Source organism: Mchenga conophoros, linkage group LG10 (assembly GCF_057382185.1).
Source record: "Mchenga conophoros isolate Kocher_MC1m ecotype Shallow Benthic linkage group LG10, M_conophoros_male_GT1.1, whole genome shotgun sequence".
NCBI classification, from domain to species: Eukaryota; Metazoa; Chordata; class Actinopteri; order Cichliformes; family Cichlidae; genus Mchenga; species Mchenga conophoros.
The window spans coordinates 16,819,444-16,943,630 of NC_140535.1; the positions used below are offsets into that span (position 1 = coordinate 16,819,444).

Here is a 124,187-nt window from a genome sequence, read left to right on the forward strand (position 1 = left end):
GATTAGATTTTGTATTTAATATTGCTGCCCTTTTCTTCTTCCTTGTACTTCACTCATTATTGACAGCACAGTGAAGGAATGAAACGAGAAATTGCTCAACTTGACATCCCGATTTTGGCCATAAAGACTAATTGTGAGTAGAACTGAGATGTTTTGTCAACATGCGGACAATGAGCCATCAACTGAGGTAAATTTAGAATCAACTCCAAGCCGCTGCCTCGTTTATATCCGACTGTAACAGAGCCCCATTGCTCAAAATGTAAACACTTTTTTTTTTACCTTTAATTTTATTATTTCTGGCAATTTTTAGTGATCTTTAGCAAGATTTTATTAATTCTGTGAAATAGCTGGAAAATAAATTAGTACATTATGCTTTTATATATATTTGTATGTTGCTTCTGGTTTTAGAAATAAAACTGGATACATACATTCAAATAAAAAAATGTTAAGTTCTTACATTTGTTTTATAGTACTCTCTGATGACGTTCCAGTAATGACTTTAAGCACACTTTTTAAACAAATAAACTTTACTGTAAAATGACTTTTTAAATTCTAATTTTAAAAAATCATATAGATAAAAATGAAAAAATAATTGACTGGTTTGGATGAAAATTATTACTAGAAAGACTAGGTTTTTATTTCAAAGTACAGTCATTATTTTGTGGATAATTAATTCATGCACTGCTCTTTTGTATTTAAGGAAAATGTAATCTTTTAGTTTGCATATACTAAAAAAATATCACTTTTGGAAATTCATTTTTTATTTATTAAAATTTAAATAATTAATTTTACATTTTTTGTATTATTTCTACACATACATGAAATCTTTTTTAAAAAATGTATGTGAAAAATTATACTTTAGTCTTTCAAAGCTAAATTTAAAAAGTATTTTCACATGATGTCTGTGAAATACGGATGATACAGGTATGTAGAAAAATACAGTACAATATTAAACAAAATTAAAATGTGCAAATTACAATAAATAGCGCTATAAAATTCATCTTCTAGTAGCAGTCGTAGCAATGTTAAATGAAAACAAGTGGCCAATTTAGATTATTTACCATTTTATAATTTATAGCTGATACTGTTATTGTTTTTGTTTGTGGTCTAACATCACTCTAGCAAACAGAAATGATATTTCAGGCTTAAGAGACACTTTACTTGTTTAGAAGGAGTGCTGATGTGAGGCATATCTTGCAGATTTCAAATGACGTGTTTATGTCTGTATGCACGTGTGTGTATGAGGCGAAAGTATAAATGTGCATGTTTTTAATCAGTCCTGGTATAACCTCTTGAAGCACAGAAAAATGGCAGAGGCATTAAAAACATAAAAGGGAAAAAGGGCAGTAATGAATTTAGAGGAAAATGGACATTAATGGTATTAGCATTACTCATGTTCCATATAACAAATTATTGGAAATTTGACAAGCACACCAAATTATCTCCTCATGCCTGACAGGAGTGTGGTGAAGTCCTCTCTACCTGCTGAGGAAAGACAATTTCTGCTCATTTTACTATTTTTAACAATAGAACCAACCCATTAAGACAAATTAATGTCATTATCAAGTCTCTATGAAAATGACAAATACCACAGTTTCGAGCAGCTTTAGAGGCTATTGACAATAATGAAATTCGCTGTACAGGTACTGAAAAGAAACACTCCAAGTAATTATTTTCTAGTAGCTTGTTTGTCTGCCATCCGTTCATTTGCTTTCAGCTCAATTATCTGACTCTGTGAGCATGTGGAGGCGCATAGTGCTCTGCAGCCCACAGAGCGAGGGCCCTAATTGGGCAATTACCGTTCTGTTTCGGGGCTTTTAGCTCCTGTGGAGAGTGGAGGGAGACCGCGGTGTGTAAAACCATGAGGACCTTACATGCACAAAACCACACATATACACTGTTTAAACAAAAACAAAACCCTGCGTCCTCTTTCTATACACACAGCACAGACCTATACGGTGAGGCTTTAGTGCAACAAACACTAAAAACATCAAAAGTGACATGAGCTACAGGCCAAAATACAGTCCTCTCTGTAACACGTAATGCAGGTGCAACACTGAATTACATGTACAAAAACTTTTCAAACATATGATTATGTCACCGCATGCTAAGCTATGTCATGTAGATATGCATTCTTCCCGATTTCCCTTTAAAGAACATTTCCTCTAAGTAACCACCAACTATAAATAGCTGAGAGCACTCATTGTATAACATTGCTGAGTTGGGGGGGAGGGGGTTGAGGTAGCAGGGCTGTTGTATAGTAACTCCAGGGTCAACAGTAGGTACCACTTAGAAGTGTTGTGCATCATCAAAAAGCTGGAAACTAGGAGATTCATTTCGATGCTGCACAATCAGGTTGCAGCAATACTTTTGCTATTTGCAGTCATTTCAGGTAAAAAGTCAAGAAAGTTTGCAATGGATTCCTCGGTCACTGTATTTGTTCAACATGGCAGGAAAATAAAGTACAGAGGAGCGACAGCCTTGAAGAAAAACTTTATTAAATGAGTGAGTATAAGCGGGTCACTTAATGGTTTGCTGAATTATATTTGAACACCTATGGAATATTTAAGCAATCTGTAACATGTGTAACGCTATCAACACAGCCATCCATCCAAATTCTTCAGCTTATAAAATATAGGGTCGTCTGGGGACCGGAGCCTATCCCAAATGCCATAGGGCGAAAAGTGGGTTAGACAAAAAAGCAGGGTAGACAACTTTTTTGCCCTGTCGCAGGGCAAAAAAGTTGTCTACCCTGTTGTCTGTCGCAGGGCTAACACAGCGAGATGGACAACCATTCATATCTTCAGTCTGTAATAAATATTATTAATTATTACGATCATTTCAAGTTCCACAATTCTTAGCTTTCTTCTGACTGGCTTCTGACTGGTTGCCCCTTGTAAACAGAAGGTCTGTATAAGTTGGTGGGTGGGTAGCGAGTCATCTCTGCTCATAGCCAGAGCTGTGGGCCTAAGATTAGCATGTTAGAGACACCTGCTCTCGTCTACATCATAGAGAGCCAAGAGTACAGAACAATGTCTGAAACAGAGTGTTTAGAGCTCTCTAAAGTCTCATCTTTTTGCACATATGCTGACGTCAATTTTGCCATTTTAAAATAAAGTATACAGACTAAAGTATTGGGCCACCTACGCATTAGACCTAAAGGAGCTAGTTGGCCATACCATGAAGCTCATACCATGAAGCTCTCGGCACACAGTTTTTGTGCTGATGTTGCTGCAGTAAATTTGCTGTGGTTCTTAAATGGTTCAAACTTGTAATAATACTACTTATCGTTCATTGTTCAAGATCTAGGAGGGATAGAAATTTCACTATGTTACAATCGTGGTTGCTTACACTATACCGCATATAGTGTAAACACTTACCATAGTGAGCAAATACAATGGTAAATAGACTGTATCTTATATAGCGCTTTTCTACTCTATCTTGAGCACTCAAGGCGCTTTACACAACTTGTGCATTCACCCATTCACACCAGCAAGTGCTTTCTAACTAACATCCACACACATTCATATTCCGATGGATGCACCGGAGAGCAACATGGGGTTAATATCTTGCCCAAGGATACTTGGCATGCAGACTGGAGCAGACTAGGATTGAACCACCAACCTTCCAGTTAGTACGTGACCTTCTCTACCACCTGAGCTACAGCCAACATCAAAGAATGTGCATACTCTTTGATGTTCATTTCCCTGATAGCAAATATTACTAGTTCCAACATGAACAAAAAGTCTGACTAAATATCATCATTATCAAGTTATGAAAAATCTTTAGCCAGCGATGGTAGCTTGATCTGATTTCCTTATGATGTCAAATATTCTACGTAGCATGAATATGCAGCATGAGTCGATCAAACCGAGCTATATTTCGAGGTGTTTGCCCAAAGGCTCTGCACTCGTGTCTTTTATATTAGTGTATACATGTGTTATTTTGTGACTCACTCTCATTCCTGTAGTAATGTGAGAAACCAGGAGCACATTTCAGCCTTTAAACCTGTGAAATAAAAGTTGGCATACCGACCACTCCTCCCCACCTCACTCTCCCCCTCACTAATTTTCATACTATCCCTGTGCTGCGTGCTCTCCCCCTCACTTTAACATTCTGTCATGCGCTCCCTGGATCATGTAGCTTGTGTTAATTAAACCCTCTTTCAGATCATTTTCTTGCTCAAGTGGCCTCAGTGCAGCACCCATTAGGCAGAAAGCTCTGTTATCTGAATTTCCAAATGTAGCTCAACATTTATTAAAGTGAAATTCATCCAGTAATTGCCCGCCTCGGTATGCCCCATGTCTCCCTCTTACCTCCAGGGCCACCTGCTCAGAGACACCTCCAACTATTTACCAGCATGACGCAGGGTAATTAGACCTCTCTGACCCAGTCCACTAAGAGCCCGGTAATTGCGTTAATAAAAAAATTAACAGCAGCAGCATGAGGATCATTATGTAAAAATACCCAGTAATGAAGCATTAGCCTTGATTTTATTTGGATTAAAAACAGCTATAGGTATTTAAAGGTTACAGTGTCTGCTAAAACAATATCAGAGGAGAAAGTTGTCTTTTTTTAAATCAAATCTCTCTTTAACAAAGAAATAGACAACCGGAGGTTTTAGCACAAATATTAAAAGTCCCCAAACTCAACTCTAACATGCTGGTGCGATTCAATGCAAAAATCTTGTTTATGTCCGCTGACATGTGGAGGACATGCCATTTAACTGCACCCTGCATAAAAACATGAAATTAGTCCTATCTCTGTTAGATATGACCTCCTAACTCCTTCTTGGGAGGATAAACAGCAGCAGCAGCAGTCAGGGGTAGTACATGAGGAACACGTGCAGATGTAGGCTTTTTTTCCCCCTTAATCTTTAGCTCAAAAGTTATCTTTTGCACACAATGTATTTATCTTGCACCCCAAATAAAAAGAGCACAGCAAAGACAGTTTTAGTTATACCTCTCATTGTTATGATACATGCATGATACAAACAAGTTTAGATTGTTACCAGCAGGAATCTTGCGCTGGGCAGACTGACAGTTTCCTGCTTTGATCCCTGTTTCCTGTTTTGAATTCTTAGTTCACATATTCAAGTTTGACTTTCTGTTTAGGCTTTCCGTTCTTCTGTGTGAAGTTTTGGGAATTCAGTTAGGGATTTTTTTGTTATTCTATTGTGACTTTGTTTTCTTGTTATTTAATCATCTCTCTGGTTTCTGTTTATTTTATGTTTATGCTTGGGATGAGTTCAGCCTTTTGGGTGTTTTCTGGTGTCTGAATTTGTGTTTAGTACTTGTAGCTGTTGTCACCGTACTCCCTCTGTCTCATTCTGTGTATACCTCATCCCTCTGTGTTTCCTTCTGCTATTAGTCTCCTTTGGTTTTTTCTTATTTTAATTTAAAGTTTTCATGTCTTGCATTGGTTTTGCTTCCTGTCGTTCCCTGATTTCTTGAATAATATTTTGATTAACTTTATGAATTTTGTTTTGTTGGATCTGTATTACTTTTTCGCTCCTTAACATTTCTACAATCCACACTGCCACCATACTGCAACATAGTTCATGTGCAATACAGTCCTCATTACTACAGTGAATGTATTATGTTCCATGCAGGAACATAATAAACAATCTGTTTTATTCACATAAGATAAAAACAATAAAAATCATCCTCTGGGACTCCATGGTTTTGTGCATTCCATTAACAGAGAGTTTTTTACTTAGACCTGACATGCAGCACAACACCTCATATGTTGTTACTGTTGAGATAGTACCTTTTACAGACCATCACTGCCAAATTGCTGACCTAGTTTGACATTCACTTACATCAGCGAAAACTATAACAAGGCTCAGTATACTGGAGATTAAATCTCAGAAACTCCAGATATTTTATTGAATTATTTAGCAATAATAAGTGCAACAAGTGATATCGGCCCCTTTTATTTCGTTCTTTATTTTGACAGCGATGCACATAGGCTGTGAGACTGCTGCTGTTGGAGTAACTTCTTTGTGTGTTCAGTTTAATATCTGCACCACAGCTAAATGGCCTGTTACATTACGCAGAACCATGGTGCTTTTCTTATTAATTATTTTACTTTAGTGCTACTCTATTTACATTTACTCTGAGTTGAGTCAAATGATTAATAGCATCCTGGAAATTCTGTAGCATTGCATCAGTGTACCGTCCTTTCTTTACAATTATTTTCATCCCAAATATTTCCCAATAATGTAAATGAATAACTTCACAGTAGTGAGAAACAAGCAAGTTTCATTAGCACTACAATAAGTTGCCAGGCACAAGTACTCTATGCCAACAGATGATTTAAGATAATCATATATATAGTGACATCCTATGGGGAAACAGTGCAACTGCAGTTAGTCAGTGAGAAATCTGACAAAAAGGTGCAGCCAGCATGTTTTAGTATTAACCTACTAACTCCTCACTGACTGATTGTCAGGGGAGAAAACGTCACAACAAGTTCTGACCAATCTACTATACAGATAAATATAGTACTATATAGACAGATAAATCTGCTGGTCGGCCATGAGTTTTACAGAAAAGGATGCGGGACAAGTCTTCTAATAGAGTACTAGGTTCTACAATTGTCTTGAAAAGACCAAGCTGCATGTCCTCGGGTTGTCTGCATTGACATGTATGCTCTCTGCCAGGTTCAGCTGGGACATGGGGATTAATTTAAGATAAATTTTCTTTAAAACCCCAGTAATGAACCATGCCCGTGGCCAAATATATAAAGCAAGTTTATTTAATCCAGATAAAAATCAAGTCTCCTTCATTATCATATGAAGGTAGTTGTATATAATGATCCTCATGCTTCATTTAACATCAGCTTGGCAGATCTCCACAGGCTGCCATAGGAGCTCCAAGTCTAGGCAAACTGCACAGTCATATCCCACAATAGCTATCTATGAAATACTGTAGACAAGAAAATGACATAAAAATAAACTCAAGACAAAGGTCCATAAATCCCCAGGTTAGTGCTTTACTATTGAAATAAAGCACAACTGTGTTATTCTCCTTTCCCTTAGCTTTTAATCTCCATTTGCCATCATAGTAAGGTTAATTCTGCTAAGAAGAAAATTAGAGAGGTTTTTATTTAGTCAAAATATAAAAAAAAATAAATAAATAAAAAAAAAACAACTCAAAAATCACATTTTCTTTTCTTTTTTGTTAACTTTTTGAGCATAGACCAGCACATTTTTCACATCACAAAATCTCTTGACGAGGATCAGTGTATCATTGCTAGCTATGGGCCTTTTAAACATTTATTTCTATGAGGGAATTTACTTTTGCCGGTCTATATTAAAGCATTACATTCAACAAAATGCCAGCAGCTGAAGTTACAGACAAGATTAATGTGAGATCAATGGCAATTAGTTTCTCTTTTTTGTCTGTTTTAAATGTATCTCTTTTTATGTGTTTTTTTGTTCAAGAAAACAAAGGTACACATCCCTGTTCAGTTTCTTTTGGTTAAAGGGTTGAATAGAGAGCTCACCCGTGGCCTCGCTCATTACCAGCAGGCCCTGTTAGTATTTACAGCATCACGGTGGGTTGACCTCACACCTCACAACCATTCAGAGTTAGAAAATAAACACGGCTGCACCGGGCCCCGCAAGGGAGCCATTTCCTCTGAAAAGACACACAGGGTTTTGTGGCTTAACTCAACTTTTTTGTTGGTTTGTTGCAATGACGTGGGATAAGGAAGGAGAATCCAAACACTAATTAGGAAATGAGGAACATCGTCCTTCCCTTCTTGAATGCTCTTTCTGGGATCTTTTTATTTCTGATCGGTCAACCATGCACAATCATCCACCTGCTACTTCTAAATGATGGGTCCTTTTTTTATTATTTTTGTTTGGATTCACCCTAAAAGAATTTAAATGAGTTTTCAAATATTTGCACTGTGTTCCCAACAACATGGAAAACACCACTAAGCCGCTAGGGAGGAGAATTGTGTTTGGCAATGTGTTCTTTCATAAATAAAAGTCATTTCACTAACTGAAAAGAAAGAAAATGTACATTTTGCTTTAAGACTTACACTAAGAAACTCATCTTTTCTTCCACTGTTACTGAATAAAGAGCATTTTTAAAATGAAAATAAACTGAATGAAAGGATGCTACATATGGCATCTTAACGTTTACAGCTTTACTGTGCAAAAAGACAACATCAGAAGTCAGTTTCAACATCAAACCAAACACTTCCCCCAAAACTAAATGTGCAGACCTGTGTGAACAGGTGATCACTGCTTTAAAAAACCAAATGTTTAGTCGCTGCATAGCCTGATGCTAAGCTCAAAGCCAAAGAAGAAACATCAACTTCTTTTTGGGTTGAGCTTCTTTAAACATATTGCTCTTTTGCCCTTCATTTGACTGCGAAACCTTCGGAATCACTGGTTCCAAATTGTTTAACATGCCTTACGGAAAGTTTAGCAACATTTAGACTTCTACTCATAAGATAAAAGTACAACTCAGTGATTTGGAGATATTTTTAAATGAGTAAAAAACATATAGTTTTAAAATGTTAAGTATTAAAAACATTGGAGTTAAGCTAGCAACAATAGCCTCTTCATTCAATCCACTAAAGGAGCCGTTTCTTTGAAGGGCAAGCCAAGAGAAACAATTCTGTCAGAAGGTCTATAAAAGGCCGTTTCTGAAAGGACGAGGAGTTCTGGGAAATAATAGAAAAGCAAATGTTGAGAAATGAGAGCTTAGAAGACTTGAATTTTTTATAGAATGTCTAAGGATAGTATTAAATGCAATTCCCTGGGGAGAATGTGAAAACAAAGGCAGGCAGAGGGGGTATCGGCTGAGGTCAAATTGTGTCAACCTGAGTTACGTTCAGATGACTGCACTGAAGCTGACCTGTGTGCCAAGTATTAGACTCCACCGGCCGGTTGAAAAAGCCCGCTTGCATTTCAGCTCCTTGATGTCAGTATATCTCCAGTGGGCCATGTGCCTTCACTTGACAGCCTCCTGGTTTGACGACATTATTTTTCACAGCCGCCCATCGGTGAAAGCATTTGCAGCAATGTGCAATGGCAAATTTGTGATCTGGCAACAAATTAGGGCATTCATAAATCCTGAACAATGACAAGAATTCCAGTATTCACACTGGTCTGTGATGGTGAAGAACAGTGCTATAGGTAGCACACTGAAGGAGATAGCTTTTAGAATAATGTTTCTGTAAAAGTTGTTCATGTTATGTAAAAATTAGCCTTTCATATATATTTTTAAAGTGTTATATGTTTTTTCACCACTGAAATGAGTATTGCAAGTAAAGCTCTAGCTCAGAGTTATTTCCTGGCAGTGCAAACCATCCCAATCAGCAGGGAATGAAAAACAGCAGATAATATGATTAAATGAAATGCTGGAATGCTGGTTACTTTTAACATAAAAATAATAACCACTGTTGGTTTCATATGCAATAAATCATCATCATTTAAATCCTCATTTATTTTCAGTTATGGTACATAGTTAACTGCAAACCTCCGGTCTGTTCGCTCAGTTAACAGATTACTGAAGCAGTGAATCTTGCAGCTCATCACAATGTTATTCAACAAGGCGTTGGTGTGTTGCTACAATAGGATGTCTGCCAGAAAGTATATTCAGTTGTAATATAAATAAGGAAACATATGCAGAATGTCGAAACAATTTTCACTCAGGGATTGTAACAATTTAACTGCCCATACCTGATTAATGTGATGGTTATTAACAAAGGGTCCACTTTCAGCTGCTTCACTGCCATCTTGGCCTAGGTGAGGGCTGTTTGCTTAAATACCTGGCAGGAGTTTCAGTGACAATAAAGCACAGCTCTAACTGAGCACAAATTTAGTAGGAGTGCAGCTCCCAATTTGCCGGCTGCATTGCTAAGCTAGCCTGAAAATTAGCCTGGGCAAAGACTAAAAACCGGGGTGGGGGGCTGCAAGGAATGTACATGTATAAGTGACTTCTGTAATTATTTGCATTTATGTGTAAATGTGAGGTGTTTTTTATCTTGACTACATAATTCAAACCAATATGCTGTAGGTTACAGCAAGTACTGTATGCTAACCACTGTCTTAAGGTTACCGTACTACTGTTGTGATGTGGCGCTATATAAATGGCACTGAAATGAACTGAGTCTACTTCAACTTCATGACTTCAACAATAGCTAATCAAGTCAGGAGCTAACAAACCTAGGCCTTATAAATTAAACAGTACTGGTGCTGTGTTATTGTAGCTTTCTAAAACAGCAGATAATACTGGACATAAAAAAGGGATTTAGAAATGCCACAGCAATAATGCATGATACATAATCATGGTGAATGACAAAATTTAGCATATATTTTAAGTATGAAAAGGCACACAGTGTGAAACGAAAAGCCCCCACAGGGGACTTCAGCATCTTTCCTTTGTGTGTAGTTTAAACTCACGGCTCATATTCGGGTTTTTGCGTTATGGGTTCAGTAACCCAGTAAATGCAACATTAGAAAATAAATCATGTGTAAAGGGCCTATGTGGGTACTTTCAATGCCCATAATCTTTCTATAAGTTGTGCCAATATGAAAACCAAACAGCTTTTGGACCTATGTACTGAAACCAAAAGCGATACACTGTAGCTGTTTAGTGCACATACATTGTACACCTATATTACCAGTATCAGAAGTTTACATAAAAAAGGTGTGGACAAAGAATTAAGAGACTTACTGTAATGGATTATGTAAAATCATTTTGATGTGATGAAATAAGAAAAAGACTCTTACTTCAAATTATGCATGTTTCCAAAAAACAACAGAACACCAGAGTTTAAAAAGAAACCTAAAAATTGGCTGAAGCATAAGGATACCACTCCACCTAATGAAGCTCAATTCATTTAGTTAGGTATCCACCTTGTGGTAAATAGGTGGTATTGCACCATTTTACAGGTCGCGCGTATTTTGCTCAACTTTATAGCCACAAAAAGCCATAGAGTTGGAACTGTTACCTAACCATTGTGTGATATGATGCAAGACTGTGACCTTGCAACATATTTTGGTCTTTAAATCTAAACATGCATTCAAAAATAAATCAAATTAAATCATCTAAACATGCCAGCATCATACCTCAATATTTTTTTCACTCAGTCTGAAAGAGAAGTGGGCGTTTTACGTGTCTACTTGACACTTCACTTCACTTCAAGCTTCACTGCAAACGCACCCAACTGTAACTAAAGTTTACCTGTCTAAACTTATCATCAATTAAAACTTCTTCGTCACTTTCTCCTCTTTATATCTTTATTACAACCTAAATGCACAGAACTCTGAGGCCTCGCGTGCCTCGTGAGTTCTGCATTGATGGTGGACCTGTTTTTTTCTCCATGCTGCACTTCATGGCCTCCTCTACTTAGCAGATATATTGTTCTTCCTACCACCCCCCCACACACGATGAGATTCCTTGGCGCACACAGTCACACAGGCTTTTAGACACTCATTAGCTCTTACTAATACAATAAGCGTCACCTTCCATTACATGGTGCTCGGCTGGATATCAGGATTGGAAACCCACCAAATCTCCACACAAGCGGTGCTACCCCCTCAAGCATGGCATTGTCTTTCAACCACAATGTCAGATTGTTGTCTCTTTTCTCTTTAACCAGTGTCTTAAGTGTAAACATATACACTTAATGTAGATAAGTGCACATACTGACACCTTTCTCCGACACACACACCATCTCATGGATGCTCTTTGAAGGAGTGGCTAAACTGACACACATTCTTGCATTGTGTGGATCCTCACATCAACTTTGGGGTTTGTTTCAGTGCAGGCAGCTGTTTAAAAATCCACCGTGCCCCCACCCTATTCAAGCCTGTTGTCTCGCTTTCGAACAGCACATGTAGAGGTGTAAGAAAATCTTAATTAAGACTCCTAATTCTCCGTGCTGTCGCCCGACCACGGCTGTGGACTCACGTGAACCCTTCTGCACGCAGCGTGAGGATAGACGTCGTTGGACCAGGTTGGCAGTTTTGTTCTATCATCTGTACTCTTCAAACTTCAACCAGGATTAACAGATACTTATTAAAATCTATTTAATAAAGTTCTCATAATAATATAATTGTGTAGCTTGTTGCAAACTTTCAATATAAAAACACTACTATGTAGCAAAAAAATTTCAAAAGACCTAATAGCAAGTAGTTTTTCATTTTTGAGGTAAGGTGTAAATTGAATAAACATGATTATAATAAAAGAAAAGTTTTCATGTTTTTTAATAGTGTCATTTTTCCTGTAAACAACAAACTTGTCTAGAGTCTGGCCTTTTCATCAGGAATCTAATTTGTTAACATAACAGTTAACACGCACATGTTAATGAATTTTCCTCATTATACTGAGAGGCTACAGTATGCCGTATGTCACCGCACAGATATATAATGTGTAGTGACAAGTGCTTGCCACTGTAAAGGTGATTTCAGCTCTGGGTTTTGTATGTCGCTCTTGGGTCTGAGGCTTCTCCCTCTGAGCAGTGGCAAAGGGCATGTGATCCTCGGCGTGCAGCAGATGCCCTGAAGAAGACTTGCAGCAGATGAGTTGAAAATGAGCGTGACATGTGTTAAACAGGCGAAGCCCCGCAACGCTGACGTTTGACAAGATGATGGGCGTAGGCAATTATTATTGTCTCCGCTTAAAAAGCAGTCAATATTCAGGGCTGCAGTCTTTGAAAGCAAAAGTCATAATACAAATCAGCTTGAACAGATTTTCATTACTAATTGAGGTGCCTGAATGGAATATGATCAGGCTTAAACAGGCAAGAACCAGATTTTGAAAGCCTTAAAAGCCCGAGGGTCCATAATGGTGATTTTAAGGAAATTGATATAAAACGACCGCTAAAATGATTTCAGTGACATCCTTACATGTAGGTGTCAGCGACTATGAGTTCTTTCTTTACACACTTGTAGTCATCTGCACGCCCTAACAGACCTCCGACCTCAGTCCTTCCTGCCCGACAAAAGTACCAATGATGGTGCGTTAGCCATGGGGTGGAACATGCCAAGGGGGCGCTCCACTCCACCCCCTTCCCTCTACCCACCCTCCAGAACCATTTGGACCACAGGGAATGGGTTAATCACATTAGAGGCCCAGAAGAGAGATGGGAAGTAGACAGTACCGTGACAGCCGGGGTAGCACTGGCACGACTAATCCCGTTAGGCCGAGGAAAAAGGGGGACGCCATCGCGCCTACGAGGCTGAGAAAGAGAAAAACATTTTCCCAGGAATGAGTTCACCTGTATGGTAACACGGCGAAGTTGGCCTGTTGATGCCTATTAGAAGAAACAATCGCACTTGGCACATACAAATGTTTTTTTTCATGCTGGGCACCACTTTATTGTCAGTGCCTGAAAAAAAATCAGCAGCAGACAGTGGCATCGCATGAGATCCTCTTTCATGCCACAGTGAAGCCCCCCCTTTCAACCCACTGCTATCTGTCTGCCAAACAGTGAGAAGATGGGGAGGGGTGCTGTAAGAAGGATAGAGCCTATTTCATCTGCCATTGTAAGTGCACCCGAGTTCAACCTTAATGTAAACCTTTGCAGGCAGGATATGAATAGGATGCTCTCTATAAAAATATATCCTGCTGGGTAATCCGGCAGATGGCCACAGCAGCGGACACTACAAGGGAGGGTGTAGCCACTGCAGGGGTAAACGGGGAACGTCCGTTCAGCAGCCACTCTTCAGACTGGGAGATGTGGAATCAAGATTCTTAACTCCCCTTGGCAACGCTGGGAAACAGAGCCGTCAGTTTAGATCCATCAAGTTTCTACTTAATCTCACCCACCATTTTTTTTCTCTCCAGTTTCTCCTTTTTTTTTTGTATCTTCTCCCTTTGTTGTGGGGATTAAGCCAAGTGGTAAAACAGTGATTTAATGATCTTTCCATGGCTATGTGCACCACTTAAACCATGAGACAAACAAGCTGAGGCATTCTAAGAGTCACCCCCTCTGAAGGCGGCTGTTCAGGAACTGTGAGGCTTTTGATACAGCTTTAAGCTCCGGCTGATTATTTTTCCCACTGCGGTGTGATGTGCTGTGCTCTGCTATGGGAAAATTGAAGTTTTTGTGTTTTGTGAAGGCCCATTGTAAACAGGATAAGAAGAAAACAGTTGGATAATTTAATGATAGCTTTATAATGATAAGGTATGGTAAATTGTAATGATTTCTTTAAGCACAAAAGAAGCAGTGCTGTTAAACTTCAGCATCGCCATTGCAAAGCATAAGAAAAATACATAAATATTGCAAATATTTTTTTTACAGTTGGACAAGGCAAAAGGGGGTCCAACCCAGTACTAGCCAGGTGTACCTAATACAGTAGTTGATGAGTGCAGCTCAAAACTGTTTACAAGTATCTTAATCTTTATCTGTCATATTTATTAAGACATTGAGCCCACCACTATGTAAAGACTAAAAACTACATTTTCCAACTCAAGAAATGATGCATTTAAATGTTCCAATATTATGCCACACCAGGAAATTATTTCTTCACCTGTGAGTGCCTTGTCTATTACTTTTCATGTATTACCTCTTCAAATTCATTCTCCAAACTCACATGGTGCAGAGCACTGAATATATCTGTTTGAGAGGTACAAACTACATGGGAAAAAGTACATACTGACCAATGTCTTTTTATCTTATTCAGAATATGAAAGAAACTTCGCTTTCCTTTAAGAAAACTCACACATTAAGGATTACTACAAAAAAAAATCATTTAATTGTGGTAAATTATATATCAATACTTCTGATACAGTTTGTGTTTGTGTCTGTGTGTGCTTGTATATGTGTCTGTGTGTGTGTCTGTTACTCATTTACTGAGAAATAACTGCCAAGGCATTGGCAGTGACCAGCAGAGAGTAGGACTAGAAAGCCATAATAGGGCGACAAATATCAGAGGAGAGGCAGTCTGTGTGTAATGGATGATGGAGGTGTGAGTGTTTAGGGCAGTGTGCAATAAGTGGGTAAGCTGGTGGTTGGCTACATTGGGGGACACCAGTAGGGTCAATGATGATGATAATGGGGAGGGTAAGCACTCTATTGAGGTTAATACTTCTGAGCTGGCTAAGAGATTATGCCATTGTGAAAAATATTTAAGACCTCACCGATTTTACACCGCTAAGAAAGTCAGAAAGAGAGAAGACAGTTTTCAAACTACACATTAATATGAAAAACTGTAGCCATGACCAAGCTGCAAGTGAGCTGACATTCAGACACAAATGGCTGATCATTAAGTAATAATGATTTTAGATGGCAACATTCAGGTTATTGAGGAGTCAGTATGACCCCTGCTGTAATTAGAACATCAGCTGTAACTGCTGCTTTATTACAACCCTAATTCCAAAAATGTTGGGAAGGCTGTGTAAATAAAAACAGAATGCAGGGATTTTGAAATGTCATACACCCATATTTTATTTACAGTAGAATATAGAAAACATCAAACTGTTAAAATGTACAATTTTAAAAAAGAAATGGCTATTTTTTTTTAATTTTATGGCAGTGACATATCTCAAAAAAGTTGGGAAGGGGCACGTTTACCACTGAGAAGAATCCCCTCTTCTTCTAAGAACAATCGTCTGCAAACTGAGGAGACCAGTTGTTGGACTTTTAGGGCGGGAGTGTTGCCCCGTTGTCTGATTTAGGATTCCAGCTGCTTTTTATTACCACTTACGTGTCATTATCATCCCAACTTTTCCGAGACGTTTTGCTGCCATCAAATAGAAAATTTCATTAAATACTAAAATACTAAATACTAAAAGTTTTCTATGTTTTACCATAAATAAAATGTTGGTCTGTGAGACTTGCAAATCATTCCATTCTGTTTTTATTTACATTTTACACATCCTCCCCAGTTTTTTAGACCTGAAGTTGTGATTATCACACAATCCCTGTGAAAACATGGACTCAGACAGGTGTAACAAGTGGAGCATTTGTACTTATTTTTAATCTGAGTCCTCGGCAAAGAGGTGGGAACGGAAGTCCTCCATCAAGGTGATGACCTCATCAACAACTTCAATCTTCTTCTTGACCGGGAAACATCTGGGCATGAGCTTTCGTCCATACTATAAGATTTTAAAGGTGGAGCCTTAACCATCAGTAGGATATAACTTGCTATGAGATTTTTTTTTCTAAGCTAACTAAAATTGATTTGTTGGTAGAGCATTGAGAGGCTAAGTGTCTTTATTTCTCAAAGCTAGAGGTAACATTTCTCAATTGTAAGAAGAGCATTCTGTGTGTTTGTGTTGAGCTGCATTTTTACAGATGTTCCCCCTAACATCACACAACAACCACTTATATATGTGGCACACTGACTTAATGCAAGTACAGAATGTATTTAATGTTGTATGAATCTATGTTAAATGACTCACTGTTTTCTTGGCTTCATCCAGCGATCTCTGAATGCACTCCTTCATCCTTTCTCTGTGTTGCTCCATCTCCAGTTTAAGTTTTTCCTCTCGCTGTCTGGAGTGTGTAACAACATGTAATAAGAGAGGTAGTTATACAGTATACTGGATTTTTGTCAATGCACCAAAGACAGGAATTAAAATATAAACAGAAACAAAACCCATTTTTATCTTTCTGGATTGTTAAATAAAAACTGGAGATTAAGGAGGTGGATAAAATTTACTATTCACAAGTTAGCCCTGTTTACTAAACATCTGCGTTCAGTGAGACAAACCTGCTCCTCTTCTCGCTGTCCTTGATGTTCCTCAGTGTTTTCAGCACGTCCTCTGGGATGCTCTCAACTTGCTGGAACAGCAGAGATATATGGTGCTCAAAACCAGTCAGCATCTCCAAAGTGGTGAGTTGGGTCGGCCGTTCATCGACGCATGAGGAATACACCTTTGCCACCTTAATCGCCAAATCATTCAACATAATATCCTGTATGTAAGACAGTTGTAGAAGATGAGAGAAAAAAAGGTTCCCCAAGGCTGCTTTGATTTCAAATAGGATGATATATTAAAAAAGTCGAGCATAAAGTACACTCTGCATCATTACCTGGTCCTCTGTCTTTATTGATTCATGGAGACGAACACTCTTTTTAAGCATGGCCATTCTCTTCTTTTTGATGTCAACTCTCTCCTTCATATCTTCTACATGCATGTTTAGCTGCTCTTCTTCCTCTTTCCTTGACACAAAGAAGAGTTTATCTATCTATCTATCTATCTATCTATCTATCTATCTATCTATCTATCTATCTATCTATCTATCTATCTATCTATCTATCTATCTATCTATCTATCTATCCTTGGTGCTTTCCTTTTGCTTGGTTAGCAGACATAGCAGCAGTCACATAAATTGTAAGTTCAAAAAGCAACCAACCGCTGTCACGAGAGATCTGCAAGATACTGTGAGGGCTTCTTCACAAAAGCCAAAATTCATGCTGTGTACACCTGGCTTTGAAAGAACTGTTAGAAAAACCGCGATTCTCACATTTTCTTTATGGTGACCTCGAAAGTGTGCTCCATTTTCTTATCCATCCTGGTGATGTTGTGAATCAGAGACAGGTTCTGGTCAGTCAGCTCTGACAGCAGGACGATTACCTCCAGGGGATCGAAGTTATATAGTTCCAGCTTGTCCTGCAGGGAAAGGTAAGTGAGCACTGTAAATAAAGCCTCCTGATGAAAATGGCTGTTGCTTTAATGATCTTTGGTTTTAGACTCACTAACTCTGACCTCATAGATTGTGTTGTTTCCATTCAGCTGGGAATTCTTCACCCTGAAATGAAATAGATTTTAAGATCATAGTTTTAAAAAGTTTTATTCTGCTGGAACTCCTACCACCTTCTTTGCTGTTGTTGCATTGCTCCCTGTTGCTCTGATAACATCACAGATTAAATTATCCAACAAAACTAAAACTAATCAAACTAACTAATCAAATTAAATGACCTGAGAATTGATAGAAAAGAACCAACTGGTGATAGTGTGTGTGTGCTTTCTTACACGGCATCACTGTGGTTTGAGAACAGTGTAGACTCACTGGTGGGAGGCAGCACTCTATCTGGAGTGGAATCCAGATCTTTCTCCAAGCCTGTGTTAAAGTTCATACTTACAGATCAGATGTATGTGAGCTTCTATGCCAGCAGTTATAATGCATTCAATAGTAACTCAGACACGGTTTATTTTTTAATAAAAGGCTGGTCTCCTATTTAAGAAACCCACACCAGTCTGACCCGTATCCATTTAATGTTGTTTTCCTACCATCTGGTCTGTCTGGCAAGCCTTTGGTTGTTAAAGTCGCTGCTTTCTGGGCTTCCTGCCACTCGGGAGGAGAAAGCTTGAACAGAACTCTCCTGTACCTCTTATATTCATTCAGAACCTTCTCAATCTTGGCAACTTCACTATAAAGAAGAAAGCTTTAGCATGCTACTTATTCCAAATTTGTCACTTTCTTTTACAGATCTATGCATTAAACCGATGCGTACCGCATTTAAGTGACATGCATGATATTCCTATTGTTAGCCATACCTTTTTAATATTGCTGTTTCATCGGTGACCTTCTCAATCTTATCATTCATTTCCTGTATGGAGCTACTTGAGTTTTTCAACCTGCTAAAAAAGCAGTTTTACAGTTATTACAACAGAAAATTATATTTAAATCAACCCATCCCCTATTCAAAACAATATTTATATCAAAATATCCCATTTTGATATGGGGAATTTTCTGATGCTTACAGATTTTGGGCATCCATAACTTTCTTCTCGACAGAGGTGAGGAATTCTTTCAAAAAGCAATCTTCAAATGCCTTGAAATCTTCAAGTCTTTGTACTACATACTTCTGTGCAGTCATGGCCTTTGCGGTCGTCTTAATCTTTGAACTGATCACCTTATCATCAAACTGGATTATTTAACAACATAAGATTAACATACTGTAAATTTGTCATAATTAAAAGACAGAAAAGCTTTGATGACTGTTTTCTAACAGAAAACGCATTTATTAAAGAAATAATGAAATATGCTAGACTTTATGTGCATACAATTGAAAAAATAGTTCCAGATTTTAGGAAATATAAATCAAGGAAGAGATAACGCTTAAGAGCCAATACGTCCTTCTTTTTTAACAAACAAAATTTGATTTTATTTCCCCCGCTTCCAGTCTCTCCAGGCTGTAGCGAAATCCTAAGTAAGGCTAATCCCAAACATCTTTTCATTCAAATTAAAAGTTTGTCAGATTAAAATCTCTATAGCTTCATTTAAGAGCAGGATATTTGTACTTTTGCTCACATGAATTTTGAAATAATCTCGACCTCAGGATTAGTCCTTACAATTGAGGGATTCTTCTTGGGTCTAGAAAAACAAGCTAAACATTTTAATAGAAGTAGAACAATGTGCAAAAGTTTTGAGCCACCCCTCAAACAGAAATTAGTTTCAATGATTTTTGAAATATGCAACCATAGTTGTACAATTATAAGAACTAATGTAAGAGAAAATAATAGTGTCTGTATCTCTATCTAATTTTGATGGGCTTATGATGGACCTCTAAAGTTTTCTTTTCTTTTGTTTAATGCAACTGCTGATTTTGCAAAAACTATGCCTTAGACCCTTTAATTACATTACCTTTAGCTGCGCATTCTTCTCTGACATGAGGATCCAGTTCTCACTGCTGTCTCTCTTAGAAATGTCTAAGCAAAGAGAATAAGTCATGTCAACACTAGAGAGCAATCCTTCAAACCAAATGTAACCTTTAAAACACTGCATTCTGCTCTTTCTTCACCCACCTTGATTAACCTCAGACGTTGACATGCCTGTGAGGTCTTGAGTAGGGAGAGATGTGTTTTTCCTCTTCTCCCTTTCCTCCTGCTCTTTCAACAGCAGACCTATCACCTCATTTGTGGACATGCTTTGTCTGTCCTGCACTGAAGACAGTCAAAACAAACCCTAAAAATAGTTTTCAATACAGTGCTTTGAAACAGTTTTTGTGTATGTGTGTGTGTATTTTTCACACTTGCATGTTTCACATCGTTAAAGAAATGCTGCTGATCAAAAGGAACTCAAAGGCTCGTCTCAAATTTACCAAAAAGCATTCCCTAAGAATTTTGTGAAAATATTCTGTTGACTGATGAGACAAATTAAAAGGTTTTGGAAGGTCTAATTCTTGTTACACCTGGGATAAAAACAAAAACATCATACCAACAGCCAAACATGGTGCTGGTTAAGTGTGATGGTCTGGGGAAGAAGCATGGACCATGGATTCATACACAGTGATTTCAAAGACTCGTTGACAGTTATTCCTAACATGTGACTGCAGTTCTTGCTGCCAAAGCTGGTACAATCAGTTATTAGGTTTGGGCGGCAATTATTTTTTAACACAGATTTAGATAGTATTTTTTTCAAAATAAATTAATTCATCATGTAAAAACTGAATTTTATATTTATGTGGATTATCTTTGCCCAGTATTCAAATTTATTTGATGTTCTGAAACATTAAAGTGTGACACATATGACACAGGAAAAGAAATTAAAGAGTGGGCAAATATTTTTTCACAACATTGGAGTTAAGTGCTATATTTACATTTTACAATTTCACAACACTTTTTTTAACCAATAAGGTCCAGATTTCTAAATAAGTACATATTTCATCCGATGAAATGACACTACAAATATCACCAAAACTTTGTGAAAAACTAGCAATTAATTTTTACATATGATTTGGGTGCTTACCTGGCTGTAGTGGTGAAGACATCTCTTAGCTTGATGCTAGATTCGCTGTTGTTCTTACAAACAGACGTTTAAAGTCAGGTTTAGCCGCAGTTTCTTCAGACTACAAACAGCAACCATATAACAACACACTAATTCATAACAAAAGAAAAACACTGACTGCCCTACTGAAACGTGATGTTGTCATTCTTATCATTTTGTAATTCCACCAAAATCTTAAACTGGAACTAGCGTTAGCTTAGCTTACTTAACCCTCTGTGCAAGTAGAACTGCTAGCTTATCGACATCGTAGAAGTTAGCCTTTATGCTAACTTGTTGATAACACTTTTTATGCATGCTTTAATTTAAAACATGGTGAATTCAGAAATAAAATAAATTACCAAATACATAAAAACTCAATGACTGCACCCTCTGAACATACTCTTTCTCTTTATCCCATGGATAGGAACACTGGAGCTTCAAACTTTGATGTTTAAGATTAAAAGTAACAGACGACTGTCCTGGTTACTGTTGCCTTGTTTTTCTTCTTCTTTGCGACTATTGTTTAAGACTGAGGAAGTGGACAGTGTTTAGAGGAACTGTGTAAAAAAACTGCAAGAAATGTTTTACATTTTCTGATGTTTAGATGCAAATGTTAGTTCCATGTGCAAAAGATGATTAAAAAATAAATAAACGCTCATAACAGTTTCTCATATTTTATGTATTCTTCAGATTATTTACAGTAACGTGCAAAAGTCTTGAGCCACAGCAACTGAAACATGGGGTAACATAAATGGTTTTCAAACTGAGTTTGTATGAGTCTAACAAGCTTGGACGACGATATTTGGTATGACCACTTGTGTTTTTGAATATTGCCTGAAAGATAGAAAGATAAAAATGTTAAGTTGTCTGGTTCATCCCTTGAGCTGGGTGTCATGTTATGCTTGAATGATTCATAGATCACTGGTAAGTGGCATAACAAATAAAGAGAGAAAGAAATAAACAAACCAAAATCCCCTTTAATTAGTCAGATACAAAGACTGTAAAAAAATGCAACTGGTGTCAAAAAAAAGAGAAGAAGAAAACTTTGAAAGACCTTCAGAAAACCTGGGGAACTATTGCTAAAGAGCTTCTTTTTTTAATTAAAAAAAGTCTGACTCCTTGGAATCAAAACCAAAAAAGAAAGAGATGGGTGGCTCAAAATCATATATTACTGTGCATTTGAGTGGCTATGACTAATAAATACAGCAAAAAAAAAAGTATACCATTATATTAATGTAATCAGAATGTTTACAGCATGAGACAATGAGGCAATACATGAGAATCGTTATTTTGTAGTGCAGACCCAGAAAGAATTAGACCAACACCAAGGAGAGCTGCAACCCCCAAACTTCTATTAGCCCCAAAACTCAAATAAAAAAAGCATTCAGGGCAAGTGTTGGGATATGTCACAGTGAACGAGCCTGGATACTCATATTTCCTTTTATTTTAAAAGGAAATATTTATCATGTAAAGAGTGGCAATGCTACCCTCAGACTACTCTTCCGTAAAAGACTCTACAGGAGGCTGGAAAAAAGTAATGCTTCAGTGCCCTCTAGAGACAAAAAGAACATGAAACTCTATGTGTCTTGGTGACGTTTTCTGCAAATCATGAAACACTTTAACAAAAAATATACATGAAAAATTACAGATTCAATAACGAGCTACCCCGTGCACATGTATTAGACAGCAAGCGCTTCAGGTCAGATGACAGAGCTCTGGTCTGATAGTTACCAGGGAATGATGAGTGACAAAGGGTTTGCTTTTAGGTCATGATTCCAGAGGACTGCAGCAAGCAAGCAATTCATTGCCCCAGAGAGGCAGTTATTCCACAGCAACTGGAAAAGACATCGCTAGATGACAAAGAACCACCTTTAAAGTGTATTTATGCGCATCTCAATTCTTCCTCTATATTTTAAAAAATTTGCTCAATCTGGACAAAAAAAGAAAGCAAAAATAAGGAGTTAACTTTAAACTATCACTTGTACAAACTGCATTGAGACAGCTGGATTAGACAATGTCTCAGAATAGGGTATGCTCCTGTAATAACTGAATCATAATTTCACAGTGTGCTACTTAAAAAGGTTTAAGCCCTGATATGTGGGTTACAGTACTCCCTCCCACAGGCCAGATTATGCCATCTGTGAGAAAAAAAACAGTATATCTCTGTGAGTGTGTTGGTGTGCGTGTGTGTGTGTGTGTGTGTGTGTGTGTGTGTGTGTGTGTGTGTGTGTGTGTGTGTGTGTGTGTGTGTGTAGCTTTCAAATAAAATTCTGAGTGTCTCATTTCACTCTTAATCCAGGTCATTCCTACTGTGATGTTAATAGCCTAAAGGGGACCGACACACTCCTGTTTACGCCAAGTAGTTGATCTGAAGTGAAGTGATAACACACACACAACAGACACCCATACACACAAAAACATAAGGAGCAAAAGTTAAAGAATGCACAAAATTAACCCTTAGAATTGAGAATACTATGCAGATTTTAACCACTGTATATATTAATTTTTTCTGCTAATTAATCACTTTGTTAAAACGGTCAATAAAATTTTTACTGCTTATCAAAAAGTGATAAGCAGCGTCTGTGTCACACTAAAGTTAAACTTTTCATTCGGTCTTGATTTGATGTCAAAAACTTGAGGTTGGCACACGAATATCCGATTCATAGAAGGTTGACTTGTGGCCCTTAAAAATAGGACTAATACATCCTGAAATAAAATACTGGATGCCATGGCGACTGTGATTGGATGACAGGAGTAATCTGCTGACTAAATCCCCTCATGGCTCAAGCTGTGATTTGGACTGGAGATTTGTTTTCAGAGTGAACTCCGCCCTGCAGAGATGACTGTCAACGTAAAGTACACTACAGACTGCAGCAGGCCAGCAAATAGTCTGTTTAATTTGGAGGAAACAGCTTGGACTCGACTTTGACAGCTTCTTCCCTGCGTGCTGACGTGAACAAAACGAGCCAACCGGCAAGCCAACGCTAAAGCTATTCTATGGTAGGACAATCATGACCAAGTTTTCAGCTGCTGCGAATGTAGGTCTGTTGTTACAGGTTGTGTTTTCTGTATTAGTATAAGAAAAACCTTTTTTTTTTCCTGTACAAGTAATTAATAAAATAATTTTAAAAACTGAAACGTCATACTCCCACCCCCCCAGATTCTGTGATTGAAAACATTTTTTTAAAATACAATGTTATCATAGAATTGAACAGTTTTGTATTTTAAGTAATTAGTTTGTTGTTTCAGTGAACTTTTATTAAATGTTAACTGTCTAAATAGGAAGCCTGGTCCAGCTAAAGCTAAAGCAGTCTAAGGAGGACAAATAAAAGTTGTATTTTCCAAGGTCACAAAGTTTTAACATGAACATGCTACAAAACAGTCCTTTTGTCCTTTGTCCATTCAGCTATTGGTTATTAATTGATCATAAATAAATACATGAGGCTGAGCTCAAATTAATTGATAATATGCATGATAATAAGAAACTAACAGACAGCCCATTTGCTCTAACCAACAATATAAGCATGTAGTTTTTTGGGAATTGAAGAATGGACCTCTGATGCTACACCAAAATCATTCCCTCAGTGTCAGTCAAGCATTAAATGAGCATCCACTCCATAATTTAACATTTTCTTTGAGCTTCAGAGCTGCAAAAACAGCTGTTAAAATTACATATGGTAGTTTATGTTCTTGTTGTTACCTATATTAACAATGTGCTGGCATGGCCATCCCTTGTTTTCATCTGATATAGATATGTAAACAGGAATGCAAATTCGCTTAAAAAACAGTCGCACAGTGCCTGTGTTAGCTCCCCTTTTGTCACAATAAGGTTCCTGAATAAAACAGATGTTGCAGCGAGTATGTTAACCTCTTTGCAAAAATGGACAATTACATACAATAGGCGTACCACTTTGACAGGTAGTGATAAACTGGGACATTCAACAGCAAGTGGCCCAATGTACAAAGCAGCAAATATTGGAAAAAAACCCCTCAAAGGTGTCATTTTTAATTTGTCTCTCTATTACACGTTCCCCACACACTTTTTAAATTGTAAAAGCATGGAAAGCTAACAAGCATACTAATGCATTGTGCATTATGCATTACAGGGTTGCTTTTTAAATATAAAGACACATTTAAAGTGAAATTATTAACTTAATTTGAGAACACTAGTGACTGCGTCGACTTTATGCATTAATATGTTGATTGTTCTAGTCCACAGGTTGCAGTAAGCAGTGAGCTGTCAGCTCTGTCCTCTGACTCCAAGCAGCTGGGGAGATGTGAGAAGGGGTCATGCCTCTGGTGAAGAGGAACATTGAGCCTCGGCACCTGTGCCACAGTGCCGTGCCCGATGGAATTGGCAACGAGCTGGAATGTGTAACCAACAACACGCTGTCCGCTATAATTCGACAGCTCAGCAGTCTGAGTAAGCTTACAGTTGATCAGATTCAGAATAAAGTATCAATGCGTCTTTAACCTGTGCTCATTACATGCAATCAAGGTGTTGCCACTATTAAGCAAATCGAAATTTAAATCATAAGGAAAATTATACAGTAAAAAACCTAAACTATCTAAATATTCAGGGCATAATTACTTCAAGTTGTGAAAGATTGTTAGAAGTGATGGGGTGGGAAACTAATTTGCACACAGTGATTTTTAGCTTGATTTATTATGCATTTAACAGATCGATTTGTCACAACTAATACATAATATGGACCAAAGTACTTGGCCTCCTACACCTTACTTCTAGAGGAACTGCTCAGCCATTGAAACTCAGGCCATGAAGCTCCCAGTGCAGTTTTTGTGCTGATGTTAATGCTAGAGGAGCTTTGGAGCTCTGCACTTTCTCCCTGCTCTGTAACTTTACATGCCACTTACAAATGATCGTGGAACATTTAGGAAGGAAGGCATTTCAAAAAAACTGACTTTTTGTAACAGTAACATCCTGTTGCAGCACCACACTCAAATTCTTTAGGAGGATTGACACTTTTGAAGATGTTTGTAAAGGGAGACTGCTTAGTGCTTGAATTTATACATCGGTGGCAGTGGGACTGAAAATACCTAAATTCAAAGATTAAGAGGTGTGACCTAATCCGTTGGCTACATAGTGTATATCAGTCCTGTAACACAACACAATACGCATTGAGTTTTCTGGGGATAATAATTTGACATATTGACATATACCCTCTATGTCATGGGAGTGCTTTTGTTTTCTTAATCCTTTCAAAGGGATTATCAGATAAGAGTGTCACTTAATTGCTGGCTTTGAATGAGGGGAGAAACAAACAAAGAACATATTTTAAGGGTATCAAATTTGTCAGTGTGTGATTTGTTGCAGTCGTTGCTAAAATGCATTTCACTCTGTACACAGGTTTGTGCAGAAGTACAGTGGTTAATGTTAAACATGTTGTTGCAATGTCTGTATAAAGATTAGAAAGCCTGTGTGCTTTTGTGGTTACAAATAAGTGAGAGGAGACAAGAAGAAATCCTACAACATATCCTTTGATAGTTTGTACATCCGTGTGTGTGTGTGTGTGCGATTAGTAAACTTACCGAAGCTTAGAGCTTAGCGTACAGATTTGTACAACAGCACGATAAGATGGAAAGTAACTGGGCGGAGACACAAACACAGGCAGTCTAATTATAGCTTTTACATTAAGCAGACTAGAGCTGTTTGAAATGTGCCCCTGACTGAGTAATGGAAACAAACATTTTGAGCAGTTTAATTTAGATAGTTGATATCAACACTCTGCCTTTAAGGTGCCATTATCTTTTAAATGTTATTGAGATTTGACACACCTTTCCATTTATTGCTTTTCCTCTATTCTCTCCCGCTTTCTTGCTCTGGTTGCAGGTAAGCATGCAGAAAACGTTTTCGGGGAGCTTTTTAATGAAGCCAACACCTTTTACGTGCGCGCAAACTCTCTTCAGGATCGAATTGACCGCTTGGCCATCAAAGTCACCCAACTAGACTCCAGTGTGGAGGAGGGTTAGTTCATTGGGTATCAGTGAATCTTCTTCTGTTTGTTGCTATGGTTATTCCTACACGCTTTATATCAAACTTTCCTCCTTAATTTTGCTTTTTTAAAGTTTCCCTTCAAGACATAAACATGAGGAAGGGCTTCAGAAGCTCGAGTGTCCAGGACCAGCAGGTTTTATCCAAGGGCAGCCTTCCTAGTGCTGTAGCCGACATGTACAACAGCAGTGACAGACCTCCTCCTCTCAGCAACCTCACTGCTTACAGGTGCTGCACTGTTTTTCTTTCTTTTTTTACTGTTCTAAAGTTAGATATCTGTCTTCAGTTAATGTTGGAAATTGGTTTTTAAATACAGAGAGGATTCTACTGATGCAATGAAATACTACTCTGACCCATCATACTTTTTTGACCTGTGGAAAGAGAAAATGCTTCAGGACACAGAGGAGAAGAGGAAAGAAAGGCGGAGGCATAGGGTCAGAGTGCATTTTACCCATCATGTTTACGCATGTACGTATTTACTTACTGACTGCTTACTCAAACTCTGTATTCCTGTTGTTTCTGCAGGAACAGAAGCGATGTGTGGACAGCAGCACCATTCAGCGTGAGGTGAAGAAGGTCAGAAAGGCACGAAACCGCAGGCAGGAGTGGAACATGATGGCGTTTGATAAAGAGCTCCGTCCAGATCACAGACATCCACAGAGTCTCAGGCGAGGAGCATCATCTGAGGGCTCCCTTTCGCCAGATGGGAGGTTAGAGAAGCTACCAAGATTGTGTTTTGGATAGGTTTTCAATGTATTTTTCTGTATAATACAACGCTACAGAGGGAATTAAAGAATTTCCCATCTTTGGGACTAATGATGTAGATCTTATCCTAGTTGTATTTTTATGGAGAAATTTGTAAAATTATTGTAGATTTATGTTACTTTTAAAATAAAACTTAGCAGATGGGGGGGACTTGTGTGTGTGTGTGTGTGTGTGTGTGTGTGTGTGTGTGTGTGTGTGTGTGTGTGTGTGTGTGTGTGTGTGTGCCCAAAAGGAGGGGTAGATCCGTTTTCACAAATAGGACCTTGTGACCCAAATTGTAATATCTTTGTTGTGTAAAGCGTCGGCTTTGATATTGTAACAACAAATCTACCATCTGGATCTGCATCTGCATGACAAACTCTCTTTTACTGTTTATCCAGGCCTGACCTCTTAGATTACCCCATCCCTCCAGTGCCTGCCCATGCTGCTTGTAACTCTGCCAAGTCTCACGATTACGTTCCTGGGAACACGCATCCCTCACCACCTGTGGAGCATGAATACCAAAGCATTGATGTCAACTACAAGAGAGTAACCTATGCCGCAGCAGAGCCTCGTGCTGCAGACCGATTGAACGGTTCAATTCGTCTCCCTGCAGATTACAAGTATGTGAGAGAAATTGAAATATAATATACTCTTTTTGGGCATCTGCAACTTAATCCTCTTTCTTTTACTGTCACACAGGTCTATCCCACCACCTCCTGCCCCCGGCCCTCCAATCCCATCAGCCCAGACAGCCTTTGGTTTTCCACTGGGTGCACATCCTCCAGCGCCACATAATGGCGTTGGGCACGCGGGCCCGGGCTGCCCACTCCCACCAATACCTCCTCCAGGGAATCACACGGTCCCTCAACCCCCGGGTCCCCCACCTCCTCCTCTCCCTCCGCCATCTGCACCCTCACACCTAGCGGGACACAGTGAAGGCTGCAGACGTGAGACCAAACCTGTGAGAGACGCAAGAAGTGACCTGCTGTCTGCCATCCGCATGGGTGAGTCAGCGTGCTTAGATGCAGTTGGCATGGCTTCCAGCTGGTCAGATGAGCACACATGTGAGCAGCTAACACTCTGTGCAATACAGACATATAATATTCTGTCCTCTCTCTACATGTGTGTGCCCTCATTAGGCATCCAGTTGAAGAAAGTCCAAGAGCAGCAGGAGCAGCAGAGCAAGCGGGAGCCGGTGGGGAACGACGTAGCCACCATCCTTTCCCGACGCATTGCAGTTGAGTACAGCGACTCTGAGGAGGACTCTGAGCTTGATGAGAATGAGTGGTCGGACTGACAAAACACTGAATTGGTCTTTTCTCCACTGGATCTTCAGCACAGATGAAAGAAAACTGTGAAACACTCCATCTAGCTCCATCTAGTGGAGTCTTTGTACCAAGCCACTACTGCCAAAATACCTCTACCTTGTAGTTTTTATTTCTACTTTCATAATAAATATTTTTTTTTTTTTTTTTTTCCCTAAATATTTCATGAGCAACTGAACCACTAATCTAGCACATCTACACAGTTTGCACCAGTTTGTTTTGTAACAGGTTAATATCCTCATTTCAAAACTGAGTCAGTGTGTGATAAATCACACAGTTCTATCACATGGAAATGTGACCCATTAGTTTCTTAAGATTGTCTTTGTATACTGCTTGTTCTAGCAAAATGTCCTTACGTGATGACCTCCTATCTTTGTCCAGCAGCATCCCAGCGGAGAGCATTTCAGTGTAAGAAAAGCATAGGTATAAATAATACATGTTACCATTGGCTGACTTCCACATAGCTTCTTTAGTTTCAAGGTCTTTGTATTAGGCATGCTGGCTCATTGGCACACTACCTAACTAGCCGGCTCAAACACTCAAACACACAAGTAGAGCAAGCCTGTGCTTTCCCTACTATGACAAGTTAAAATATGTGCTGTGATATAAACAAGCACTGAATCATACCATAATATTGAAAGATTCAAGGGTTTTTGTTTTAATTTAATCTTCCTAATCTCACACTTAATTCCATTAGTTTTGTAATAGCTACCTCAAGTTGTAACAATTTCTCAGTTCTGATTGTGTGTATGAAGGTATCATGTCTGACATTAATTCTATTAGTTGTGATGCGTCTTTACAAATACTGATATATCAATAAACTTTCCAAATTAGCAAGAAAATCATGCTATCATTAAGTCCTTTTCTTTTTTCTTTTTTTACTTCTTTCTTTTTAACTTAAACTCCACTAGATACTAGAGGTCAAAACCCACTTGAAAATTATTTATAGATTTTTGCACAACCTTAATGGGGATGGGCCAGTGGGTCAAAAATATGTTGCAGAGACATATGATGAATACACATAATGACTTTGAATGACCGTAAAGGCAAAAATGACCTAAACAACCCTGCAGACATACAAAGTAGCCAAAAAAGAGGCATAGAGTGGCTACAAAGAGATTAAAAACAGGCAAAATCAGACAGAATATCATAGAATTTGAGCAGAGACACAAAAATATGGTCACACAATGACTACAAAATGATGGAAAATTACCTCTGTCAGACAAAAAGGAGTAATATAATACACAACAAAATCAAAATTAAGTAAATGATCACAAAGAGACACGAGATGGCTAAATTCACTGATCAACTGAGAACTAAAGTGATATGTAAATTTAATTACATAAAAAATGATAATCAAAACAGTCAATGTGCAAATGTGCAAATCATTAAAGGACTTCATATATGAACGCACCAAAACTGGTAACACTGCCTCACACTCAAAAATTTTTTTTTTCATTTAACCAGTTTTTGAACAATAATTTGGGGATATTTAAATAAGGAATGAAAAAAAATTTACTGTGAAAAATTTTCAAGTTACAGTACCTGGAAGGACAATGAGGTGATTTAAAAGTTTGTGCTCTCAAAACTACAACCAAATCAACTTTACAGCCACTTAAGTTACAGAAACCAAAACCGTTTTTAATTCTGCAACCAATTTTCAGCTTTAATTTTATAGGCTATATCATAGTGTCAATAAAAATATAATATAATATTAAAAATGCTAAATTAATTATGGAATATAAGTATTTAATAAAATAAAGAAAACAATGAAACAACGAGGCCTGTAAATTCATTCACACCCAGCAGAGGTCACCCGATGCCAAAGTGTAGCTCAACGGAACTTGAGAAACTGTTAACTATTAGACGCCATGTTGGCTCTGTAATAACTGCCAGCGTTGCAAGACAGGAAGCGAGTTGAGCCGCAATGGAGATGTTTTCGTCCCGTGACAGTGTACTGGTTGGCAGGTGATTAGCACAGCGAAGCTCCTCCTCAGTCTTCTACAGTAGACACAAATCTGGACAGCTGACCGTTGTAATAAGGTATAGTATTTATACAGGCTTTGTAGGGTTTTACATTCCCACCAGCTTGCCTTTCAGTTATGGGGCAAATTTCGAGTGTAAAATTCTTTGTTTAGCTTAAACTGTGAACGATGATGATGAAGATAGCTAGTGTGTGCTAACTAGTCACCTGACTTCTACGTGCACACGCTCAAATCAGCTTTACTCTCAGCCTTCCGTATGGAGGAACAAACAAGCTACCATCTGGCCAGGAATGGCAGCGCTGACTCATTTTACCTCATCTTTAGTATCTGATGGAAGGAAAATGAAGCTTTAGCAGAGTTAGCTCACGACCTAACACTGTTAGATGTGGTCATTCATTCATGAGAGAAACCACCAAGTCACGGTGCTCGCATAATTCTCCCTGTCACACTAGCATCTAAAGTAAGTCTGGAAAAATAATAGTAATACAATAACTCTACCCTGGCTAATGATTAAGTATTGCACGATGTCTTAACTTGTGTGTGAGTGTTATAAAATGACTTGAAAGCATATTTTGTCCTCTGTGTGCCCCTCAAGGAATTTAGTAAGATATAAACTATCAAGATGGATACCTCAAAACTTCCCAAGATCCAGGATGAGGACCGAGAAAGCCAGTTTGGATATGTACACGGTGTTTCTGGACCAGGTCTGGTCTTCTTGCCTTTTAAATGGCTAGAATCTATCAGGTTGAATGTAGTTAAAAGTAGTATGGTTGCAATGTTTAGCTAAGTAGCTGACAAATTAAGGAAGTTGATCACATGATGACAAAATCATGACATTTCCTGTTATTACCCGTCTAATCTCACTAAAGAATGCCTCTCTAGCATAGCTGTAGATTATATAGTTATCCTGAACTGCATGACTTCTGCTTAAGGTTTGTTACATATGTTTAAGCTATAACATTTGTCATTTTTGTCTTAATAATCTCTTTGAAATTGTCCCAGTTGAAAATATAAACAAGTAAAACGTTTCATTGTTTCTTAATCGTTTCAGTATCTGTAATTTTCTTTCTTGCTATTGCCATCAGTGGTGACAGCTACCGCCATGGCAGGAGCAGCCATGTATGAGCTGGTTCGAGTCGGTCACAGTGAGCTGGTGGGAGAAATCATCCGTTTAGAAGGGGACATGGCAACTATCCAGGTCTACGAGGAGACATGTATCCTTTCTGCTGCCGTGTTTCGTTCATCTTTTGTCAAACATCAAAAGTAAAAAAACAAAAAAACAAATCAGACTGAATTGCATTAAGAAAAGCTGCTTGGCAGATATCACGTTTCAGACATTTCGTGGTTTGTTTGGTGACCCTAACTTGATCATACAGCTGGCGTGTCTGTCGGGGACCCTGTCCTGCGAACTGGAAAGCCCCTGTCAGTAGAGCTGGGACCGGGTATCATGGGCTCCATCTTTGACGGTATCCAGCGCCCACTAAAAGACATCAATGACCTCACTAACAGTATTTACATCCCAAGAGGAGTAAACATTGGTGCTCTCAACAGAGACAACAAATGGGAATTTACGCCCGGGCAGAACCTTCGGGTAAGGAAGGCGCATTGTTGCAGTGATGAGTCCTTCAAAGTCTTTTCTTCTTAAGTGTGCTGACCAAAAATGTGATCCCCTCGCCAGGTCGGCAGTCACGTAACTGGTGGAGATATCTATGGTATGGTATTTGAAAACTCCTTAATCAAACACAAGCTAATGCTTCCACCTCGTAGCAGAGGCACCATAACCTACCTGGCTCCACCTGGAAACTACGACATTTCAGTGAGTGTTGCATTTGAAACAAAGTGCTTTTTATTTTGGATAAAAACAAAACTGATTTGGGGGGGTTTCTTGCATTCAGGATGTGGTTCTGGAGCTTGAGTTTGAAGGCATTAAAGAGAAACTCAGCATGGTGCAAGTGTGGCCAGTACGACAAATCCGCCCCGTCACAGAAAAACTACCAGCTAATCATCCACTGCTGACCGGCCAGAGAGTTCTGGATGCACTTTTCCCGTGAGTATTCATTTGCTGTGCATTATGACATCTTTATTTAATATATGCCGCTTAACAGATTTATTAAACCGCCTGTCATAAAAACAAGAAAACACTAATATTTTTGAAATCTTTCAAAAACATGTTTAAAACAAACTTTTTTTTATAAATCAGTAAATTTGAAATTATTTTCAGCATTAAAAATATAATTTTGTTTAAAAATCGTGCACATACTGGTGGATTAACCATTACTTAACCATAAAAAAAGGATTATAGTGATTATCAATAGAGTTAATTTAGGGCAGCCCATAAGCGTTACAGTGGGTGGTGGTACTGCAAGTACTGCATATCACATATTATGAAAAGTGGGTTTTTCACTGGTGGATTGTTTAGTTATTTATTACATAGTAAGACCGTGTGGCTGTTGTGCTTTACAGCTGTGTGCAGGGTGGCACTACTGCTATACCAGGAGCTTTTGGATGTGGAAAGACTGTGATCTCGCAGTCATTGTCCAAGTACTCCAACAGTGATGTCATCATCTATGTCGGCTGTGGAGAGCGTGGAAACGAAATGTCTGAAGTGCTGCGAGATTTCCCCGAGGTTTGAAGATTACGAAGCTTTCGATTTGTTATTTAAGTTTTTTTCTGTCTACTGTAACAAACGCACTACAGCATCACTTTTGACTCGCTTAAGCTAAGGCTGTTGTTCACACTGCTCTTGCCACTAGCTCACTATGGAAGTTGACGGCAAAGTTGAGAGCATCATGAAGAGAACAGCGCTGGTTGCTAACACCTCCAACATGCCTGTGGCTGCTAGAGAGGCTTCCATTTACACAGGTATAAGCTGCCTACATTATAGAGAACTGAGTCATTGTTAACCTTAACTTTTACTACATACTTAAAAAAAAAAAAGTAATTGAAAAGTAATTGAAAAACTTAAAACACTCTAAAATCCTATTCAGAACTTTATGAAAGTAGCTAGTAGTGAGCTAGTGTGTATTTTGTTGTTGTTTTTTCCTCTTCCTGCACAGTATTTTGAAAGTGTCATCAAATGTCAAACTTTTGCCTGTGCAGGGATCACACTGTCTGAATACTTCAGAGATATGGGCTACAATGTGAGCATGATGGCTGATTCAACGTCTCGATGGGCCGAAGCTCTGAGAGAAATCTCTGGAAGACTGGCTGAAATGCCTGCTGGTGAGTTCAGTGGTCACAATCAAAATCTCAAAACATGTTTGTTTTGTACCTGCTGATCTAGATTAGAGATCAGCAGGTACAAAAGTCACCTCATACTGTAGTTCAGTAACATTTATTTCAGGGCTTTTTTTTGTAATATATTTGGTTTATTTTACTAATTCCATTTTGATTCATGTTCTAAAGCACTTTCTTTTTCATTTAACTAGTGAGGATGTACTATTAATCAGGACTTCATTAGGTAACTTCAGGGGTAGCTCTGGGGTTTCTGTACTATGAAGGTGGTTTATTTCTTACCAGGGTATACTGCCAAGGTAACTTATGTTGTGAATTTAACCTGCTCTGGTTCTAGATTAGAGATCAGCAGGTAATAATAATAATAATAATGGATACTTTATTGATCCCCATGGGGAAATTACTTGTTTTTCTCTGCATTTGACCCATTCACTCAGTGAAGCAGTGGGCAGCCCACTAAGCAGGCGCCCGGGGAGCAGTGTGTAGGGACGGTACCTTGCTCAGGGGTACCTCAGGGTAGCCGTTAAGTGGATTCGAACCGCCGACCTTCCGATCATGGGGCGACCACTTTACCTACTGAGCTATCCCTGCCCCTACAAAAGTCACCTCCTACTGACCATTCAGTTCTCCAGAAAATAGTGTCACTATTCCTGAAGGATCATTTGGACATCTGTGTGGAGATAGGAGGGTTTAAAGTCTTTCAATAGTGTCTAATGTTTACCAGTTTACCTGATGAGCGTTGGTAATAAATATATATTCTTAGACAAAAAATTTTCCCCTTTTATGTAGGGCTGCAATTGTACAGTAATTTTATTGTTCTAGAAGTTTTAATATACAATCCTAAAACAGGACGCCTACACTGTACTTGAAGACCTTCTATCAAATTCGTGTGTAGTCTAAGCCCATGTTTGTTATTTAATCTTTACTCTCAGATGTTAAACAACACTGGAGCTGCAGCTGAAAGAAAGGCAAGCGTAAGAACATAATATCGCATAATATCGGGATGTCGAAATTAAAATGGTATATATGAAAATGAGAAGAATTGCAATGAATGAATCGTTTTAAAAACATAGATGTTAATAATCGCATTGTGTGTGGCAATGTTCGTGTTTCCTTCAGATTGGCCCACCTATTAAGAAAGAGATGGGGGTGCATATATACATACATACACTGCGATTGTTATAGTAAGAAGAAAATTGTGATTGGTTGCCGACACCACCCTTTTCCTGTGAACGTGCAGAGGAAACACTGGGTTAACTTAGCAAGATGATAATTAGCTTTGTTTGACTGCTTATCCTGAGTACCAGTGCTAGTGTAAGTGAGTCCAGATAACAGAAGGATACCCTGGGTATGTTGAACTCACTTCATAGTACAGTTCATTCAGATTTTGTTAAGACCCTCTCACACAGTAGGTAAACTCATGTGAAGCATTTACCTTTGTGTTGCTGGCTGCAGACAGCGGGTATCCGGCTTACCTGGGCGCCAGACTGGCTTCCTTCTATGAGCGTGCTGGACGTGTGAAGTGCCTGGGAAATCCAGAGAGAGAAGGCAGCGTCAGCATCGTAGGAGCGTGAGTTCACATTTATATAAGCAAGTTTGTGCTTTTTGTTTGTTTGTGCACGTTCTGTAGATGGTCATTGACTGCTGCACGTCGTTATATTGAGTTTGCTTCGGTGGGAAAATTAGTTAGAAAATGTAAAGTTTTTCATGTGAAACCTTTAAATAGAATCCAGCAGGTGATTATTTTATTAGTAAACTTTACCTTTAATACTGTGAACTCCTTAGTGTGTCACCTCCTGGTGGAGACTTCTCCGATCCTGTCACTTCAGCCACACTGGGAATCGTTCAGGTAAGTAAAATGTAGAAACTTAATGCAAACATTTGACCGAATTCACCTTAAAGTGGAAGTGTCTCTCTTTTACACTGTCCTGTGTTTTTGTTGTTGTTTGCAGGTGTTCTGGGGGCTGGACAAGAAGCTGGCTCAGAGAAAACACTTCCCGTCTGTAAACTGGCTCATCAGCTACAGCAAGTACACACGAGCTCTGGATGAATATTATGACAAACATTTCCCGGAGTTTGTTCCTCTTCGCACAAAAGCAAAAGAGATTCTACAGGAAGAAGAGGACCTGGCTGAGATTGTGCAGCTTGTTGGCAAAGTGAGTCAGTTTATATTAAATGGTCTAAAACTGTCCCCAGCAGCGCGATGGATCGAACCCAGAATTTCATTACCATGAAGCAACAGTGCTAACCACTGTGTCACTGTGCAGTCTGTGCTCCTTTATGTGTGGAGTTTGTATGCTCAGAGTCTCTCTGGACACACCATCTCTTTCCTACTGTCCAAACACAAGCATGTTAGGTTACAGTATTGAGCCCTACTCTAAAAGACATTGTCACAGATTGAACTCTGCCTCTGTGGCTGAATTTAAAAAATAAGTGTTTAAAGTTGAAGCTTTTAACGTAATTATAGCGTTTTCTTGTGAGATACAGAACATGACGTCACAAGGTTGATTATTTTGTGTTTGCTAACTAGTCACATACTGGATAAAACTCAGAGACTAAAACTAAAACAGTTTAAGGGCGTCACTTTTCTGTTGCCCCTGGCTGCTGCGATCACTTTTCTTTTTTTAAGCTACATGCACTCAAATGGGAGAATCCACCTTTTGGTAATGCACTGGTTTGTCCATTGTTGGGTTGTGTATACAGACTGAGTGACATAATCAGCTGGCAGAGCATGTCTCCTCTCTTGAATACTGCCAGGGCGGTGCAAAAGTGACCCTGCTTTTCATTTTAGTTTCCATGATTTCCACAAAAACTAATAGACTAATGTAAGTCTATTGGCAGCAACCAGCAAATTGACTTAGTGAAGTAATATTCTGTACTGCCACATGATGGCGCCACAAATGCTCTACTGCAAACACTCATTTTTTAAAATCCAGCTTCACGGATAGTGTTTAATCTGTGACAGTTTTTTAAGTAGTGTTCAAAGGTGTAAATTAGCGTTAATGCATGTAGTGTTTTATGTCCATTTTGATGACCAATGAACAGTAAATGGTCTGAATTCATGTTAATCATTACAATTTTTATTCAGTTTGAATGCTTTGGAAGTTCTACGAGCTCTGTTACTATGGACTCTAAATGGGTTTAGATCTGTTGATCAGTTTTACCAGATGAAGGTGGGAGATTGAAGAGAGTGAAGTCTGTACATGAGACTGAAGGAACATGTGTTGGTACAAAAGGCCCAGTGTATCAAATGCAATCTAATGCTTAATCTCTTTTCTTGTATATTTTTTCTAAGCCAAGTTAGTGGATACATTATATGTAAAAAAATATATATATGTGGCAATGACTAGAAAAATATAACAAGAACTCATCTGGTTTTGTTCCCAGGCTTCACTCGCTGAGACTGATAAAATTACTCTAGAAGTTGCTAAGCTCATTAAGGACGACTACCTGCAGCAGAATGGTTATACTCCCTATGACAGGTGAATACAAAGCACTTACATTTAGACAGATTACATTGAAAGTCTTAAAAGAACATGCTGACTCTTGTAATTGTGCATTTTGGATGTTGTATTTTATGATATTACTGTAATTCCCATGAAAACAGGAAAAAGTATTAAACAACATGTGTGTAAATATTCTTTTAGGTTTTGCCCCTTCTACAAAACTGTTGGCATCCTCTCAAACATGATAGCGTTTTATGACATGGCCCGACATGCGGTGGAGTCCACAGCTCAGAGTGACAACAAAATCACCTGGGCCATCATCAGGGAAAACATGGGGGAGATCCTGTACAAGATCAGCTCCATGAAGTTCAAGGTACACATTTGTTTCTCGTGTGGCAGGAGATGTTTGGTTTTGTTTTGTTTTTTCTTTGCCATATTGATCATCAACCCCCTTAAAAGATTTTGTGCCTTTCATGTATCGTTCAGGATCCTGTCAAGGATGGTGAAGCAAAGATCAAAGGAGACTACGCCCAACTGTTGGAGGACATGCAGAATGCTTTCCGAACCTTGGAGGAGTGAGTTTCCTACCTCTCAGCTTGTCTCTCAGATATCCAGACCCCAGTGCAGTGCAACATAGTAAAGACTGATTGGCCCATGTTCTGAATGTCTGCCACAGTCACATAGTCTTTTTTTTTTTTCTCCTTGATGTTTACGCCCAAACATTCCATGACCTACACAAATTGTATTTCATTTTGCTGATTTTCGACAAGTTTACTCATAAAAAAAAAACAGTACTGAAATCCCCTTAGGCTGTCTCAGAATATTACTTAAATAAATTCGCCCCAATCAAGTGCTGCACTCGCACTCCACTAGTAGCTGCGAAAAAAGAGTTGATGTCTCTTTCCCCCAGATGTAACAGTGATCAATGCAGATATTTAATCAAATGGGAACATGAATGTGGATAAAGGGACAGAGGCAGTGTATTCAGGGGATGTGAGGAGTTCTTCCACGTCTTACCTCTAAAGTGTGATTGTGATGCTGTGGAATATATACTTGATATTATGTGTAAAATGTGAATGAATGAGATTGTTGGTTTGTGTTGTAAAAGAAGTCTTGCTGTTTTGTCCATGGTACATTATTGTCTCCCTAAATAAATGGGAAATAAATAAAGTAGATGGTTTCAGTAAGATTTTATTTCTCATATTTCTTTCAAAACATAAACCAGCAGTTTGAAATCTTTCAAACTTTCATACACAAATTTTGATAATTGATGTAAGAATCGGTCATTGGTGCAACCTTATAAGCACACCTCAATTCAATAAAGGACTCGTTACTGTAGATGGCGCGCAGATAGATTTAGACATATGTACAGATGAGCGGTGAATTATTAGCCCTCGTATGAAATGTAAAGTTTTGTCAACATTTTCTCCAGTGTTTTTCTTTTTCTTTTTTTTTAAATAAAGCAAATTAATTTTCAACATAGCATTTGCAAACATACTAGTTTTCTTTAAAAAGCATTAATTGGGGTCAGTATTATAGCTGAACATTTTGTCACCACAGCACAAACCAGTGTTGTGTAATGATGTGCTGAGTTTCAAACGGGTTGTCTTCCAGTTTACACAAAGTATAAAAACTTCAGTGAGGGTTTGAGCTGTCACTGAAGAAAACGTAATCGTAACAGTAACCAAAGAAATCAGTTTAGACTTGAGAAAAAGAATTGTTGATGCTCACAAACTAGGAGTTGTATATGTAAAGTTATCAAGTGTCAAGAACTGGAATTAGAAGCATAATCAAGGAATTCAAAGAGAGCCACACAGTATTGAACAAGTGTGACTCTGGAAAGAAAACTAGTGAGAAACGTGTCTAAAGACCCCAGAACAACTTCAAAAACATGTGAATGACTTAGCCAAGTTGGAAATTGTAGTCTTAAAGAAGACAATCACCAGAGCTGTGTGCAGGAATGGATTTCAAGACTACAGACCAAGAAAAACTCAACTTTTGCACATGAGACACCTTCAAGCCAGACTGAAGTTTGCTAAGAACCTGGAGAACAACTATCTATACTGGAAGCAAGTTCTTTGGTCAGATGAGAAGAAACTAGAGCTCTTTGGCCACAGAGATGCTGCTTATATTTTTAGAAAGACGGGAGAAGCATACAACACAAAGAAGGCCACCCCCACAGTGAAAAGCAGTTGTGGGAGTATTATGCTGTGGGAATGCTTCAGTGCATCTGGAAATGGAGGATATGCCAGTTTCAGATGCCACAAATCTGAGTCACTTAGTCTTCCTATACAACAACAACCCAAAACATACGTCGCTCCTGGTGAGGAACTACCTTCGAAAGACCAAAATGAGCATTACTGACTGGCCTGCACAAAGCCCTGACTTGAATCCTGTTGAAAATCTGTGGGGTAAACTGAAGACCATGACAGAAGATCACCAAATCTAGAGGAACTTGAGAGATTTACCAAAGAAGAATTGGCCGGGATCGCTGTTATCCTCTAAAAAGGATCGAGAATTGACTATAAGCATCAGTGGTTTTCCATGATGTTTGCAGCAAACTACCTGCAAAGTAAAACGAAAAACTGGTTCTTCTTTTCTCTTTGTCAGTTGACAAATAAAGAGAATTCATGTTATTCTCTTTGAAAGCATCTTAACTCGATATGTGATGCTTTAGTACATTAGAGCACAAATATACAAAATATACAACAAGGAGATGTTGCAGTATGACATTTATTTGTCATACTGCATTATCAGCATCTTAGCAGTTTGCTGATGCACAATCTTCAGCATTCACTGTTGGTTCAGTGTATTTCTCTAGCATTAAACCCTCTAAAATAGATTAGAGTCGCTATCTCAGGTTCCGGGCTCCATTAGGACTAATGGAAGCGTAACCCGCTGGAGAAAGAGCAGCAGCTTTTCTCTGCATTGATTCTGTCCATCCAGTGCAGACACTACCAGCCTATAGCTCATAATGCACCTGCCCCTCTTTCTCTTATTCTTGAATTAGTAATGATTCATGGGGCAGTGTGTGTAAAGAGGACATTAACAAAACTGTAAATGGATTTACTTATGTGCAAGCGAAAGTGGCATGGACTTCCAAGGCATGTCTAACCTTTTGTTTTGCCACGTTGAAAACAGGATAACCATTATTTCATTATTTAAACTGTTCTTAGTAAAGGTCATACTGGCTATTTTGTCTCTGATAAGAAACCTTATGGGTCCTAACGTCTGTCTTTCAGGTTCCAGTGTTTCCCCTTTCACTGAGCTGCAACAGCATTTCATTTTAAAGTTGGTTTATGCTGCAGAGTGACCCAGATCAAGCTCAAGTTGGATAAACTGTCCGCTAAAGTGTTCATAAGCATGAAAATGTGTTGTAACAGATGTGAATAAGGACCTTGGCTCCAGGTGAGAAAAGAGAACTTCCCTGCATGGGTCACTGAGCACACCGTTAGTGTCGGTATCCAGTGTTGTCGCACGAAGAGTGCAATGTGTACAGCGCAGGGCTTAATGAGCGTAAACACAGAGGCCTCCCGTGCGCCTTTGATCCCGCACAAATGCACTCTTCGAGAGTTTTCGGTGGGTGAGCCTCAAGGTCAGGTTGCTTGTGGGAGGAAATATGATGCCAGAGGGTGGGGCTGCCCCATGGATCATCGCTCAGTCTCTCATCTTTGAGTGCCTGTCATGTTTCTCATACGCACCCTCGTTCGGCTCAGCGTGGATTATCAGGGCTGCTGTTGCAGCTTTTGAATACCTCAACACAGCCTCTCAGCTGTGGGCAGAGGTATGAAAAACTCCTGGCTCTCTCTGGCTCCCTCAACCAAATGAGGGAGGGCCTATATTTGCCAAGCACGCCAGTATTAAAATCTAAAATGATAGCTGATGGAAGCTGTAAGGCAGAAGCAGGCTGAGTATCCCCGAGAACGACTTGTGAACTATTTAATGACATGTGAGAAAGATAGTCTTTGGAAATGTGAGCTGGCAGATGCAACACAATATCAAGCTACTTGTCAGGACTTCAAGTTGCCTTCTGTTGGGACGCTTCCACCATGGGAATGCAAGAAATGAAAACCATCTCACTGCACTGATTCGGTGTCGCCACAGCACCATCGGGGCAGGGACATGCCAATTTCCTTTTTCATCACAAATGACTGATGAGAAACTAGGCTGCGCTTTTCATTTTTTCCCCTTCAGTCACTTGCAGAAGGAGCCTGGTGACAAGGGGTCATCTTCTTAAGTATTTCTCTCCTCATTGTTTGCTGAGGATGGCGTAGCTCTCGTGTAGAAACTGTGAATTTTTTTTGAGCCAACGTAGCTTGCTGTTTTTGTGTTTTTGCATTGGAGACAAAAGGTAAGTCAACACAATAAATCTTTTCTTTGTGAGTGTCCCTTATTAACAGTTAACACCTAGAAGTGTTAGATAGTGCTAATTAAGTAATTTCTGAATAATAATGATCTTTAGCAGACAAACTCAGATTGCAATAACTATTTTTGTCTTTAAAATTATTTTTTTCTGGAAATCCCTGTATAGCTATGTGTCAGATGCCACATAATAAGGTTATAACCACAGATACAAATCAGACTAATGTAATAACTCACACAGACAATAACTCAAAGACATCTCAGAGAGTTTAAGTCTTCGGTTTGCTGGCCCAGATAGTTTGTCCCTGCGGACACCGTGGCCTTGTTTCAACAAATTACATTAGAAGCTCTTGGGGACATAATAAGACTGAGAATACTCTGATTATGAAAATTATATTTTTTTTTAAACAGGGATCTTTTAGAGTTACAAGTACAGGTCATGTACGCATTGCTATAATCCGTTTAATACTGTATTTGTTACTCTAATATATAATCTAAATATAAATGTGCTGTTACAGTATTAATAGCATCAACAAGTATGAACACAAATATGCTCTACGTGCTGTTCTACATTGCCAGGTGTCTTTTCTGGTATGTATATTGAGAGTAAAGAAATAGCCAGAGTACTTGGTCAATAAAGCTGATTCTGATTATATTTTTTGTTTTTACTTATCTTTTGCACTTGTTTATGCATATTTTTTGTAATAGGCGTTTAAAACTTTTTGTAATTTCTTGTATTAAAAATATAATCTTGAAAACGGATCCTAGATTTGTCAGCACTGTTGCTAATTCTCAAAAGCAACCTACTTAGAGCCCAGTAAGCTGGGGTGAGAGCTGTGTGTGTGTGAGCATGTTTGCTTTTCTCTGTGCACTGCAAGTTAATTGTGAGGTCTTTCAAGGCCACGTAAGGAAACAAGGAATCAATAAAGGGTCTTTGTTTGGATAGTTTTTATTGATCATGACACGATTACTTGCTTGTGTTTTTTAAGTCATGTATCATGCAAACGCAGCACGCTGTAACTGTGACATCTGTGGCATGCAATGACCTTTTTTTGTTAAATCTCCATCTTTAGCAGGCCATTATGCAATGGCAGAAGTTAAAGCCACCGGAGCCAGATGATCCTATTTGTTGCTGTGAATGCGATCTCTACCAGTACGGATGTTGCTGTGACTGCGAGGATCTGGATGAAGCCTTTAACAGGTATGAAGGTGTGAAGAAATGGGTGAATAAACTAATAATCAAGGAGTGTGTGCTGTATGTGTAGTACTGTTGTTAGAAAGCTACACAAGTAGCCGTTGTTTGTGGGCACTAAGAAAGGTTGGACACAAACCAGATACAAAGGAATCAGAAAATAGTGTGAGATTTTATGCTATTAGTTTATTGGCTTTCTAAAGAAAGCGAGAGGAGGTGATACCATTCTCATGTCTGTCAGTGAAACATGAAACGAATGCCAACAGCTGGATAACAAGCTTAGCTTTAAGACTGGAAATAGTCCACGCACCCACACTGGTTTACTGGCAATGTCTCGCGGCCGAGAAACAGATGAAGTTTCTTTCTTTCTTTTTCTTCTTCTTTGTTTTGCACAGATAAATAAGATCGAGATGAGCCTTAGCTGTGTTGGTAGGGAGTCTACTGACTTCTAATAAAATGAATCAAACTTTCAAAGAGAAAACCAAAGATGCAAATTTACCATATATTTATTGTGATACCTGAATTATTATATTATCATATTAAGTCTTGTAGCAGGATGCTGTTATTTTTTTATTTAGATTTTTGAATTATGTAAATTCTTAATAATTTGCCACAAACAATTAACTTTGCTTCCTAAAATGTGCCAAAATTCACAATGAGAGAGAAAAGGAGGGCACATATAATTCTTTCTTTCTTTTTTTATTCCTTTTTTATTTGGCAGGCCCCTCTTATCGGTTAGAGCGGCTCTAAAAGTTTTCTCTGAGATTACCTGAGAATGCAAAAGTCATATCTTATCTTTCCTATTATTCTAGAGTCAAAGCAAACTATCGTGTATGTCTCAAACCTGAAAAAGCCAACTATGAAATCATTTTACCTTGCATGCAGCTCAAGAACTTGAAAATAAATTCCATCAGTGAAAAGGGAAATGATTAGACACATGAATAAACATTTGTCTAATTATAACTCTATGACCACTGTTCTCTGTAGGTGGCTGAAAGTACCATCTAAAAGTACATTTCAGTCTCCTGTATTTGGTGCCATGGCTGAAAATCTGGAAATTTCCCTGATCCCAGCCCTGCTGATGCTGCCTCTCCTGCTGAAGGTTGCAGCGTTGCACTACCTGCTGGGTATAACCGTCCTGACAGCTCTGCCTGGCCTGGTGCTGTGGTACTACTATGCAACGCACCGAAAGAAGAGACGCACCCTCTTCTTCCTCACCCTCGCATTGTACTCTCTGGCCTACATGTATTACCTCTTCATCACAGAGATTTTACCGCGTGGGGATGTCAGCCAGCTGCAGATGTGCACCGTGACCTCTGGGATGATCTTCACTATAGTCTCTCTTATTCACACCAAGAAAGGCCCAGGATTTGTGACTGCTGCCCTTCACAACTCTCACAGTCAGGAGGATAAAAAGGAGTCCACACAAGTAAATAATGGATCTCTCCAATCAGCAGCCTCTCCCTCAGGGACACCAGCAGAGCTGCAAACCCCAAAGGAGGGCCTCGGAGCAAAGTGGAGCAGGTGTCCTTTGTGCAAAATAATGCGACCACCGCGGGCTGGTCATTGTCGAACCTGTGGCTCATGTGTCCAGCGTTTGGACCACCATTGTATCTGGTGGGTCTGACTTCACGTCATGTTTATATATTTCCTTTGTAAGCAAAGCATTGTGTGTTTAATATTCAGTTCAGTTTGGGTTTATTCAGTTGCCTCAAGGTGTTTTATACTGTAAGGTAGAGATTCTCTCGAAAAACCCTCATAATCAAATGGTCCCTGCTGAGTAAGCACTATGCAATGGTGGGAAAGAAAAACTCCCATCTAAGAGAAGGAAACCCCTGGCAAATCGGGCCCGGGGGCACAGACATCTGTCATGACTGGCTGTGGGGGTATTGGAAAACAAGAGAAAAGGGAAAAAAGAGGGTACATGGAGCCCGGAAAAGCCACAGACTAAGGGAAAGATAAAGCAAAAATGACTTTTTCATCCCTGTCGGTACTGTCACTGCACTGTTTTTTGGAATAATGGAGGCAGGTAAGGAATTTATAGAATAACATGATAATAATTAATTACAATAGCCCAGCCAAGAAGTAATGAATGTATGAACTAGTTTTGTGGCATCATTCTGAGACTGTATGGTTCTAATTGTATATATTAATGTGCACATGAAAAAAAGTGTTACTATACATTTGTTTCATATGCGCATTGAAGGACACATCCTGGTCAAAAACAACTTCCAGGCTTCTCATAGTGTTGCTGAAGGCCCTGATAATGCCATCCAGAGTAAGTGTCTGGTTAACATCATGTTTCTAAGATTTATTAGGGCCGAGTGCATAGCCTCAGTTTTATCTGAATTTAGTTTTAGAAAATTACAGGACATCCACGTCTTTATGTCTTAAACTATTAGTTTCATTTTTAGGCTGTCTGGCAGCATAATTGGTGGTCATGGTGGCCATTCTGCTGAAATAAACAACGAAATTAAAATGAGCTGTTGAATTTGTGGGTCCACACCTCTTGTGTTGTAATTAGATTAGGGGAACAAACCTGAGCAGAAGCTTGGACCAGGGGGACGTCACATTCACAGCTGATCAGCAGATGAGAACTGAACTCTCTTTTACATTTCCCCACACTAGAAAAAAATAGTTTAATTTTACTGTTAGATCATAATTTAGTAAGCACATGATGGGCCTCATCAGGCCATAAACACATCACATGTCATCAAGTTTTCCATAATCAGTTCCTTTTGACAGATTTTGATAAACGTACTCCAAAACTCATGCAGATGGATTTAGATTTTCCTATTAATATTATTATTTTGGGGACATCTACAAATTAGATTTTTTTTCTGCCACACTGAAAGTCCTCTTGCAGAGTGCTCTGCCAAGAGGAAAAACGAATGGGCACTCCAAAATGCTCACGCTCACTCACACACATCCACAGAAATCCAGACGGCAGGGAAGACCGGCAGGGAATCTAGAAGGCCTGTACACAGAGAAAAATAACGTTAGGAGGAAACTCTAGGTGATCACAAGGAATACTTTCAAAGGCTAGGCTACACTGACGCTAGGTAATGTGACGATCCAGCGAGGAAGCAGCCTCTCTTGCCATCTTAAGTAGTCTGCCAGGATCAGTGTGAATGAGCCACAGGTGTGTGTTCAGGGCGGGTTCAGAGGCGGGGAATCAAGGTCCAGTTCCGCCCTGGTGGGAGAGGCGAAGACAAAAAACACACACACCACGACCTCTGCAGATCTTGAGAACCATGACACTTCTAAACTAAATAAAATCTGTAAATGTAGCAGTTCTGTCATTTTATATACAGCATGATAGTGAGATACACATGTAACCTGGTCTCTCTGGTGTTGTGTGTCCCTGTTGAGATGTTGTAGGATAAACAGCTGTGTAGGACAGGCAAACCATCGCAGTTTCCTGCTGACCCTCTCTGTGTTTGTGTTGACCTCTCTGTACGGGATCAGTTTGGTGCTTTGCAGCCTCTGTCCTCATCAGTATCTAATGACAGCGCTCTTCTACTGCCCAGGCGTCTACACTCAGTCTAGGTACAGCACTCTATATGTTTTTTTTTTCTGCTGCAGCCTTGAAATTGAATCACTTTAATCATTAAATAATTATTTCAATTCATCAATGACAATTTTAATTACTGTTTTTGGTGTGTTTTTCTTGAATTTGTCCTGCCAGTATGAGAAGAAAAGGTGGGTTATGTTGCAGTAATGATTTGTTCTCTTTACTTTTACAGCACAGCACTTTGCTTTACCTGTGCGTGGTACAGCAGCATTGTCGCAGGTGGACTGCTTTACCTCTTGGTGGCACAAGTTCTCAATATCAGCTTTAACGTGACAGAGCGAGAGGCTCAGCTGGCTCTGAGGAACAAAACGGGCCAGAGCCGCCTGTGGGGACTCGTTGTTGACACAGGAGAGTATTCTCGTGGCTTCTATCAGAACTGGGTTGAGTTCCTCACCATGACAGATGCTTCAGCTTCTCCTCGGTCCAGCCTTACTGACTTGGTCTAGTTGTACTTAATGCACTCGGTGACATCGTGGTAATACACTGTTCGTGCTGCATGCATGAAGAATTCGATTTCTTTTTTTTTTTCAATACATTCCAGGACTGCGGTACTAATAGGAACATGTTTTTAATGACTGTTTAAAGATGCATAGATGTGTTTGGGGTTTGGATTTTTAGCATCATTTTCTGTTGAAGCTTTTGACCTGGACACATGCAAGACAGTCTGTGGATTTTGTGCCTTTTATAAAATTTAATCGAAGACTGCAGACATTATAGCCTGCCTTTTTATACACGTGCAGAAAGTAAGAAGGAAATATGTTGTCTTTATAAAAAAAAAATAATCTCACTGCATGCAAGTCAAAACAATCTAATAAACTTCAAAATGATACAAAAAAAACATTAAATGATTCTGGAGTTCAAATCAAAGAAGATAAACCAGAAACAAAACTGCCGGATTCAAGACTAGATAGCTGTCCTTTACTAATTTAATATCCAGTAGCAACGTGGTTTGGCCCTAAGATGGCATCAGAGGGAAAGCCAAAGAAAAGCAAATGATCACTTTTGACCCGTTCTGCAGACATGCACTCAGTAAATACTGACACCACTGTACTGGTCAAGTTGGAAATTTAAAAAGAAACAAAGATATATTAAAACAATTAATAAGAAGGCAAGAAAAACGAGTTATAGAAGGATCTGCATCTGTGAGAAGAGGCCTAACTAATACAGAACAAAGAGGCTAGCTTAGCTCAGTGTAAGATGTTAAAATAATGTCTAAAATATGTTGCATGTGATGGTTAGAGCAAGAACAAAGTTCATCACCTTGGACACAATAAAATGTGCGTTTTGTGCCTTTCTTCTCTGCAGTGTGCTGCATTATTGTGTGTGTTTTTTAACGAATGTTTTTTGGTCATAACTGTCTCACGGTGCCTTCAACACTGATCTACAAATCTAAACACACATGCCAATCCTTTCTCTAATTATTCTGTTATAGATAATAATTTATGTAAACAGTTAAATCACTGTTCTCAGTCATATAGTGTGAATTGAAAATGAAACCCCATCTATTCTACTGTAATTTCTAGTCTCAATTTTCATTTCACACTGTTCACTAATTAGCATTATTTCTCATAATCCACATTTTGGGTGGAGCACATCAATAAATATTCTTATACCGATACATTTCTTCCATTTGAAGGCATATTTCATCCCTGTAACTTCAGTGCCAGCACTTTTAGCTTTTCCTCTGCTGCCACCCTCAGGCCACTCTGTGCTTAACATTAACAAAAACACCCAATAACATTAATATTAAGTCTGTTGCTCAGTCAGTTTGTGATGTGTATCGATGTCTTGATTCTAGGTTTAAGCAACCAGTCTCAGCAAGGGGTTAAAGTAAGTTTAAAAATACAGTTTCCTTAAAACAAATAGAAATCAAAGAGGGGGGGGGGGGGGGGGGGGGGGGAATCTAATCACAAAGAAAAATATCTGTGTCCCTTCACAAAAGAGATGAGTTGGTGGGCTGGGGACAGTTGTGGTTGCTTCCTTAATGGCAGTCCTCCCACAGCTACCACTATGGGTTGAGTTGGTATCACACTTCATCCTCAGTCAGCACTGCCTTGAGATTTGGGCCACAGGAAACATGTCTGCACCCAGAAACACAGAGGAATGAAATGTGTTTGCTCCTTTCAGTCGGTTCACAGCATGTTTAAGACATTTGAGGGAAGTCATTATATCACTGGAAGACTTACCAATATTAAACCTATTCAGCCTTAAATGAGGGAACAAAAACACATAAAAGAAGATTGTGTTGGTGTGTCCATCACTAGTGCCAAGTGCACATAAAGAGATGAAAAAGGGGGATAAACAACATAATTTATGCATCATTTATAGCACTGTACAAAGTGTTAAAGTGAGGCGGAGCAGATGTCGATCAGTTGTCCATCAAAGTCTGGCATTTTAAAAATAGGATAATTTAAAATACAATTTTAAAAAATGTCAGCAAACAAACACAAACTAACGCTTACTCAAGACGACTAAATTAGGACAACTTCTTCATTGTGAGCATTTCCCAGGGAGAGAAAACAATGTGAGACACCTTCACTCAAAGTAGGCAACATCACCCACTGCCTACAATGCAGGCAACAGCAAATGGAGCTTTTGTATAGCACAGGAGTTACATTAACACCTCCTGCATCTTCCATGTGAAGTATGGGAAACTGCTGCAGCCTTCTCACAACCAAAGCATTCACAAAGTGATTTGTAATCCTTTGTAATCTTTGGGAATGATTTCATCCGGCAGCCAGCACGCTAACTTGCTGGGCTAGTGTTTCCCTAGCAGTCAGAGGTTACCAGGGGGTCACTGACTGGCATCTGGCCTAAATGCAACAGTAATTAGGTCACAAGAAGGTAACCCTTATGTTTTAACCAAATTACCAGAAGGCCACAATCTGTGGGTAGTGATCAAACAAGCAAGTTCACTCTGGACCCAGATAGATGGTGGATGGATGGTGTGACACTTTCATTCTTGTCACATAAAAGGTTGTTAGAAGAACCATTGATTACCTTTTGTAGTGAACAAGAACAGATCAAACTTTGAGATTCTTCATCACTCAACAGCAGTGGAAAAAAGATTCCACAAATGTATTTACTTATTATTGTTAGCTTATCCAGGGAATCATTTCAGGTTACTACACAGGGAAGCGTGATTAGGAATCCAGTTTGCGAGCCATGTGTTTTGTCTGTGCGCGTTACTGTCACATCTGCTGACAGCTACATTTGATTCTGTGGTCTCAGTCGCAGAAAGCGCTGGAGTTTAGCCTTGTTTACCACTGTGGATTCAGTGTACTTTGTTTCAAAACAGATTTTTTTTTGTCTCCACTCAAGCTGAAATTTAATTACTACTTTATTTGCTTTCCAATTCTCTGACATCCCAGCTGATTTGTTATTCAAATTTTTGATTTGTTTTTGTGTGTTTCTCCTGCCAGCTGTTTGCTATATACCTCTCATATGGTTCACTGAATTCTGCCTTTGCATGGTTGTGAAACCATGCATGCAGGTTCATGTGGTGAACCCATCCCCGAACCCGGGTTTTGTCTAGGTGTGTGTGTGTGTGTGTGCGCTGGCCTCGAGGGAAGAGGTAATCTCCCTCGGCTATATAAAGGAAGTCAGGCAGAACCTCAACAGCACACTTCCAGATCTTCATCCACACTCTCCCACATCATCATCAGCAGCCATGCATTTACTTCTCACTCTGCTGGGAGCTGTGCTCTCCTCTCTGATGGTTTCTTCTGAAGTCCAACCTCAGGCAGACTTCAATGTACAGGCGGTAAGACAAATGGCTACATTAGTATGTTTTATTTTACAATATTTATTTCTATGATCATTGTATTTATTTAATTCCCTATATCGTTTGTAAGTCCAGCAGCAATGCATGTTCAACTTGCTTATATGGTTTTGGCTTTTCACTTTTTGACTTTTGTGTTTCATGCTGTGATAAATCTTTTGTTCACTGCCTTCATAAACAAAAGCAATGTAGCTGTCTTCAAAAACAAAGAAAAAGAAGAAGGCGCACATGAAGTGTTTTTTTCCCCTCTGTCTTCCAAAGCTTACGCGAGTTATTAAAACACACTTTTTTGTAAAGGTGATCACAGAAAGTGTTTCAAAAACGCTTCAGTAAAGTTTTCAACTCCCGATGCTTTCCTCTTGTGTGCCCACAGATGGCAGGTAAGTGGTACCTGATTGGAATTGCCACTGATGCCCAGTGGTTTGTCAGTCACAGAGCCAGCATGAAGATGGGCACGGCCATGATTACCCCAACTGCTGACGGGGATCTGGAGATGTCATATTCCAGTCTTAGGTAAGTGTGAGGGCATGAGGACAATGGACATTTAAATAAATAGGAATATATATCTATATATCTGTATATAAATATATATGAAAGACAACATGTGAAAGAATTAATGTTTTAGTGATCTATTTGCAGCCCTAATGGCTCGTGTTGGAGAATGAACAATCTGGCCAAAAAAACTGAGATACCGGGAAAGTTCACATACACAAGTCGGCGTGAGTGCACCCACACACAGAAGCACGATTTAACGATCTAGTACATTTGCCTTTTCTGCTTTCATAATTTCATGACCCCTTTTCTGCTGCATTCCCTTTGTCAGGCTGGGGGTATCTCAGTGACTTGCGCATGGTCGACGTGAAGTATGACGAGTATGCCCTGATTCATTCCATCAAAACAAAGGGGAAAGAAAGCTATGTTGTTAACAAACTATATGGTAATATGGCATTTATCTCTGATTCTACACTCTGCTCAATCCATTTTAACCTGTTCTGCTGGTCGGTAAAGCTATACCTGCTGCAGCAGATTTACATCATCTGTTTTCACAGGGCGTGGTGTGGACCTCAGCGCTGAGGTGCAAGAGAAGTTCATTCAGTTCTCCCTGCAAAGCAGCATCCAGCCTGAAAATATTGTCATCCTTCCCAAAAACGGTACTTTTACCTCTGAGATGTTTTATTTAAAATAACTGCAATCAAGAGTGATGTTATGCACTGATCACTTTTCCATTTTCTTTCCCTTTTCCTCTCTATAGAGCAGTGCCCAGCTGCCTAACCTTGTGTCCAGGTGATCATCTCACCGAGGAGCTTTCACTGTTCTGAAAATCTCACGTCGATGACCTGAGACAGTTTGCTTTTTACTTTACTATCTCTGCTCTTTCGTTATTAAGAGAGCTCATAATATCACAAAATTATATTCATCACTTTGCATTTATCCACCTGCTGTTATAACCACAGAATTAAAAAGTATGAAATGGCTAAAATCTTTTGATTTACTCAATTTTTAAACTAATACTTTGAATTACATCCATAACAGCACAGCTAAAACCTTCTTTTTATCAAGTCTTTGTATCTACACACTTTGCAAAGATTTAGATACAAAAAATAATAGAAGAACCTGTGAATTAAAAAAATATAAAATATACATAATCACAGAAGATGACCAAAACAATGCACCAGTGTTCTGAATTTGTATCTACAAACATGCAAGTTTCCCTTTCTACAGGCAAAAGTACGTAAGTAAGTCGAGAAAACAAGGAGTTCAGCCCTTAATTTTAAAACAGCAGCAGCAGATATACTGTTCATCTTTCATTTAGACGAGACAAAGCAACAGGGGTGACAGACTTTGACCATTTTGTCACAGCACACAGAGTTTATTTGAATCCAAACAAAACACCCACCAAGTCCGAAGTAGATCAGATGAACTGTCGACCAGACAGACAGACAAACATACAGATTGCTTGAGCCATTAGTGCGACAAAACTTCATATATTTGTTTTCCAGGATTAAAGATCTATTATAACTGGCACGGAATGCAGGCAGGAGAAATCATTAACAGCAAAACACGTTACTAGTACATCTCCTCAGCCTAGTGGTGTCATGGTCTCAAAGCTGTGCAGTAGATAAAAGAATCTGAGGGATGATACAAAGGTGACCAAAGTTACAAACAAATCCAGCTGTACTGGAAATGTTTTCAGAGGTCCAAACTCTTTGGCTTTCTGCAGAGCAAGAATGTAAGAAGTATCCAAGCTAACTTAACTTTAGACAACATGAGGAAAAATGCCTCTTCCCAAAGTTTCCTACAAGTATTTGGTTTATATTTAGAGAAGCAAAGGCTCTTCATCCTGACAGATGTTCCCTGGTGGATCTCTGTCCTGTGACAGTGGCACAGTATAGTGTATTATAATCAAAGCCACTTCCCTAACCAATTTTTAAAGCTATTTAGCAGATGGACAAAGTGGATGTAGACTCTGTCTGCTGTGTACAAAAGGTTATATGATTAACCACATAGCAGATACTGCACAACAATAGTAGCAGCAGTTCACACAAAGTAACACAGTGCTCAGTGTACTGTAATATTAAAACAGTTGACAGTCTCGACCTTAAGATTTCTATTTGCTGTAGACTAAGCCGGGACAATTAACTTGCCAAAGGACCACTGATTAAAGTTTACTCTTAATAACAGTAGCAGTTTATATGAATATATTGTTTATGGGTGTTTTGCCTACTGGTGCAGCAACAGTCCAGTGCTCCTTAGAAAAATGAACTACTCGTGCCTAAGCTAACAATTTCAGTCACACCGATGTCTTTTATTTACAGAGTTAGCTTAGCGACTTAGCTTAGCAAGACTTTATTTGAAAGTTCAGGATTTTTTGTTCACACTGGCAGCACATTCGGCCAGTGAGGTTGGTTCAACGCCCTTTCTGACCCATGAAACAGCAGAAAATGAAACATTCTCATTTCAACACCCATTTGTTAGCGTTAGCTATTCTGCTGTTTTTCATGATGTCACAGCTGAATAGGGTTGCCAACCGTCCCTTAAAAAACGGAATCGTCCCGTATTTCGAAACAAAAGTACACGTCCCGTATTGAGCTAATAAGGGACGCACTTTGTCCCGTAATACAGTGAGAATCAAAAGTAGTCTATAAATGTTTATGGAATTAACGCTTTGTTTGAAAACATAATTCCCAGCCCCTCTCCTGCTTTGTGACCAATGAGCTGACAGCACACTTATGACAATTCGAGTATGACAATTCAGATTACCGCTCATCTCATTGGTCGAGGAAAGGTCGCTTACGGAGAAAATACCGGAAGACAACAGATGACCACAACAAGAAGCATGGCCAACAGGGAAACAAACGCCGACACTGCAGTGCAAGTCTCGGACGACAGTACACCTAAAGCTGGGCAGACACTGTGTGATTTTTTTCAGTCACGTTATTCAGCTCCTGCTCAAACTGCACGATTGACTCGCAGGGGTTAGAAGTTGGTAGGTCACGATGCAGGGTTTCACACTATACGGCCCGATGCTCTGATGCGACCTGAGTGCTCACACTGTGCCTCCATAACATGAAGGTTATAACAGAAAATCTGTCGCTCGCTCTCTCTCTCTCTTTCACTCACACAGACACACCACCACCACCAACTTTGCTAAATTGCTAATGAAAAACATTGATCAGGCAGCTGTGATTGAGCAGCAGTGTAGATCCAACTATTTTCACGGTTGTTGTGGTCGTGATAATTTTGTGAGGCCACATCGAAAAGGCTCGGATGAGCTTTCCAAAGTTCTACAAGTTGTGCCTCCATCGCTGGTGTCCAGATCACACGCTGCACAGCCGTGCTGCTCCGTCTTTTTCACAGACGTTTACGTGTTTGCGCGTGAGCAGTGTGAGCGGCTGTGTCACCACAGCCGCTTCTCGTTACCCCACGTATACTAAACGATGCACGATGAAGGCCAAAATCGGGCCGATCACCAAATCGGTTACACGACTCAAAAATCGTCTCAAAATGGGCCAAAAATCGCACAGTGTAAGCCCAGCATTAGAGCAGCAATGTTTGTTCGCTCAGAGAAAGAAAAAAAGGCTGCAAAAGTACAGGGAGGAATGGGAAAAGGAAAACACCTGGCTGGGAAAATGCACGATAACACCTTTAAAGCGCACTGCACTGTGTGCCGGCGCACTTTTTCCATAGGCATGCTTCTATTGGTGGGCACATGAAGAACATGAGGGGCATGAAAGCTCGGGGAACCCTTTACCAATTTTTTGTCCGCCAGGCCAAGGCAGAAGCAGATATGGTATGTAAACATTGGTTTGTTTTTTTTAAACCCTCTGGTTAAGGATATGGGCATGTGCAGTGAATATCAGCGCTATGTGGCCAGAAGTGTGATAATATAATTTATTTTGTGTAATAAACAACTGCAAGGATAGATGATTACAACAAATAGATGACTAATACATAAAAGTAATACATATTTTAATAATGATGATGAGTTATGATGCGTAATCATGGGAACAAGTGGGTTTACAAACAGGAGCAGCTGATTAGCTTTAGAAAAGCTGAAATAATACCTCAACTGAAGCCATTTGTACTAAATGCATATGTGCACTGTTACAAGAATATTTTTCGTTCTATTGTTTTCTATTAATTTATATAATTTTAAGTTAAGCAGGACAGTTCTTTTAAAGAAAGATTTACTTATATTCTCAAAAGTTAAGCATGACAGGCTTCTGTTTAAGAAAGAGACCTGTTTTACTGTGTTAATGTTTTCATTTTGAGCTAAAAATAAATGGCTAAATGATCATTTGTTTCACATATGGTCATATCACAAAGAATATGCATCTGCTTAAATCAAATTCAAGTCAAATGGTTAAAAAATAATTTCACACACAAAAAAAAGAGCTACAAAATTCACCACACTGGGAAGGGTGAACTGGGTTGCCCGGCCCTGGCCACGAGGTGTCCCTTATTTATTTTTCAGGGAGTTGGCAACCCTACAGGTGAAATGAAATGATAGTACATTTACTTTGCTTCCTGTAGGAGTGATCATGTCATGTGAGACCGTGTATTACTTATGAGGAAAGCCAACTTTGGGATTCCTAATCAGTCAGCTTTGGAAAAAAAATGTTTGAACTGTGTGTGAACAAAGCTCTTCTTTTTACTCTGGGGATGGTACACACTGCACAGTAGTTTTTAGACAAATGAGGGTAAAATGAGACATTAAAGCCTTAAAAGACAAACCACATGTTTGAAGAAAGCATCTCAGGTTAATATCTCTGTCAGGGCGTGTGTTTTGTCTCTGCGACTGTCGCAAATGCTGATAGGTGCATTTGATTTTGTGATCTCCGCCACAGAGAGTACTGGAAGGCAACTACTACGTTGTTAAAAGTAGAAACGTAGTTTATAAATGAATCATGTAACTATAACTTTACTACTTTGCAGCTCCTTAGTTTGTGATTTCTATGATATGAACTTAGATGTCCTGTTATTTGAGTTTTTTTGTTTAGTTTGTGTGTTTTTTACTGTTTTTCTTGGTAACTGTCTGACATTCACCTCTCACACAGTGGATACAATTCTGCCCCTGCAGGAATAAACTTTGTGGTTATGAAACTGACCAAGTGTTTGCATAAAATGTCACGTGTTCAAAGCCGTCACAGAACCTGGGGTTTGTATAAGTGCAGCTGTTGGTGGGGAGATAATCTCACTCTTCTATATAAAGAGTCACCGGACAGCAACTTCCAGATCTTCATTTGCGATCTCCTCCATCATCATTTCACCACTTATCAGCAGCTATGGCTTCACTTCACACCCTTCTGGGAGTGGTACTGTGCTCCCTCATGGTTTCTTCCTCTGAAATCCTACCTCAGGCAGACTTTGATTTACAGGCGGTAAGAATCATTGATAATCATTTTTATTTTACCACCCATCTATTTTCATAACCATGTCTCTATCTTAGGGCCATGGAAAGGGGGTACTGGAGGTTATCTAACAGGGATAAGCAGGGACCCCCCCCCCAAGACAGTTTAGCAGTCTACACGGGAGGCTAACCTTTGCACAATTTACTTTTATAATGACTTCACCGTTTATGTTATGTGGTTATGTTTCACGCTGGATTTATATTCTGTGTTACAATAAACAGCTCTTGTGCTTCTGTCTAATTCTCAATGCTTTCCATTTGTGTGTCCACAGATGGCAGGTAAGTGGTACCGGACTGGAATTTGCTCTAATGGCCAGTGGTTTGTCAGTCGCAAAGCCAATATGAAGACCGGCACGGCCATCATTACGCCAACTGAAGATGGAGGTCTTGAGTTGTCGTTCTTCAGTCTTATGTGAGTGCGAGAGGACAGACAGAGCAAATATCATTTGAATAGCATTAAAATATTTACACTGGAGATTAATGCGATGTCTTTGCGACAGTAATGATACATGTCAGAAAATGGAGAATTTAGCCAACAAGACCGAGGTGCCTGGAAAATTCACATACAAGAGTCGGCGTGAGTACGCCCACAAAGAGAGGAAACGAATAATTTTCCATCATCATCATCCAGTATTATTTTTTCACATATTCTCTTCTGCTTTTTTCCTTTTTGTCAGACTGGGGGTATGTGAGTGACATGCTTATGGTTGATGTGAAGTATGATGAGTACGCCCTGACCTATTCCTTCAACACCAGAGGGAATGAAACCTTTGTCATTAACAGACTATTTGGTAAAGTTGCATTTAGCTGTGTTCAGTAAACCGTTTAGCAAAGTTACACCCACTGCAGCAGATTTACATCACGTGGTTTCACAGGACGTAGTTTGGACCTCAGCGATGAGGTGGATGAGAAGTTCAGGCAGTTCTGCTTGCAGACCGGCATCCTTCCTGAATATACTGTCCTTCTTCCTAAAAGCGGTACTTTTACATTGGTGGTGAAGTTCTATATAAAAACAGCTTGGAATACAGTGATGTTGTGCACTGATCACCTTACACTTTCCATTTTTCCTTCCACAGAGGAGTGTCCACTTCCCACCGATCGTCTCACCAGTACTGCATGAAGATCTTACACCATCTGTTATGGAAATGTGCCTGAGCACCATCTTGAGATGTTTTTAACAATAAAAATGCAAACATCGAGAATATTTTTCTTCATTATTCATCCTTTGTATGAAATAAACTGAAGAACACCCATAACAACACAACCAAAATGTATTTCCCCCCCCATTCACACACTTTATAGTATTCAAGCAATCAATCAATCAATCAATCAGTTTATTTATAAGCACATTTAAAAACAACAGAGGTTGACCAAAGTGCTATAAAAGCAAAAAGTAAAACAAACACACCTAAAGAGAACAAAACAAAAACTCAGTCACAATTAAAAGCTAGGGAGTAGAAATGTGCTTTCAGACGGGATTTAAAGTGGTGGAGACGTCCTAATTTGAAGAGGCAGACTGCTCCAAAGGGTCAGGCAAACGCTTGGTCTCCTCTGTGCTTTAGTTTGCTTTTAGGAACAATCAGAAGCAATGTAACAGCTGACTGAAAAGTTCTATTTGCAGTGTTTTTAGTTAAAAGATCAGAGAGCTACGAGGGAGCTAATCCACTTACAAACAAGCAATAAAATCTTAAAATCAATTCTAGAACATACTGGAAACCAGTGTAAACGAGCCAAGACTGGGGAAATATGGTCACGTTTACGAGTGCCTGTCAAGAGTCGGGCTGCAGCATTCTGAACAAGCTGAAGACGAGAGAGCAGAGAGCATTCGATTGTTAAAAACAAACAGTGGTCACATTATAAGTTAAATGCATATTCAAGCTTTTATTTACATCCGTTTACAATTCACTGAGTTTTATTTTATGTGATTAAATGATCTTAGATCATCCACCTGTAGATGAAGGTCAGAATGACTCCTTGTTTTATCTGCCCATATTGTGGTTTTAGTCAACATACTAAAGGAAATATGCTACCGAGTGGTGAGGTCAGAGTACCTCATAGCACACCAGTTGCTTACACACACACACACACACACACACACACACACAAAAAAGTATTTAGTCAGCCACCGATTGTGCAAGTTCCCCCACTTAAAATGATGACAGAGGTCAGTAATTTGCACCAGAGGTACACTTCAACTGTGAGAGACAGAATGTGAAAAAAAAAAATCCATAAATCCACATGGTAGGATTTGTAAAGAATTTATTCGTAAATCAGGGTGGAAAATAAGTATTTGGTCAATAACAAAAATACAACTCAATACTTTGTAACATAACCTTTGTTGGCAATAACAGAGGTCAAACGTTTACTATAGGTCTTTACCAGGTTTGCACACACAGTAGCTGGTATTTTGGCCCATTCCTCCATGCAGATCTTCTCGAGAGCAGTGATGTTTTGGGGCTGTCGCCGAGCAACACGGACTTTCAACTCCCGCCACAGATTTTCTATGGGGTTGAGGTCTGGAGACTGGCTAGGCCACTCCAGGACTTTCAAATGCTTCTTACGGAGCCACTCCTTTGTTGCCCGGACAGGTGTCTTTTATACAGATGATGAGTTCAAACAGGTGCCATTCATACAGGTAACGAGTGGGGGACAGAAAAGCTTCTTACAGAAGACGTTACAGGTCTGTGAGAGCCAGAGATTTTCCTTGTTTGAGGTGACCAAATACTTATTTTCCACCATAATTTACGAATAAATTCTTTACAAATCCTACCATGTGGATTCATGGATTTTTTTTTCACATTCTGTCTCTCAGAGTTGAAGTGTACCTCTGGTGCAAATTACTGACCTCTGTCGTCATTTTAAGTGGGGGAACTTGCACAATCGGTGGCTGACTAAATACTTTTTTGCCCCACTGTACACACACACAATTTTAACAAGTTGTTTCTGTGCTTAAATTTCTTACATTTTTTTCTTCCATTGATTAACCCACTATTTGAAATCAGATATTTTTCACTATTCTTCTTGGTTTATACATGAACTCTCCTTTGAGTACATTTCCTTACAACCAGAATATTATGATTGTTGGACAATCATGTAGTCAGACTCGGGTTTCTTTGTTTTCTGGTCTTCATGAAAGCCAAATCAGAACGTTTTTCCTCAGAAGTAGCTATTCCACTTCTGGGGTGAGCAACCTGTGCTCCCAAAATATCATTTTTGAGCATTTTAGTGGCCAAAAAGAATCTATATAGAGCTGCAAAACAAATCTGAATTTTATTAGAAAAAAAAAAGAAAAAAAGGTGATACAGCCTGTTCCTGTTAAATATACATGTGTCTTTCAACATTACTAACACTAATACATGAAAAATAATTAATATCTTTTACCACATTTGGCTACTCTACAGTGGGCTATATGATTATTTGGTACTTGGCATGGTGGTAAAGGGCACAAAGATCCACAGCCCATCTGTTCCCTTTTAATTCTGTAGGTTTTCTCTCAGTGCTCTGGTTTCCTTCCACACCCACAGACATATGTGTTAGGTTAACTGGTTATTCTAAACTTGCTCTCTGAGTCAGCCTTGCAGCAGAGCGATCATCCTATCGGGGCGACGTCTCTGCTTTGAAAGGCAGTGCCTCCAACATTCAGCAATAAAAAGAAATTCTGCTGACCATAATGAATCTCAGTTACATCATATTATCAGAAGGCTCAATTTTAGGTGGTCAGGTAGAGAGCATTGAGAGAGTTATACAATTTAACAACTGTCCCAAATGTCTTTATTAACGATTCCAGACATTTTCGCAGTTATTTACTGTCAGAAGATTAGACATGTGACCCTCCAGACAGCTGACAACGACCTGGCTTAATAACAACAACACCAGCTGGTTATAAGCTAACATTTTGCCAGCTAATATTATCACTGAGTCTCCTAAGAAAATCACATTTTCCCTCTGGTAAACAGTGTGATACCCGCACATCATTTGAGGATTTATTCTCTAAGCGTCCAACAATGAAAGTTTTACTAACACCAGCTAACAGAGGCTTACAGTGACAAAAACAGCAGCACTTACCAACAAAAGAAGTTCAGGAAAAACTCAGCAACTCAGCTCAGTATCACTGTCATTCGACAGAAATGGCCTTCAGTAACTAACAAAGCTCTATTCAGAGCTCAGGTAAAGAGCAGACTGACAGCCTGCACTCCATATGGATCAACCAGTCACAGTTTTTCGTCCTCCTGCAGCCACCATTGCTAGGATTATGCACTTTAGAGGGGGTAAGACAACAGAACTCAGCTGACTGCAGTCTGTACTCTACTGACATCTAGTGGTGAGATATCACACCAGTGAAAGTTACAACTTTAAACAAAGTTCCAAAAACAAACAAGTGAAACTCTCTCTTGATTGTATACTTTAACAGTAATACACATGCAACCTTCTAAACTATGGAACGCCAGGACTGCCATAATGAATTAATTAAATACACCATTAAATAATTAATTAAATGTGTCAATAATTAATTAAAATTGGAATTAATTAATTAAATAAATAGTTATGACACATGTAATTAATTAATTATTGACACATTTAATTAATTATTTATGTATTTCACATTTTAATTAATTATTGACACATTTAATTAATTATTGACATCAGATTTCCACAAGCTAACGCGGTTTTTGCCTCTGTCAGTGCACCCCAGGGTGGCTGTGGCTACAATGTAGCCTGCCATCACCAGTGTGTGAATGTGTGTGTGAATGGGTGGATGACAGGTTGTGTAAAGCGCTTTGGGGTCCTTAGGGACTAGAAAAGCGCTATACAAATACAGGCCATTTACCATTTACCATTTTTTTTGTTGTTGTTTTTGGACAAATTATTTCAGAGCTGGGTTACATCAGGGGGAACAGACATCTCATTTAAATTTAATGTCTCGTTTTTCCAAGTGTGTAAGGAACGTCATCCATCTACAATATAATCAGCAAGCACATGGAGCTATTTGAAGCTTTGTGAAATCATTAGAATTAGAAGTTTGTATTTCTTGTATTAATATTATTTTAATATCACATTTATATAGCGGATGGAGGTTCAGTTAGTTCTGTACTTTGTACTGCTTCAGAGGAGTGCTCAGCTGCCCAGTCTTCTGTCCCAGTGGTCATGTCACAGAGGACCACTTCCACTCGCATCCATAACCTGCAACATGTATTCCTAAATTCACCAAACACAGATATTCTTGTTGAATAATCATACAATTCTTACTCCAGTGAGCTGAAAATTTACCAATATTAATAAAGAAAAATGTATGCTGTTATCGTACTTGAAAAAACACTCAAACAGATATAGAATAAAACAAAGCACAACTGAATGTTATGTAAAAACGTATTTATTTTTTTCAACAGTGCTTTCAGTATATTTCAGAAGGTCATGGGCAGTGGGGTGAATTTCTGTAAAAAAGCAAACAAACAGAAAAAAACATGTTGCTCATTTGACTCATGGAGGTTTTAAAAAGAAAAAGCTTATTTTCCTTTAATTAACGGCACAATATCTTTCACCAACCAACCTTGTGATGAGTTTTGTACAAAAATATTTTCTGCTGTTGAACACCCGCTAACAATGCCCAGGTGCTCCTCAGCAGAAAAAAAAGCAGCGAGAGTTATGACAACTGCAATCCTCACCATAAAATTATCTGGACTGCACTGAGGAAGTGTACATTTCCATTTTGGATTAAATCATCTTTTAAAAACATCTCATAGCAACTAGTTTTTCTTGCATTACTTTTTTGTACTTACTAAGCACTTCAGGAAAACCTGTGTTGCATCCTCTCCGAGGAAAATGGGCAGGCCTCTCAGTGCTGCTGTCTTTTGGTGGGACACAATGTCAGATGTCTAAAGAGTATTCAGTGGAAAACAGACATTTAAATTAGTATAGTAACGTGGTGTACCTACACACAATGCAAAATCAGAACTCTTATAGTAATGAAAATAAAATACAGATCAGGCCCAGCAACATGTAAAACTTAAAAAAACAAAACACCATTTTAACAATTTTACTTTCTTTTTACAAATTAAATAAAATACCGCCAAATAAAAACAAAGTAATGACTGATGACATTCATTTCCATTGATGTGTTTTGGCTGAAGCCAACATTTTTTTCTGTTATGACAAAGGTATACTCTCTTCTAAAAATGTCAGGTAAAGGAGCACTTACCTGTTCATCAAGTTTATCCAAGATGTCTTCCATCTCCTCACCAAGAGCTCCCTTCTTAGACCGGTATAGTTTCAGCAGGCCAGGCACAAATTTGTCCAGGGATGCATTGAACGTCCCCAGGAGGTCTTTGCTTGTGATCCGATGAAATTCTTCAGATATCTAAACAAGACAATAACCAAAATATTGCCATTTATTCAGCACAGAAAATTTCTGGGTAGCTGCCTTGTACAGTCTGCACCATGTTATATGCCTGACTGTGTTATCAACCGCAAAACCTACTTCAAAAATCTCTCATGAATACACATTTTGCACAGGAATAGAAACACCCTCCACAAAAAACAGTATCAATATGCAAATATATATTATGTTCACACTGAAATGTGGAATTTTTGTGGATTTTTACTATTGAGTGTGACCTTGAGAGGTGTGATCGTAATGCTCCAGGTGTTTTAAATACACATACAAAGTCTGTGTGAATGCATGGCCAATGTGCACCTTGTCCGTGATGAAGGCGGAAATGTTTCAAAAGAGTCTCTTGACTGGAGCTTGTGAATTTGCAAAATCGGCACTGCATGAAATCCACCCCTGAAACACAAGAGACATAGTCAATTTTGCCAAAAGCACTTTTGCAATGGGATAAAACATCCATATCTAACACACAGAAGGAATCCATAGATGCAGGAGCTGAATACATCAACAAGCCAAAACCAGAGACATCATGAAAAAAATATGTAAGGAATCATATTAACTTACATATGACCACTTGTCTACTATATCAAGTATATGATTGATAACATACATGACATGTAACATAAATGCAAGCTTGAATTCAAACATTTTTTTGTTACTATGATAAAAAAATGCAATAACTATAGAAAAATTAATACTATCTGTAACACAGTATACATCAACAACACACAATCATTCCTTTAATATTGTCTCCTTCCCCATTATGTAAAAAGCTCTGAAAATGTAGCAATCTTATAATACAGAGCATGAAGTACAACTTTAATTTGCGTGTGACATTAACTTACAGTACATTAGGCAATCTTACACCAGCTGACAAACTGTCAAGTCAGCTTTAAACATTAAAGTAACAGTGCTGCACCGGATAAACGGTGACTATTGAAAAAGTGAAAAAACAATATTAGACAAATATTAGACAATATGCAAGTTACTTATATCACTGTCATATAATTGGCGCACATATCCTACACCGACCCATGAAAGAGTCTCCATGACAACGCGTGCTTGGCCCAGTTTGTTGTCAAGGTTAACATAACGTTTTCATGCAAAGATAACATTGAAACTGGTTACAAAACGGGTAATAAGCTAATAAGTTTTACCATGGCAGAAGTGCTGTAAAAAGCCAGTGTGAGATACCGTCATTTAGTGATGTCTGTCTGAATTTCAGAGTGTTTAACATTAAACATTACTTTTTGCGCTGGCCACTACTCTGAGCTAAAACCTTTTTTTTTTTTTTAATATTAAACTTTATTAAGAAACAGTATACAGAACATGTATACAATCAGAACAAAATTAACATATGCCAGGGGGTGTAATACAAAGAATTACATACATTCAAATAATTTGTAATTACTACAAATGGTAATAGTTTTCATAGCCTTTTTGTTAAGTGATCCACTAATCAATTTTATGTAACATAAAACATCATTATAGTAATGTTTAAAATTAGGTTTTTTGTTACTGTATTTGCATTTGTGAAAATAAAATTTAGCTAAGATAACTAATAAGTTTATTATACAGTAAACATCTTCTTTTTTTTTGCCTTCGAAAGAAACAAAATACAACATTTTCCCATTTCACAGTAAAGTCATTATAGAGATGTCCAGCAATGAATCTACTGAAGTCTTTCTCTGAGCTAAAACCTTCAGAGGCTGCTTGTAGCCCGATTACGACACAGCGGCGCGACGAAGGCTGCCCAAATTCATAGTGGACTCCTCTAAATGCGTCCGAGAAATACGTCCTCCTTATAATAAGCATCTCTTAAAATGTTTGCAATATTGAAACATTTCAATATAATGTAGAAAAAAACGAGAGAAAAAAGTTACGGATCGGACTCCCCGATCCTTATTGCGCATGTGCAAATTCTATCTGTGGAATTAGTTTTAATATTACTCTTTCTGGGTCACAAAATAAACTTTTAAGATATTTTCAGGCGTTAATGTAGCTGTGTAAATTGCTAATATCTGTTCAGTTTATTAAGACAACATATACTTGCAAAAGTGCTCCGACGCTTTCGGAGACGTCTGTTACCCACCAGCTCGATAGCTAGCCAAGGGGGGGGGGGGGGGGGGGGGGGGGGTGTCAATTAAGTCACTTAGATAACTTAAAAATGCTATAGTTGGCCTTTTTCAGTGTTTTACTAGTTCCATCCTCCCGGGTCCTCAGGAGGATGCAGCCTAGGCGCTTGTAGAAAATCTTAATAACACATGTAGTTAGCTTACCTGCTAGGGTAAATGGTCGGCAGCTCCAGCACCTGTCCAAAACTGCAGAAGTGAAAATCCTCAATGGTCGAAAAATTGCATTTTACATCCAAATCTAGCCACGATGGTTCAAATTTTCTTAGGAGGTTTTTAGTCTAGAACACATGGTAAACCACTATCACACAGCTCAGGTCTGCTCAGGCTCAGTTGAAAGTCCGTTTGGTTTAGTTCAAACTTGTTCAGACCACATGTGCCAGTCATCTACGGGGTTTCCCACTGGTTCCCAACTTGACTCAGAAACTCTGCTCAAAAGTTGATAATCCTTGTTATGCTGTCTAGAAAATCTTAGTTAGGACAACAATGAAAGAAATTTGTTGGGTAGACAAGCTTTTTTAGGTTGTAAATGGAAAGTTTTATTTCTAAGTCAGTTTAATTTAAAAACTTTAGTGAAATCAACAATTGCTAGTTATCGTTTTTACAGTGTATAAACGTTAATCAGTGTCGTTGACGGGTTGTGACGGCGTCCTTATGTGCCGACACCGGCGTTTTAGTTAGTAAAGCGGTGTGGCCAATGTGGAGTGGCTGAGTGAAGACATGCTAATGACAACGTGTACAAGCATTGGAGATGTGAGCAGGACAGACAGAAAAATGAAGGTGAAGTTTAAGTTCTCAGTCAGATTTGTGCTTATCCAGTGCCATTTATTTCCAATTCTTATTTGTGGATATTGATCATTAAATACTGACACTAGTTTATAAGTAGTGGAAATGCAAATAATCGTGTCATTATCAGTGATGAGAATAACGGCCGTTACTTTTTTCAGTAACTAGTAATCTGATTAATTACTGTTTCTATATTTCTATTGTTACATGGCTATTACTAAGAAGAAAATGCGGTGTGGACTCATTAATATTTTTCAACACACAGATGGTTGAATCTGTCTTCAGTTTACTGGGAGTTGGAGCCGGGGGGCAATCGTACAAGTGCTGCTTAGGTGGATTCACCTCTGTTTGCACCATTTAGTTATGAGCTGTTGCATCTGTGGATGCCAAAGAGAAAACTTCCCACTGGATACTGAGCTGACTATACCTGTCTTCCGTGTGTAGCACAAGCGTTTACTAGTGTAAGGCTGTAGAATTTCAATTTACAAAGTCAGTTACCAAAACTGTTAATACTTCCATGAACCATTGAGCAAGGCATATTACTTGATAGATGCTATTAGGAATGCTTTCAAAAGGCATCAACAGCACAGATACAGTAGATATCATTCACAGAACAATGTTTTCAAGCAGCATGTAAACATTTTTATTTCTGCTGTTAGATTGTTCTAATTTGACATTTTTACATGTTTTAAATGAGACAAAATTACAGGTTCAGACAACAGATTTTTTGGTTAATGCAATTTTTTATTTTTATGGGTAAGATGTTATAATACCCTGGTTCACTCTGTGACTTACTTTGTCTCCTATAAATCTTCTTTAATTCAGTTCAATTCGTACGGTGGCCCCTAGAGACAAAGCATGTATAAACTCCAAAACACTTACAAATTCCAAATAGCACGCACAAACTCCTCAACACATACAAAATCCAAAACACATGCAAACTCCAAAACACATGCAAAATCCAAAACACGTACAAAATACAAAACACGTGCAAAATCCAAAACACGTGCAAACTCCAAAACACGTGCAAACTCCAAAACACGTACAAAATTCAAAACACGTACAAAATTCAAAACACGTACAAAATTCAAAACACATACAAAATCCAAAACACGTACAAAATCCAAAACACATGCAAAATCCAAAACACGTACAAAATCCAAAACACGTGCAAACTCCAAAACACATACAAAATCCAAAACACGTACAAAATTCAAAACACATGCAAACTCCAAAACACATACAAAATCCAAAACACGTGCAAAATCCAAAACACGTACAAAATTCAAAACACGTGCAAACTCCAAAACACATACAAAATCCAAAACACGTACAAAATTCAAAACACGTACAAAATCCAAAACACATACAAAATCCAAAACACATGCAAAATCCAAAACACATGCAAAATCCAAAACACGTACAAAATCCAAAACACGTGCAAACTCCAAAACACATACAAAATCCAAAACACGTACAAAATTCAAAACACATGCAAACTCCAAAACACATACAAAATCCAAAACACGTGCAAAATCCAAAACACGTACAAAATTCAAAACACGTGCAAACTCCAAAACACATACAAAATCCAAAACACGTACAAAATTCAAAACACATGCAAATTCCAAAACACATACAAAATCCAAAACACATGCAAAATCCAAAACACGTGCAAAATCCAAAACACGTACAAAATTCAAAACACATGCAAAATACAAAACACGTACAAAATCCAAAACACGTACAAAATCCAAAACACGTGCAAAATCCAAAACACGTACAAAATTCAAAACACATGCAAACTCCAAATCACAACGGAAGTGCTCCAGGACGCTAGGGGCAGTGTTGAGCTCGATTTGTAAAATAAACGGCAAGTTTGTTGCAAAGACATGGGCTCTAGTCTCCGTTGCGCTTCCCAGGTTGCCTAGCAACTATGATACTAACAGCTGGAAACGTGTCATACAACTTTTTTTGACAGAAATGAAGGAGAACATATTTTTTTTTCATTTGTTTGTTTGTTTCTACAAGAGCTTTGTGTGATTTGATAAGTATCTGAGGCTGAGACCACAGGACAGTAAAACATGATTTTTGGGCTTCATTTCTGTACTGAACAGTCATTTAAGATTAGCTAGTAAATAACAATTAGCTAATGTTGTTCATGAGACTAAAGTCATATCACTTTGGTAATGTAAATATAATATGGCCAATATTATGGTTATTATATTAGTCATTATTAGGTATTACAGCAGTGAACATGAACTCTTTGTCAAATACTGAGCTTCAGTACAGATTCAAGTTGCAGTTATTTACATGTCTTACCACCTTAAATCTTCACTCAAAGACAAGTATATAGGAATGACTGCCAAATTTATTTGCCACTGAAGCCGAAGGATGGCATCTGAATAAAACCTCTCTTGACATGCCTAGATGACATTAAAGCTTGGTTGGCTCTAAACTTTTTAAATTTGAATGAAAAGAAAACAGATTTGTTGGTGTTTGGACCCAGTGGCCCCTGTGAGTCCTCTTCTTTTCATTTGGAACCCCTGGAGGTTTATTTTAAACCTGTTGTTACTGCCCTTGGTTTTAAGTTGGACCAGTCCATTTTTATCATTTAAGGCGACTGGCAAGAGTGAAATCGTTTCTTTCTAGGCAGCACTTTGAAACTGTGATCCATGCTTTTATTTCTTCCCCTGTGGACTACTGTAACGCACTTTATGTGGGGGTCAGTCAGTTGTTACTCTGACATCTGCAGCTGGTTCAAAATGTATATTGACAGTGCATAGGTGTATCATATATAAGAGACAAATGTTGTTCCTTCAGTATGTTGGCATTACTAAATTTGGCTCAAATGCTTACATACATGTGTAAAAAGAAAATGTACAAGCTGTGAGCTGTTTCAAATCAAATCACTTTTATTGTCACATCACATGTGCAGGTACATTGGTACAGCACATGTGAGTGAAATTCTTGTGTGCGAGCTTCACAAGCAACAGAGTTGTGCAAAATACAATAATGTAAACAAGCAAAATACAAGAATGGCTACATCTGAAACTAATAAATATATGTACAATATATAATAGTATATATATGTTTCTGATAAAATGAAGAGTAGACTGATGTATTAAATATTCCTTTATTGGGTGAGAAAATCAGACCATGTCATAACTGCTTTAAGTCATACAGAATAGATATCAGAGCTTTAAACAGGCTGACGTCTGCTAAATTGGTCAAACTGGGCAGAAAGTATACAAACACATAACATCCTTATAGAATATGATGTAACACTATAGATCAACTTAGCTCAGAATATATAAAGCATATAAACAATTACAGCAATATGATGCAACAAACACAGCAGTGCTACTGATCCAAAATCCTCAAAGCTTCATAGAACTGAAACAAACATTTATTTTTAGCTCCATTCTGCTGCTGATACATACTTTAGGTTTCTGAACATTGAACTTGTTGCTGCCTTTCATAGTGTGTAACTTGAAGGCCCTGAGTACTTTCTCTCACACTGAAAACACTGGGATGATAACATTATTTGAACATTACCTAATAAGACTGATTCAGGACAGACAATTAGTTATTTTAAACTTTTCTAGCAGTCCTTCACAAACAGGAAACAGTCTGTCTATTCTCTCCATCTGTCAGCTGCTGCTGGCTCTTCCTCCTCCTCTTCCTCACATACTGCTGAGATTGTCCTGGTGGATCATCAGGGGTGCAAAGCCTCACAGATGATGTAATGCAGTGGGTCCCTCAGTCTGTCCTCACTCTGGACACTTGCAGGTGTCACACATAGAAATCAAATGTGTGATAAGCTGCAGGATTCAAACACAAGTGTGACTTATAAATACATGTTCATACTTTTATTCCACAATCAGAGAGAAAGAAACAGAGAGAGAGTGCAGGACAGACAGGTGACAGTCTCAGGTGTACACACTGCTACAAAACAGCACCAGAGAAGGAGGATTTAGTGTTTGTGTCATTACGAGTGCTAAACAAGAAGAGTTCCCAGATGGTACAGTGGACACATGTGTGACTCCTGTGATTAAAGCATCTTTCTTTCAGCTTAAGGAGTGAACCGTCAGCTGACTGACATGACTGACTTTAATTACGCATAAAATCATCACATTCTCTGTAAGATTAAAGTCAGCTATTGAACGGCGAATATTTTGAAGTGAAGGCTTTAAAACCAAGTTAGTACAAACGTCGCTAATGTCACATAACTTTCCCGACATGTTGCCAACAGTAATGTTTTAATGTTCTTCATTATAAAAACATTTGCGCATAAATAAGTGACATAATATTCAGTACTTACTTCTGGAAGTTTACTCTTCGTCCGCTCCGCTTCCGCCGTTTTTTTTCGGCAAAATTATCCAAACCACCGCCGCGCTATGAAGTCTGGGATATGTTGGGCCATGAAGGCTACACAGACCCATCCTTAAAATTCAGAGAAATTAAGGACACATTTGAGGGCCGCATTTCGAGCAGCCTTTGAATTGGGACAGTCTTTGTCGTGTCGCTGTGACATAATCAGCCTTAAAATGCGGCCTTTAAGGCTGCAGACCCCAAATCCGGTCATTGGTACTTCCTGGCTTGTGTAGTTACTAGGTAACAAAAGCTCAACACTGCCCCTAGCGTCCTGGAGCACTTCCGTTGTGTTTTGGAGTTTGCGCGTGTTTTGGGGTTTGCGCGTGTTTTGGGGTTTGCACGTGTTTTGGGGTTTGCACGTGTTTTGTATTTTGCACGTGTTTTGTATTTTGCACGTGTTTTGTATTTTGTACGTGTTTTGTATTTTGCATGTGTTTTGTATTTTGCACGTGTTTTGTATTTTGCACGTGTTTTGTATTTTGCATGTGTTTTGGAGTTTGCACGTGTTTTGGATTTTGTACGTGTTTTGTATTTTGCACGCGTTTTGTATTTTGTACGTGTTTTGTATTTTGTACGTGTTTTGTATTTTGCATGTGTTTTGTATTTTGTAAGTGTTTTGGAGTTTGCACGTGTTTTGTATTTTGCATGTGTTTTGTATTTTGTACGTGTTTTGGAGTTTGCATGTGTTTTGGATTTTGTACGTGTTTTGGAGTTTGCATGTGTTTTGTATTTTGTACGTGTTTTGTCTTTTGCATGTGTTTTTTATTTTGTAAGTGTTTTGGAGTTTGCACGTGTTTTGGATTTTGTAAGTGCTTTGGAGTTTGCACGTGTTTTGGATTTTGTACGTGTTTTGGATTTTGCATGTTTTTTATATTTTGTACGTGTTTTGTCTTTTGCATGTGTTTTTTATTTTGTAAGTGTTTTGGAGCTTGCATGTGTTTTGGATTTTGCACGTGTTTTGGATTTTGTAAGTGTTTTGGAGTTTGTACGTGCTTTGTCTCTAGGGGCCACCGTACAATTCAATTCAACAGCATTTACATACAAATGAATTGAACTGAACTGAATTAAAGAAAAAACCCAACAATCCCCTATGAGCAAGCACTTGGCGACAGTGGGGAGGAAAAACTACCTTTAAAAAGGTAGAAACCTCCGGCAGAACCAGGCTCAGGGAGGGGCGGCCATCTGCCGCGACCGGTTGGGAGGGGTGGAGCCGATGACAAATGTATACACAGCTAAATATTAAAGCAAATATGCTTTAAAATTGATGTTTAGGGAGTTGAAGTAACTGTTAATATTTAGTTGTATATAACTTTGATTTTATAGGAGACAGAGCTGAAGTCACTTAAGTGAACAGTCTCAGAAACCAGTTGCGCTTCTTTTTCTTTTTTGGCTTTTCTCTCTGCATGTTGTCATCTCGGGCCTCTGGATTTTCTGGTTTGGTAGTACTGGCCTCCTCTTTTTCTTGCTTATTCTCCTGGAGTGTCTCGACTTGGGCTGGAGAATTTTCTGCTTCAGTAACGCTGGTCTCTTTTTGATCTATGGTCTCTTTTTTGGCTGGAGAATGATCCTGATTGCCAACGTTGGACTCGGTCTCTTCCTTCTTTCTTGTCTCTTGCAGAGACCGCAACGACTCCTGAAGAATGATCTTTTCATCTTCTGTTTGCTTGAGTTGTTTGCGGATTGTTGTGTTCTCCTGGTTTTTCCTCTCTACAATCTCCAGGTAGAAAGCTCTGGTTTTTTCCAGCTCTTCTTTTACGTTTTGGACCTCCAAATTATTTGCCTCACAAACAGCCTCACTGAGGCAGAGTTTGACTATGAGCTCAGCGAACTCACAGGGGGCTCTTTCTTCCTGTTCTTTACGTTTTGCAACTTCCTCTTCTAGGTTTTTCTGTGTTTTGAGGAGCTGCTCGCGGAGTTGTTGGATCTCTTCCTGCTGTTTTTTACATTGGACCTCCAACTCAGCTTCCCGAACAGTTTTCACCTCTGTAGAGTCTGTGTGTGGAGCTTCTGTAGTTTGTGTTGAAGCGTCCACACTCAGCTCTGCAGCTGTGACAGCTGTGTTGCTGTCTTGAACAGGAGCCTCACGCACATCAGGGGTGAGATTCTCCTCGGGTCTGCTTCTGCGAGCCTGTTCCAGTTGTTTTTGGAGCTCAAGAATGGTTTTCTCAGCATTTCCTCTGCAGCACTGTAGCTTTAGGCGAAGCCAATCATTTTGGGTTTTAGCCGCAGAGGCTTTGTGGTTCGCTGCTGTCATATTGTAGAGATTGGTTTTACTCATGTGCTGAGCCTCCTGCAGGTGAAATCTCAGTGCAGCCATTTCATCGGTCTCACTATATGGACATTTGCCATCATGTGGCATTAAGTGAGGATTAGGCTGTGGTTGAGATGGTCCATCATTGGTTCTAAAGTCAGGCTGATGATGCACAGGCCCTCGGTTCGGTAAAAACGGTGGCTTGTACCAATGCTGCCCAGGCCCATTATTGGGGTTAAAGTGGGGATTGGGCTGATGTGGCCCATGCCCTCGATTGGGTCCAGGGTTTCTGGCTCTGGGGTTTGGGTTTGCATTTCTTTGCTTTTTATTCTTATTTTCACCCTTTGGTTTGGCAGATGAAGTCACCTCATTTGGTGCCCGGTTTTTCCCTCTTTGCTTTGGGTTTGGCTGCTTCGCTTTTGTGTTAGGGCGAACAGCGGCCGATGAGGTTCCTTCCTGGGGATCAAGGTTTTGCTGCATACTCTGCATTCTTCTTGTCTTTGCTCTTACAATGTACAATGAAGATTTTTTTCTACTTGATCAGGGTTTGGACTTGTGTTCGTTGCATACACTGAACGTTTCAAATCGTTTTCCTAAAGGTTGGCTCGTGGTGTGTTCCTAAAGAGTCGCACAGTTCTGAGACATACTGAGAGCACGCTGCGGTCCTATTTAAGGACTTTTGAGATGATGTCACGTGCCCCTTTGGTCTGTTTCCTTTGATCTGATAGAGCAAATTGAGTGTGATGTCATTAACTTAGCAGAGAATCTTGTTTTTCTTTGAAATAGAATTCTACCAAACTTAAATTAAAAACTTTAATTTTGTACGAGATGTTAAATTCCCAATCTAAAGGCCAAATCTACCCAAGATCTTTAGGAGAAAATTACACAAATAGCTCAGAAGCTTCAATAAATGTTTCTGCATCAACATGTTTTCCATACATCTTTAAAAATATTTTCTATTCGCCTAAACAAATTTGAAAAGAGTCTTTGTCATATTAATTTCTGTCCTAATGGAAAAAGGAACGATTTTCAAAGCTTCAAGTTTAAAAGAAAATCATTTTATTTAACACTATCAAGTTGCAGATTTGCTATATAAATTGCAAGTCTGAAATAGGTGAGTTTTAAGGGGCATTCACTCAGGACAAAATAAATTATTTGCTTTCTGTGTCAGACTTGCAAACTTATAAATACTGCAGGGATGCGTGCATGAGTTAATGCTGTAGAGGAGACAATAATCAGGCAACAAACTGCTGCCATAGCCGCTCCTTAAATATCTGGTCTTGACTAAGCTTAAAATATGAGTGCTGAAAACTCCTCTGATGCTATCCAGTGGTATGTTCAGTGCACTTCACTATTCCTGTTAATAGAACATCTGAAAAAGAAAGAAGTAAAAAGTCATGCTGTCATAGTAAAAGAAGTCCTTCTTAAACTCAGAAAAATCTGCATTTGAACCACATAACAAAAATATTTTAAAGATCTGGCCTCAGATTTATTATTTTAGTGTTTAGAAAGCCCTTCTACACATATCTGAGCAGCTTAGTAATTTTCTTTTTAGTTTCAGGAAAAAATGGTGCTCCCAACTAAGCACAGCGGGGTAAAATAAGCCGAATAACACGCTGTATTGTGGGCTGGTTACGCTGTCAACAGGTAAGCATTTTTCCAGTGATATGGGTGAAGAAAGAAACATATTTACAGTGGCTTGCAAAAGTATTCGGCCCCCTTGAACTTTTCCACATTTTGTCACATTACAGCCACAAACATGAATCATTTTTATTGGAGTTCCACATGAAAGACCAAAACAAAGTGATGTACACGTGAGAAGTGGAATTAAAATCATACATGATTCCAAACATTTTTTACAAATAAATAACTGCAAAGTGGGGTGAGGATTCTCTTTGGCATCCACAGATGCAACAGCTCATAACTAAATGGTGCAAACAGACGTGAATCCACATAAATATACTTTTCATATCTGAAAGTCCTGAAGAGAACAGTGTTATGTAAAAAAGTAGAAAATTAGCTTTTGGTTGAAACTTTCTTTTTTGTAACAATGCTCTGTGGCAATAAACCTTACACCACTGGAAAGCCTTTTTATTTCCATTGAAATTGTGGCACATTTGCAAGTAATAAGCAGCACTTGTGCAATTGTTCCAACTCCTGGTAAACTGAAGACAGATTCAACCATCTGTGTGTTGAAAAATATTAATGAAATGCAGCCAAGAGGCCCATGGTGACTCTGGACGAACTGCAGAGATCTACAGCTCAGGTGGGGGAATCTGTCCATAGGACAACTATTAGTCGTGCAGTGCACAAAGTTGGCCTTTATGGAAGAGTGGCAAGAAGAAAGCCATTGTTAACAGAAAACCATAAGAAGTCCTGTTTGCAGTTTGCCACAAGCCATGTGGGGGACCCAGCAAACATGTGGAAGAAGCTGCTCTGGTCAGATGAGACCAAAATGGAACTTTTTGGCCAAAATGCAAAACGCTATGTGTGGTGGAAAACTAACACTGCACATCACTCTGAACACACCATCCCCACTGTGGTGGTGGCAGCATCATGCTCTGGGGGTGCTTCTCTTCAGCAGGGACAGGGAAGCTGGTCAGAGTTGATGGGAAGATGGATGGAGCCAAGTACAGGGCAATCTTGGAAGAAAACCTCTTGGAGTCTGCAAAAGACTTGAGACTGGGGCGGAGGTTCACCTTCCAGCAGGACAACGACCCTAAACATAAAGCCAGGGCAACAATGGAATGGCTTAAAACAAAACATATCCATGTGTTAGAATGGCCCAGTCAAAATCCAGATCTAAATCCAATCTGTGGCAAGATCTGAAAACTGCTGTTCACAAACACTGTCCATCTAATCTGACTGAGCTGGAGCTGTTTTGCAAAGAAGAATGGGCAAAGATTTCAGTCTCTAGATGTGCAAAGCTGGTAGAGACAGACCCTAAAAGACTGGCAGCTGTAATTGCAGCAAAAGGTGGTTCTACAAAGTATTGACTCAGGGGGCTGAATAATTACGCACACCCCACATTGCAGTTATTTGTAAAAAATGTTTGGAATCATGTATGATTTTCGCTCCACTTCTCACGTGTACACCACTTTGTGTTGGTCTTTCACGTGGAACTCCAATAAAATTGATTCATGTTTGTGGCTGTAATGTGACAAAATCTGGAAAAGTTCAAGGGGGCCGAATACTTTTGCAAGCCACTGTAAATATTTAAAAGGAGATGCGTAATAACTAATAAGACGACTACTGTTTAAACGATGTCTTTGAAGCCCTTATGGTACATGTTACACAACTTTCCTTCATCCCAACAAGACTGAGGTGCCCACATAGTTGACACATACAACTGATTATGAATGCACTATTTAACCATTCCTATTTTTACATCATCTACTTGGCTTTATTATTGAAAGTCTGTGGACACTCTGACTTGTGCATAGCTGATGTGAAGTATGATGACCACTACCTGACTTACACCATCAACAACAGGGCCCTGTTTCAGGAAGCCGGTTTAGTGGAAAAACTGAGTAAGTATACCCTGAGTTAACGAAAACTCTGGGTTTTCGGTTTCACAAAGCGAGTTCAGCTGCAGCCTGAGTGAGTCACTATGACGACACACTCCGTGAAGCTAACCTGCCCCCTAGCAGGTTTACTACAACTAACCCTGACTGTCTCCGCCCCTTTGTCGGAAACCTGACAGTAGGAAGTGTCAGACATGGCGTGCCACTTCCTTGAAGAGCCAGTAGATCGTGAAGCCCAAATTCTCCGCAGAGCTCTCCGCCGGGAGAGAGTGATTAGAGCGCGTTTGGACATTTTATCATTTCCTGATGATTTTCTGTGCGAACGTTACCGTTTCTCAGCACAATCTATAAGTTATTTGCATAACATCCTCAGGCCATATATTACGGATGTGACACATCGCGGACATTCTCTCAGTTCATTACATATTATTTGTATTGCACTTCGGTTTCTTGCAAACGGGAGCTTTCTGTATAATATTGGTGACGCTGAGCACGTTTCCAAGGCTACCGTCTGTCGGGCAGTCAGGAATGTTACAGTTGCACTGAAACGTCTCCTGTACTCGTTTGTGGTGTTCCCCGGTCATAGACCCACAAGATTTATCAAAGAGGGATGCCACAAAATTGCAGGTATCAGGATGACCAAAACTTAATGTATGATGTGGTGATACTTGGACTACTACTTAAATTGCACATTTATTTTCAGGGTTCCCAGGCGTGATTGGCTGTATAGATGGCACTCACATTCCAATCATTGCTCCTTCAGTAAATGAAGGAGACTATGTGAACAGGAAGTCTTTCCACAGCATTAATGTACAGGTACATAGTTCCCTGTAGCATGTCAAACTAACAAATTATTTCATTATAGTAATGGATGCTAATTTGTGTTCTCTGCGCTGTGAAGATCATATGTGATGCTGCCAACATTATCACAAATGTGGAAGCCAAGTGGCCAGGCTCTGTCCATGACTCACAAATATTCCGTGAATGTACACTGAGCACAAAATTTGGACATGGTGAGTTGAGAATACTTTAAAATATATAAAGACCAATTGCTTCAGGGACATTTGAACTGAAGTGTACCCTTCTGTCTTAGGAGAGTTCACTGGCTACTTGCTTGGTGATAGGGGGTATCCATGTTTACCCTATTTGCTTACCCTGACCCTGAACCGGGCCCACAGCAGCGATATAATCTGGCTAATTGCAGGACAAGAGCCAGAATTGAAATGACTATCGGAATGCTTAAGGCCCGGTTCCAGTGCCTGCAAAGACTCAGGGTCACCCCAGAAAGGGCATGTGACATTATTGTGGCATGTGTGATTCTTCACAACATTGCCACAATTAGAGGAGAACACTGTCCTTCTGAACCAAACATCAGCAGTGATCCAAACCATGAACATCCTGACCCTCCCACGGACATACAAGATGGAAGCGCAGTCAGAGACACCATATGTCACAATCATTTCTTTTGACCCATCACCTCAACATGTTGAAAGAAGAATAAACAGATGTTTTGTTCAACTGGCTTTATTGGTCGCCTGTATTTCCTGTACACAAAGTATTAAAAGATGTAAACCTCATAAAGTGTCTCTGTTGCTTCCTCCTCTGTAACAGCTGTCAATGTTTCTTCATTATTTTCCTGTAGTAAAGAAATAAACAACATTGCTGTTCTACTGTAACCTCATATAATCTGTGGAGTATTACTCACAACTGCATGTTGGTCTGGCTCAACAGGAGGCTGCACCAGATGCAGTACACCATCAACTGATAGAATATGAGGTTTATACAGGTCACTTATAACTTACAAGGGACCAAATGGCAATTAACAAACATACCAATCACCTTACACTTCATTGTCATTATGCTCTCAAAGACAACCAAGACTGAGGGAAGGCAAAATCAGTAGGAAAATAACTTCACTACAAAATAATTCATTATGGTAAAGAGTTTATCAAATGAATGAGTAGCACTGCAAAGGTGACTGTGAAGAAAGGATGTATGCACATCATGTATTATTTTGAATTTACCCCTTATGTAGGCACTTGTGTCTTGCGGGGTTATTGACTCAGAGGATGTCCCCGCAGAGATGCCTTCGGCCACAGGGCGCCCACTGTTTTGGCTGAGGGCCAACTGCTCAGCCTCTGTGAGTGGTGGTGGTGGAGGACCCCCACCTGTTTTTCGGGCCTCCGCTTTTTTTCTGTTGGCTATAACGGGCCACATTTGAGCATACAGAGTAAGCAAATATGTACTTGTAATGTGCTCAGATAATTTCAATAAGTGCTTACAGAAAGAAAATTAATGTAGCCTCTAACTGCAATTGATTTACATCGGACAAACAGACCAAGCACTATGGCTCATAATACAATTACACCTTACCTGTTTGGACTATATTTTTATATTTCATTTTTACTTGCTGCCAGGCACGTTTGGGGCCTGTTGGGTTGCACCTGCGCTCACATCACGTCACAAAATAAAATGTATAAAATAACAAATAAAATAACATATGATAAAATAACGTGTTAAATGGGTGGAAATCCCTCGATCAATGTTTATATTAACACTCACGCATTGACTCTGTCGGCTATGTTTTGCCATGCATGCTCCCTTTCTTTTGCAGCTGAGGCTGTGTTACTTTTTTCCGCGGAATTTGCATGTTATCGGCATATGCTGCCATCAGAATTTCGGCCTCAAGCGCTGTGAAATACATTGACCGCGCCTTCTTTCCCTCCGTCTCCATGGTGACTCGCTTAATCTGTGCTCCGCTTATCAGGGCTTTATGTATCCTCGTCCGTGCGCTTCACTTGGGGTTAAAGCAACTCCGCGTTGACTGAACTAATTGTTATCAGCCTTTCTGAAACCGAATATTCCGAGTTGGACAGTTCGGGGTTACTCAACCGTGAGTGTCGTTTTTCACTCTGAGTTTTCCAAACCGGCTTCCTGAAACAGGGCCCAGGGCAGCCAAAGCTTTGTTGTTAACAGATTGCATGAAAAGGCAAAATGTCTCATTCTACACTTGTGTTCGGTAAAGTTGTATTCACTGCAAGTTCAGGCAGTTCTACTTGGAGACTGGGTGAAAATATTATCATGCTTCCAAAACATTCAGATTTTATAAAAATAAATAAATAAATGATCCCCTTATTACTCCTTCCATTTGAGCATCACCTGGCCAAACCTGGGGCTATTCTAGGGCCTTTCACCTTGAGACAACTGTTGTTATCATTTGACTCCATATAAATAAAACTGAATTGAATCCAACTATTTGCTGGCAAACAAAAACTCCCAAACAGCTAAAATACTTTGCTTTATTATCTTTTTTAACAAATACGCTGAAGTACATCCACAACAACACAGTTGAGATCTCCTTTTTAATCAAGTGTTTACATCTACACGCTTTGTACAGATCTGTATACAAAACAATAATTTACGTCCCATAGAAGTCTAGTTACACTTAACTATACAACAACTTGTAAATGAAATAAATATAAAACAGATAATCACAGGTGATAACAAAAAAAATGAAAAAAAAAAAAAATGTAAAAAGCCAAAAGTACATGTACACCACCAGCACCTGTCTTCTGAAGTTGCATCTAAAAAGATATACATGTTTCCCTTTCTACAGGCAAAAGTACATCTGTGTAGGAGAAATCAGAGTTCAGTCCTTAGTTTTATAACAGCAGCACCAGATATACTATTCAACTCTCATTTAGACCAGACACTTATATTAGGACACTGATCTGGCATATTTTTTATAACCCAGTCTAACATTGGTAGCATACTGATACTTGCAGATTACCCTTTTTCAGTGATTTAAAAGATATGTCAATCGTTACAAAAAAATTTTTTTTATGAACAGTTCATCAGTTTTCAAAAGAAATTGAGGAGGAAACATTTTCCTCTCTTCACATATTTAAAAAAAAAAAAAAAAAAGAAAGAAAAGAAAAAGTCATGTCAAATTAAAAGGATTTCACTTCCGAGAAAGCATTAATGCGTTAATTTAAAAAAATAAAAAAAAATAAAAAAAATAAAAATAAAAATAATACTGTTAGTGAGGGTGTCATCTCTACAGCTTTGGGCACTTGTTCTGAACAACGTACAGTACGCTTTTGGACTTGTAACAGAAATATTGGACATTTGATAACCAAGCATTGAGGGCAAGTGACAGCGTTCGGATTTGTGTGCACGTGTGAAACCTTATTCACCAACATGATGCATCCAGTTTCTCACTGTGTTTTTGTAGCAAATCAATGAGCATAAACCCCCTGCCGACGAAGCTTAGAGTGACTCCCCCTCTGCCTGTATTTGTGAGTTTAGTCAACGCACCAGGAAGCATTATGTTACAAAGTGGTCGGGTCAGAGCAAAGGAAGCACAACGGCTGCGCTGCTTTTTTTGTCCCTCAAGCTCCCTCTGTTTCTTTCTCTCTCTCCCACACACACACACACACACACACACGCGCGCTTTTTTACCAAGTGCTACTGGAAACAGGTTGTTAATCCAAACTGCTGTTAAATACATTTTAAGAAAATTATGCAAACATTTTTAAAATTACACATCTGTTTTTAAGACAAATAATTAGGACCATTCTGATTGAGAACTGATTGCTATTTGCAAAAGTTAAAAAAAAAAAAAAAAAAATGTGTATCTACAAAGAGACATCTGCACAATCTGCCATGCACACTGTCACCACCAAGAGACATGCAGTTAAAAGTGCGAGTCTACAGAGGGGCTTGGTTTGCTAACTCTGACAGAGCATTAATGTTATCTACACGTGTATACATATCTGAACAAACAGTAGGCCGAGGATTTAAAAAGAGCAAAACAACAGAATGGACCGAGTGCAGCACACACACTCCGCACTACTTCAATGTGAATGGCGACGTGCCGAGGGCGCGGTGGTCGGGGTCTGACGGATGCTTCAACATTGTTCTTTGCTGTGGCACAGTATTTGGCTCAGTCAGAGTCACTCTGCCTGCACCACATCTTTGTGGTGACGCATGATATGCTGGTTCTTCTCCGAGGGTCGTCGGAAGCCCTTCGAACAGATCTCGCAGCGGTGCGGGTAGTCCTTTGTGTGAATGGAAATCACGTGGCGCTTGAAACCCGACGCGTCGCCGGTACTGTAGTCGCAGTACTGGCACTGGTAAATCCGCCTTTCTTTTTGTCCTTTGCCAATAACTACAGTCACGCTGCTGGCTAAGCTGGCCGCGCTAACTCTTGCCGGCGGACCAGAGCTGCTCGACCCGCTGGGCCCGGACTTTTTCGGCGTCACAGCAGGAGTGTGCGTTTCTGTCCTCTTGGTCTCACTCTTTTCAGGTGAGGCCTGTTGCTCCTTTGTGTGGACTGACAAGATGTGGCGACTGAGAACAAAGGGGTCTGCGATTTTAAAGTTGCAGTGCCGGCACTGATGGACTTTCTTAGTACGGTGGGATACCGAGTGCTTCTTCAGTTCAGACGGCCGGTGGAAGCCTTTCCCACAAACGGCGCATTTGTGGGGATAGTCCTTGGTATGAACAGATATGATGTGACGCTTCAGATCACTGGAGTTGGAACTTTTGTGATCACAGTGGGCACAATGGTGGGTCTTATTCTCCTCGTGCGTTAATCCATGCTGCATTAACTCCTCCTCCTCTGCAAACGTCTGGAAACAGCGCTCACATTTGTATGGCATCTCTTTGCTATGCTTAGTCTTGATGTGCGTTTTGAGATTAGAGGAATCGGCTGACTTATAGTCGCAGTACAGGCAGGAGTAAGGCTTCTCGCCGGTGTGAGTGCGCATGTGTTTCTTTAACTCCGAAGGATGTCGAAAGCCTTTGCCACATTCCACACAGATGTGGGGGAAGCTTTTGCTGTGAACTGCCAATAAGTGTCGATTGAGCAGCCCTTGCTCGGCAGTTTCATAGTCACAAAACTTGCATTTATGCATCTTGGTGGGAGGTGGAGGTGGCTGGCTCTTGGGCTCCCGGTGGTGGTGCTGCAGTCTGTGAGAAAATAGTGCCGCCTGCTGGTGGAACTCCTTGCCACACATTTCACACTCGAAAGGGGCCTTGCTGCTCAGAGCATGCACCTCCATGTGATTGTGGAGGCTGGCTTTCTTGTTGGTGGTAAAATCACAGTCTGTGCATTGGTACTTTTTCCTGGTCAAAACATCCTGGTGGTGATTCTTGGTGTGGCGTTTCAAGAAGCCTCGTGATTTGAACTTCTTACCACAGAGCATGCAGGGGTAAACGGTGAGGGGCTGACCATATGGACCGATGATAATGGCTGGAGAGAAAGAGAAAAAATTAAAATTCAATTTGAGAAAAAATAAATAAATAAAAGGGAGAAGGAAATGACCACATCGCTGGTCATTTCCTTCATAAACAGAAGCTTTTTTTTTTGTTTTTTTTGAAGAACAGTGTTTATCTTCAGTATTTCAATACTGGTGAAATTATATATATAAATTAAATGTTTCGCTGTACAATATTGAATATGAACTGAACTGAAAATTAAAGCAACAAAAGTAGAACATGTACTGTGCAGCAGCACACAGTAATTGTGTGCTTTTAATCAAGCTTAGTGTACAAATAAAATCTGAATTCAAGGTCAACCAGCTTTTACTGCTCAGAGACAATCGTATTTAAATAAAGAGGTGTCATCAAAACAGCCCATCAGTACAATAAACCGGATAAACTAGTTAACTGCCGCTAGCAGGAAAGTCATAAACAATGAGCCCTTTTAAACTGTGCTAACCACTATAAAAAATAAAAATCATATTATGTATTATATTGAGTGCTAATGCCAAATACAAACAGGCATGATTTTAGAATAAATAAATAATGCAGTTATTTTTTTATACAAATTGCATATTTTCTCAGTTTTTCTCATAATTGCCTTTTAGGATGTAATGTGTTACAACTGCCAGGAGTGGGCGGTAATGCACAATGAAGCTGCTCGTCAACAACTATTAAACAAGATCAGAAGAAGTTGTTGCTTCTAACACAGCGGTCTCCAACCTTTTTTGCGCCACGGACCGGCCTTTAAGGTGTCGCGGATAAATACAACAAAATAAAACTAGTACCAGTACCGAAAAAAAGAAGATTTATTCATAACACACGTGAAAAGACCCAGGAAAACCAAGTAAACGATAACAAAATGACGCTGAAAACCGATAAAAACCCTGAAAACTATACATTTCACACCTGAGCCTCAACTCTCGCGGCCCAGTACCAAACGACTCACGGACCGTTACCGGTCCGAGGCCCGGGGGTTGGGGACCGCTGTTCTAACACACTGAACTGGTTTGGATGGTGCTGTACAAACTGTAGAAATATGCACAGCCAACAATGTGAAAATGACAACTACGCTTAGTTATACCACACTCTTAATTTACTTAAGAAAAAAAAAACAAAAAAAAAACCTCACTATTATAATATATCTCAAAATTAATTGTTACTGATAGAGCCGCTGCTTTCATCATCTCTTCTGCTATTCAGTCCTAAAAAGACTAGACAAATCCTCATTTTTATCCAAACAAGCCTGAGAAGTCTGTGTCTGATTTGTGCCGTTCTCACCTGTCTGGACTTGTCGAGGCTCTGACCGCCTCTTGGTCTTGTTGCGCTGTCTGTTGATTTCGTCCACCCCGTCCGATTCGTCGATATGCAGCAGCGCGCTGGCTGCACCGTTCCGGTTCTCACAACTCTCACTATCTTCTGCACCTGTGAGAAAAACGGCACGTCTTTGGCATATAAACAAACAAAACCGGTGCGTGTAAAGCTTAACCAGGACACCAAGAGACGTGGTTGATGCACAGGCTTCCAGTGTGGTTTTTAAAGCAATTTAATAGACAAGGGTGCTGACCATAAGCAGCTGCCCAGGCCACAGGCATGAAGTCCTTGCTTAGAGACACGCTGTCATACGAGCGGTCGTGAGTTACTGGCTCTTCGCCTCCTACCACCACCTCCATATAAACCTCATCAGTCACCTTGGACCCACCTGTAGATGAGCCCAACAGGTACAAAACCAAAAAACTGGTGACGTTCAGTTTCATGACAGCTGTCCCCGCTCCTTGCATCCAGATGACTCACCGTGGTTTCCTTGATTGTGATGAGAATCCCCGACAGACATGTAAACCATCTTCTCTCTGAGCGTATGGCCCGAAGACTCTGTTAACGCTACGTTCTCTGTGTCCCCGTCACTGATGTCAACAGATTCTCCTGCACAATGAAACTTAAGTTCAGTTCTCTACTTTCTGAAAAATAGACCCAAATAGAAAGGCTTTCTGCAGGATTCAGCCAGTATTATTTATTATCATGATTCTTTTATTAACAGAAAGCTAACTGCCACTCACCCATGTCATCTTCCCCAGAATCAGCCTTGAAGATGTAGACCTTTATCACCTCTTGTCCATCCTCATCTTTCTCCACTTCCTGGTCCTCCACAGCTCCTTCCACTGTCACCTCTGTTCCATCCTCAGACACCATTTTACCAGCTTCATCCACTAGCAAAGGGACACACATCAGACTTGATTAAACAGAGTCACCAGCAGAGACTTTGTAGCAGTTTAATTATGACATACTGGAAATATTTACATGAAATGAGTGCAAATAAGGTACTCAATCGTTTAAGAAGCTTATCTAAATATTAAATCTAAAGATCAAAACTTATCATGATTTAGTATGATCGCTTATAAAAAACAAAAAAAACAACAGCAACAAAAAACCCTTCAATTCCACCTTTTCAAACTAACATCTTCATAGCATTTATGAAGAAAATCTCCGGGTACTCAGGGAAATTAGAGTAAATGAGTCCCCCCCCCCCAAAAAAAAACAAAAAACAAAAAAAACTGATCTTTTGTTTTGTTTCAATGCAAACTACTACTATGCAAGAGAAAGAAGTTGTACAGTGTGTCTGTCCACAATTTTGTAATTTTAAATAAGCCTGGGAAAAACAAAAACACAAACTGACCACCTCAGCTCATTATGTGGCTATAAGTGTGATATTTTTTCCCCAGCAGGGGTGTGCACATGCAGTAGTTATGTAGCTGGATGTGCAAAGCAACTAAGGCAAACTAAGCCAAACACATAAGTGCTTCAACTTGTACAATATATAATAACAAGGAAAACTTGACACATTCAAAAACACATTGAAAATGAGAAAGATTTGCTTATTTACATTCAATTCAGTTTTATTTATAAGAAAAGCTGAACAATCATACGATCCCCTATGACCAACCACTGAGTGACAGTGGGAGGGAAAAACTCCCTTTCAACAGGTAGAAACCTTTAACAGAACCAGGCTGAGGGAGGGGCAGCCATCTGCCACCACCATGGCAGTTGGGCTGCCACAGCACAATGAGCAAGCTACATATGGTTAAAACCATTGATTTAATTTCACAGGGGTACTATCACTGTGCTAATCTATAAACTGTGTTTACATTAGTTGTTGAGGTCTACGTTTCTGCAGGTGGGAAGGTGCATGTTAGCCTACACTGTAGATTTAAACCTTTCGTCCTGTCATTTACATGGATGTTTCCTTTTAAATACACCGCAAATGCATATAAATTTTCCATCTCTCCAAGCGACAGATATTATACAGATAATAATAATAATAATAATAATAATAATAATACAACAAACCAAAGACATGTATGCTAAGTGTAAATGCAGCACAGTCTAGTAAACTTACAGGATATCATTAGATAATCTCCACAGCCATCTTGGTCATCGTCCTCCTGCTGCTCTGGGTCCAGCCCATCTTCAGGGATGTCTCCCATGGCAACACCTTCCTCCTCACCGTCCAGAGCCATCACACAGGTTTCTACAGCAACATCTTCATCTTCATCGCAGTGCACGTACTCAGAAACCACATCCTCAACAGCATCCTGGATCACAAGCTCGTCTGGGGCGAACCTGTGAACTGCCATGCCTTCCCCTTCGCCTTCTGACACCAACACAGTCTCTTGAAGCTCCACAACAAACTCCTGCCCGCCGGCACCACCTTCATCTAGAAGAAGCAGGATTGCATGGTTAACCAGATAACAGTGAAGAGCAAGGGTTTATTGTGTGATAATGATTTAAATGGTCATACAGTCATAATATGACTTTGCTTTGGATGGTCATGTCATCTCCTTCCAAACAACACTTTCACTCAAATATTTAAAGTTATCTGGCTATCCACAAAAAAGAAAGAAATCCTGCTAGTACTATTGTACTTCTCATACCAGCAAGACGTACTCTGTAAGTATAAGCATTGCTAATTACCCGATCCGTGCAATATTATTTTAGGCTCTTCAGAATGTATTGCAAGCCTGGTGACATCCTCATCCATTGTCCTCGCACTGCATTTGTTACTGGACAGCTGAAACCAAATGATAGACAGCTTAGTATCAAGTAAGCACAGGCAGAAAATTATGCAGATAATAGGTTACTTATATATTGTAATGCTGTTACACACCATTGCCCTTCTTATACAATATTTTACAGGTGTACGGTTATGCTTTTCTGTATGACACTCAGAGCAGCCACTCCAGGTTACTCAGGACACACACACACACACGATATGTGATGAAAGCACTGCTGCTTTGACAGCCTCAAGCCACTGGAACTAAAAAAAAAAAAAAGATTTAAAAAAAAAAAAAAAAAATCATATGTTTATGTCCCAAATCTGCTTTAAATCCATTTCAATTTGTCAGAGTTACCACACGAGCTGCTAATGCAAACGTGGCCAACATCGCCAAATGTTAGCCCAACAATGCTGGTGTCATTTCTTTTCCACACTACCCCATGAAGCCCCTAATGTGCCTGGCATCCAGCGTGTTTTCAAAAAAAGACTTAGTATAACTTGTTGAATCACTGTAACGTGAATCACATGATACAGACCAGTGGCCTGGCATTGTACAAGTACTGTAGCTTGAGCAGTTCCTTAACAAAGTGGTTCTCAAACTTTTTATGATATGCTCCACTTCAGAAGCCCTCAACAGAGAAGCATAAAGTATATTAAATCAACTTTTAAAAGTCATCTTTTTCCCCCCCACTTTGGTTGAGTCCATGCTTTTCTACAGTCACCCACACTCCTCCATCACTGGCCTTTGCTGCACAATTCCCTGCTACCACCATAACAGTTAATGCCTATCCTTTCAAGATTCACTTTACAGCAAACGGGGCATGTATGGACATCTGTGGGCTTGATACTGTAAACATGGTGTACACTCACTAACCTCAGTTCTCGTTTTGTCCCATAGAAAGTGTGCTCTTCTCTGCCCTGGAGCATTAAAAGCCGTCAAGCATCCAAATCAGGCTTCAAAGACTTGATTGTTACCTCACAGTACTCTATAAACCAACTTTTGAATCGAACTTTATCAAGAACAACCCTGGTTAAAATCGCGCTGTAGCCTTGCCTTGGCTCACGCAGTGTTTCTTTGTGAAGATCCAAATTATTTGACCTTTAATTCTCTCACACACACACATAAACCCCACGACTTCAGCTTTGTGGTTTTAACCTATTTTTAAAAGGGACACCACAAAATTAAAAAATAATAATAAATAAAATGTGCTTTACACTGTTAGCTCGTGTATGCGATAACGGACAGAAACTAAAATGACCAGTGCCATTATTGTCATGCCCGCATCACTACAGTTAACAGAATCAAAGACACGTTTCGCCTCCCCACCCAAAAAATGGAGGTAAAGTTGAGCTAATGTAGGACAAGAAAAACAACACAGATATCTCTCTGAAACTAACACAAGGGAACACTGAGGTGTAAACAGAAAACGATGCAACCGGGTTGCCATTTAATTTCCACTGAATGTACCATCCCCCCACCTCCAGGTGGAAAAATATGACAACGGTGTGAGGAAGATGTGCGGCACAACCCCGCATCACTTGTGCTCAAAAGACACCGACATCACATAAAAAAATAATTAATTTTAAAAACTCGGGCGATCGGACACACTACGAGAAATCTATAGCACAACACAAATCCCGATGAGGTGATTCACGGCAATGTCTTCAATTGACCACTGGAGGAAGATTAGCACTGATTACACATGCAAAGCCCGACTGTCACGGTGCAAACAGACGTTTAGAAAAGGCTGATTGCACGCACACATACAGATGCGAAAAGATAAAGATGCAAAGAAACGAGGCTTTCGTTAAGTGCACACTTATGTCGCTCTGTACCGGCCAGCTAGCGAGAGGAGGGCTGAACCCACACACACACATACCTTTTCTACAACCAATTTCCATCACACAAGCGTCCGCCATTTTGTTAGCTTAACTGCTGGACGAATGCTAATTTTAACGTTTATTAAACTACTCCTCGGCGACGACAAGGTGTCAGACGAAACTGAGGCTGAATGGTGCGTTGCATATCAGCCGTCAGCTATCGATAACAAATGCCGATGGTCAACTACGACAGACGAATATACAATCCCTTTTTTCCGGGTGGCTCGCTAGCTAACGGGATAGGCCTGATTTGCCAATTACGGCCTCTATTGAGGCCCCGGCCCAGAAAAGAAAAGGCCCAACCCTTTGCGGCCTCTCAGAAAAAATAAAGAAATAAATTAAAATACAACATGCATGTAAAAAACAAAAGGCCACGGGCACGTACAAATGCAAACACAGCTCTGAAATCGGACGCCTTTGGCACAAAAACGAGCCGCGTACCAGATTCGTGCTGCAGGGATGCCTCTGTCCGCTCCTCGGCTTCCCAGGCCGCCTGGTTCCCCCAGACTCGGGCAGGATTCAGTCGGGAATTTTGTGTTATTTGGGCGGGCCGGAGAGGAGAAGAGAAGGAGGGGTTAGGGGTTGATTCAGGAGCACCGCTGAAAGCAAAGCAGGACGTCTCGAGCCAGATCTTGTCATGCTACAGCCCCCCGCTCCTCCAGCTCCGAGGCCGCCGTCAGCACGACACGTCACAGCCCGAGAGCAGCAGGAAAATGCGGAAGGGTTGTGGTGGAAATCAGCCCGACAGGCACCAAACAGGCCATAATCTAAAGAACAACGCGGGTCGTGTGAAAGCGTGCGCTGCAGCGGTAACTCTAATTAGTTTGTGCTCCATGGCTCGGTGTATCAGCAAATAATTTGACTGAGGACTACGTCAGTTCTCGCCAAACAACAGAGTGCATCACAATAAAAGGACAATTAAACTATGACCTCAAGATAGAGAGCATTGCTTCAACATTTAAACAAACCGACGACTGCCCTATTTTATGAATGAACCTATCACTTCTGCAGTTTTGTTAAGCCTACAAGTATAGCTGTTTTTCCCCACATCTGCAGCACAACTGTACCTGGGTAGTTTATGTTCTCCCAAATAGTGTGTTAACTGCGCTTCTTTTGAACTCCATTAAAAGTGATCTAAAAAGAAAATAAAACTAAAGTGCAGTTAAAAATTTCCAGAAATTAGACAGAAAATATCTGAAATGCATCCATCAGTTTTAAATATGTTGCCGTTTATCTACTGATAGGGTTTTTATTGCAGTTAATCAGTAATAGTAACAGCTTCTCCATACTTATCTTTATGCATACACACTTCTACACTTTCACTTTTGTTAAAATTACTCAGTATGTAAGAGGGCCTTTTGTTTTCTCTTATATTGTGACATTTCAGCATTTAATGAGTAAAATGATCCCAGAAACTCTTAATGCCGTATTATAATTCTAAGGTCTGATTGAATTACAATGTGCATATGATTTAAAAAAAGCACTATAATATTAGTCAGCTTGGGAAAGGCAACATAGCAAAGAGGCACAGGATGATATGTAGGTTGTGATGGAAAATCCCAAACACACAAAATCTATATTTATTAATGTATTTATTAGCATGCTTGTTCAAGTCTCACAAACTTTCCAGCTGTGGTAGATTATTACCATGTAATTATCACGTTTCAGTGTTCATTCATCAAACTTCTGAGATCAGTGTAAATTTAGCAATGACCTCAAAAGTCCCAGACATGGTTTGTGATCAGAAGGGAACAGCTGATTGATAAATGCATTTATTGAGGCTGCTCCAAGTCACTGATCACATAGAGCAAAGTTCACTGCTATCACCAGACATCAGTACAAGTTTAAGAGTGGCAAACTCTATTTGGCAGACATTTTCAGCAGATTTTTCTTTTCAATGGCAAAAAGACGCCACCCCTCCTCAGAGGACAGATCCGCTGCACCTCTTCTCTTGTAGAACTCAATAGACTTGGTGTTGTTTTCTGCTACTATAAAATGCATGGCGCTACAGCGGGTCTTCACTGCCGTCTAGGAAAAAGGAGAAAAGAAAAGTGCACGCGTGAATGCAGCTGAAATAAAGGTGACTCTGTCACCAGAAAAATGTTGAAGTGTGCAATGTTAAAAGTACCTCGCTCAGCACCTTCAGGACTTTTGAACCGATGCCAAGACCTGGTGAAAGATTACGTGTTCATGGAGCAATTAAGAAAGTTCTTTGGCAATGAGTACAAATTGTCCCGCAAAGTAGGAAAGAAGTCTCTCCTCTGTTAGTCATTAACCTTTAGCACTGCAATAAAACTTTTCATCAAACATACCACGAAACTCCTGCATGATGAAGAAATCTTCCAGGTACAGAAGCTTTCCAATCCATGGGTCATATGTAAAGTAGTACATAGCAAACCCAACCACAGTGTACCCTTGAAGAAAACACAGAGCAGGGGATTAAATAGTGGATCAGACCCGTGAACAACATTAATAGTTCCTGAGAAATATGAGAATACTTTTAAGAGGCGCATTTTTACCTTCTGAGCTCTTCTCGTTTGGGACTTCAGCAACCAAACAGTGGTAGAATGGATGATCCCCAAAGCCATCTTCAAGCAGATCTGAAAAAAAAAACAAAAAAAACCATAACATTATTAAATCTTTAAGCTTTCTCAAACTCCAGATCAATGCAAACTTCATCGTGAAGCTAAATCACAGCACCTTTTTCTGTCAGCATCACCTTCTCCTCCATCTCTTCAAATTTAGCAAGCTCCTAAAAGGCAAGGTCATTTAGTCATATTTCTGTTAGTTAAGCATACTCCCAGTTAAAGGCTTGAAGTATTATCAGTTCACATATGGTTTACCTTTATGAGTCGCAGGATATCTGAGACATCCTTTGGTTCAGCTGTCCGTAATATAAAACTGGCCATTTTCTCTTTTTACCCCTTTTCCCTTTGCTCACTAATCCTCTGAATGTAAACAAAAGCAAAATTTGTTTCTTCATCCGCTCCTCAGGAGTCTACCCCCCGACAATGAAATGGGGAAACCAACATACACAGAACTGCATTGGCTGCGTTGCAGAGTGGCAGAGCAGCTTCAGACGCTTCTCTTTTAAACATCCCAGAAAGAAAGGTGACCCATATATGGGCAAACAGCTCATTACATCCTGTTTCTTTTCCTTTTCTGCTCGTCCCTTATCTTTGTGTTGACTGGACGACATTTGAATGTTGTTTAAAAGGTTAATATTAACCAGACCTAAGAAAAAAAAAAGCCAAGCACATCTGTTATGCTGAGTAAAGAATAACCCACTTTTGAAAATGAGTGTAAAATATTTTACATACAAAATCAACCCATAACATTGAGCCAGTTGTTCTTCCCTTGCTAAAACTTACTGCTTCTTTGCATTCAGATGCTGTTATTTGCATTGTGGGAAAAGAAAAACAGTTTATATAACAGGTTATATAACCTGCTTTTAACAGCTTAAAAAAAAGAGGGGTGTGGTTGAGGATGAACATTATCTATAGGTGATCAAGTTAGTAATCAGCAGCTGATAAACAAACTTCAGTTACCTTATTGTATGAAACATTTGAGTTTGTTTTACTCATTCGAGAGCAAATTTTACCCTTGAAATCACAGTGGCACTGATACTTTTGCATGCATTTGTTTCTCTTGCAAAGCCAAGCAAGCAGGGCCCTGCTGCAATAGTCCTTAAAAGCATTTTAAAAACAAGTGCATCTACAAAAAGACTGAATTTGAACTCAGGACTTTCTTGCTTTGAGGCAACAGTGTAGCCAACAGGCCATCATGCTGCCCAAAGGTCACAGTGAAGTTTGCATATTGCAGCTATAAACTAGAATGATTAAATGCGTTTTCAGCGTGCTAAGTAAATGCTGAAGGCATTACCTGCATTATTCACTGCACATGCTGGACAGCCTGGGGCTGTTTTTTTTTACAGCAAAATGTTTGTTCATCACATATTTACATTGTATCAAATTCAAAGCACAGACAGCAGAGAGGAAACGAGTAGTTTCATTTCTGTATCTCCAGAATCTGGGAGTCACTGGATATATAGTCACTGCAGAACATTTTGGATCAGCTGAAGGCTTTTCAGGGAGTTTTTAAGGACATCCTGATAGTAACGAATTACAATAGTCCAGCCTAGAAGTAATAAATGCATGAACTAGTTTTTCAACATCACTTTCAACACCGTCATGGTTTAAGAGACCAGACACACAGCAGTTTAGGAAAACACATTTTATTGGAAATTTTAAAGTGTAAGTGTTGGATTTCAGAGACTGGGAAAACAAATACATCAATTCAGTTTATCGAAATACTTCAGCTTGCCTGAAGGATCAGGAATGATCTGTGGAAAAGAAATCATTAAATTAGTGTGCAGCACATTTCATGTAAGAAGACCTATATGACACATAATGTAGATTTCTGATAATAAACTAGTCATAGTGCAATTCCCACTTAACAATGGAAGAAATTAGCGAAAGGTGAATTCTTATCTTTGCAGTGTAATTGCTGGGTAATAATTTAAGGTAAACCATCGAGGCCAAACTGAACTGTTTTAACTAAACAAATAAATAATAAAACCTCTTTTGAAGGAATAACAACAAAAAAAAAAAGTGGTGGGTCTGATTTGCAAAAACAATGACAATGTATCTCATAGTATACCTAATAGGGCTGCCACAAACGATTATTTTGATAGTTGACTAGTCACCGATTATTTTTGCGATTAGTCGACTAATCAGATCCATTGGACGTAAAACGTACAGCTTATTGCACCAGCAGCATCTGCTCTTATATAACTAGCATTAGCTTACAGCTTTAAGTGTTTAAGGTATGTGCTAACTAAAAATAAAGAAAAGATGATAGTTTATTAAATTTTAATGAAATTTGCAGATTGTTTCGGTGAAGTTTAATAAACTCCTTGCTATCTAAAATATAACAGGACACCGGAGTAAATTCTGGAGCATCTCACACTTCTGATGATCAGCTGTCTGCTTGACGTTTATTCAGCTGTGTAAAAACTATAACTTTAATCTCAGACAAACCGATTTACTCAGGAACAAATAAAATACTAAAGAAAGCCAAACAATAACATTTTTAAGTTATCTAAGTGACTCATATATCATGTTTAACCTGAGTAGCGAAAGACGGCGGTGGGTTTGAAAACGATTTGCCGGGAGTCCGGTGTTCTCACGGCTCTAGTTAGCCTTGCCCCCGGCTAGCTATCGAGCTAGTGGGTAACAGACGTCTCCGAAAACGTCGGAGCGCTTTTGAAAATATGCGGTGTCTTGATAAACTGAGCAGATATTTGAGGTTTCCACAGCTACATTCTCGCCTAAAAATATGTTAAACGTGTATTTTGTGACCCAGAAAGAATAATAAGAGTAACATTAAAACTAACTAGCTGCCGCCATTGTTGGAAACTGAGCAGGGCCGCGCTATGAATTCTGGGACACAGCTTCTTCTTCGGGGTTTAACGGCAGCTGGCATCGTTGTACATGCAGTGCTGCCATCTTCTGTTTCAGTCCGTTATTACACTCTTAAATCCTGCTACTCATTCCTGCGTCTTTTGGGATCTTACAAAGCTTCAAACGACGCGTCGACTATTAAATCAGTCGTCGACGATTTTGATAGTCGACGTAATCGTGACTAGTCGACTAATCGTGGCAGCCCTAATACCTAATTGTCAATAATAAGGTCTATGTTACTCTAAATGGGACCATAATTTACTAAATCAAATCATGATGCATTAAGAAGACTTGAAACTATAGACTGAGATCATTGTTCACGTGAGCAGCAGGATCATTTTCTAATCCTGTTACACAGTCAGATGCTTTTTTGCAACTAGTGCTGCCCCCTGCTGGCCGCTAAACAGAAACAATGCAATTTTAAAGCACTTCCATCATGCTTTCACTTTTCAGACTCAGAAACTACATCCATCTTTGTATACAGTCTTCTTTATGGCAATCAGCCTGAGACAGCTCATCAGTTTTTACAAATACATTGCTGCCTGTCTGATTTTTTTTTTTTTTTTAAATATGCTGGAAGACAATAGCAGTTAGTGCCTAAGGATCCATATTAGTCACTGGCCCAGTGATACTTACTGTGTCACTGCCTGGTTTCCATCCTGCTGGACACACTGTGAAAACAATAACACAGAACTAGTCAGAATTTAAAGAAGAAACAGCTCAAAGACTCAGCTGACAGCCAGCTGTTTGTTTCTAGGTATTCTGCATAAACGAAGGACAGTCAGACATTTCAGCTGCCAATAATAAAATCCATCGTTTTACCTTCTCCATGTTTGTCTGTGTACTGGAAGGCCTGGACCAACCGCAAAGTTTCATCCACAGATCTTCCCACTGGAAGATCGTTCATAGTGATCTGCCTCAGGATACCTTTGCCATCAATGATGAATAGACCCCTGAGGAAGACATGGATGAGTTAGAATAGAGCATGAGTGGCTGCTCAATGCTTCCTGTTAATGTTTCCATGGGGGTAAATTATCTAAATGTCAGCAGCAGGACTCTGCCTCATATATGCCATTTGTGGTTCTAGAACTATTTAAGCCTTCCTGCATAAGGTGAATAAGGCACGTTGTATAACGAACTTTGAGTGCTCAGGTAAAGTTGAAAAGCACTATATAAGACCCAGTCCATCTATCATTTACACACTGATCGCAACCATTAGTTTTACAACTGCAAATAAAACCTTTAACTTACAGCAAGGAGCCATAACAATGCTACATAATAAGCAATATTTCTTTAAGCTGCTTAAGCTATAAAACTTTGATGATGGCTATAACTTCACCTCAGTGTGTGTCCTTGGTCCTCCAGGTAGACACCATAGTCTTTTGAAATCTGGTGAGTGAGGTCAGACAGCAGAGGGATTTTCATTTGTCCAAGTCCACCCTGCTTCCTGGGAGTATTGATCCTGTAAAAAACACAACATCAGTCTTCATTATCATAAAATGAATAAAAGTCTATCAAAAGTACATACAAAAGGTTAAAGTAGTAGAGCAAAATAATACAACATCATCTGTTTTTATTAGGGTTGATCTTCAGCCATTAAATTGTGATGGAAACAGCAATCTCACCAGGCCAAGTGTGTGAACTGGGAATCTACTGAGCAAGCGACCACCTCCGTGTTGATGGCTTGAAACTCGTGCAGACGATCACTGAATGCAATGATCTCAGTCGGACAGACAAATGTGCTGCAGAAAAGACAAAACAAATGCTTTCACTTGAGAACAACGCTGTGCAGCAATCCCAGCAGAATGTGCAAAGTGATAATGTAACGTGCATTCGATGGTACTTACAAGTCCAGGGGATAGAAGAAAAAAACGAGGTATTTGCCTTTGTAGTCCGACAGCTTCAGCTCCTTGAATTCACCATTGATGACAGCTGTTCCTTCCCAGTGGGGTGCAGGCTTTGAAACTAAACCAGGATGAAAAACCAAGTTAAACGTTTGGACATAATATAACGCATTTCGTACTACAACTAGCAGTGCACTGTATTTAACCAGTGGAATAAGCCCCAAAAGGTTGATTCTGTTAATCTGGACGTTTTTAGTGTTTTCAGTGGGAGAAACGTTTAGTCACTTATCCAAGTGACTTCTTTAGTCTCAGCCGATAAAAGGTTTCCCCAACCTTTTAAAAAGTACATTTGCATCATGTCATAAATATGCAAATTGTGGAATAGGCGCAAAATTACGCACTTTGCCCGGTAAAGTCTACAAACTCATGTTTCCATATGGAAGAGGAAAAACCTGCAGTAATGACAATGACTCGGACATCTTCACAGTAAATCTCCCATACATAATCACATGAGTTTAGTGGTCCCCTTTTATTATTTTGAAAGTAGTGTTATTTATGTTATCAGGTCTGTATTAAAAAGTGTAGGTACTGCGCCACACACAGTCATGTGTCAGAGGGGCGGGGAGAGGTGCTCATGCCAAGATTTTCAGAGTATGACGTGTCCTACAAAAACCATGAGAGTTCAGGTTAGGCTTAAACTTTAAATAAAGATATCACCTGGGGATTTTAACAATAACTGCAAAATTAAACCATAACATGGGTGCTCTGTGCAGCACCAGCCTGCTACATCAACATGCACAAGCTGCTAGTCGTAGTTTGACAGGAAGGAGAAAGCAGCAAAAATAAAATAAAAAATAAAAAATTAAATCAGTGCACACTTTAAATATGCAAATGCTAATCTAGCAGCACTCTCTGGATGAAAGCATGAGAGAAACTCACTCTTGGCTTTGCTGAGGTGGAGGGAATGGTCGGACACGGGCACACGGAAAGCCTCTCCGGGATAGACGTGTCCTCCCGCGTAACTTTGACACTGGGGGTTTTTCACCTGAGCGCTTTCCTCTGCAGACGTGACCGTGGCGAGGAGGAGCAGAGCGGTGCACAGAGCACAGAAAAGCTCCTTCATATCAGTGTGGAAAGCAGACTCCATTGTTACGTCCCTTTAACAGCACGTAGCCACTCAGCAGCAACGCGCCTCAGACCTACTGCAGGATTGGAGCAGTCTTCCTTGTTCTTCTTCTTCGCTCAGGTTTTTCCAGTAGCTGACATCCTTGTTTTCGCATTGCTGCCATCTTCTGGAATTAATTAGCCCATCAGGCGTACTGCGTGTATCACTGGCGTGCACACACAGTGCCAGTTTTCATCTAGAAAAAAACGATAGTTCGAAATGTTTTGAATGGATTTTGATATATTTTTGTCGAGGTGTGGAGTGGGGTAATGTTAACAGTCCATTAAAGTTTGGCTTACATCCACCAATGTCTTCAAAATCAAGCTTTATTGGTCAAGAACTGATAAAGAGCCTTGTAACTTAGAGCGACCACATACAGATTTAAAATATGCCACATTTGACCTCTGACCTCTCCTTAAAGGTCATTAGATTGATCTGAAGGTCAAAGTAACAATAATGCCATTTATAGGATTGAAAGTGATGCTGCTTATTACTGTTTGTGTTGACAGCATACAGACATGTATGATGCATTTGAAACTTGACACTAAAACAATTTAGTTTCCAGATTACTTATAGTACTGCCTCTTGACATTGATGGCAGTGGGAGTGAAGCTGTATAAGCACCCCAGCAGCCTCAACTCCATCATCATTACAGCTCTGAAGATCATGATTATATTATAGGAGGACAAAGGACCCAAGGTGTCCATGAAAGCAGCCATGACACTGCAGAACCTTTGCACACAAAAAAGACAAACAAAAACAATGACGAGCGTCCCGAGTACTGGGAGACAGCTATTCATTGCACCAGACAGGTAAAGAAAACTTTCATAGCGTTTATCTTACACATGTTTGAGGTCCCTGAGGTCACAAGAGCTTCTTTTCTCACGCAGCCTTGCTGAGCAGACAGCTGACAAATAGAATTACACAGAGAAGACTGAAAACTTTCATTGGTATCGATCACTTCTGGTTTAGTCGATACAAAATTTATCATAAAAAGCATAAAAACACTTTCGACGTCCAGTCCTCGGAAATTCAGCTTCGCTGTTTTCTACTTTATTTAGCCCAAATACACAGACTTCTTGAAGACTTTGGGCTTTGAAGGGCTTTGAAATGCGAAAGCCTCTAAATTCACATGTTGATCTGCATATGGAAAAATGTCGCCTTAAAAATCCATCAAGCTTTTCAAAAATCGACAGCACGCTGCAGTGCCTGTAGAAATACTCATGACTCCGAAATTAATGAAACTCCTCATTCGCCACTTTTATACAGACTGAATTATTGTTATGACAATTTTATCAATGAAAAAGAAAACCTACCGTGATTTTTGAGAAGTTACATCCTTTCTTTATTTTGATTCATAAACGGGGACTCGGTCGTTCACTAACACATGGCTTCAGACAAATATGTTGCTGTAAAGTTAAACAGGGAGCAGGTTTTTAAGCTGCTGACTTTTCTGGTGCAGTCAGCTGTCCAATGAGCCGCTGATAGTCACACTGTGGAGGAGCATGTTGTGAAGCCTGAACAAGATTCGTACTGGCATCAAGAGACATCAGGACCTTTAAATGTATGCAAAAAAAGCAATAATTTAAATAAATCAATACAAGTGTCTTACTGACTGGTGAAAGATTAAACAGTCAACAAAAGTATCTAAAGGACAGAACAAGCTCTGGGCGTAAGAGCACAGCTTTATAGTTGAGTAAAGTTGAATGAAATCATTCAAGGAGGCTGATTACAATAATTCACATAGACATCTGCACATAGAATCAGAATCAGAATCAGAATACTTTATTGATCCCAGGGGGAAATTATTTTTCGTTACAGTGCTCCATTATAAACAAACATTAACAGAGACAGACAATACACTAACTAAGAATAGCACAATCTATACAGGCATATATGTACATAAAAGTCACTTATTAATAAATAGCGGAAAAAGAACTTGTGCAAGAAGGGTGTAGCTGTTGCAGTAAACAGTGTGTTAAGTGGATGCATTGTACAGAGAGATGGCCACAGACAGGAATGATTTCCTGTGTCGTTCAGTGGTGATTTTCGGTACTCTCAGTCTTTCACTGAACGAGCTCCTGTGACTGACCAGCATGTCATGGAGTGGGTGGGAGGTGTTATCCAACATTGTCTTTATCTTGGACAACATCCGCCTCTCCGACACCACCTTGAGGGAGTCCAGCTCCACCCCCACAACATTACTGGCCTTACGAATCAGTTTATCGAGTCTGTTGGCATCTGCGACCCTCAGCCTGCTCCCCCAGCATGCACTGGCCACAACAGACTCATGTTGAAGGACATCAGTTGCCTCAAAAAATAGAGACGACTCTGGCTCTTCCTGTAAAGTGCTGTGGTGTTTTTAGCCCAGTCCAGTTTATTGTCAATGTGTATACCGAGGTATTTATAGTCATCCACAATGTCAGCATTGACCCACTGGATTGAAACAGGGGTTAAGTGTTTCCTGGTCTTCCTGAAGTCCACTATCAATTCCTTGGTCTTTGCCACGTTGAGCTGCAGATGATTCTGCTCACACCACGTGACAAAGGAGTCAACCACAGCCCGGTACATCTGAAGATGGCAGGTCTCTGTGCAGTGGCTGAAGTCTGTGGTGTAGAGGGTGAAGAGGAAGGGGGAGAGGACAGTCCCCTGTGGTGCTCCTATGTTGCTGATTACCTTGTCAGACACACACTGTGGGAGACGTACATATTGTGGTCTTCCTGTCAGGTAATCAACAATCCAGGACACCAGAGAAGCATCCACCTGCATCGCTAATACTTATCACCCAGGAGGGTCAGCCTGATGGTGTTGAAAGCACTGGAAAAGTCAAAAAACATGACCGTCACAGTGCTGGCTGGCTGGTCCAGATGGGTGTAGACACGACTGAGCAGGTAGATGATGGCGTCTCTGTTCCGAGACGAGGCTGATACCTACAGTTCTCCAACAGGATGCAGGTACTGGACCATGTTATCAGGAACCTTGAGCACATTACACTTAAAACATACAAAACACAGAACAGGCAGTGAGACAAGCTGCAATGGTATCATCTGGGTGGAAGAAGCGATCAGCGGGAGGAGAACGTGGATAAAAGCTCATTCATACATAGCCTCGCTTTGCTCTGAAGAGTCATTCATTTAAAATTATGATTCACTGAGAGTGATTAAGTTTACTGACCAGCAAAGATTCACACCACAGTTATACAAAGGGGAAATACAAGGAAGGTGACAGAAGATTGATATTGATCCTCTTTGATTGGGACTGACATCTTATATAATACGGAACTAACTAAGGACAAGTATTATGTGGGAACAAGGTATGACTTACCAGTCAAAACCAGTTAGTTTTAGAGTGATAAAGGGAGTGAAGTTTTGTACATTTATTTAACAGTAGCAGTAAAAAGTTACTCTGCAGATTCAGGTTTTACAGGTGTTCCTGTGATAAATTAATACAATCTCATGCACTGCTAGAGATTAAAGCCTTCTAAAGTTCAATTCATCTGCACCAACAGTATACTGTGTGAGGGAAATTACTGTTTACAGATTTATTCAGATGCCGCAGATATATTTTTAAAGTACATTTTCTGTTAATACAACTGCACTTTTTATTCAAATTCTAGATTCTTTCACACCACAGGTGTGAATGTGCGAGTGAATGTGAGCGCGAATGGTTGTCTGTCCCTGTGTGTTAGCCCTGCGACAGACTGACGACCTGTCCAGGGTGTACCCCGCCTCTCGCCCCATGACAGCTGGGATAGGCTCCAGCGCCCCCTGCGACCCTGAAAAGGATAAGCGGAAGCGAATGGATGGATGGATTTTAGATTCTTGTGAGATAAAGCAGTAAATGAAGTAATTCACTTGATGTGAATTACTTCATTTACTGCTTTATCTCAGTGTGAACAACAGGAGTCGAAAATTGTTTTCACTACATATTGCACTACACTATAACCTGATATACAAACTTCCTGTACAGGTTTTCATGTCCCAAGGGACCAAGACGGCAACAACACTGCCACTCAGCAAACTCCCAGCACTGCTTCAGAGAAATCCAAAGGAAAGGCCCAACCATGGCTGCAATTGTCCAACAATGGCATCAAGGGCCTGATTGACCTCCTGATGAATAAAGTCATTTGTAGTCTGTGCAAGTTTCAGCAATAGCGCTCAGCCTGTTCCTTCTATTTCCAGGTCCATTGTTTTCTGGAGCTGAATCTAATCTAATCAGTCATCAGGATGTGCGAGTGGTGCTTTGCCAGAGCTTGAAAACTTTTTAACCCCCGTCTTTTCTTTATTCTGTTTTTACACCACACAACACTGAACATGACTTGAGGAACAACACAAATAACACAGCCGCAGTGTACAGCACTTCTTATGTGCAGTATTTAATGTCTCCTTGCTGCGTTTCTTACCAGCTATCTGAAGACAGCAGACTTAAGCTAAGGGACAGGCGGGAGCTCAACCCTACCCTCTCTTGCAATATTTGGTATGCACTGACTGTCTGCTTTCGTGCCTGATAGTCAACCAGGTTAGTAAAACACATGTGATTTCTAATAATCCAAAGGATTGTAGATGATGTAGCTTATAAAAAATGCTTTTTAAATGCTGTTTATACCGTTTATAAAATGCTTTTTAAAAAATCCCTTAAATCAAAGTTTCAGTACACATCTTCTTCTACAGTTACTGAGGAAAACGACTTACTTTCTTTAACGATGGCTATTGCATGGCAGAGCAACATCCCAGGCCGAGGTCCTTGTTGCTTAGCTTCGGGAATTCTTGGAGGTGTTGGGGCTAAAGGTTTTACAGCAACAATACTTTTGGCAGCTACTACCTGTCCAAATGAGGTTACAATGCCAGGCTGGAAATACTCTTTTTTTTCCCAAAATAGACACAAATTTATCTTTTCCTGTCAAGACTGTAACTGATGGTGATACACACAGTGCTTAACAAAATGTCAGACCACCTGTCATTAAAAAAATAAAAAAAGATTAATATTTTAGAAATCTGTCAAAAACATGGTTGAAACTACAAATGATTTCATTGATTAGACAAATAGGAAACTGAACTCACATCTTTGTGAGAAGTTAGAAATGAATCAATATTTATAAATTAGCATTAAAATATCATTTGGATTAAAGAGCTTGTGCACTCTGGTGGATTACTGTAACCATTACAGAAATACAAAAATGATTACCAATACACTTAATTTGTGGCAGTGTGGCATAAAAATTACACTGGATGGTGTCTAACAAATTCATCAATCACTGTATATCACAGTTCAGCTCATTTAAGTTCAGTTCAGTATTATTACAACAGTAGCATCAAGGCACTTTGTAATTCTGTTATTTTGATTCTTTGATTCTGAATAAAAAATAATCTGCAGTCTGTGAATAAAACAATAACATTAGAGACTTTGTACGTAAATTTTCCAGATACTTCCCAACATCCTGTTTACTCTTTGCTGAAGGTCAATTTATTAAACAAAAGAAGAGTATCAATGATATATACTCAGATAATGAATGAAATCAATCCTTCTGTTAATCAAATAAGAGAAGAATAGAGTAAACATATGTTGGTTTCATTCTCTGATGAAGATTGGGAGAAAGCACTCCATAAAAATTTGATTGGTAAATGGACTGATTCTTGTATGGCGCTTTTCTACTCTCCCGGAGTACTCAAAGCGCTCTATACAACATGCCACATTCACCCAATCACACCCATTCTCACAAGCACTTTATCTGTACTTAGTGCTTTCTAACTACATTCACACACATTCATCCATCGGAGAGCAACTTGGGGTTAGTATCTTGCCCAAGGATACACAACTATGGGCAAGTCACTACCTCCATCCATCCTATGTGCAATTTATATGCTAATGGGAGTAGCTGCGTATAATGTCTCACAATAGAACACAATGGTTGACTAAAATGGTTTAATGGGAGAGAAGATGCAAAATGTGTATTTGCATTTGCAGCTAAACCCAGTTACATTATTAAATTCTCTTGGACTGAGGTGTTAAACAGCTTCCACAATAACAATTATCTTTGGAAGGATGGTATTTTGGTTGGAGTTCCCCTTGGAGAATCAAGGCCACATTGGAGCTTTTTTGGTGGCAGATTTGCCCAACATCTTAGAAAATAATTTTAAGCCATTTTCGTTTTTGACCTGTGATTTTTGCAGGGTTCAATAGACTTTTTGTGCTTTATTGGCTTTATAAGCTGAGAAATTTTCCATGTTTGCAAAAAAGACAACTGACAGCAAATTTGACTGTTGACTTAATTACTTTATTGTAAGCATTTCACACAGGATCCAATACCCTCCCTAAGTTGGCAGTGGCGAAGAGCCAAAACTTGTTTAACCATGGTGCATTGCATTACTGAAAAGTTACCTTGACCTCTTTACTCTGTTTACAGAATACACAAATAGCATTACAAAATCCCTTTATCAAAGCAACTCAATGTTTTCCACAGTGTTTTACATCATTCCCCACCTTGTAACAGATTCACTAAGACTTTTAGCTTTAGACATTGAAGCCAACAGTTCAATATGTTTCTGTAGAAAGTCCTAATCTCCCAGTACCCCTTGAAAGAGTTGCAGAGTTCTTTAAAAACTTGCATCAATAGTCTGCAAAGCAAGCCAGTAGGGATAGAAGCTTGTTGATGAGTCACTGACGTTACATCTGATCACACAAGTTACAAAGCCAGAGGCACAGCTGCATGAGCGTGCCACCCAATGTTAGGTTTTAAATTTTCACTTGATCATTTCATTTCTAGTTCACCCACATTTAGTTTAAGCCAAGCCTCTAAAAATGTTTGGAGACAAGCCACCAAATCTGAAAAAGACCTCACGATCATGTGAACACAGACATCTGCTCAACTCGTGAGTCAAATTCAGCTTTCAGATCTACCAGACCCATTCATGTAGATTAACATTTTGAACAGTTACAATTTGCAGCATTTTTGAAGACAATTGAAATAAAGACACATGCAAATGTCTCAAGTTGACTTCTTTATCATGTACATTTAAGTATAAAGAGCACAAAGCCATGTTAAGGTCATACAGCCTGTGTTTGACACAGTGAACACTTACAGCACCTCAAAAATTACCAGATCAATTAGCAAATAATCCACTACATATTCACATGGAGTCAGATTTACAGAGATTTAAGGAATAAATATGCCTCAAGAAGTCTTAATAAAAGGATGTCTGCCAGAAACTGCGATTTTAATCACGAAACATTTCTGGCTAAAAATTAAATATGGTGAAGTGGATAAATGTAGGTATAAATTTTAATTTGGCAACACTGATAATGTTTTAACATTTCACTGTAGCAATTTCAAGACTTGAGATAGAAGAGTGAATCTGATCTCCAATTCTTTTTGTGTCAGTTTAAACCAACACTTCTTTGTAAAAATGGCCCCAACTGTTTACTTAGCTCTAGAAGTCGATTACTTGCTGATGTTAAAAGCTCTAGTGATGAGGCACTCGTTTAAAGTACATGGCGTGTGCATTAAGGAAAGGGGTTGGGTGGGTTATGATTGTAAGAGGGAGGAGAATCAAGAACTTTAGCTAACAGACTTCAGCTTGGCCCATGGGTTTGTGCCGCGCACCTCCAAAGACGGCATGTCGCAGAAGATGTGATTGCACAAGTCTTCCAGTGGGGGCTCTGGGTCTGTGGTGGCAAACTGAGCTGCATCCTCGATTTCCTTTCTCACTTCTACATCAATTTCCTACAGATAAATAAGGACAGTTAGACACTGCAACAAAGAACGTTTGGTCAAACCAATAGAAGCAGAGAATAGACATATTTTGTTTACCATCCTACTTCAAATGGAGAAGGCTACTAAAGCTCATAGAAGCATAACTCTAGCGCGGTAACTAGCTTGTGCCCCTCGTTCCATGGGACTATGTATTTTTCCCACCTGTTTATAAAGACTTTAGCATTGTTCTGTCTCAAATGCATTTTCCAGTCTATGAATGCAATTTTCCTCAAAGACAAGGGATGAAACCTAGAGGATCTCATCTTAAATTCAGCTGTAGAATTTTACACTATTGTAAAAGAGCAGACACTTTCATTAACCTCACCTCTAAAGCATGCTGTTCACTTTCACTTGACAGACTAAAGCTAACCCAAATGTCAGTATGCTTAGTCAGAATGATCTTAAACTCACTTGGTTATTAAGTTGTTGCAGTATGACTGTCTTTTAATACCCAGTTACAAAAACAAGGACTCTTGTTTGAGGCTTCCAAATTGTCAGAAGTGTTGGCTCACAGAAATGTGATTTCTATATCTGAAGCATTTCCTACCTTGAGCTCCTCCACGCTAGCCATGTTGTTGCTGAGCATGCGGTCCTTCAGCAAGGAGATGGGGTCACTCTTACTGCGCACTTCCTGGATCTCCTCACGTGTGCGGTAGCTAAAAGGGGAGAGGGTGCAGGAAAGTTGGAGGGATGCACTACTATTGCTATCAAATGCACTTTGAGGATTTCAAATGTTTTGTAATATTACTTTTGACAAATTTAGGCTCATTTTGGAAAATCCAGTGCCTTCAAAATTTCTGTGATCATTTCTATGCAGATTCAAATGAAATTCAAATTACTTTGAGGTGTGAAGCCTATCAAATAAAGAAATCTGACAGAAGATACTGAATCTCAATTCATCCCTAGGCTGTTGTCAGGTCACTACAAAGGGGGTACATGGAGACTACTAAGGAGCAGAGGTAAGGGGCACAGGCACAGTGAAGAGAAAATCTGTAAGATTAAACTGTAGGTGAGAACTTTAGCCACTTTAAGTTGTATCAATTGAAATAATCAAGTAGCCCAACGTTTACCTAACGCCAGGATCGCTCATGCTGTGTCCATGATAGCGGTATGTCTGGAGTTCCATGAGAATAGGACCCTGAGCAAAGGACAAAGAAGTTACAGATCCGAGTCGCATTTCCTGCACACGTCAATATAACATTTTAAACGTACCTTCCCAGAGCGACAGTGATCAGCAGCGAACTTGGTTGCTTCCCGGACACAGAGAACATCCATTCCATCCACCTGTACACAAAGTTACTGAGTATTTTTCTTTAATCTTATCTTACAAAAAGTAATAAACTGACATGGTCAACATGCAGATTCTACAAGTTTATGGTAGCACCAAACACATTTGAAAGTGTTTACATTTCACGAACACATCACTCCAAATAGCATTTAGCACACTTCCATCTAGTGTGCATTGTGTTCGAGATAGTCAAGGTTAATCATTCATTTGTAATTTTGATTGAACAAACCCAAATTGAATAACTGTTCGATTACTAACAAATTGTGCAAGATATCAGCTTCTGTCAAGTGTCTGTAGCTATGCAACAGCTTAACATGTAGCTTTACATGTAAGAAATGTGCTCAAGCATGCCAGACCCTTACCCTCAGACCAGGAATGAACTCTCCTCTCTTGAAGTAATCTGTGCTGGCTGCAGCTCGCTCCACTGAGGTGCCCATGCCATACCGGTTGTTCTCGCAGATAAAGATAACAGGCAGTTTCCAGAGAGCAGCCATGTTGTATGTTTCAAAAATCTGGCCCTGTGAAATATACACAAGACTTTAAAAGGGTGTCCTGTAATAGAAGCCCAGTTACATCAGTTTAGATTCTCCTTTGTACTAAGGCCATTTATTATCCTTTAACACTTCCCAGAATTTAGTTATGTTGTGCATTTAGCACAAGTTTGCTCAATTCCCACAGAACAAGATTAAACCTACTGCAAAGTAAAGTAAATACTGGCCAGGTGTAGATCCAAACGTGTTGCTCTTTAACCCATTTATGTAAAAAGAAAAAAGAAACAAAAGCTACACATACCTGGTTGGCAGCACCATCACCATAGAGACAGACACACAGCTGGTTGTTGCCCTGAAACTTGCAGGCAAGTGCTACACCAGCACCCAAAGGAACCTAGAGAAGTCCAACATTGAGTAAATTTCAGTGTTAAAGTCTAAATGTACAAGTGTCAGTTCAAACCAATGGCCCTGTGAAATATCTTGTAATGCAATTAGATGAACGTAAACCATGGAAGGCAGAACGATAAGTAACAAATTTAAAGCAAAGCTGCCAAATGTTATACTTACCTGAGCACCAACAATTCCATTTCCACCATAGAAGTGTTTACAGTACATGTGCATAGAGCCTCCTTTGCCCTTTGCAATACCACCTCTTCTGCCTGTGCGTGAAAAAGATATTAGGTGATATTAACAAAAGCATTTACAGCTCAAAGTACATCATCAACTGAAATTTGTTCCTAGGTTCAGCCAGACTAAATAAGTTTCCTAGAACCGTAATCTCAGGGACTAGAAAACCAGGCTGAAGCAGGGCCAGCAACAAATGTGTCCCGCCTTCAGTCAATTAGGGAGACATTTCTAGTTTCATCATTTTATAACTTCAATAGTCTATGTCCTGGGCTCAACAGCTTCCCTTTTGGGAAAATAAAGATTCAAAGCCTGCCAAGTTACTCCAGCAGCAACTGAACATTTGCCGCTTTTCACAGGGGAGTTAATTCAAAATGAGTCCCATTGTGTACTGATATTTAATGTCTTCAGCAACAACTCACCGGTTAGCTCAGCCATAATCTCCTTCACAGTCCCTCCCCGGGTGTAAGTGTAGCCATGGGCACGGTATGCCGTGATCAGGTGGTCTGACAAGTTAATTGAGGCTTCAATACCAACAGCACAAGCTTCCTATAATGAGAAAACAGCTTGACATGTCTGGTTCTAAAGGGAGATTTATTCTGAAGAGTAATCAATAAATGTTTCACAGGGCAACACTTCAAAACTTCCACTCCTCCAAAAAGTTTAACATCCTTGCCAGATATTCCGAAATTTAAACTACCATCCCTAACTTTCATTGTAGATCAGAAAAATCATCCAACCTGGCCATCATACAAGTGGCAGAATCCTCTGATGATTTTCTGCTTGTAGAGCTGATCTGCCTTCAGCTCCATACGCCTCATCGTCTGCATGATGCGGTAGTACTGCAGACCCTCATCACGAGTCAGAACCACCTGAGTGGCAGGGCCCTCATCCAGCTTGAAGAGGTCACATTTCTATAGAGAAGCAAATACCCATGAGTCAAACTGCCAAGTGCCAGTCTGTGTTCACGACATCACAATTTCAATCTTACCTTTATTTCAAAGGTAGCCTGGGTCGTGAAGTCAGCATATGTGCGTGCTGACATAATCACTGCAGCCCCCTGTGAGAAACAAGTATGCAAGAGCTTTTAATCTATAAAAGTAATTCGTGTCACATTTTGAGACAACTACAGAGATCATATAACTCCCAAGGCACTCATTTTTACAGAGTGCCTTCCCATTAGTCTGTTAAATGTTTCGACTGGACTTTTACATGTTAGCCCTCATCCCATTTACTGCAAAGCTTCCTCCCCCAACCAGCCATTATTATAATTTGTCCTTCATAGGACCTGGTTTATAGTTAAATCATTCACTGAATAGTCTTTAAATGGATTGTAACTAAGTTTCCAAAAGTTTGAGTTGTCATCTGATTTAAGTTAAGTTCTTAACAGCAAGTTCAGACTATTAAGCATTAGTAAGGTATTAGCATGTGCTTAATTCATCTTTTATATATTGTTACTCCTCCTTAGTATGTAATTTATAACATTTATAAATGACCATGTACACCTATCATTGCTGTACATGCTGTAAATGTGTACATCTATCACTGTTACTACATGACTGCTAGCAATAATCATAATCACAGTCATGATAATATATCTGTATTTATGAATGGAATACAAAGGAAGAGTAATGCTATATAAATGATGAATTATGCACTTGCTAATACCCTATTACTACCTTAATAACGCTTACCTCTGTGACCTTATTATAAAGCGCCACAAAAATATCAAATACAGTTGTTTTATGTTTCGGTTTTTTTAAAGTGATGTCAGAACAGTAAAGTGAGTTTTCTTGGCTGTCTCAGTATTTAAGACTGATTGTTATTAATGCTAGCTTTCATCCTTCCTTTAACAGTTCCCATTTCCATTCATTTAAACATTAACTAAGTAGTTACTGACTGTCCGCTGACATTGAAACTTTAAATCTGTGCACAAACTTTTACCGTGTTAGCTAATGAAGCTATCATTCAGGCTTACAAGGTCAGAACAGCGATGACAGTTTTGTTTTGGGTCGACTGGCGCTCTTCGCGAGACTACATTTTGCAATGTTTAGCTAAGTTCGTTTAAAGAACTAAGAAAAAACAGCACTTACATTCCGCTGGGCACTGGCTCTAAACACATTCGAGATGATGGCTAGCATCTTTCCTGACCTAACCCACCGCAGAACCGTCCTAATGTCAGGATGTGTCCTTCCGGCTCGGGGCTTCTTCGCTGTCTTGAATATCGGCAGATAGAAAGCGCAACTGCCGACAGCGGGCTGTGTTAGAAGTAGAGGAGAGGTGTGGTTGGTAGTGAGTGTAGGAAATGCAACACTGATCATTGGCTATTTAATAATATAATTTCTTCGACCCCCCTATATTTGACAAGGACGAAGACTTTAGATGTGCGGTGGTGATGGCACTATGAAGCCTTCTGAAGCACTGAAGCTTGTATTGAAAAAGGGTTCATTACCCGAAGCTTTTCAGCAAAGTCTTCTTTGGTGCCATCTTGTGGCCAAAAGTATGAAGAGCAGCTTGAATCTAAAATTCTAACTGCTGTAATATGATCTACAGAGCTGAGTTGACACCTTTCTGGGGGTGATGTTATATATCTATTTGATTAACAAATAATTTGGATGAATAAACCTTTGTTTGAACATGTGCCATAGTGTGGTCTCCCTTTGTTTGACCTTGGGGAAATTTTCTAACTGAGGAATAATTGTATTAAAACTTTAAAGGTTAACGATAAAGAGGATATATATCTATATATATATATATATATATAGATATATATAAAAAACACCCAGCACGCCCCTGCGGGCGGTTTATCCTTCAAGCTCGGGTCCTCTACCAGAGGCCTGGGAGCTTGAGGGTCCTGCGCAGTATCTTAGCTGTTCCCAGGACTGCGCTCTTCTGGACAGAGATCTCCGATGTTGTTCCCGGGATCTGCTGGAGCCACTCGCCTAGCTTGGGAGTCACCGCACCTAGTGCTCCGATTACCACGGGGACCACCGTTACCTTCACCCTCCACATCCTCTCGAGCTCTTCTCTGAGCCCTTGGTATTTCTCCAGCTTCTCGTGTTCCTTCTTCCTGATATTGCTGTCATTCGGAACCGCTACATCGATCACTACGGCCGTCTTCTTCTGTTTGTCTACCACCACTATGTCCGGTTGGTTAGCCACCACCATTTTGTCCGTCTGTATCTGGAAGTCCCACAGGATCTTAGCTCGGTCATTCTCCACCACCCTTGGGGGCATCTCCCATTTTGACCTCGGGACTTCCAGGTTATACTCGGCACAGATGTTCCTGTACACTATGCCGGCCACTTGGTTATGGCGTTCCATGTATGCCTTGCCTGCTAGCATCTTGCACCCTGCTGTTACAGTGGGGCAAAAAAGTATTTAGTCAGCCACCGATTGTGCAAGTTCCCCCACTTAAAATGATGACAGAGGTCAGTAATTTGCACCAGAGGTACACTTCAACTGTGAGAGACAGAATGTGAAAAAAAAAAAAAAAAAAAAAAAAAAAAAAAAAAAAATCCATGAATCCACATAGTAGGATTTGTAAAGAATTTATTCGTAAATCAGGGTGGAAAATAAGTATTTGGTCAATAACAAAAATACAACTCAATACTTTGTAACATAACCTTTGTTGGCAATAACAGAGGTCAAACGTTTACTATAGGTCTTTACCAGGTTTGCACACACAGTAGCTGGTGTTTTGGCCCATTCCTCCATGCAGATCTTCTCGAGAGCAGTGATGTTTTGGGGCTGTCGCCGAGCAACACGGACTTTCAACTCCCGCCACAGATTTTCTATGGGGTTGAGGTCTGGAGACTGGCTAGGCCACTCCAGGACTTTCAAATGCTTCTTACGGAGCCACTCCTTTGTTGCCCGGGCGGTGTGTTTTGGATCATTGTCATGTTGGAAGACCCAGCCTCGTTTCATCTTCAAAGTTCTCACTGATGGAAGGAGGTTTTGGCTCAAAATCTCACGATACATGGCCCCATTCATTCTGTCCTTAACACGGATCAGTCGTTGTTGGGGGAAAACTCTGTAAAAGACCCAGGAGAAATAAAGACACAATGAGACAAAGTTACTTTCTTTATCAAACGTGTACACAGGTGAGCTGCTAAGAACAACTCACACCATGCACAGTGGCTTGGTAATTTTTATAGGAAAGACAGTGAGAACAGGATAAGAAAATACAAAACAAATAAAATAAACAACTCCATATGTGGCGCTAGTCTCGTCAGCAGAGAGCTGGGAGAAGGCTGTGAGAGATAAAACAATCTAAAACAATATGTCCCAAAACAGTAGGTCTTTGCTGAGAAAGTCTAAAAAGATAATTCTAAACTAATCTAACCATAGGCAAAGGGCAGACAAAAGGCATCTTTGTACATTTAAAAGAAGGTAAAGAAACATAGAATCATTTTTTCCTGTAACATTCCCCCCTGTTTAACTTATTTTAAATGTATACAACAATTGTCTATGAAGGTTATTTATTAAGTATCTTAAGCAATTTTTTAATTTTCAAAATGTCAGCATAGCAGAAATGGCAGTCAGTTGGTCTAAAGAATAAAACAAAAGAAAATAAAAAGAAAAACATAGTAAATGAAAATCATAGTAAATGAAATAACAAGTGGAATAAACAAGAAAAAATAATAAAACTACAAAAAATAAAGGATAAAAACCTTATATTTTAAAACGAACAAAAAATAAAAGGATGAAAAGTAAAATGAAAACTTTATATTTAAAAATGATGAAAACCTAATATGTAAAGTGAAAACTTCAAAAAATACAAGGATGAAAACCTTATATTTAAAATGATGCAAACCTTAAATTGAAAACTTTATATTTAAAAGTCAAGACTTCAAAAAAAATAAAAGCATGAAAACTTGCATAACCTACTAATGTTTTAATCAGTGCATGATCACTTGACAAGTCATTTTTAATCACCACGTCATTTATTAGCAGCTAGTACAAGTTCTCTTCTAACAGAATTGCAACGGGATGTTGTTCTTCTTGAGGCACGGCAATATAAGCAGTCATTGTAGTTGTTATCATCTTTGAAATCATTACTCTTAGGCATGGCAACACACACAACACTAATATGAGCAGTGCTATCATGATGAGACCTAGAAGAAAAAAATGGCTTTGCTACAGCAGCCAGCCATGAACCGCTGAACAGCCAGTCAAGCCAGCCTTGTGCTGTAGCTGCTCCAGGTGTGTGGTCAGTGACATATTTTTGCAGAGCGGTCAAATTCTGCAAAGCTTCATAAATGTCTCCTCCAGTTTCGTATCCATCAGGGATAAAAGTGCAACATGTTTCCCCGATCAGCTTGCAAACTCCTCCTTGTGATGCTGTTAGCAGGTCTAGTGTCAGTCTGTTCTGCAGCACCATCGTTCTGATGGCCTGCTGTTCTCCTGCTAAGGCGGTTCCCAGGGTCTTAGTCAAGTTGATGTGTCGTAGCAGAGCATATCGGTTGATTTCCACATGATCCCGCACCTCGGCAACTCCAATGCCGGGGATCAAGCTCTGTAAGAATTTCACTCCACCTCCCCAGATGCGAAACTCTCCCGGCACTCCAGTGTCCACAGTAATGCCGAAAGAATTGGGGGAGGCGATGTCCACTTCACGTCTCTGCCGGCTGCTTGGATGATGTGCAACACTTTGCATGAAGAAAACGTGATCTGATAATTCCACCAGGGCGCACAGACCTCCCCAACCTTCAGGGAGTGACAGATAAGCCTTGTTGCCACATAGGAAGTACCAGTCAGCCAAAACTCTGGTTCCTCTGCTGCTGGGTGCCGTCCGTGCACATCCTGTCTGGTACTGAGTCTTTGTTTGTAGTGGCATTCGGTAGCTGTAGTCGGAGCGACAGTTTAGGCCCATCAGCGTCGTGTTACTGGCACAGGTGGCGTTGATTGAACAGGTCATACACTTCCTCTCGTTCCTTGGTGGGCAGAAAGTGTATATGGACTTACATAGGTGAGTAGGCAGCTCCCCCACTGCCCGCGATCCATTGTTCATCACACATACTGGCAGTTGTGATGCGTTCAGTTTGTTCAGTAGAATTACATCAGGCAGTGGGTCTGAGACTTGGGGCCAGGTAAGTAGGTAGGTCTGTCCGGAACAGTTCACATTTGTGAGTGATGATGACCTCCAGGTTGCTTTTGCTGGGATGCTGTAGTTGGCTTTGGACCAAAGAGTACCGTAGCCTGGATGTGTTGCCAGGCCCAACAGACACCAACTGCGATCTTCAGGTATGCTGTACGGCCACAGGCCAGACGTCTGTGAGGATAGGGGCATATGGGTACATGCATAGCAGTCAGTTTTGTTATTCAAGTGAGCTGTAGTGTTCATAAACTGCCACCAGAAGTTAGTGGCGTATCCATGGGGAAACTTGGTGTACTTTCCTTTGTCATACAGTGTCTGCCTTTTCTCCATGTAGCGTGACTTGTTGTCCCTCACGGAAGCAAAGGTGAGGAGCCCGGCCATGGTCAGGGCCGCTGCAGTTGATAAGAGCCACCACGTCATGACGACGGAACACACCCTCCTGTCGCGAGTAGACCCCCCGGCCAGGAAAGCTGACCCCTCCACCGGGCGAGATCACAACAAGCGGGCAAGCCTGCCGTCAGCTGTGTTTAGATGGCTTCACTGACTCGCCTGCAGTGACTCTGATGGATCCAGGATGGTCGTTCCGCAATTTTGCAAGCGGTCGGTGTAGTGAGGAGGACTTGGTATGGCCCCTCCCACCTGGGTGTGCTCCAGTTTTTCCTTTGGAGCACCTTGATCAGAACCCAGTCACCGGGCTTTAGTCTGCAAGACACTGGAGAAACATCATCAGGTTGTTGATTATGTACAATGATCTCTTTGTTTTCTAACAGCTTAGACATCCATTCTGCTAATGTGTTTTCTCTGATTGCTTTGTCTATTGGTTGACTGGTAATAGGCAGTGGAAACGGCCTGCCATGAATGATTTCAAATGGAGTTAGTTTATGGGAGCCTTGTGTTAAGCGCATCCACATTTTCACTAAACCCAAACATTCAGGCCACGGCCTTCCTGTTTCTGCCATGCATTTCCTGAGCCTTTGTTTTATAGTGCCGTTAGTTCTCTCTACAAGGCCTGCGCTCTGAGGGTGATAAGCACATTGGTGTTTTATGCTGAAACCGAGTGCTTCAGAGACCTTAGTGATGACATCATTTACAAAATGAGTGCCGTTGTCTGACCGTATCAAAGCTGGGATGCCATATGTGGGTATGAAGTGATTGCACAGGCACTTTGCTACTGAAATTGCATCTGCCTTTTTCACTGGATAGATTTCCGGCCACTTTGAGAACACGTCTATAACCACTAGGGCGTATTTTGACCCTTGACATTCGCTTAGTTCAATAAAATCCATATGAATTGTGTGAAAAGGATGAGGCGGAGTTGGAAAACGGCCTCTTTGTGGTCGCAGGTTACCCTGAGCATTATATTTTTGACACGTCATGCATGTTCTGACAAATTGTTTTGCTGAAGTTTCAAAATTTACAGTGTAGAAATGAGAGTATTGTGTAGAATTTACAGTGTAGAAATGAGAGTTGACAATACTGGTCAGTCCCCCCGTTGACAAATGCGTACAGCCATGAGTCACTAATGCCGCCATTTTGTGGAGGAATTTTGGCAACACTGGCTTGCCATAACACATCATTAAATCGTTTGTCAGAACTGCACCGTGTTTTAGCCATTTTGCCTGCTCTGCTGTGCTTGCTGCTTTTTGTTCATTTTTCAACACATCCAGTGGAATCTGATGTGTGTTTACTGCCATCAATGTCATGTTTGCCTGTTGTGCCGCCTATTTTGCTGCTCTGTCAGCAAAATTGTTGCCTGTAGTAATGAAAGAGTCAGTAGGCGTTGTAAGAGGTTGGCATGCTGGTTTGCCAATTGGTGTAATCATTCCTCTGGTTTTCCAGATTTTTTGCAAAATGATGCACAGCAGAGAAAACATACTGGCTGCCTATATAAATGGTTATTTGTTTATCTTTGTGTATTTCACATGCGCAACAATCTCGTGTGAAGTGACCTTCCTCTCCACGGTTCTAGCAGGCGTTGTCTCTATGTTATCTGCTGTTTCTGCATGGCTGTCTGCAGCCTTGGTGTTTGTGACTTTGCTCGCCTCTCTGTTCCTGATAGCCACCTGCGAATTAGTGTTTTAGTCTGTTGTCAACAGTCAGCCTTATTTTTAAGTTACAGAATGCTTCTCCCTTTTTTTGTTTTTTGTTTTTTTTGTTTGGGAGAATAGATGCAACTCTACATTTTCACTTAAGGCAGTTTTAGATAATTTCTAGTTCTTCAAACAATGCATGGATCTCACACATTTCAAACTTTCAAGTTACGGTTGTTTCCCATTCATACAAATATATATATTTAACTTTGCATTGCTCACAGCTCATAGCTCACAGCTCTAAACCTAGGCATTTTTCAATCATATGCCTAATCACTATGTGTCACTGTGATTCTCAAGTATGGTCACAAGTTCGTTTAAATTCGTTTCCAAAACCAACAAAATAATCAAACAAAAACAAAAAACATAAACGTGTCAGGACACAAAAGAAAAAGAAAAAGAAAAAAAAAAAAAAAAAAAAAAAAAAAATGCTGCCACCCGAACAAGGCAGAAGTCTGCATATGTTGGCTTGTAATAGCATGCAGCTTGTAACATGGTAGACTAATGTGCCTGTGTTAATTCAGCTCCATATTATTGTGTGAAGTTGCACTGGGTTGGGAGTGGTTTTGTGTGTCACATTTTTGGTGAGCCAATGGCTGGAATGAGGTTGGACTAATTAGAGGCAGGTGTACTTGATTGCACTGATACACTGGTCTACTTATAGCCCACACTACAACCACTGCTGTTTTGTTTTGTCTCTCTGTGCAGGTATGTAATGTGATGAAATCAGATATGATTGGGATGGATTGGTTTTGCGCTATGAATTTTATATTAAGTGTGTCGTTTTGTCTCTCTGTGCAGTCCAGGGCCTATTATATGCCACAGCCTAAAGGCAGCAGAGTTGCAGAGGCTTGAGTGACCACTGACTATATGCTTGCAGGGTGGTGGGTCTCCAAGGACGACTTCTAACCCTGTTAAAGGCAACATGTGGGGTGCAACTTGGCCGTGTGGCATAGCTGGCTCTGGCCTTGGGACTGTGTGTTTTTATACAATTCTTAAGTGGGACACTGGACTGTTTTATCTTTTATCTCTTGATATATTTTTCGTCAATAAATTATCTTTTAGAATTTTATTGACTGACATCTTTTTGCCCACGACTGAGACGGTTGGTCAGACCTACAGTCTTTCTTTGGGTGTGTTACAGCAGCTTCTGCTCTAAAAGAAACAAGAAAAAGAAAATGTGTAACATGCTCATCAGCTTAGCAGTGTCTACATATTTAATTCAGCTTCTCAATCCTGTAGTTTTAGCTGTTGTCTACAGGGTTTTGCTTATTGGTTGTTATTATAGGTGTGCTCTATATCTCAGCAATGTGTCATTCTAGGATGATAAGTTTCAAGCTGGTCAAGTGCCTCTATGCACTTCATTAGTTTAGTTATTCTCTGTATTGTCTTCATCTCACATGTCATTACACTGAGTTTCAGCAAACCTTAAGCTTGATGCAGACTACTGCTTAACAATTATCCACCTCACATCATAACCGACTAAGGTGCCTCTTCATATTAATATTATGTCATTGTTAATATTATCATCTTTGTCTTATATAACAGCAATAGCATATTATAATATTTTATTAGTGTGTACCATTATACTACTACTGAGCCAATTTGTTAGTTAGGATCATCTTATTCAGCAAACAGATAATTTAGAATTCATCCAATCTGCGGTCACATTTGTTCTCTCTGTTGCATGGCGGACCAGGCAGTTCTATTATAATATATTATTTATATTTTATTTTGTATCCATCAAGGGCTTCAGATGACCTGCAGAATCATCCTTTTCCCAGGGTGGAGACAGTTACCTTTTCACACACTGTCCTTGGCTGAACAATGACACAGCCTTAATATACCTTATTAAAATATTTTCGTGTGAATTATTTGCTTTATATTCATTTTATACATGCTGGGCATGGTCATCATGCCAACTGTGTTTCATTGTTAATATCACTTTACAGGTTGTTATCCTTGCTATTAATTTCAAGTACTCTAAAGATAATTTCTACTGTAATTTTCCCTTTGTTCATCTTTATTTCGTACTTTTTATATTTATATCTACTCAGTGGGGTCTGTTTTCAACCCTTTTAAACTACTTCAAACTACTTTGATCTCTAGTTTTCACTTAAGGGATTATTAAGTTCTTCCTGATATGGGTGTTGCTGCAGATGCGGCTGCAGGAGTGAGTGATGGTTTACTAAAAGGATTGTGGGAACTGCAGTGTCTCGTCTTCTGGTTTTACTAAACTGGCAGTTGAGTTCTGTTCTTCTGACTGTTTATATTTTGTTTTCTTAAATCTCTCAGTTTACAGACACTGTTTTTGTCCGGCGTCTGGACTTTTCTTTTCTCACCACTGCTCGTCAGCAGGAGTGAGTTTTAATTTCACTTGCTTGATTACCCATCTTATGTATTTACTTATTTTTGTTTAAGTAATATATACACAATACAGCTGCTATCACCTTCGCTGGTATTAGAGACGAGAGTGGTTGCTCACACGCCCTTCTACTTTCGGACTATTTCCAAAAGCGGTGTGAACTTTACGAGACGGAACTCGACCGTTCTCTCAACTCACCAGCACGTCAGTGAATAGCAGTAAAAGAAAAACACAGTAGGAGCAGCTCAGTCTCTTATTGGACCGTGAAAATTCAGCTTGCTCCATTAATTAAAACAATACACACACACATTCACATTCACAGCTTCGACGCGCGCGACCGGAACCCTTATAATAAGGGGAGCTCCCAGAGCTACTTACTCCCTAGACCCAGTCTAGACCCAGCTGGGGGAGCTACCCAGAGCTCCAAAGCTACCAGTCGACGAGCTACGCTACCAGTCGACGAGCTTCCAAAGCTACCAGTCGACGAGCTACTTCCGCTATTTTAAATTCCCTGAATTCAAAATGCGCTTTTACGCAAGATTGTGTCAGTGTGTCTGTATCTACCTGGTCAGTGTCGCCGGGTCTGGTCCACCTCGATCGGGTCCCACCACCGTGGGTCGCTTTCTAAGACGTTGGCCAAGACTCGAATTTAACGCTCTTGGTCTTTTATCACACACCTAGTATGTGAGCTGTCGACAGGCGAGCAACGTGGACTGGTCACGGAGATGGGACACGATGGAGGCGCTCCGGCTCCGAAGGACCAAGAAATGTTGGGGGAAAACTCTGTAAAAGACCCAGGAGAAATAAAGACACAATGAGACAAAGTTACTTTCTTTATCAAACGTGTACACGGGTGAGCTGCTAAGAACAACTCACACCATGCACAGTGGCTTGGTAATTTTTATAGGAAAGACAGTGAGAACAGGATAAGAAAATACAAAACAAATAAAATAAACAACTCCATATGTGGCGCTAGTCTCGTCAGCAGAGAGCTGGGAGAAGGCTGTGAGAGATAAAACAATCTAAAACAATATGTCCCAAAACAGTATGTCTTTGCTGAGAAAGTCTAAAAAGATAATTCTAAACTAATCTAACCATAGGCAAAGGGCAGACAAAAGGCATCTTTGTACATTTAAAAGAAGGTAAAGAAACATAGAATCATTTTTTCCTGTAACAGTCGTCCTGTCCCCTTGGCAGAAAAACAGCCCCGTAGCATGATGTTTCCACCCCCATGCTTCACAGTAGGTATGGTGTTCTTGGGATGCAACTCAGTATTCTTCGTCCTCCAAACACGACGAGTTGAGTTTATACCAAAAAGTTCTACTTTGGTTTCATCTGACCACATGACATTCTCCCAATCCTCTGCTGTATCATCCATGTGCTCTCTGGCAAACTTCAGACGGGCCTGGACATGCACTGGCTTCAGCAGCGGAACACGTCTGGCACTGCGGGATTTGATTCCCTGCCGTTGTAGTGTGTTACTGATGGTGACCTTTGTTACTTTGGTCCCAGCTCTCTGCAGGTCATTCACCAGGTCCCCCCGTGTGGTTCTGGGATCTTTGCTCACCGTTCTCATGATCATTTTGACCCCACGGGATGAGATCTTGCGTGGAGCCCCAGATCGAGGGAGATTATCAGTGGTCTTGTATGTCTTCCATTTTCTGATGATTGCTCCCACAGTTGATTTTTTTCACACCAAGCTGCTTGCCTATTGTAGATTCACTCCCAGTCTGGTGCAGGTCTACAATACTTTTCCTGGTGTCCTTCGAAAGCTCTTTGGTCTTGGCCATGGCGGAGTTTGGAGTCTGACTGTTTGAGGCTGTGGACAGGTGTCTTTTATACAGATGATGAGTTCAAACAGGTGCCATTCATACAGGTAACGAGTGGGGGACAGAAAAGCTTCTTACAGAAGACGTTACAGGTCTGTGAGAGCCAGAGATTTTCCATGTTTGAGGTGACCAAATACTTATTTTCCACCCTAATTCACGAATAAATTCTTTACAAATCCTACCATGTGGATTCATGGATTTTTTTTTTCACATTCTGTCTCTCACAGTTGAAGTGTACCTCTGGTGCAAATTACTGACCTCTGTCATCATTTTAAGTGGGGGAACTTGCACAATCGGTGGCTGACTAAATACTTTTTTGCCCCACTGTATGTGCTGGATTGTCTCTGGGGCATCTTTACACAGCCTGCACCTGGGGTCTTGCCTGGTGTGATAGACCCCAGCCTCTATGGATCTTGTGCTCAGAGCTTGTTCTTGTGCTGCCATGATTAGTGCCTCTGTGCTGTCTTTCAGTCCAGCTTTGTCCAGCCACTGGTAGGATTTCTGGATATCAGCCACCTCCTCTATCTGCCGGTGGTACATACCGTGCAGGGGCCTGTCCTTCCATGATGGTTCCTCGTCTCCCTCCTCTTTCTTGGGTTTCTGCTGCCTGAGGTATTCACTGAGCACTCGGTCAGTTGGGGCCATCTTCCCAATGTATTCTTGGATGTTCCTTGTCTCATCCTGGACTGTGGTGCTGACACTCACCAGTCCCCGGCCCCCTTCCTTCCGCTTAGCGTACAGCCTCAGGGTGCTGGACTTGGGGTGAAACCCTCCATGCATGGTAAGGAGCTTTCTTGTCTTTATGTCAGTGGCTTCTATCTCCTCCTTTGGCCAGCCTATTACCCCAGCAGGGTACCTGATCACGGGCAGGGCGTACGTGTTGATGGCCCGGATCTTGTTCTTACCATTCAGGGGGAGATATCATCACCCCCACCCGAGATTGGGTACATAGCCCCAAGTGCGATAGGAGAAGGACCGTTGAGTGCGAGAGGAACTGACCTGAAAAATAGGATCATGGCCAAGCTTGAAACCTGGATCCCCCGTAGCCGGTTACCAAGATTACGTGAAGTACCCTCAGAAGGTCTGCTAGATGATGTTAATGCAGCACTACGGACAATATATATATATATATATATATATATATATATATATATATATTTATTTATTTATTTATTTATTTATTTTTATTTTTTTAAGAGGCAGAAACTATTCTAATTCATTTCCAGCAGCAAGAGCTCCATGCTGAAGTATGTTTTGGGTTTATTGCCTAAGGGATCAGAGAATATGCGCCAAAGCCCATGAGATACTTTAAATGTCAAGACTTTGGACACATGGCAGTTATATGTAAGAAGAGTTGCAGGTGTTATTGTTTTGGAGGGGTTCTTGAGTTTGGCAAATGTATCGTTGGAGTTAATTGGAAATGCTGCAACTGCAGAGGGAACCACAGTGTAGCTTTTTGGGGTTATGAAGTGGTGAAAAGGGAGTTTAAAAAATGCTCCATCCATCAGGCTGTATGGAGCAAAGAGCAAGCGAAGGCAAGAAAATGGCTGGATCAAAAGAAGGAAATGCAAAAATATAAATAATAGCAAAAGCTGCAGTGCATATGTATAGGATATTTCTGTTAATTATACTCATTCCCCAATGTAATGCCAGAAGTTTGATGGACAATTCATGCCAGGAATTCAAGAAATTTAATGGAGATAAGAAAGAAAATCATATCAGGATTTAATTTGTGTCCAGTAATTCTGGCTTAAATCAAAATTTGATTCTTTTTTTTACTTTATATGACTATGTGGCAGTCTCTGTAGACACAGAGAAGAGGGATGAAGGGGAAGATGTGTCCCCTTTGTTCAACAATATAGTTAATATAGAACTATGAGTGGGAAGAGAACAGTTGTATATTGTTGTTAAAAGTTGGGATAAAAGGAAAGAATATGTGACAGCAATATAACAATGGATTTTTGCAAAGCCAATTGAAAGAAATTTCTGAAAACAAGTGATAAGTACTTGGCACAGGTTAATAATGAACTAAATGTGGAAACTCTGGACTAAATAAAATACAACAAAAAGCTTTATTCCTAAAAGTAAATGAAATGTATGATGGAAATGTATCAGAGTGGATTCAGGGTAGAAAGGAGCACAATGGATCCAGTAGTTTGCCTTGAGCATGATGTAAGGAAGGCTCAAGTGAATCCAGAGACAGTCGCTGCAGAATTCTTTGATATTAAGAAAGCTTATGACATGCTATGGAAAGAGGGACTTCTAATCAAGATGTGTTTGCTGAATATTGGAGGAAAGATGTTTAACTGGACCAAGGACTAGATGGAAGAACAATAAAAAAAGGGTACTGACCTATCAGTTCAATGTATAGTGGGAAATGGGATTCCTCAGGGGAGTGGATTAAGTCCGACCTTGTTTTCTATTATCATAGATGATATATTTTTGAATACCAATGGGGATTCAAATTGTCAGTAGAAAAGACAAAGACCATCTTGACAAGAAACAAAATAAGGGAGTGCAGACTGAAATCATGAATGAACTGGAGAGTGTTGAAAGTTTGCATTTCATAGGAGTGAATTTTGACCAAAAGGAAGGAAATTTCACTTGAAATGATGGAGACTTCTTCTATTTCTGTTGTCTGTGTTTTACTCACACACTCAGGCTCTGTAGTCGAAGCTACTTCTGATTAGCTCATTAACCATCAAGCTGCTGTCAGGCACCCTGGTCCTTTACCGCGTTACACCTCACAGCGAGTAGTGCGGTGCTCTGAACGGATAATTGGAGGTGAGCTTCCCTCCCTCCAAGACATCTACAGGAAGCGGTGCCTGAGGAAAGCGGGGAGGATCATCAAGGACTCCAGTCACCCCAGCCATAAACTGTTCAGACTGCTTCCATCAGGAAGGAGGTTCTGCAGCATCCGGTCCCGTACCAGCAGACTGAGAGACAGCTTCTTCCATCAGGCCATCAGACTGCTGAACACGTCATAGACACCTCAGCTTCACTACTGGAACTTCAACATTATGCACTCCACACTGTATATAAATGCCACTTGTTTTGCACATATTCAACTCTGTATATTTTATATATTTTATTATTATTATTTTATTTTATTTTTTTACTATTTAATTTGTAAAAATGTGTATACACACACACACACACACACACACACACACGTAGGAAAATATTTAGTATACACATCCAGAAATGCATACACTATTATATATTGTACATATATTTATTAGTTTCAGGTTGGCCATTCTTGTATTTTGCTCGTTTGTGTTGTTGTGTTTGCACATCTCTGTTGCTTGTGGGGCTCGCACACAAGAATTTCACTCGCATGTGCTGTGCCAGTGTGCCTGCACATGTGATGTGACAATAAAAAAGTGATTTGATTTGATTTAGAAAGCATACTGAAGTGGGCAGACAGTGATGCAGGGAGAGCAACAGTATCAAGCTATTTTAAAGAGGCAGGGCTAAATAAGAGCATCCGAGGGCTCGTTGAATGGTTAGTGACATTAAATGACTACAGAATCCTACAGGAGGCAGTAATGCACCCACCCAGCTGCCATCAAGAACCAAAGAAGAAGAAGACGAAGAAGGAGAAACTCAGGTTCCATCGAAGTAAATCTGATACCCTGATATCCTCAGTTGATCTGTGTGCCCTGATAGCTGGGGTGTGTTTTATTGAGTACAGTGTGTTAAATTATTACGAAAATTGCTACATGGGCTTAAATATATCTATCTACACAATGACACCATGTTTATTGCTCTCGTTGCAGTGATGGGGTCCTTGAGTAAAAAAATCTCAGTTTAAGTATCTTTTACAGATACTTAAGAATAAGAAAGAAAGAAAAAATATATTAGAACTTTTCTGATGAGGCATTGATGGACATGTGGGAATTTAAAGTGTTATAAATGAGTTTTTGGCCTATAATGTGTGAAAAATATCCCAAACATATGTCTCATGAAGTTACTTTGAACGAAAAAGGAATATCACTGTCACATGTTAGAAGCTCCAATCAGTTTTTGGTAAAGTGACTGTTACATTTCCTTTGTTTATTTGGGTGGAAAGTGTTAGTGAGAATAAAAAAATATGTTTTTCAAGATAAATCTGGCCAAGAGAGCAGCAGAAATATGTCACAAATATGACATCACAGTTCCATAAACATACTTTCATGGACCAAATGGATCTATCTATCATCTATCTATCGATCGATCGATCGATTGATATAGATAGATAGATAGATAGATAGATAGATAGATAGATAGATAGATAGATAGATAGATAGATAGATAGAAAACCTCTTCATAAATCCTGTTCACTCCAGTGTATTTACCAATTGGGGCCTGATCTATGAGCTGGATCAACTTCGCACAGGACAGGAAAGGCTTGTGAAGTCAACCCTTGTTGTCTTCCTCTTGATTCCTATGCATAGGAACCAATAACTGAAAGAAAATAGCAGACTGAATAGAAAAGAAAGGAATAGCCCTTTATTGAACAAAAGAACTCATCTGATGCTCCACTTTCCAGAGATAAGCCATTCAACACTTAATGTGAAAAAGCTATCTCTTGATTCAGAGGAAGTTAACAGTTTAATCACTAGGACAACATCTATAAAAGAACTGGTGAATGCATGGCGATTGTATTGATTTTTTTCACATTTTTTGACTGGTTGCAACTTGTGGTGACTAAATGGTTTCCCAAAACTTGGAGATGTTATGCCCTCATGGCCACTTTTGACACGACAACAATCTTCCTGATATGGGGGACCTCTCTGCACTCACTCCAGAGAATTGTCAAAGGTTTGCAAATACTATCTATCAGATTTATAAATGCAGACAGGTTGCCAACATGTTGCCATCAGTCTGAATGAACCTGTCAGTGAGCACCAAGTGAGGAGATCCGACTCAACTGGCTGTTCTATTCCAATAGAGCAGGAAGGGTGCTGAGAAGAACTGTAATAGATAAATGTGAATTTCTGTATCCAGACAGAGACAGATGTGTGATTTTTAACAGTTTGACACAGTTTATTGCTGTATTATCAGAAACAGATTGCATGGAATTGCCAACTTCACCACATTCAGTCTCAGACTGGTAGCAGACTGGCTCTGTCTTATGACAACATTTATGGCAGGTTTTAGCGATGGTGCACTTGACAATGTAATTTTGCAACAAAAACAATACAAGTGAGATAGTTTTGTTATGGGATTAAACAGATGTTGATAGAATTTAACTAAAAAAGAAAGTTGATAAATTGCAATGCTCATCA

General features: G+C 39.7%; 12 protein-coding genes across 23 annotated transcripts; 5 read left to right on the forward strand and 7 right to left on the reverse strand.

Moving 5' to 3' along the window:
- Positions 1-14,321: 14,321 nt before the first annotated feature.
- LOC146565623 (cilia- and flagella-associated protein 100-like) lies at positions 14,322-21,196 on the reverse strand. Of its 5 annotated transcripts, none has more exons than XM_085287938.1 (14): positions 21,089-21,175; positions 20,671-20,715; positions 19,728-19,865; positions 19,567-19,631; positions 18,684-18,847; positions 18,477-18,560; positions 18,210-18,349; positions 17,952-18,039; positions 17,685-17,727; positions 17,443-17,588; positions 17,008-17,137; positions 16,688-16,890; positions 16,377-16,470; positions 14,322-16,070 (listed from the first exon to the last, which is right to left on the reverse strand). In XM_085287938.1, the coding sequence occupies exons 2-14, from the start codon at positions 20,690-20,692 to the stop codon at positions 15,951-15,953; spliced, it is 1,437 nt and encodes a 478-aa protein (XP_085144064.1). In that variant the 5' UTR covers positions 20,693-20,715; positions 21,089-21,175; the 3' UTR covers positions 14,322-15,950. The 5 variants fall into 5 exon arrangements, with proteins under 5 accessions (XP_085144064.1, XP_085144063.1, XP_085144062.1 ...); XM_085287937.1 differs by having other exon boundaries at positions 20,671-20,723; positions 21,048-21,094; XM_085287936.1 differs by lacking the exon at positions 21,089-21,175 and adding an exon at positions 21,048-21,085 and having other exon boundaries at positions 20,671-20,770.
- Positions 21,197-23,512: 2,316 nt separating this feature from the next.
- On the forward strand, positions 23,513-29,615 carry wasf3a (WASP family member 3a). 2 transcript variants are annotated; one of them, XM_085288901.1, is made up of 9 exons: positions 23,513-23,688; positions 24,901-25,111; positions 26,540-26,674; positions 26,776-26,929; positions 27,018-27,135; positions 27,227-27,411; positions 27,847-28,068; positions 28,148-28,452; positions 28,588-29,615. In XM_085288901.1, the coding sequence occupies exons 2-9, from the start codon at positions 24,979-24,981 to the stop codon at positions 28,743-28,745; spliced, it is 1,410 nt and encodes a 469-aa protein (XP_085145027.1). In that variant the 5' UTR covers positions 23,513-23,688; positions 24,901-24,978; the 3' UTR covers positions 28,746-29,615. The 2 variants fall into 2 exon arrangements, with proteins under 2 accessions (XP_085145027.1, XP_085145028.1); XM_085288902.1 differs by having other exon boundaries at positions 24,908-25,111.
- Positions 29,616-30,658: 1,043 nt separating this feature from the next.
- Positions 30,659-38,625, forward strand: LOC146565625 (V-type proton ATPase catalytic subunit A-like). 2 transcript variants are annotated; one of them, XM_085288898.1, is made up of 15 exons: positions 30,659-30,816; positions 31,354-31,462; positions 31,844-31,972; positions 32,135-32,349; positions 32,437-32,574; positions 32,654-32,805; positions 33,222-33,384; positions 33,512-33,620; positions 33,858-33,980; positions 35,448-35,562; positions 35,778-35,841; positions 35,945-36,148; positions 37,380-37,474; positions 37,640-37,811; positions 37,925-38,625. In XM_085288898.1, the coding sequence occupies exons 2-15, from the start codon at positions 31,381-31,383 to the stop codon at positions 38,015-38,017; spliced, it is 1,854 nt and encodes a 617-aa protein (XP_085145024.1). In that variant the 5' UTR covers positions 30,659-30,816; positions 31,354-31,380; the 3' UTR covers positions 38,018-38,625. The 2 variants fall into 2 exon arrangements, with proteins under 2 accessions (XP_085145024.1, XP_085145025.1); XM_085288899.1 differs by lacking the exon at positions 30,659-30,816 and adding an exon at positions 30,901-31,218.
- A 2,509-nt stretch (positions 38,626-41,134) lies between these two features.
- LOC146565626 (palmitoyltransferase ZDHHC23-A-like) lies at positions 41,135-47,870 on the forward strand. 2 transcript variants are annotated; one of them, XM_085288903.1, is made up of 5 exons: positions 41,135-41,789; positions 42,874-43,001; positions 43,980-44,609; positions 46,374-46,541; positions 46,739-47,870. In XM_085288903.1, exons 2-5 carry the CDS (start codon positions 42,883-42,885, stop codon positions 47,010-47,012), a joined length of 1,191 nt encoding a protein of 396 aa, XP_085145029.1. In that variant the 5' UTR covers positions 41,135-41,789; positions 42,874-42,882; the 3' UTR covers positions 47,013-47,870. The 2 variants fall into 2 exon arrangements, with proteins under 2 accessions (XP_085145029.1, XP_085145030.1); XM_085288904.1 differs by having other exon boundaries at positions 46,461-46,541.
- A 2,277-nt stretch (positions 47,871-50,147) lies between these two features.
- Positions 50,148-51,816, forward strand: LOC146565627 (lipocalin-like). 2 transcript variants are annotated; one of them, XM_085287940.1, is made up of 6 exons: positions 50,148-50,329; positions 50,721-50,860; positions 50,987-51,066; positions 51,171-51,284; positions 51,397-51,498; positions 51,600-51,816. In XM_085287940.1, exons 1-6 carry the CDS (start codon positions 50,237-50,239, stop codon positions 51,617-51,619), a joined length of 549 nt encoding a protein of 182 aa, XP_085144066.1. In that variant the 5' UTR covers positions 50,148-50,236; the 3' UTR covers positions 51,620-51,816. The 2 variants fall into 2 exon arrangements, with proteins under 2 accessions (XP_085144066.1, XP_085144065.1); XM_085287939.1 differs by lacking the exon at positions 51,600-51,816 and having other exon boundaries at positions 51,397-51,533.
- A 4,220-nt stretch (positions 51,817-56,036) lies between these two features.
- Positions 56,037-57,460, forward strand: LOC146565628 (lipocalin-like). Its single transcript, XM_085288905.1, has 6 exons — positions 56,037-56,229; positions 56,531-56,670; positions 56,759-56,835; positions 56,936-57,049; positions 57,134-57,235; positions 57,335-57,460. The coding sequence occupies exons 1-6, from the start codon at positions 56,134-56,136 to the stop codon at positions 57,376-57,378; spliced, it is 573 nt and encodes a 190-aa protein (XP_085145031.1). The 5' UTR covers positions 56,037-56,133; the 3' UTR covers positions 57,379-57,460.
- A 4,179-nt stretch (positions 57,461-61,639) lies between these two features.
- Positions 61,640-65,103, reverse strand: LOC146565629 (uncharacterized). 2 transcript variants are annotated; one of them, XR_014894020.1, is made up of 5 exons: positions 64,923-65,103; positions 62,950-63,039; positions 62,455-62,613; positions 62,036-62,131; positions 61,640-61,690 (listed from the first exon to the last, which is right to left on the reverse strand). XR_014894020.1 is itself a non-coding variant. In XM_085287941.1 (5 exons), the coding sequence occupies exons 2-5, from the start codon at positions 63,026-63,028 to the stop codon at positions 61,661-61,663; spliced, it is 396 nt and encodes a 131-aa protein (XP_085144067.1). In that variant the 5' UTR covers positions 63,029-63,039; positions 64,923-65,103; the 3' UTR covers positions 61,640-61,660. The 2 variants fall into 2 exon arrangements, 1 of the variants encoding a protein (XP_085144067.1); XM_085287941.1 differs by having other exon boundaries at positions 62,918-63,039.
- Positions 65,104-79,001: 13,898 nt separating this feature from the next.
- LOC146565630 (zinc finger Y-chromosomal protein 1) lies at positions 79,002-89,059 on the reverse strand. Of its 3 annotated transcripts, none has more exons than XM_085288906.1 (8): positions 88,351-89,059; positions 85,947-86,043; positions 85,372-85,689; positions 84,035-84,184; positions 83,772-83,900; positions 83,545-83,679; positions 83,259-83,402; positions 79,002-81,969 (listed from the first exon to the last, which is right to left on the reverse strand). In XM_085288906.1, exons 2-8 carry the CDS (start codon positions 86,011-86,013, stop codon positions 80,669-80,671), a joined length of 2,244 nt encoding a protein of 747 aa, XP_085145032.1. In that variant the 5' UTR covers positions 86,014-86,043; positions 88,351-89,059; the 3' UTR covers positions 79,002-80,668. The 3 variants fall into 3 exon arrangements, with proteins under 3 accessions (XP_085145032.1, XP_085145033.1, XP_085145034.1); XM_085288907.1 differs by lacking the exon at positions 88,351-89,059 and adding an exon at positions 86,903-88,326; XM_085288908.1 differs by lacking the exons at positions 83,545-83,679; positions 88,351-89,059.
- A 429-nt stretch (positions 89,060-89,488) lies between these two features.
- On the reverse strand, positions 89,489-90,987 carry LOC146565631 (diamine acetyltransferase 1-like). Its single transcript, XM_085288909.1, has 6 exons — positions 90,753-90,987; positions 90,610-90,661; positions 90,429-90,509; positions 90,222-90,323; positions 90,038-90,078; positions 89,489-89,937 (listed from the first exon to the last, which is right to left on the reverse strand). Exons 1-6 carry the CDS (start codon positions 90,816-90,818, stop codon positions 89,770-89,772), a joined length of 510 nt encoding a protein of 169 aa, XP_085145035.1. The 5' UTR covers positions 90,819-90,987; the 3' UTR covers positions 89,489-89,769.
- A 1,140-nt stretch (positions 90,988-92,127) lies between these two features.
- Positions 92,128-96,443, reverse strand: prdx4 (peroxiredoxin 4). Its single transcript, XM_085288910.1, has 7 exons — positions 96,155-96,443; positions 95,219-95,336; positions 94,997-95,113; positions 94,711-94,833; positions 94,194-94,324; positions 94,008-94,042; positions 92,128-92,251 (listed from the first exon to the last, which is right to left on the reverse strand). Exons 1-7 carry the CDS (start codon positions 96,360-96,362, stop codon positions 92,201-92,203), a joined length of 783 nt encoding a protein of 260 aa, XP_085145036.1. The 5' UTR covers positions 96,363-96,443; the 3' UTR covers positions 92,128-92,200.
- Positions 96,444-102,632: 6,189 nt separating this feature from the next.
- Positions 102,633-108,862, reverse strand: pdha1a (pyruvate dehydrogenase E1 subunit alpha 1a). The gene is made up of 11 exons (XM_085288919.1): positions 108,627-108,862; positions 107,525-107,593; positions 107,274-107,447; positions 106,956-107,082; positions 106,477-106,568; positions 106,211-106,303; positions 105,781-105,936; positions 105,343-105,414; positions 105,201-105,268; positions 104,678-104,786; positions 102,633-104,100 (listed from the first exon to the last, which is right to left on the reverse strand). The coding sequence occupies exons 1-11, from the start codon at positions 108,852-108,854 to the stop codon at positions 103,936-103,938; spliced, it is 1,353 nt and encodes a 450-aa protein (XP_085145045.1). The 5' UTR covers positions 108,855-108,862; the 3' UTR covers positions 102,633-103,935.
- A 2,279-nt stretch (positions 108,863-111,141) lies between these two features.
- LOC146565634 (uncharacterized) lies at positions 111,142-117,742 on the reverse strand. The gene is made up of 2 exons (XM_085288918.1): positions 117,653-117,742; positions 111,142-113,345 (listed from the first exon to the last, which is right to left on the reverse strand). The coding sequence occupies exon 2, from the start codon at positions 113,051-113,053 to the stop codon at positions 111,476-111,478; it is 1,578 nt and encodes a 525-aa protein (XP_085145044.1). The 5' UTR covers positions 113,054-113,345; positions 117,653-117,742; the 3' UTR covers positions 111,142-111,475.
- Between the last annotated feature and the right edge of the window lie 6,445 nt (positions 117,743-124,187).

What these genes read in the sequence shown, in the direction of transcription:
- prdx4 (XM_085288910.1), bottom strand. Translation starts at nt 96,362, where the DNA reads ATGGAGTCTGCTTTCCACACTGATATGAAGGAGCTTTTCTGTGCTCTG. An exon ending in CAGTTCACACACTTGGCCTG is followed by an intron (nt 94,834 to 94,996) that starts GTGAGATTGCTG and finishes TGTTTTTTACAG; the next exon opens with GATCAATACTCCCAGGAAGC. An exon ending in CACAGACAAACATGGAGAAG is followed by an intron (nt 94,043 to 94,193) that starts GTAAAACGATGG and finishes TTGTTTTCACAG; the next exon opens with TGTGTCCAGCAGGATGGAAA.
- LOC146565625 (XM_085288898.1), top strand. Translation starts at nt 31,381, where the DNA reads ATGGATACCTCAAAACTTCCCAAGATCCAGGATGAGGACCGAGAAAGC. An exon ending in GTTCTGGATGCACTTTTCCC is followed by an intron (nt 32,806 to 33,221) that starts GTGAGTATTCAT and finishes TGTGCTTTACAG; the next exon opens with CTGTGTGCAGGGTGGCACTA. An exon ending in ACTGGCTGAAATGCCTGCTG is followed by an intron (nt 33,981 to 35,447) that starts GTGAGTTCAGTG and finishes TGCTGGCTGCAG; the next exon opens with ACAGCGGGTATCCGGCTTAC.
- LOC146565626 (XM_085288903.1), top strand. Translation starts at nt 42,883, where the DNA reads ATGCAATGGCAGAAGTTAAAGCCACCGGAGCCAGATGATCCTATTTGT. An exon ending in CTGGATGAAGCCTTTAACAG is followed by an intron (nt 43,002 to 43,979) that starts GTATGAAGGTGT and finishes TGTTCTCTGTAG; the next exon opens with GTGGCTGAAAGTACCATCTA. An exon ending in GGCGTCTACACTCAGTCTAG is followed by an intron (nt 46,542 to 46,738) that starts GTACAGCACTCT and finishes TTACTTTTACAG; the next exon opens with CACAGCACTTTGCTTTACCT.
- LOC146565627 (XM_085287939.1), top strand. Translation starts at nt 50,237, where the DNA reads ATGCATTTACTTCTCACTCTGCTGGGAGCTGTGCTCTCCTCTCTGATG. An exon ending in CAGACTTCAATGTACAGGCG is followed by an intron (nt 50,330 to 50,720) that starts GTAAGACAAATG and finishes GTGTGCCCACAG; the next exon opens with ATGGCAGGTAAGTGGTACCT. An exon ending in GTTCACATACACAAGTCGGC is followed by an intron (nt 51,067 to 51,170) that starts GTGAGTGCACCC and finishes TCCCTTTGTCAG; the next exon opens with GCTGGGGGTATCTCAGTGAC.
- LOC146565628 (XM_085288905.1), top strand. Translation starts at nt 56,134, where the DNA reads ATGGCTTCACTTCACACCCTTCTGGGAGTGGTACTGTGCTCCCTCATG. An exon ending in TGTCATTAACAGACTATTTG is followed by an intron (nt 57,050 to 57,133) that starts GTAAAGTTGCAT and finishes GTGGTTTCACAG; the next exon opens with GACGTAGTTTGGACCTCAGC. An exon ending in TGTCCTTCTTCCTAAAAGCG is followed by an intron (nt 57,236 to 57,334) that starts GTACTTTTACAT and finishes TTCCTTCCACAG; the next exon opens with AGGAGTGTCCACTTCCCACC.
- LOC146565634 (XM_085288918.1), bottom strand. Translation starts at nt 113,053, where the DNA reads ATGACGTGGTGGCTCTTATCAACTGCAGCGGCCCTGACCATGGCCGGG.
- wasf3a (XM_085288901.1), top strand. Translation starts at nt 24,979, where the DNA reads ATGCCTCTGGTGAAGAGGAACATTGAGCCTCGGCACCTGTGCCACAGT. An exon ending in TCCCTTTCGCCAGATGGGAG is followed by an intron (nt 27,412 to 27,846) that starts GTTAGAGAAGCT and finishes CTGTTTATCCAG; the next exon opens with GCCTGACCTCTTAGATTACC. An exon ending in CGTCTCCCTGCAGATTACAA is followed by an intron (nt 28,069 to 28,147) that starts GTATGTGAGAGA and finishes ACTGTCACACAG; the next exon opens with GTCTATCCCACCACCTCCTG.
- LOC146565629 (XM_085287941.1), bottom strand. Translation starts at nt 63,028, where the DNA reads ATGCAGTGCCGATTTTGCAAATTCACAAGCTCCAGTCAAGAGACTCTT. An exon ending in CATGCATTCACACAGACTTT is followed by an intron (nt 62,614 to 62,917) that starts GTATGTGTATTT and finishes TGTCTTGTTTAG; the next exon opens with ATATCTGAAGAATTTCATCG. An exon ending in AGGTTTTCCTGAAGTGCTTA is followed by an intron (nt 61,691 to 62,035) that starts GTAAGTACAAAA and finishes GCTTTTTTACAG; the next exon opens with AAATTCACCCCACTGCCCAT.
- LOC146565631 (XM_085288909.1), bottom strand. Translation starts at nt 90,818, where the DNA reads ATGGCCAGTTTTATATTACGGACAGCTGAACCAAAGGATGTCTCAGAT. An exon ending in AAACGAGAAGAGCTCAGAAG is followed by an intron (nt 90,324 to 90,428) that starts GTAAAAATGCGC and finishes GTTTTCTTCAAG; the next exon opens with GGTACACTGTGGTTGGGTTT. An exon ending in TCCTGAAGGTGCTGAGCGAG is followed by an intron (nt 89,938 to 90,037) that starts GTACTTTTAACA and finishes CCTTTTTCCTAG; the next exon opens with ACGGCAGTGAAGACCCGCTG.
- LOC146565623 (XM_085287938.1), bottom strand. Translation starts at nt 20,692, where the DNA reads ATGTCTTCACCACTACAGCCAG. An exon ending in GAAACAGCAATATTAAAAAG is followed by an intron (nt 18,350 to 18,476) that starts GTATGGCTAACA and finishes TCTTCTTTATAG; the next exon opens with TGAAGTTGCCAAGATTGAGA. An exon ending in TCAAACCACAGTGATGCCGT is followed by an intron (nt 17,728 to 17,951) that starts GTAAGAAAGCAC and finishes ATTTCATTTCAG; the next exon opens with GGTGAAGAATTCCCAGCTGA.
- LOC146565630 (XM_085288906.1), bottom strand. Translation starts at nt 86,013, where the DNA reads ATGGATGAGGATGTCACCAGGCTTGCAATACATTCTGAAGAGCCTAAA. An exon ending in TTCTGGGGAAGATGACATGG is followed by an intron (nt 83,901 to 84,034) that starts GTGAGTGGCAGT and finishes TTCATTGTGCAG; the next exon opens with GAGAATCTGTTGACATCAGT. An exon ending in GCCTCGACAAGTCCAGACAG is followed by an intron (nt 81,970 to 83,258) that starts GTGAGAACGGCA and finishes CTTTCTCTCCAG; the next exon opens with CCATTATCATCGGTCCATAT.
- pdha1a (XM_085288919.1), bottom strand. Translation starts at nt 108,854, where the DNA reads ATGATCAGTGTTGCATTTCCTACACTCACTACCAACCACACCTCTCCT. An exon ending in AGGCTACCTTTGAAATAAAG is followed by an intron (nt 107,448 to 107,524) that starts GTAAGATTGAAA and finishes GCTTCTCTATAG; the next exon opens with AAATGTGACCTCTTCAAGCT. An exon ending in AGTTCATTCCTGGTCTGAGG is followed by an intron (nt 105,415 to 105,780) that starts GTAAGGGTCTGG and finishes CTTTGTGTACAG; the next exon opens with GTGGATGGAATGGATGTTCT.